Genomic DNA, 124,803 nt, shown 5'->3' with positions numbered 1-124,803 from the left:
GATGCAATGTTAAAAATGACTGGAATTAAGTTAGATTTAATAACTGATATTGATATGTATCTTTTTATTGAAAAGGGACTGAGAGGAGGAATAAGTTATATTTCAAACAGATACAGTAAAGCAAACAATAAATATATGAAAGATTATGATCCTAAACTTGACAGCAAATACATTATGTACCTCGATGCCAATAACCTTTACGGTTGGGCTATGTGTCAACCTTTACCCTCTGGAAACTTTAAATTTATATCTGAAAAAACAATTCAAGAAATTAATTGCAAAAGGTAAAACTAACTTTATAGTTGAATGTGATCTTGAATATCCAAAAGAATTACATAAAACCCACAACGATTATCCTTTAGCTCCTGAAAAAATTAAAATACCAGACAAATGGCTTTCCAATTATAGTAAAATATTAAAACAAAATTTGAAATAGGAAAAAGTAATGTAAAAAATTAATTCTAACTTTAATGAAAAAACAAAATTATGTAGTTCATTATAAAAATCTTGAACTATATACACAATTAGGGTTAAAGTAACAAAAATACACAAATATGAACTTTGACTAAAGTCCTTGGTTAAAAAAGTATAGTGATTTTAATACTCAAAAAAGATCTAAAGCAAAAAATTCATTTGAAAAAGACTTTTTTAAGTTAATGAACAATTCTGTATTCGGTAAGACGATGGAGAATTTACGCAAGAGGGTTAATATTAAATTAACTCATGATGAAAACATTTTATTAAAATATATAGCCAAACCTTCGTTTGTTAGTTCAACGATGTTTAACAAGAATTTGTTTGGAATTCATAGAATAAAAGAAAGTTTGTTATTAAACAAACCTTGTTATGTTGGAATGTGCATTTTAGATTTATCAAAATATTAAATGTATGATTTTCATTATAATTACATTAAGGAAAAGTACGAGGGTAATTGTAAATTACTATTCACTGACACTGATTCATTATGTTATGAAATAAAAACCAAAGATGCATATGAGGATTTTTATAAGGACAAAGATTTATTTGATAATAGTGATTACGATAGTAATTCAAAATTTTATTTCGACAACAATAAAAAAGTAATTGGAAAATTTAAAGATGAAGCTGCCGGCATTCCCATTGTTGAATTTGTTGGATTAAGAAGTAAAATGTATTCATATTTATTAGAAAACGAAATTAATATTAAAAAATGTAAAGGAATTAAAAAACTTGTTGTTAAGAAAACAATAGTTCATAAAAATTACAAAGATACTTTGTTTAATTCAACCCAAACTAATCACACCTTTAAAGTTATTCGTTCTGATAAGCATAATCTTTCCAGTTATGTTATAAATAAAAATCTTTATCATGTTATGATGATAAAAGATATATTCTTGATAATGGTATTGATACATTAGCTTATTCTTAAATTAACTCTTAAATTATAGAACCATAAATTGTTAACTGAATATTTTAACGTTTAAAGAATTAATATAAATAACATCATTTATTTTAAATTTATTAGCATAATTAACAGAAATAGATTCATTTTTTCTGTTATTTTTTACACCGTAACTTCGAAGAATTACATTTTCTTTATTTTTTTAGTTGTAATTTAGCTTCTCCTTTATCTAATTTAATTGCATCAACAAGAATAATTAAGATACAATTAAAATTAATTCTTACATTATTACCATTTTGAACTAAACCAGGACTAGCATTTACAGTTTTCCATTGAAATAATCCACTATCGGTATCTTGGGTATAACATGTTAAAAACAATGGCGGTTTTCTTATTAATTGTCTTTCTATTTTATTTACTTTTTCATTTATATTATTTAATATTCCCATTATATTAATTATTCCAGTTAAATAAAAACACAGTTTTAATAAGTTTTAATTAAAACCCGGAAGAAAAATTTACATGTCCTTATTGGTTAAAATAATTTATAATAGTTTGTTCATTTTGTTTTACATTATTAATTTTTAGTATTTTATACAATAAATCATAAATGTTTATACCATCTTGTAACATTTTTATGAAAAATAAAAAATAATAACCACAGAGTGTACTTGTTTTGTCTTGATATTGTATGTTGTTATACTTGACCCCAGGTATATAATTAATTACTTCCTTTGGTGGAGGAAGTCCAAATGGATCGAAGTACAAAGTATTCAAGTAACAAACCAAATGTGTTCCAGGTCCAGCAAAGTCGTCCAAATTTATAATTCCACACTCGTCCTTTACTTTTGATTTTAATAAATTTAATAAATTATTTCTACTAAATACACCCCTAAAGTTTTTAATTTTTAATTGTTTTACCCATTGTTCAATTTCAAAGTTAGAAATTGGTTTGTTTATAAATTTTATTTTTTTTTTACTATAGGAATTCGTCTGTAAGGTCTTTTCTGAGAATCAATCTGTATACCCCGACCATGTCCCTTACCACTTAACAAAGATGTAATCAAAGGTATCCCTAGACTAGCAGCCAACATACCTAAAAAGCCGCCATTTTGTTTTTGTTTTTGTGTTAATTTAATCACTCCAGATCCTACTAGTTGCTTTCTTTGATTAGGTGTAAGATATGGTGATATCATATTTCTCTTATCATTAGCTACTGAAATCATACCATTCCCAAGTAACTTACTAACACCAGTACTGGCCAGCCCAGAGAGGGCCCCGATGCCTAGAGGGGCTAATATTTTTGGAGCTATTTTTGCTGCCATTGGAAGAATTGTTTTTCCTAACAAACCAGCCAAAGCTCCTAAAAATCCACCATTTTGACCTTGACTGGACATTTGTTTTTTTGAAATTTTAATTTCTAATCCCTTCTTATTTGCAACAGCTTTTTTAATTTGATTAATTTGTGTTTTTGTTAATAATAAAGGGAAGTTTCCATGTAATTGTTCATGTTTTAATCTAAAAGTATGTGGAATTTTATTATTATAAGCTTGTGCTAAATTTTTCTTTTGTCCATCTGTTAGGTTAACTTTATATTCAATATAATTTGATGTCATTATATATAATTTATATTTATTTTATTTAAACAGTAACAAGTTCATTTCCAATAGTATTTATTTCAACTGTTTCCTCATATAATACAATTGCGTAAATACGATATCTTGCAGCGGGAAGTGTATTTAACTTAATTGTTAATGTAATCTGCTTAGGGTCATCTGTAGTTACTTCCTTTTTATATTCCAAGTTAAAATTAACAAATCCAAATAAACTATTAAAGTTTGATCTATTTAAAAGACTTCCAGTAGTCTTATTATTTTGTTTATAATAATAGTTAATTACATCATCATATATTCTTGATATACTTGCGTATTCTGTTTCTGGATAAAAAACACCATTAACAACTTCAAGACGACAAGAGCTCAAAGTACAAGTACTATCAGCTGCTGCATCAACTTAAAATGTATCTAATAAATGTGGATTCTGTATTTGTGCATTACTTTTATCAGGTCGTTGTAAATAAACAAATACATGTTGTGGTTTTGTTACACCAGCCGTTATTCTAAAAGTTGTATTAATCTGTTGTGTATCAGTTGATTGCATCATCATTTCCCGAAGGTATGACCATCTTGCTTTTGTAAATCTATCAGCAATTAGATTAAGTCCAAATTCATTGAAAATTAAACGTGGAACCCATAGAATTAATTTTGTTACAATTACTCTACCTGGGTCTCCGCCAGCTCTAAAAATTAATTCATCATCATCTGTCAGCTGCAGTGTTATTTGAATTTGACTTGGAGGTAAAATATTAGTTTCTAAACCCTGAAAAAATGAATAATTATTTAATGGAATCTTAGCATTTACCTCATTACCATCTTCGATTAATACCTTTCTATTAGCAAACCCCGAATTATATCCAGCTTGACCATTCCTGCTCTCAGCAACACCAGTAGTATCTAAATAGATAAATTCATTTGTTTCAGTTGTTCTTACATAATCTTCAGACAATTCAACCAAACTCTTTACATTTACTACTTTATATAAATTATTACAATCATAAACAATTTTTCCATTTTGTTTAACCACTAACTGATCAATTAATGAAGCTGCATTATTAATCAAAGCAATTTGATCTCCATCAGCATAATTATTACCGTTAGCAAGCTTATTTACTTTAAAACTTACTTCAAAATAAGCATTAAACCAATCAAAATATGAGCTTCTATCATTAATTGTAAAATTTTTTCTTGCTTAACATTATTTCCCAAGACAGATATTAAAGCTGTATCTAATTGAATAGGAGTTAATTCATATCTTTCACAATTTTGTTTTGTTCTAAACATGTATATATTATATATTATATTATTTTCTATTAAAGTTAAAACTTTAGTTTTTATAAATTAATCTGTTAATACGTTTACGTGTCCCAGATCCTGACAATATTCTATTTATTCTCATAATTATGAATATCCTCCTCTTTATCATTATTATTTTTATTATTTTTACTGTTATTCTTTTCTTGTAATTCCTTGGCAATTAAATTACCAACTGCCGGAGCAGGTTTCTTTTTAAATTTTTCAAAAATTTTATTTACAGCTAAATTTCCAACTTCTGTTCCAACCTTTTTTGTTCCACTTTCAAGTGCTGCTTTTCCTGCTGTTTCCAGAGCTTTTTTTCCAGCTGTGCTAATTGAAGATGCAAATCCGCTTGAAAACAATTTAGTTAAAGTGTCAAAGATACCTGTTCCGTGTATGATTTCTTTTCCTGTGTGAGCATCAACATAAATAAATATTCCTTTATTTTTGTCATAAACTTTTTTGTACATTATATAAAAGTAAAATTTAATTAATTTCTTTTAAAATTAGTGTTAAACTTGTTTCAACCTCATTAAAATTAATTATTCTACCAAATACATCTGAAATATATATTCTAATTGAATTTATAATATATTTATTAATTTCAGAATATCCAACTCTTTGTGGTTCTTTTGTAAATGGATAAGCTCTTGTTAAATCTGCAGTACTTAAAGCATAGATAATATCACTGAAATTACCATCAACAAGTGAATTATCAATAAGATCACAATGAATGTAAATTGTATCCACAGAGTTAGTTATATTTGGTGTTGTAGTTGCCCATTCAGTATTTCTCAATGCTTTTTTCTCAAATCCAAGCAATGTATGAAAATTTGACATTCTTAAATCCAACATGAAATTATCTTTAATTGAAATCAAAATCTTAAAACTAAACTTAAATCAAATTCCAAACTTATTGGAGCAATGTCTGATTTATCAAATTCATAATCATCATTACTTATTAATGTTTCCCTAATATAATTATTAATATCTGTGTAACTGTAAGAACCATTTGTAAATATGATATCTTTCCAATCCTTACCATTATTATAACGAATTCTTTTATTATCATATTCATCACTAATATTATGCCAAGAATAGGTCATAGTGTTAATACTATCCAAACCAACAACATAAGTTTTATTTTTATCTAAAATTAAAGAACGACTAAATCTGATTGTAAAATCACTCGGAGTATTTTTGTTATTATCTTTAACTGTTTCAGAACTTAATACTATTTTTTGTTCCATTTATATATAATTAAAAACTAAAGTTTTAAAACTTTAATTAAAATCTAAATTCAAGAAAAATAATTTTCATATAACATTTCATGTTCTTTTGGTAAGAGTGAATTCATTTTTAATAGTTCATCAATTATTCTAATACCTTCATTTTTTAGTTCTTCATTATTATTTCCAGCATTAATTGAACCACAAATTAACTCCAACTCATTAACCAATTCTTTTGGATTACATGGACAAACGTCATAACCTTGTCCTCTAATTACTTTTTTAAATTTCATAGATCTTTTATTGATAGGTAATCCTGACTTTTCTGTTAATTCTTTGAATATTTTTCTAGAATGAATTGAATGTTTTTTATTATTGTTATATCTTTTATTAATCAAATCAATCAAAATATTATCTACTTCAGTATTAATTACTTCTTTTCCAGTTCTTTGATCCTTAGCAACCAATTTGTTTTGTCCGTAAAGTTTATTTAAGTTAATAATTGAATTACCATATTGCCCATTTGGTGAAACTTTATATGGGTTATGATATCTTATTCCTTTTCCCATATATTTTCCAGATTTTAGAATATTTCTAATAGTTTCTCTATATTTTTTATAATTTTCCGACTTAGCTATAATTGCTTCCTTTTGCTTCAGATCGAGATTTGTGGGATTTTTCTTTCTAGTTATTGAACCAGAATCATTACCCATTTTTTTTATTTTCTTTGATACCTTTTCTATGATATTTTCTACTTCTTCCCTAGTCATTTTTTCATCAGGATTTTCAGATTCAGTGTGAAAAAAATCAAACACTTCTTGTGGCGTATAATATTGTTTTTATCTAAAAGATCTAAATCAATGTCTTTATTAAAATCAACTGTAAATTCTTTTGGTCTTGCTCCCAATTCTTCTGATTTTTCAGTTGTATCATCAGTTGTTTCAGTTATTCCCATCTTTTTTCTTCCATAATCTTCTAATCTCTTAAGTTCATCTAGAGGAACCCATCCAACAGGTTCATCTCCCCAATCTATCGATGAAGTCGATTTTAAAGCTTGTTCTTTTCTTATTTTATTTTCATAATCTGCCAATATTTTTTCAAGATTTTTAACACGTTCAGAGGAGTCCGGTAATGATGGTAGCGGTTCTTGGAATATCTGTGGTAAACCCTGATATGTTTGTATGTCTTTCATTCATCACCTAATAACGCTGATTGTTGTTTTATTCCAGGTAATGCTTTTAACTGACTTGATAATTGTTCTTTTTGACTTTCTATTCCTTCAGTAATTGGCTTATAAATTTCAGTGTACATATCCCGATTTGTAGCTTTTTTTATTTTTTCTCTCATTATTTCTTCTCTAAGAGCTCTCATCTTTTGCCCGACTAAGTTTTTTCTTATTCTTATTTCATTAAGTTTTGATTGCATTTATATAATAACGTAAGATAATGTAAAATAATGTAAAATAATGTAATATAATGTAAGATAATGTATTATTATATATAAATGGAAATTCCAAATTATGATACAAAAAGTGATAAATCTAATAACTTTAAAAAATTTAAGCAATATCCCTTTATGCCAGATTCATGTTTTAGAATGTTAATATGTGGATCTTCTGGATCTGGAAAAACAAATACATTAATGCATATACTTCGAAAACCTCTTATATATTATGATAAATTATACTTATATGCTAAAAACCTAGAACAATCTAAATATCAGGATTTAATTAAACTTTTAAATGGAATTGCAGAAAAAAAAAATAAATCCAAATGAAATACTTGAATATTCAGCTGATCCCAACCAAATTGAACCATGCAATAGCCTTGAATCAGAAAAACAAAAGTAGTAATATTTGATGATTTTGTATGTGAAGATAAAAAGGTTCAAAATGAAATAACAAAATACTTTATTCAAGGACGTCACAAAAACTGTTGTGTTATTTATTTAAGTCAGTCTTACTATAAAACACCAAAAGATATCCGAATTAACTGTTCACATTATATTTTATTTGAAAGTCCAGGTAAACGAGAAAATGATATGATTTGTAATGAACAAAATATTAACCCTAAATCTTTTGCTAATGCAACAAATCAAAAATATGATTTCTTATATATTGACAAACCAAGGAAGTTTTTTAGAAAAAACTTTACTGGTAATATATAATAATTATATAATGGGAGTTTTTAATAATATAGAACAAATAAGTGAACCTGGTAGTATAAGTAAAGTTAAATTTGATATTGATTTAAGTGATTATGCTACTAAAAAACAATTAAAAAAACTTAAAAAGGAAACGGAATCGTATCTTCTCAAAAATAAGGAACTTGATAACACAATGAACAGAGCATTAGATATGGGAGGTAATAACCTTATAAACCTAGGAGATCCAGATAAACCCAACGATGCAGTTTCAAGACGGTTTATGTTTAAAAAAGTTCAAAGTGTAATAGATGACTATAATCTTGAAGACATCAAATCTATAAAACAAACACTAGAAGCAGAAGTAAAGAATACTGAAGAATTAACAAGAGACTGAAAAAACAATTCATTATTAATAGTTGAATTACAAGATAAAATTGAAAAAGAAATGAAAGCTATGGTTGATTCTATTAAAGAACTTGAAGAGAAATCTGATTTGACAGACGAAAACATAAAAGAAGTATTTCGAGTTAATTTAAACATTTTATTCACTCAAATTCAAGAATTAAAAGATAGTATGATTAAACATGAAGAACTAAAAGACAAGATTATTGAGGCTGAGAAAAAGTTACAAAATATGTATCAGTTAGAAATCAAAACAGAAATAAATAAACTAAATACTGAAACTGAAAATAAGCATAAAGATTTATTAGAATTAATTTCAAATAAACTTGCAGAATATAAATCTGAACTGGAAAAGGCAGCTTCACAAAGAGGTGATGATCATGACACAGCATTAGATAACCTTAAAAAAGAGCTCAATTCTAAAACAGATGACTTTAAAAAACAAATTCGAGTTTGGATTAGTACTGTTGACAACCGTCATAATTTAAAGTATGCAGACTTAAGTAATATTACAAAAAAATTACAAGAAGATATTAATAAATTTAATGCTAAAGTTGAAAAACATAAAAATGAACTGGACTTTGTAGTTGAAAAATCAGTTAAACAAGGAGAATCAATCACTGCTTATGCTAAAGCAATTAACACAATTAATGATCAGCTAGAAAATTTTAAGAAACAACTTCGGAACTTGATTAGTACTGTTGACACACGCCACAATTTAAAGTACGCGGAATTAAGTACACTTACAGAAATGTTAGAAAAAGATATCGATGAATTTAATAATAAAGTTGAAAAAATAATAAATGATCTGAACTCTGTAGTTGAAATATCAACTAAACAAGGAGAATCAATTGCTGCTAATACTCAAGTAATTTCTACTAATACCCAAGAAATTACAAAAGTAAAAAATGCTTTTCTAAAACAAGAAACACGATTAGCTAGAACAAAGGGTGTTGTTGATAGTTTATCTGCTTTTGAAGATGCTACAACAAAACGACTTGATGATTTAGCTGAAATAATTCTTAAACTTAAAAAGAAAGATAAAAAAATAAAAGAAGAATTGGAAAAAGAAATAGAAAAAGTAAAACATGAAGTGTTTCTTTTTGAATACTTTAATAAAAGTTTTTATGATTACGTAAAAATGAAAAAGTATTTTGACCGTCAGGGTGCCTGGATAAATTCAACATATGAAAATCTGGCCGGTCTGGGCTATTTAAATATATTTGAATTAAAACCTGGAATTATTGTAGATTATAAAGAGTTTATACACATAAACCAACAATATAAAATAGCTGCACCAGATGTGCTTTTGAAGGGTGTGTTTATAGTCGAAAAACCTGGAATTTATATAATAGATATTAAGATTTTATTAACGGGTTCGAGCCCTATAGGTGAACCGTATAAACCGACTAAAAGCCCAATATCACATTTTATATTTAGGTGGCGGAATAATAGGTTGCGGAATGATGTTGATGATCTAATTTTTGGTATATTTGATAATGTAAATATAGCAGCTGAGGCAGCTGAGGACTATGACACTGATCAGTTAATATCTATGTATAAGAAAAAAATTAAAATTTATTTAACACAAGGGACAATGTTTGACATTCATCGTTATAACGATTCAACATCTACAGAAGTAACATTTACGCTTATGAAGGATAGTTACATAAGATTTTACATATCGGATGAACCTGTATCGGATGAAAATGAATCCATAAACAAACTCTTAAGTTAATCCCTAGTTTTTATTAATTACTGTGTTTTTATTTAACTGGAATAATTAATATAATTTGTACTTAAATCTTGTAATACTTGTTTAATAGTTATTAAAAAAATGCAAAAGCCGTGTTGTGTACATTTATTTTAACCGACGCCAGGTAGAATTTATTACGTGCACACCCGACGCCGGGGTGAACCATTAGTCTTTCCTAAGAGACCTCATCTGTAGGCTCACCATACAGCTGGTTTTTCCTTAATCATCAAACCTGCCCGGTTTTGCAGCCAGAATCACCTTCAGCCCCATTGTTCGTTGCCTCTCGAAACCTTCGAAACTAGAGACAAGAACGAAGTAAGGCAATTCAGTGCTATTACAACATTGACGGAAGAATTCTTTATGTGCACAACCAGTCAATGTCATAACAGCAGGCTGTAACCGTTAACAGACAAGGCGACCCAGTACACAAACCATACTGCAAGCTACCTTTAAACAGACAAGGAAACGTCAGATCGACTTCCGGAACTAAGCGTAACACAACTCGGCTCAATGATATAAAAGTTGAAACCGGTTTTATATAGTGTATATTCTTTATTATAATAGTGTTATTGTTTTGAAATTATCATAATTTTATTTTTCATGTGTTATAATTTATTCAATTACTTTTTGTTTTTAAATAATAACAACTCCTGAAGTAATTTTATTCTTCCAATATTAATTAAAATAATTTGTATGAATTTCAGTTATCAAAGGGAGATATTACTTGTTTTTTTAATTTCAATTATTAAAAAGGGGGATAGATTTGTAAATAACCTGACCTTGTTATATTTGTTATATTTAGCATTTGGTTTCCCGGTCTGTGTTATTTTTAGTTTGAAATTTTCTTGTTTCATGGATAATTATTAATGTATTTATTGGTATTGTGTACATTTTGTGTCATTTCTAATGTCTTTAACAGTTGTTTTATCTATGTAGAAGGATTACAAAACAAGGAAGTAAAAGAGTGATTTAAACAGAAAATAAATGTGGTCTAAATTCAACCACATTATATTTTACTTCCTGTATGTTATATTAGGCCAAACTTATTCTACATTTTGTCTCTCGGTGTAGTGTTTAAAGTTTTTAAGTGGAAACTATTTTTAAATAAAGACATATGTTTTCTTCATTTTAAATCATCTTTAGTTAAATCAGAGGTTTTTACTGGGTTTAAAACCTGTGGATTTTAAATTGTCCGGCATTAGTTGGTTCGGACCGAGGATTGAAGGTTAAATGGGGTTATACTGTTTCAAAAACATCATGTTTCTAACTACTATTGTCTACTTGCTAGGAAGTGTCATTTTATATTTTTTATAAAATCATACTTGTAATTCTGGATATTTGTCTGCAACATATTTGTTTATTTTTCTTTAGAAATAAAATCATATGAAACGAAAATGGCCTTGTATTATATGATAAGCCAGACTGAATGTGTCAAAAGTTAAAAATTTAAACATAACTCTAACATCGTAAGTTAAGAAACTTTTTAAATAAAAAATAAACTTCATTCTATTTTTAGAATTTCTTATGCCACCAGTAGTGTTTAAAGCAATTGTAAAGGCTATTTTTTAAAACGTTATATAATATTTGAAATTGAAAATAGATCTTTTAAATAATATCAGTCGTTAAATTTCACTATAAATTTAATATTTCCGTACATATCTAAAATTGTCGGTTCATGTTTAACTACCCATCTGCATCTATAGATTTGGATATTTTTTTCGAATTTTTTTCGAAGTCTTCCTTTGCGTTCAGTGTGAAATCAGACGTAATAGAATACCGAAACTAGTAAATACTGGTCAATGAAAAATACGGAAATGTTGATCTTGTTAGTTTTACCTCTTAAAACAGTTTGCACTGCACATGTATTTCGCGAAATTTCATGTTTTAGTATGTCTACATACAATCACTTAAAACGTAGAACCCTCGTGCGTGTATAAACACTGGAGAACGAATAACATACTCTTCGAAGTTCAAATCTATAAGGAGATACGTAACGCAAATAAGCAAACTGGAGTTTTCGCTTTTTCATTTGATTGTGTCTATTCATTAGAGGTATTGAAATGTGCAATCCCCACAACACCGTTAAGATCCGGTTTGAGCAGATTTCTATCATACAGTAACATTGAACTACCTCACTTTGCACCAAGGAAGAGCAATAATTACTCCAATGAATCAAAGTATAAGCAACTTTTTGCGGATACCAAACGGCACTTAGACTGCTTTTACTTGTTAATCAAATGTATTTGTATTTTTTCATTTTCATTTGGTTTAGTGTCTCGATCATATCTTCTGATAATAGTGCAGGACCCCAGGTGTCTCTCCAGGCATCATTTCATATCATATGAGGGAACCTGGGTAGAATTACTAACCTTCTGTAACCATGCTGGATGGCCTCCTCCTATTTAGGTTTATATCCCCAAACGAGGTTTCGAACCCACATCAGTGTGAAGCAGGTGATTTGAAGTCAGACTTTAACCGCTCAGCCATAGAGCTCCCTCCGCCCCCACCCCTCCGATTAAATCAATAAGAAAAACATTTGTTAGCATTTAGAACATTCAAGACTCTTTTTGATTATGTCTGTTCATTGGAGTTAATGAAATATGCAACACGCCTTTCTCCCGTAGCACCATATTAAGCGGAACTCAGTTATCCCATCTTCCTTTGCTTTTTTACAGATAATTACTTATTCAATGTCAAATGAACTGGTCCAGTCATGAAATATTGGGTATTTCCCTATCCCCTGTATCAGACTGGAACTAGTGTAGAATAAGCAAAGTTTTTGCACATTTAACGAATCGCTATAAGAATGAATAACAAGCTATGTTCATGTTCATCCGTGAGTTTCATGATAAAAAGTCCAAACTCCTTAAACTGTTTGATAATTGGCAAAATTTAATATAAGGACAGGAGAATTAATTGCAAGTTAATATGATGGATTCAGTTGATAAGTATTACCGATTATGTGATGCTAAATCTATAGGAATGCATTCGAGGAAAATAGTAGAAGACACGAGTTCACGGAAGGACGATAAATACTGTGTTCGAGGACACAAAGGATGACAAAACGCCGATTTATTGTGTCTTCTTTTTTTAGGGTGAAAACACCAAGGCAGAACAAGTAAAGGGCGATGACACGATATTTAATACTCGCAGACTCGACAGTTTGCCAGTATATCATTTATATCATTTTATGTATTTGCCCATAAAGCTTTACGATGGTAAAATTCAACAGCAACACGTGAATATTTATCTTTTATCAACGTTTCGACGATTACGCCTTTTTTTTTATCCCATAAAGGTTTGTTATTCTGGCATGAATGTTTAATGTCTCCGTCTCTCCGCCCTGAAACACGAAGACCAAACACATTAGCGGTTTTTCGTCATTTCGTGTTCTCGTGTCGTCGTATCGAAGACACGAAATGGCAGAAATCAGCCACAAAAGAAAGACAGTTTAACTAAAATTATTCACGTACATAAAATAAATACATTTATGTAAATTAGATTCTTAGAAGAAAATAAACAACTTTTTTTAAATCTAGTTCAAAAAACAGAATCTATAAAGTAAGGCGTAAAAAATGTTTTTTTTTCCAGTATGAATCCCGACCTACCCTAATTTTTTGGTCCGACACTTAATGTTTGTATGGCCTTTTTTCAACTCTTTAATAGAAAAGTTGCAAAACTGCATTTTTGTGCTTTAAACAGTGTCAGTAATGCTAGAAATCAAATCACTGATGCTCTAAATGCATAACCACCTTATTTGTATTCACATTTTTGACACAAAATAATTTCAAAAAAGCCTTACTTAATAGAAAATATCCAAGGGAAAAATCCGACCTACCTACCCTATTTTTTGAGCATGTTACCGGAAACAAAGATTTTTAAGGCCTTTAAGATTTACGTGATCTGATTTATCTGTTAAAAACGTATCACAACAGTCTTAAAAGTGTTATGTTACACTTCTGACTTGCATTTAAACGTATATTCAAACACGATATTGGAAATTAAATTAGTAAACCAGGTGATTTGAACAAAAGAAGTAAGTTATTTTGACACCGGAAGACCAATCATTTAACTTATGCTATTAAAATGACTAAGTTCAATATACTATGTCAAGGATAAAAATCATAATTTGCCAAATTAAGTCCAATGACACAGTATTTTGGATATGAAAAGGAGTAAAGAATGACTTGTACGGGATATTTGTTTTGGATAATAATACTGCTTTCTAGCAGAGGTAAATAAATAGAATTTACTTAGTTTTTAACAGATTTTAATACTTTAAAATGTGAGCGAGTTATCTTTATTTATTGAAAGGTTGAATTAAATCTGATAAGTGATTTATTTTCTTGACGAAAGCACTAAGTATAGCAAAGTTAATGTTCGCTTTCAAAGCCTATTGCAATTAGAGAAACTGTTTAAAGAAAACGTCATAAATACTGAATAAAGGCAAATAGAATTAGATTCGTTTTAGACAATTGGTTGAAATATATTATATTCTGGATAATTTGCATCTTTAAACAAACTCGCTCTCTCTCTCTCTCTCTCAAACACACACTCACCCACTCTTTGTGTGTGTGTGTGTGTGTGTGTGTGTGTGAGTGTGTGTGTGAGTGTGTCTCTCTTTCGCTCGCTCGCTCGCTCAATTGACACACAACCGTCGAATAACATGTTGTTTCCCGTAGAACTTTTCTTGTATTTACAGTTATATCTTGGTCGTAAACTAGTAAATATCTAACATGTATCAAGCGCTCAAAGAACAGAATTAGTCACATGAACCACATTTACAATGTAGGTATCTTTGTAACTAGAATAAGATATTAATTAAATACAATCCATTTTTCTTTCTCCAAACCACTGAAATTTTTATCTCACAAAGTCACTCACCTGGATGAGAACATTTAATAAATTATGTAACAAGATCTCTTGGAAGCATAGAACGCTACCGAGCTAAAAAATAGCAGACTCGGTTTGGCGGTGTTTGTTCAAAAAAGGTCATCGTGTGTTGGTGTATATCTCTCTTGACCACCCATAAAAATGAAACTTAAAACCATGGCAGCTTTATCTCAATTATTCGCCTTCTCGAATGCAAATTTTTAATTATTAATCTTAACTTCTCCAAACTAATTCTATGAGACTCTTAATCTTTAGGCTGCTAGTGGCAAGTGATTCTACCTTTGCGACCAGTGCAAACTAAGATCAGCATGGATGCTGGTCATGGTCTGCACTGTCCGCTATTCAGTTAGTAAATTTTCAGTAAACACCCCTTTGAATAATAAATGGTATTGTCCAAATTGAATGATGGACCAGTCCATTTTAGAAATTTAGCAGGGTAAAGGTTAAACCTTTTTTTCTTAACCCACCCACTAGGCCGAATTATCATAGATCTTCAAAACGTCGTATCATTATTTCAACAATAGTACCATTATTTCTCCAAACCACCTCCGTGAAAACGACCTTGCAGTATAATCATATTTAAGCCGCGCCATGAGAAAAGCAACATAGTGGGTTTGCGACCAGCATGGATCCAGACCAGCCTGCACAGTCTGGTCAGGATCCATGCTGTTCGCTTTTAAATCCTATTGCAATTAAAGAAAGCATTAGCGAACAGCATGATCCTGACCAGACTGGTCTGGATCCATGCTGGTCGCAAATCCACTATGTTGGTTTTCTCATGGCGCGGCTCATTTGTATTCTTCCAAAGGACCCACATGAATCAGACATTGATTTATGTATCCAAATCATTCATTGAAAGAAGATAAAAATTAAATAGCAAACCTAAGAATCGGTATTTGCCAATCTCATCCAAGGCTACTTCTGTAAACTCCTTTATCTCGAAGGAAACCAGGCGACTTTTTCGGACTGAAATAATAAAGTATTCATAAAGAGTCATACAGAGCTTTGTGTCACATCAATATGTGAAATAAAAGTAGATATCTGACACACAATTTGAAGATATGGAAGTTTTAAAGCAGTGGTGGATATTCAAATGTGTTTTTTGTACAGTTTGAATGATTTTATACCGTGACGTTAACAGAAAAGAATGAGCATTACTGTTTATCATTGTAAGTGATGTCAATACATTTTAGTATTGCCCGTAAGTATGTTTCTACCATTCAATAATAGTTCGTATATTTCTGTAAAATAATTTTTAGTGTCCGAACCTGGACGATCTAATAAGTTAATAAAAAATATTGAATATATCTATCCGAGCAGTGAGACAATAAGCAAACAAAACTCCAATAGTTATTTTACCACCCCAATAAGACGGACCGGAAAACAAAAACTGACATCCAGAAATAGTAATATAGGACAGGTAAATAGTCAATTTTATTTCTATATTTGAATAAATAAATCAATATATAATGAAAGAGAGAGAGAGAGAGAGAGAGAGAGAGAGGGGGGGGGGGAGAGAGAACGGAAAGAAAGAAAAACATAAATAAATAAATAAATAATAAATAAATAAAAGACCTACTTTCCCAAACAACATCCATCTCCTCTTCTCTGAAGAGCTCTTCGCCAGTCTGAGCTGTAAAATAAAAAATAACGCTATTTATTGTAACTATAACTTAATTGATATGTTATTACTAAATATCCGTTAAAATACATGAACCAGTCATTATATAAGAGGACATTTGTTTGTTTCAGTGTAAGATTGAAATATCTTTTAACAGTGAATATCAGATGCAATATTTCCACGAGTGAAAATGTAAGATATATGTATAGTGTTCATGAATAAAAGATATTTGGATCTTACATAAAAAAAATGAAATTTTCTTTATATTTTGTGTTTTGACTAAATTAACCTTTTTGTCCGTGAAAAATATATTTGAGATTTTATATATACATAATTATTTGACGGGCGTAACTAGTAATAAATAGGTTTTCAGAGAAAATTTATGGGGGTTTGATGGCTTCCTCCTTCGGAAAAAAATGAACTGCAGAATAGCTTTGGTGCCTTTTCACGTATATCTGGAGACATCGTCTCTCTCTCTCTCTTTTAAAAGAATATTTTTGCGACAATCATAGGCTGACCCAGGCTTAAAAGGCCCAAAAGGCAGCTGTGCCCTATATGTACCTGTATGGCTTATCTGACGTAAATTTAAGAAGAAATGTCTGGTATAAGTTTAAATATATTTTTCAAGAATAATTGCTTTTGTTTCTAGAATTATGTTTTACAAAAAAAACTCACCTTTGAAAATGTCTGCAAATTCTTGTTCTACGCTTTTGGCCTCCTCAATCGCACATTCAAAAAATTCTGTTTGAAATGAGAAAATAAATATTTGTTATTTTGTACTACAATGATGATAACTCTGCTAATGACGCAAGAATAATGATGTAATATAATACTTATATTTTCTGTAGATGCATTGCCATTTACAAATACATTTACATTGGTTATCTTGTCGTCGTCGACACGGCACCGGCGTAGTTACTTATTGACGTTATCTTTGTCATTATCACAAATACATCATTATCATCATCTTCTTCTTCTTCTTCTTCTTCATAAATACATCAACATCACCATCATAGATACATCATCATCTTCTTCTTTAATATCATCACCATCATCAATATTATTGATTATTATCAATATTATTATTATTATTGAATTATTGTTCTTATTACTTTATCATTATTATTATTTATTTATATTATTATTATTGTGCAACTTACCATCATTGTCTACAATATCCAGGCAGTCTACAGTAATTTCAAGTTCAGCATCACATCTTTTTTCTACAAAAGAAATAGTAACAAAGAAAATCAATATATTTTTTTAAACTTTGTGATTGTGATGAACAGACTAGTATGCGGTCGTATGGTTTTTATGGTTCTTAAAATTTCAATTTTAAAAATCATAAATGCAATTAGAAATTGCCATTATTAACGGAGAAGAACCTTATAGTTTACAATTTTCAGTTGAAAATTCAGTTTTTATACACATTTTTGATTAGGGTTTAAAGAACACATAACAGAGTTATAATCTTTTGCTTATAATCTGTTGCTTTCCAACAGTATTTCAGGTGAGTGATGGCGGCCAGTGGTAGGCAGTGTTCGTGGATACTGAACTAGTACTCGTATGTCCTCTGCAAGAAACTGACAACTCGATTTCAATTCTTGTGTACTCACATTAGGCGAGTCTTAATATAACATGAACCACTAATTGCTCAGTAAGACGTTCTTCCTATTCTTGTCAAGTTTCTTACATAAATAAGTGATGGCTGTGCACTTGCTGTAAAGTGTCTAACCTAAATCGGAGATGGTTGTGCAAGTTGGTGTCAACTATCTTTCTCATATGAATAAGAAATGACTGTGCAAGTTGCAATGTCAACTTTCTCACATAAATAATAGATGGCTGTGCACACTGCTGTCAACTTTCTAATAAACCAGAGATGACTGTGCAAGCTAATGTCAACTTTTTCAACATAGATAAAAGATGGCGGTGTATATTGCTGTCAATTTTCTAACATAAACCAGAGATGGCTGTGCAAGCTAATGTCAACTTTTTCACATAGATAAAAGATGGCGGTGTACATTGCTGTCAATTTTCTAACATAAACCAGAGATGGCTGTGCAAGTTAATGTCAATTTTATCACATAAATAACAGATAGATGCGCACATTGCTGTCAACGTTCTAACATAAATCAGAGATGATTGTGCAAATTTCTCATATAAACCAGATAACTTACAACTTGTTCACATAAATTCGAGAAGTTTCGGAAAGTGGCAATTTTACAACGAAGATCAGTGATGGAAGATGAATGACGTCCAAGTTTCAAACACTCTGTCTTATGTCTGATCGCCATAAAGAATATAAGTTTAGTTCGAGGATCGAACTCCCGAACTCTCGATGCATGTAACTAAGTGTGAGGACTAGTCAGGAAATAAAATTAAATATACATAATTACAGATGGAAAACACTCACCGCTATCATCTCCTTCTTCCCCACGTTTCAATGGTTGATTCTTTTCGATCTCTCCTAAAAGCAAAATAGGTAAGCCTATTTTAAACACCCGAATGATTGAAATTCTAAGCTACTTTCAGTCACCGATCAAATAACAAACAAGAAAATGTAAAGTCAACAAACAAACTAAATTTTTAAAAAAAAACTGCATATGTTCTGTAAATACAGACGGTAGGACCCTTTCAGCTTCAGCCAAATTGTTTCATTGACTTTGATCTTTGATTAAATATCTCTCTACGAACATTTTCCTACAACAGTTTTTCACAGAGAAATAAACATCTTTCTTCTACGACTGTCAGACATAATCTTCTAATTCACGCCATAAACCGTTTCACCGACTGACACACATGCCCAGTTTCAATCAAGAAATGGTTGAGACGAATGACAACAAAAGATTAGTGAAAGTAAAACACAATTTTACATAAAACGTGTACTTAAAACAACAGTTATCTAATCTTTAGAGTCAATGCTTATTTGTAATAGGTGGAATGCGAACAAGGTCCATCAGCTATATTAATCACTGTCAATATCTCATTCCTGATGGAATCCATCGCTACAAGATCAAGAGAAAAAAGTGGCCGGTCTGACCGCAAGGCACTTTGGTACAGTGACGCAGACTAGGATCGAACCTATCACCTCCCGCACTCGAAGCGATGGCGTTACCACCAGGCTTAGACCAAGATGATACTATTTAATACTTCCCCCTCCATGTATCAACAAAATGCTACGACGAGAGACCACCGCAAAGACTATAATTTAATTGAAAAGGCTCCGTTTGTGATACAATACACGACCGAAGATTATCGAAATAACACACAAGAATAAACGAAATATCACGGAAGCTCACGGAAATTTCCGATTGTTATTACAAGTCCACTACCTTAACTAAGAAATTGCATACTTACTGAGCAGGCTTTGAAGGGCACCTGTAAAGCAACTGAATATTTAGATATTAGTTTTACCGAATGATTTCATTAAGTTTTAATTGTTTGTAACAGTTCGAATAAGTGTATGCATTATTGCCCTTAATGTTGTATCTTGTCCGTGAAAATACACACTGTAAGCCTTATCAAATATCATAAAAATGAGTATACATGGTTGGATGATAGTCGGGAAAAAAAAAGCCCGGACACATTTTTTAAAATAAAGGCTAAATTTTTTAAAAAACCGTCAGATTTGACGTGAAAATAAAAATTGTTTACCTAGGAATGGGATGCCACATTGGATAAAATAAAAATATTATGTGAAATTACTTCATTTATGTATTCCTTAGATTCATTCGAATCTGTGGCATTATTAATTCGTTTATAGATATGAAATTCATTTTCAGATATCATGAATTGTTTTTGAAGTTCAAAAATTTTTCGCTGAATTGATTCTTTTTAAATTTCTTTTTGGATTTTCATTTAAAAAATTTTTAAAGGGCAATCAAAACCCTGATTACTTGCTATTTTAAAATTCAGGTTTTTTAATTTTTTTTATTTTTAAATTTTCCAATTACTAGTAATGTTTCCTTTTTAAATTCTGGGTTTTTTATAATAAAAATATTTTTGGTTTTTATATATAAAAAAAGGGAATATTTCTGAATATTTTTAAAAATAGATTTTATTCATTAAATATTTTTTAAACCCCCCTAAATTCCCTTTTTAAGTTAGTATTTTGGAATCTGTCTCCAAATTTAGGGTTTTTCCCCCCAAATTCAAATTTTGGGCATCTTTATTCTGTGAGCTTTTAAATATTGTTTTTTCGAATTATATGAGCCGCCCCAAAGGAAAAAACCAACATAGTGGTTTTGGGACCGCATGGATCCGGGACCACCTTGCAAATCCCCACAGTCTGGTCAGGACCCTTTGCTGTTCACTAACAGTTTCTTAATTGCAATAGGTTTTAAAAAGCGCCCGCATAGATCCTGACAGGGACAGGCGGATGCGCAGGCTAAATCTGGACCCATGCTGGTCGCAAAGCAACTTGTTTTTTTTCTCATGGCGCGGCCCCAAATTAGGTCTATAAAACCCAAAAAAAAAATCGTCCGGACCAATAATCCCAAAATCCCCCACTTACTATAAAGTACGCCCTTTCCCATCGGCGATTTGGCTAGTTTTCTGCCCGGGACCTGATCTGAGGGGCTGATTTTCTTGAAGTTAAAGGGGGACTGCCCTTGAAGCCCCCCGGGAAAACACAATTATGAGAAATTTTTTATTTTGCTGTGATATACTTGCACAGAGGCATTTTTTTTAAATTTCCCAAAGTATTGGGGACAGTGGGCTATTTTTTTGGACTTATATATAAAAAGTTTAAAAATAGTGCTTCACTTTTTTGTTGTTTTTGGGATCAAAACGAAAATGAATACACATCATACTAACTAAACTACGAACATACAATAACATTTTTTGTTATTGTATGTATATAACTTATATTTATATTTAAGGAGTTTTTAAAAAAACGGGCATGTCCTTTTTACGACTTTATATGGGGCCCCCGCATGGGGGAAAACCCCAAATGTGCATTTGGGGAAAGCATGGGACCCGGGCCCCCAAACCCCCCCCCCCCTCCCCCGTTTTTCCCCCCCCCCCCCCCCCCCCCCCCCCCCGCGCAGCTGGTTATGACCCAATGCCTTCGAAAACGGTTTCTGAAATTGCAATAGGCTTTGAAAAGCAACACCCGGACCCTGCCAAGACCTTTGCTGTTCGCAAACACACTATGTTGGTTTTCTCATGGTGGGGGCTAAATTTTAGGATTTTAATCCCCTTTTCGTTCGGGGGATTTTCCCGGCCTGGGCCCAACGTGGAGTTTGCCCAAGTGTCTGGGGGGCCGGGGAAAACCCAAAAAAAAGCCAAGGGAAATCATTGCGGGTTTCACAGTATTTTTTAAAGGACCCTTTTTTTATTAGATTTATACTTTTGCTAATGTTTTTTCCCAAAAATTTTGGTACAGATTTAAAGAAAAAAAAACCTTTAAAAAAGTGACTTGCCGGGGGACTGTTTGACACAGGGGAAAAATCGATACGCCATATTTGGCCCAAAAAACCAGAAAGTAGTCCCTTGAATTTTTTCCGTTCATTGGAAAAAAAGATAAAGGGAAAACCTTCATATTTGCCCAAAGCGACTGTTTTTTTAAAAGGGACGCTGTATCCGGATGGAATGTGAAAACAAAGTTCGTTAGAGGGAAAACTTTCACAAAAATGGGACCGACCAGGGACGTATTTTAGTCATATGAGGGACGTTGCAAAATACTAAGAAATAGCGGGTTTTTTAAATTTTGTACATTACGGGCCCCTTCCCCGGACGATCAGCTGTAATGAAAAAAAAAAATAATTGATATCCCTTTTTAAAACTGAATAAATTCATTGGAAAGTTATTTTTTCCTTTTTTTTTCTTTTCACAACAATTAGGGTTTAAATTTTTGAAAAAAGTCAAAAAAGAACACAAGAAAAAGGGGCCAAAAAGGGGGAAAATAAAAGGCCCTGTGCTGTACCCTGTATTTTGAGCTTTAAAGGTGCTACCTCTGTCCCGCGGACACTATTGATAATGCTAAAAGTGTTTATTTTAAGGGGTTTTTTTTGCTCGGTAGAGGTTTATTGTTTTCTGATTTTTTTTAAAAGGGGAAACCCCCCAAATATCGGAAAGATGTAGGGGTTTTTGGGGACGCCCTTAAGATAGGGTTTTTTTTTTTAAATTTAAATTTTATTACTAATAAAGGATTATAAAGGTTTCCACCCAGAACCCGAGTTTAAAAATAAACAAACACTTTGATTTCTAAAAATTAAATAATATTGTCTCTTTTTAACATGACACCCCATATAGATTGAATTATAACGTAAATGGCAAAATAAACTACCAAGTACAAAGGTGGCTTCTGTATTAATTAAAAGAAAATAGTTTTCGAAAGACTTTCATATTTAAATTTTTTGAAAATTCTTGAAAAAAACATTACAGTTTAAAAGTTTTTTTAAATCAAATTTTTTGGTAAAAGCCCCAAATGTATTATCGAAAAAAACCGCGGGAAAAATAAAAAAACAACAATATATGAAAGGGAGTTTAAATTTTAAAAGCGTTCTTCTGACTAAATGTATATAAAATTTTTAATATTCCCAAGTTTTTAAACATTTTCGAAAGAAAAAAATTATATTGGGTTTTTTAATGAAAATCCTGTCAAAAAAAAAAAATAAAATATTGAAAATTGACATCAAAAACAAAAATGAAAAACCTGGCTTCGGGGAAAAATATTAGTTAGTTACCTTTTAATCATATAGCAAAAAATGTCTTTGGGAAAACCAAAACAAAAATTTTCCTTGCGACAGCAATATTTTAAAATTTAAATTTTAAAGGGCCGCTTTAGAGGGACAAAAATGTATCCACACACCGCCAAAAAAATAGGGAAAACCCACCAAAAAATTTAAAACGTTTTTTATATTTTTTTTACTTCAGCTTAGTTCAAAAAACCCATGGAATAAGGGATGGGACAAGAGGGATTTTTCTATTTAAACCCCCCTGCACACCTTCTATTTGATAAGCCCTTTTGTCAAAATTAATGGTTTGGGAAAAGTAAAAACCTAAAGGGAAATTCCCAAAAAACTATCAGAAAAAAAGATGAAAAACAGGGCCCCGCTTTTTTAAGCGTCTGTTGTGAAAAAAAAAGTGGAAATCAGTTTTTGATACATGCGTACTGGTATATTTTAAAATATCATTAGTACTTCCCCTAACAATGATGGGGTAATTTGAGTGACCGTCTGGAGCTAAGACATTCAGATGCATTTTTATTTTTATTTGCAGGTGTAGTATCTGTTTGTACAAACACACCAACGACTATATATTGATATTGGGGCCGCACATGAAAAAACCCAAAACATAGGGGGGTTTCAAACCAGATGGATCCAGACCACCCTGCGCCCCCGGGCGAAAGTCTGGTCAGGACCATGCTGTTCGCAAAACGTTTCTTCTTTTCCCAAGGTTTTTAAAAAGGAAAACAGCAGGGGATCCTGACCAGACGGCGCGGATGCGCAGGCTGGTCTGGATCCATGCTGGTCGCAAACCCACTATGTTGGTTTTCTCATGGCACGGCTCATATTTTATATATGGATAAGAAAGGATTTGAACAACAATACCGACAACAGAAGCTAAATCAGTGTGTATTATTAGGATATTTTTAACAAACAGATGAAATACCGTATGTAAAAGAATGTTGTGCCCTTTTCAAAATTTAAAAAACCTGTTGTACATTAACTTTCTCGTCTGTACCCTCCATAGAAAAGCATTAAACCTATTTGGAGTTTAAAAGCGTTTGTATACCCAAAAAAATAAAACAGTAAAAAAGCCCACCAAAGGGCGGCTAAAAAATTACTTAACTGACATTTTTCCCTTATTCGGGAAATCAAATTTTAAAAGAAAAATTAAAATACAAATTCCCAGCTGAGAGGGGAAAAATGGATAGAAAAAAAAAATTTCCCAATACAAAAGCTTTACTGCACCAGTTACAATTAAACCGGCGTAGATACAAAAACACTAAGACTTCTAAAATAAATCGGGCCCCCGTGCGGTTTTTAAAGGAAACAGACCCCCAGTTTTTGGTTTAAAAATAATTTTTCTTTCAATTTTCAAATTTAGTCATATTATAAACATTAAAATATGATTTTTTCTTTTTAAACTTTTTAAAAAAATTGCCAAAATTAAGAAAAAAGATGACCGCGTGGGAAAAATCAAAAACCGGGACCGCCCGGAAATAAAGAAGTTTTTGGGTTTGCCCGTAAATTTACCCCCTTGGGTTTTTAATGTTAATGGGGGTTTTTAAAATTATACATATTATTATTTTCCCTATTTTAAATTCTTTCTAAAATTTGGCTTGTATTTCACTAAAAAATTTATGAAAAAGGCCCCAAAAAACCCCCTTTTTTAAATTATGATAACTTTTAAAGAAAAATCTTTTTTTAAACAAAAAAACAAAAAAAAAAGGTAAAGGTATATAAAAAAAGGGGGTATTAAACGTAGTTCTTAGTTTGGGATTTTGTTTGGCTCTCGTGGTTTTTGGGCAAGGCCCGGATCACACCCGGGCGCTTTTTGAGACCCGATCGGGCCCAAAAAGGGCCAATACGGGCATCCCAGATCGAGCTTTGTTATAAAAACCCTTTTTTTAAAAAAAAATTATTTTATTATCTTTAATCGAGGCAATTTGACTCGAGAAAAAGTGTTAAAAAACGCTTTTCGATTTTCATCGTAAAAATTTGAAAAAACGATTAATTCTCATGTGTTTCCGAAAAACATTTTGGGTCTGTAGTAATTAAGTTTCAAAAGTATTTTAAGAAATACAGCATTTAATTTCCAAAATATCAAAAAAATTTAAAAATTTTTTTTGGGTTTTTTGGACCCCAGTGCTTTTAAAAACAAGAAACATATATTTATCTGGTTATTTGATCACCTTTTACTTTAGAGAAAACAAGGAAAAAAAAAAAACCCAAAAAAACAAAATAAAAAAAAATTACCCTATGTATTTAAAATACCCAAACGGAATGATCTTTCCCAAAATAAAATATATTAATTAAAATTTTTTGGGTTTAAAAATAGTCCCTTGGTGCTTTTATTAGATATGATGTCGGTCGGTTAACATCGTAATAATAAAAACGTTCAAGGCATTATTTTCCGTCACCTTTGTTAGAAATTGTGTAAAATAGATCTATTAACGAAAATAGAAGACAAGAAATGTTTTGTAGGGGGAAAAAAAAACACAAAAAAAGTTTTAAATTTAAATTATAAAAGAGAGGGATTTTGAGTGGGGAAAAACCAATATGCTATTTATATTCTTTTTTCCCCACTTTTAGCGACTGACAAAACATAAAAACCCAATTAAAACTTTTTTTTTCTACTTGATAGCAAAAATGCAACGGATATTTCTTAAAGTTCTCTAATATATACTAGTAAACAATATGTTTAATCGTTTTAATTTTATTTATTTTTAATGTGTCCTTTTTCAACTAATATTTAAAATAGTAAAAATAAAAAAAAATATAAATTTAAAAAAATTTTTTAAAAATCAAAAGACATAGACTTGCATTATTCAAAATTAAAAAATTTTTTTAAACCCTTAAAAATTTTATAAGGTGTTGCTGGGGCCCAGGGCAACAAGCCAAGAAGTCCCAAGGGCCCCCAAAACGCGCATTTTGTCCCCCGGGTTTGCTGTTCGGTAAAAGGAATATATCGGGATAAGTTTTAAAGGGGTTTATATTATGGTGCAAAGATCAATTTCTATGACGTTAGGGGGGAAAACTTTGTTTAGCATTTGACGTTAGACCCGTCCCCACACTTTAAAAGATCCGAAAGAAAAAAACACAAGGGACTACAATGAAAAAAGGGATTCAAGCCCAGACAAATTCACGAATATAAAGAAATGCGAAAGAAAAAGGTTTGTGTGCATAAACAATAGTGTGTGTTAGGTTAAGAATAGAATTCACTTGATAAACGTGTAAGTAGGTATAATATGATATTGTACTGCTAGTAAAATGTCTTTTTTCATTTACCGGTTTGATTTTTTTAAAACACCCCTTTCTTCACAGTCAAGTTTTATTAAAACCCGAACAATAAATTTGAAAAGGGAAAATTTTGCCCTTTTTAAAGGTAATATAATATGATTAGTATATAAATGAAAAAAGTGCCCAGTACATTTTTAAAAAAAGGGAAAAGCAGGACTAAGATGGTGAAATTAAAAAATTTTAAAATTTTTCCCAAATTTTCGTCATTACTGTCGTGCTTTCCTTTTTTTTATTGAAAAATTTCGTTTCTAAATTTTAAGTTTAAAATTTTGGGTTGGGTTAATTAAAAATTCTCAACCTTATTTAACGCGATTTAGTTGCTTCGGGAAATTTTTTTAAGCCGGGGCCCTTAGAAGTACTAACTAACTATGACCCTTTTTTAAGGTGAATGATTTGTTTTTTAAAAATTTCTTACGAAAAACCCAAAAAGGGCCACTGAAAAAAAACATTTTTTCAAAAGGAGTGAAGCCACGAGACCCCCCTGTAACCGATGGCCAAAAACCCAAAAAATTTCCCGGGACTTTGAAAAATTTAGTATTTTTAAGACATGGGAATTTTTTAAAGTTATTTAGTGGGTCACTGGAAACCCCCAAAAGGGGGGCTACCCCCCAGTGGACTGTTGTTGGCTTAGTTGAATGACAGAAACAAGTACAGAAGACGCGGAAATTTTCAAAAAATTATTGGTTTTTTTGGTTTGTTTCAGGTGTTGAGCAAATAAAACACGGGGCTCACGTCCAAAAGTGAGCATTTTTGTTTTTTGGGGGGGGGAACTCCAAATTCATAACTCCTGGTTTTGTTTTTTGGATAAAAAACGGGTTTCCTCGAAAAGCCCTAAATTTTTTCGTATCATATCTACAAAATTTTTAAACAAAACTTGTTTTTATTGAATTACAATTTTCCCCGGTAAACAAAATAACTTAACCCGTAATGTGAAATATCTTTTTCTTTTTATTTTTTTATAGGTATGTCTTAAAGTGAACTTGGTTCTGTCAGCCCGTGTAAATGTTGGGGTTACGTTTTTTTTTTTCTTTGATAAAAAGGGGGGGGGAAAAAATCGACTGGGGGGCCAAATTTTCCCCACTTTAACCAAAAACCAAAGTAAATGTGTTTTTTTTACATGAGAACAATTAATTTTCAAAGTTTCAATTTTGGGATGTTTTATTTTTTTCCCCAAAAAGTGGCCGATAACACATTATGCCCCAAAAGTTTTATAAAAGGGAAGTTTTTAAAATTAATATACGTTTTATTAAGTTTAAAAAGATATCGAAAAATTGGGAATTTGGGTGTTTTAATGGGGAATTTAAAAAATAAATGATTTTTCTTTCTTCAATACTTTTTCCATTATCGAAATGTAAATTTACCCTACATTATTTAAAAATAAATCAATATTAGATGTTTTTAAAAAAAAAAAAAAAATTTAATCTTTTTTGTATAAAATTAAAAGGTTTAATAAAACCGATTTATGAATACATGAAATAAGTTTAAAATCGGTTTGTTTTTTTTAAAGACTTAAAGGGCCAGTTTGGGGGCCGAAAAAATAACAGTAAGACCTACAACAAACTGATACGTTACACAAAGTGTTATTATACTTTTTCGTGTGTTACTGCTGTCGCTTATTTCCCCATCCTTTATCGTGCGAGAAAAATATACAGCTAGTCCCCTCAAATGATACCCTGTTCACAAACCATGATCAAAATATTTAAATATTTCATGTTATTACATTATTTAAGTTAATCGTATTTTATTGGTATTTTTTCATTTTCCTGGTATTAAAAACTTTCCCAAAAAAAAACCAATTTATATAGAAAGGGAAAAAGAACAGAAAAGGGGTTTGGGACTTAGTTTTCCAAATTAAAAACGTCCCCCCCACTTGTCATTTTTAAAATCGTTGACGGAATTTATCTTAAAGTGAAAGGACAGAAAAAAAGAAAACAAAAATTTTTAAAAAAATGTTTAAAGGTAATAGATGAAAAGGAAAAAAAAAATATGTGCTGCTCTGTTCCAAGACCGACCTCAACCACTCGGCCTCAAATGCGTTTTCTCTTTAAAAGGAGGACTTTACAAGGAAAAAAATAAAATTTAAATAAATTACGTTATTTTAAAATCGACCGTATTCTTTATTATTTGTATGTTTTTTTCTTCTTTAAAATAGGGGTTTGATTTTCTGGTCGTTCAGTTAGCTACCCCAAAAGGAATTTTTTCCCAAAACCAAAAGGGGGATGGAAGGTGTGAGGGGTTATGAAACAGTAAAGCCTTTTTTTCTGAATCTGTTGCATCTGAAAGAAGTGCTCGGTTCTTTTTTTCCCTTTGCCCCCCTTTGTCATTTGGGAAATTTCTTTTAAAATTAAAATTAAAATTATAACATTAAAAGGGGGAAAATTTATTAAACTTTGCCCCGCGCGAGTTTCGACTTTTGCAAACTTTGCTAAATGAAAACCCCAAATATTCCCTGTGTGAGAAAAAAAAGTACTGCTAAGAATTTGAAACAGCCGGGGGTGGGGTTTAAAAAGGGTTAGGGGGTTTTTTTTTTCTAACAAAAGGGAGCGGAGTTTCCCGAGGAAATTATCTTTGAATATTAGTTTGATAGTTAAAGCTGGGGGATCAAATTTTTATATTCCATTTAAAAAAGGGTGTGGTTTTTCCGCTTTTTTAAAATTTTCCCTACATTGTGGTGTCTTTTGTGGTTTTACGGGTTTAAGGTTTTTTTCAAAGATTCACTGTGGGTCTCAGGGAATTGTGATTCCTAAAAGTATGAGTAACCCCCACGCTTTTGTATTATGGAATGGTTTAAATAACGGGGGGTTTATTACAAAAGCAAAAAAAGGCAATATTTTATTAGTTTTTTTAACTTTCCCCAGTCAATATGGTTGTAGAAAATGTGCCAAATTCGGAGAGCTTTTTTTAATTTTGCATAAAAAATTTTTTTTAAAAGGGAAAGCGATGAAAAAAAAAAAAAAAACGGAAAAAAGTTTTGGGTTTTAAAGAAAACCACGTGGCGGGGTTTCCCTTTCGGGAATAAAGGGATCGAGAGGGGAAAAAAATTTTAAGTCTTTGAATTTGTTTCCAACGATGTAAAATAAATTGTATTAACTAAAGTCACCATAAAGTGGTGTATGTTCGATGAATCACCTTTTTTCTTGTTTTTTTATTAGCGTCCCTTCCCCGAAATTTTTCGGGAACTTGGGCCCAAAATTGGGTCTCCCAAAACCCCTTTCTTTTCCCGATAAATTTTGCGTAATAGGGCACCCCCCCCCCCCCAAAAAAAATTTTCAAAATTTAAACCCCTAAAACTTGTGACTAAAAATAAATGGAATGTGTATGAATCTGCATACTTTTCCATAATTGTCTATGTTTAAAACCCCCAAAACCCCCCGTGTTCACTCGGGAAATTTTTGGGTTTTTGGGGGACATTAAAAGAGGCCAAATTGGCCGGTCGCTCCCCGAAAGAGGCCCTTTTGATCTTTGACCTTGGTTCTGCCCAAACCCTTAGGGAATATCCTTTTAAAAAAGTACAAAAAAAATAAAAAGTTTTTTTAAAAAGTTTTTTTTTTAATATAGCTGGGGTTGGCCAAAAAAATTAATTACTCCCGATCCTGCCCGAAAGATAGGAAATTATTCCGCCCCGTTATAGTGGTCTTTTTTGGGTTTTTAAAGGGCCAAATGACCGTGTAAAAAGGGTATTTTTTAAAAACATCAGGTACTTTTTTCATTAAATTTTGAAGTCAATTTAGCCAAAAGCCCATTGTCTTCCCCAGGTTTTTTACAATCAAATTATTCCCAGTTTTTTCCCCAAAGGGCCCAAAAAGTTTACATTTTTTTTTTGTCGCCCGTAAATTTAACATTTTAAATTTTCTTTTTTATGCCCCTTTTGGGGCCAAAGGGTTGAAACATATTTTTGGGGGACATTTTATTGAACAATAAGTACCCCATATGTTTAAACAGGATTAGGGGTTTTATTTATAGATTCCCCTATGGGAAATACCCGCCCCCTCAGTTTTAAAAAGGGAAAGCCCTTATTACAGGTAAAACTTTTGAGATTTTGTTTTTGACATTTAAAGGGCGTTTTTGGGAATTAAATCTTTTTCCCGGACCTTTCCCAGGGGTTTTTAAAACTTCAGGGAAGGTTCATAAATAAAGTTACATCCCCCCCGCCCCCCCAAAATCCTTTTTTATTTACTAATCAAGGGAAAAACTCTGCTCTTTTAAAGTAAAACGCCCTTTAAACCCGCCTCCCCCCTTTGTGTGAAAAAAAGCCATCGGGCCTAATTAAAAAAAAAAAGGTATGTGGGTTTGTGTTCCCTAGTTTTAATATTTTTTTTTTAATATAAATTTCTTTTCATTTCGGACGCACGGGAGGGAAACCATGGACGAACTGCCTGGCGGCTCAAAAAAAAATGTCCCTCCCCCTTTTTGGCGGGAATTTTTTATTTTCCCTTAAATTTACATAAAATTGTAATAGAGTTTTTTTTTGGAAAAGCCCCATGTCTCCAAACGCCTAATCATCTGGGTTTTGGCATTTCTTCTCCATTATCTATTTGAGCCCCCAATGCACAATGCCCAAATCACGGGGCATCGAAATTTCGAAAATTCAAGGGCCTTTAAATTTGAAGTACTTTAGCCAGTTTGGTTTGTTACCGAACTTCGCCCAAAGACCTATTGGGCAAACCTTTTTTTTTCTTCAAATTTGGTGAAAATCAGATGAGAAGTGTTCGCTTAGAGTGCGGAAAAAATTTGCGAAAAGGGCAGACAGACCCACCCACCCATGCCGCACAAAACCCAAAAGTAATTTTAACTTTTCCCAACAAACCCCGTGGTGTGGGAGACATAATTTAAAAATACATGCTGGGGGAAAAATTCATCCCTCCCCAAAATCTCGTCTTCATTTAAATTTTTTTGGGGTAAAAAAAAATGCAAAGAAAAAAAAAACACACTTTCCTTTTTATCAATTTTTTTATACATTTCCAAAACTTATGAGGGAAAAAGGGAAAAAACTTACAATTAAAAGCATTTCATTGGGAATAAAAAGCCAAAAAAAACTGTTTAAAAAAATAGTACAATTAAATTTTCCAAATATATTACTAAAACATCTTTTTTTCTTTCAAAACACACAATAACTCTGTAAATGATCTGATATTTTATAGTGCACCAACACAGAACTGGTTATAATGTGCAAAACAGAACTTAGATTTTGGTTTCATATCTCATTTACATCGAAATAAAAATATGAGATATGGAACCAAAATTTTACTTGCTGGAATTTCCCCGAGGGTAAAGGCCCAAAAACCCTAAGTTCATTAATCACCCCTTACATTTATTTCAAGGGTTTTGATGAACCCCCGCCCAAATTTTATAAGAACTTGGGCCATCTTTCGTTTTGGGGGAGTACCCTTAACTGTTTTAAAAGGGGGGGTTACCAAAAAGATACTGGGCTGAAAAAAGCGAACAGTGCAGATCTTTACCAAAACTGACGGATGTGCAGGGTTTTAAAAGGGGATCATGATCTTTCAATGGTTACAAAAGGTTGAATCAATTTGTGGCCAGCATGCTAATGGTTAAGGAAAAGAGGGGTTTTAGTTCTCTTTTTCACAAGTTGTCCCAAAAAACCCAAAAAAGGGTTTGGGGCTGTTTCAGATGAAAATTTTTTAATAATTTTAAAAAAAGCCCAAGATATATTCAAGTGTTTCGGGGAAAAATTAAAATTCTGAAAATTTAAAAGAACAAGGGCGTTTAAAATTTTAAAAACTGTATCTTATAAGTAGTTAACCTATCTCTTCAGATTTTAAAATTGATGACCCTTTTTTTCCCTTTTATACTCTATGTAACTGATGCAAATCAAAATTTAACTAAATTTAAGGGTTTTTTGATTGGGTTTTTAAAAATTAAAGGGACTCTACCAAATTTTCATTTCCAGTTGAGAAACCAAAAACCCTCAGATTACAAATTTTAATAAAGTGCTTTTACAATCTACAGCAGCAAAAAAAACAAGGTTTAAGGTATTTATAATTTACTTTTCAGCTTTAACGTTTGGCCCTGAAAAAATTTAAAGATTATATTTCGCATGGGTTTGGGCTCGCCTGGATATTGTAGTCTCGCCTGTAGTTGTTTTTTCTTTAAAATGATTTATGAAATTTTTCCCCCCTTTTTTTCTAAATGAACAAAAATATCCGGGTTTTTAGTTTTTGACCAATTTAGATTTTATTCTCAAAACCAACCCTTTAAATTGTTTACATAAAAAAAAAGTGTTTAAATTAGTACCTCTATTTTCTGTTTCTAGGAAAAACCCGTTTAAAAATGGCTTAAAACCCTTTTTGAAGAATTTGGGGGAATTTTAAAAAAAAAAGCTACTTCAGCCCCAGCCCGGAAATTTAAAAAACCCCTGGACTTTAAATTTATATGTCCAAGTTGCAAAAGAGTTTTTTCAAGAAGAGACAACCTGGACGGATATGAAAAAGCATTGTGATGAAAAATTTTCATCAAATGGGCCGGTGTCTAAAAGTTTTTACACGTAGGGGGCTTTAGAAGATCATTTCCAACGGGCACCACGACCCCGAAAAGGGGGGACAGAAAACCCAAAATCGAAAGCAAAACGAGGGGAAAGATGGGCCTATCAAAAAATTAAAAAAGGGTGCAGGGCCCCCCAAACAGTTTTATATCTGGGCGAAAATTAAAAGTCAGTGGTCGGGAAATTCAAGACAACAGCTTTTTTCTACAAGATCTGTTTTAAAACATTGAAGTAACTGAAAATATTTTCTTCAAATTTACGAAGAATGTTTTCCCCTATATTTCAAAATTTTAAAGGATGAGCAAAATCTGGGAAAATTTTGGGGGTGACAGTTCAAAATCCCACTTTGGGTTACCCCTTCCCTCATTCCTTTCATAAAAATTTCCTGAATTAACTGCTGACAGGTTTTTGGCGAAATTGAGCGGGTGCTTCCCAAACGAAGAAGATTTTGCCAGGTTCGGCTTGATGTTAGAATCCCACATGCTGCATTTCCCCAAAGGGGGGAAATAGAAAGAGATGGAAATTTGTTTTTCCCCGGTTTAAAAATTTTTTCGGATTTAAAAATGCATACTTGTGTTCAAAAACGGGGCCCAATTTTTTGTTGCGCTGAAGATTATTACCGCAAAAGGGAAGGGGAAAAATGGCCATGAAAAAAAGGATCAGTTACGCAAGGTGGAGAACAAAGTCGACTGGCTGAAAAAAAATTTTTAAGGGGAAGGGGGTGTTCCCCCAAAACAATGTGGAATCCAAGAGATAAAAGTATTTCAATCGTTGATGACAAAAGGGACCCCCCCATATGTGGTATCCAAAGAAAATTTTTAATGCGGGTTTCTTCCCAAAAGGGCCCGAGGCAGAAAAAAAAATATACTTGTTTATCAGGTTCCTTTATTATGATGGGGATCATTTGTTGGCCCGGGGTTCGTATCCCGGAACTCTATTTTTACCCCCGTGTGACCCCCCCCGGTTATGATCACCCCAAAAAAGATATAAATGCAACTCTGTTTTTTGCGTGCCGCAAAGTACCGACAAATGGAAGATAACTGGATAGAATGCGAAAAAAATGTCGCCGCTTTTTTTCGTGGTCGGAGTGCTATGATCTCCCAAAAAAATTACAGGAAAAAAAATTTTTCGTGTTCTGCCCAAACTATTTGTTTTTAAACCCAAATGGAAAGACTGTTCCCCCCGAAAAGGGAAAAAAGTAATTTTTGGGACCCAAATCTATTGTATATGTGCCCAAAAGGGTTCTTCCCGGGGAAAAACATGATCCCCGGAAACCCCAGGCTTTAGGAAGAACCAATTTTCCATTGAAGAAGGTTAATCCGGGACAATTTCAAAAACCCTTTTTTTCTTTGACTTTTAATGTACACAAGACGATTTGTAGAAAGTGACCTGAAGTATGTCCTGGGGTTTTTGGGGAAAAAGTCAAAAATTTTTTTAAAGCCTGGGGCTGTGGTTATATGAACACAAACCAAAACTTTGTGTAGTTCAGGGAATAAGTACACTTTGTACGGACAAAGAATTTAATTGTGGAAATTTCGGTCAAAGGGAGTAATCTTTGGTTGGTGACAACCCCCTTGAACGATTTTGTCATTTGGGTTTTTTTCAAAGAGGAATTCCCAAATCTACTGTATTTTTGCCAACCCCCCCCCCCCCCCCCCCCCTTTTAAGGGCCCCATTTTTTATCCCCTACTTCAGTATTTATTGCAAAAGCAATGTCCAAAAAAATGTTCCCAATGGGGCAAAAATCCCTGTGCCTTTCGGTACCCAGTTGCAAAAATCAAAAAAGATTGACTCCTTTAAACTTTTTCCCCCTGGCCCCTTTTAAAATTTCCAAAAATGTTTTGGGTTTGATGAACTGAAGAAAGGGGTACTTTCCTCATTTATTCAACAAGAAAGAAAACCAGCGGGGTTTTTCTCGCGGTCTACCGCCTTTCCCTTCTATAAACCAGAAAGGAATGAAACCCGGGCCACAGGGAAAAAGTTCTTGGGAAAAGGGATCAGGACATAAAAATGACCCATTTGATTCCAAAAACAGCTAATTTTGGTATTTAAATCCGGGCCTGAATCTTGAGACGATGTTTTTGAGATTTTCCCTGAAGGGTTTATGGATACCATGAATTGCCCTTTGAAAAAAGTGTATACAATGGCATCCGCTTGTAAACCCGGTGTTTTGAACCCCAAATTTTTTGAAACTGAAAAAAATTTGGGCTTATCCCCCGTCAAGGGGATAATTTTGAACAAAAACTGTCTATGTAAAGCTTTACAGTGGGTGAAAATTTTATATTTTCACATTGAAAGGGTATAAAAAATTTAAAAAATGCTCGAAATGGCGGAGAAAAGGTATGGGGCCATACGGGGGATGGGTTACTATGAATCCAAAAATGCGGGAAAAAAAATTTTATTAGAATTTCATGGGATTTTTTGGGATGGAAACCCCCCCTAAATATTTTGAGGTCAAAAAGTCAATCCAGTTAAAACCCCCTTTAAATGGGGGGAGTTTTCATGATAAAACTATAGAAAAAAACAAAAATATCCCTTTGGGAAGGTGGCTATACCACATTTGCATTTGGGAATCAGGGAATTTTATAAAAAAGATTTCAATTTTAGGGAACCCTGGGGGGTCATTTTTTGAAGTCTTTACATCATTTCTCCGTTGGGAACCCCGTGCTGCTTTTTTGGGGTCGAACAGAAGCAAATTTCAATTTTACAAGAAATTCCCAGACGAAAAAAATAGATTACTACGACGTAACTTCTCTTACCCCTGGGTTAAAAAAGACCGGGAAAACCCCTAGGTCCCCCCCCAAAAAATTTCACAGAAAACTTCAAAAAGTTGGGGCAAAAAATGAGGGGCAATTAAGTGAAAGTTCTACCTCCAAAAGGAATTTTCCTCCGGTTTTTTCCTTTTAAATGCAATGGGGAAAAATTTTGATTCCTCTTTTCAGGGGGTGTTTCAGAGACAAAGGAACAAACCCCCTTTTAGTTTATAATGACACAGAAAAATTCTTTATTTGGGACTTGGGTGGAAAGATGAGGTTCCAAAAAACTATACAAAAAAGGGTATCAAATTTGTAAAAGTTATGAATTTGGGGGTTTTGGGCAAAAGTATCAAGTTGATCCCAACCACAAGACGGGTGGCATAATTTTCCCAAACGTAAACACTTTCCTTTTTAAAAAAAAGCAGGAAAGCTTAAAAACCGGGGGGGGCCAAAGTGGGTCAGACAGAACAACAGAAAAGAAAATAATAAAAGGTATTATCAGAAAAGGGCATTCTTCTTGACTATGAAAAAAATAAGAAAAAAACCCGGTTTAAGGGCATTAGCCAAAAAATTTATGTTGAAATTTCCCTTTTGGGGGAAAAATTTTGGGCAAAAGGGGGAAAAAAATGATCAGGTTGATTGATTTGGGAAGGGCCCTTTGTTTATTTGCAAATTTCCCTTGACCGGGTGAAGAAGTGGGCCAAGTATTAAATTTTGTTTTGAGAATTTTTTTGAAATGCGTTGGAAATACAAAAGGGGATTTTGTGGATAAACCCAAAAAACCCCCCAAAAAGGTTTTTTTGCTGCATACCGATGCACAGGCCGGCTTAAAATATTTTGTATCGGAAACACTTGGACCAAGAGCGCTTTACGCTGGCACAGGGCTCAGTGATTTTCTCAACAAAACAGGGGAAACCCAAAAACCCCCGAAAATAAAAGGGTTTTTTGGGGGCCTCATGATGAGGTTTCCCGGAAATTGAATTTAAAGGGGCGGTTTTTAACTGGTGGTCCGAAAACTATGGGTTTGTGTTACAAAAAAATGATAGGGACGGTTTTTGTAAACCCCTTGTAAAATATGGGGGGCATATCCTGAGCTGTAAAAAAAAATGTTAAAAAGTCAATTTTGATTGTGAGGACGATCGTTAAATAAAAAGGGAGGATGCTGTCCCCTTTGTTGAAAAGCCACAAAAAAGGGTGGGACCGAAACCCGTTCAAAATCATCACAATAAGTGAACGGAAGGGGCTATAAATGGGGTTTGGGCAAAAGGGTGATTTTGGGGGGGAAATTTTGTTTCCTATCCGTACGGATATTAGTCCAGTTTGTATTTTGGGAAAAAACCCGAGAAAAATTAAATTTAGTTTAATACACTCAACATGTATATTCAAAATTTGTTGTAATTTTGTATTTTATTGAATGTGGAAAAAGGGGTGGGACTGTTTAAAAAAATACTATAAAAATTTTGTTTAAAAAAGAATGGGTTTTTGTATTTGAATTTGCTCCCCCCTGGGTTTAAAACCCGTTTACATGGGATTTTTTATAAATCCTATTTGTTGTTAAAATTTTGTAGTAAAATAGTACAAAATTTAAAATAAGCAAAGATGTTCTGTCTTTTATGGGTTTTTTTTAAAAAACCCCCTATCTATATAACTCAAAATTTAGCCTTTCAAAAGCAGGTTTTAAACATGGCCCCAAATAGTTGTACATGTCCCTAAACAGGTCCTTCCCCCGTTGGAAAAGTGTCGGGCTGTTAATAAGTCCCGTTTAATGGGGCTATGAGGCCCCAAATTATACTGTCTACATATAAATTTAAAAAATGATGGTTGTTCGTTCCCCTAGAAACGATTCTGAAAATTCCCTCCCAACCCCCATTTCATTTATTTATTTTTTTTTATAGAAAGGGAAAAAAAGGGCCCTCAAATTGGTCTGAAATGATGATGAGGTTAACTATCTTATATTTTGTTGTTAAAAAGAAGAGTTGACTCAATCATGTCTAACTAATCATTTAAAGGCTTTGCTACAATTAATGTCTTTGTCGGAAAATTTCAATTTTGTTTTCAAGTTTCAAGTTTTGTTCTCAGTTTGTATACACATAATTTTGACAGTCTAAAAAGTTGGATGTATACATTACAATAATAATTATTCTGAATTTCGACACTACAATTTTATAACATTCTGCTTGCTAAATGCTCATCATAATTATAACTGAAGGATCACTGCTATGTGTATCTATGATGTAAACATAACAATTTAGAAAATAATGTGAAACAACTTTTATAAAGGGGAAAAACAAAAACTGTTACCCTAAAACCCTTGTCTTTTAAGTACTGTTCTGGGTTAAACACAATAAACTTTTTAAATATTATTTACAGACGCAAAAAAAGAAACCCTTTCCATTGCATTAAAAAGCCGTCTGTTTATATTTATGGGAAAAACATAAATTAAAGGGTTAAAAGTAATTTTTAAATCAAAATAAAATGACCACATCCAAAAAAATGTAAAATGGATAAATTTTTTTATGTTTGCATTTAAAAAAAAGAGGCAACGAAGGGGGCCCGTAACGCTCACCTGACCTTTTGACCTAAAGATCAAAAAGATTTTTAAAATTTTTCCCCCCCGTTTTTTTAATATTGTTTTAAATGTGGTCTTAAAATGTTAACTTGGGTTTTTCCCTTTTATTGGCCAGTGACCTAGTTTTTTACCCCCCCCATGACCCGATTAGAATCTGACCCAAAAAATCCTCAAGTTTTAATTTTTGCATAAGTTTCAAGAAAATTAGTCTTAAATGTGTTAACCCAAACTTTTCCTTTGATTTGACCCAGTGACCTGTTTTTGATCCCATGACCCAGGGTCTACACTTGACCCATTTTTCATCAAGATCAACATTCTGACCAAGTTTCATTTAAGTTTTGTTTAAAATGTGGGCCTTTTTTTAAAAGTGTTAAAAAAGCTTTTCCCTTTTATCTGACCCCCGTGGGCCCAATATCGAACTCATCCAAAATTTTATTTTAAAGGGGAACATTCTGGGCTAAGTTTCAATTTTTTAAAAAAATTAGGGCCCAAAATGTGACCCCTTAAAAGGGGTTTAAAAAGCTTTTCCTTTAATTTGGCCCGGGACTAGTTTTTAACCCAGAATTTACCCCAAAATTTGATCTTGTCCAAGATTTTTTTGGAGTTAAAAATTTTTGAAACCAAGTTTCATTTAAAATTGGGTCAAATTGGTTCTAGTTTAACAAGCTTTTCCCTTTGGGGTTTCCCGGGGACCCAGTTTTTGACCCCAGTTTACCTAGTATTTGAACTCATCCAAAATTTTTTTGAGAATAACATTTGACCAAGTTTCCTTTAGTTTTGGGCCCAAAAAATGACCTCCAGAGTGTTAACTTTTTTTTTCCTTTTTTTTGACCTGGTGACCTAGTTTTTGACCCCAAAATATAATTGAAAATTTGTTCCAAGATTTTATTAAGGGTAAAATTCTTAAGGGGAAAAATTTTTTTAAAATTCGGCCCAAAAATTTTGGGCCTCTAGAGTGTTAAAAAAGTCAAAAATTTTTGACGACGACCCACGGCGGACCAAAAGGACGACAAAGGAACAGGCGATCCAAAAACTTTACCTTTTAGACTTTGTGCTCAGGTGAGCTAAAAACTTTCACATTTTCCCCTTATATGAATTCAAAAATAAAAACACTGTCAATTTTTTAAAGTGTTTAAAAAAAAACCCGGCGGATTGGGGATTTTATACTAATATATACTCCTTTTTTGGGGAGGCAACTTAAAACTTAAGAAAAAAAAAACAGCTGTTTATGGGTCTTTTTTTGCGTAAAAAAATTAAGGGGAAATTTCATATTTTGGCTAAATGTTTTAAAAAAACATAGGGTTTTCAATACTGTTCATAGCAAAAAACAAAATATAAAAACAAAGCAATAAAATATCCAAAAACATATGTCTCATCCTTTTTCGAACCAGTAAAGAGAAAACATTAACAGTTTTCCTAAAATTGGACAAACGTAATCTTGTTCCAATTGTATTTTTGCCTCCAACTGAGAGGTAAAAAAATTCAAATAATTAAATTCACCTTTTCAGACAAAATAATATAAATATATTTAAACTGGAATGTGTTCTTGCGTAATATTAAAAAGGTTGGTAATTCGTTATTTAATAATACATTTTGTATTATTCTATTTTATCATATAGTATATTTTGACAGCTATGGAAAGTTAGAGAGTGAAAGCAACAATGATGGCGCCGGCTCGCTCTAGCCTTTCTGAGCCACTTGTAGTTAACAACAACATGTTAACCCTTACCTTCAAGCAGTAAGTACATATTTATTTAATTAATTATTTCCTTTAATGATTATTCTGTTCAAATAATCTAGAATTCAATTAATAAAATAACAGAGATTAAAGTTAGAGAATTATGTCAGAGAATTATGAAGAAAGACTTTGATGTTTATATATTATTGTAGCATATAATTATTAAATAGTAGTTATTATAGACAGTTGTTGTTGTTGCTGCTGATATTTAGAAGGGTGAACCAAGCATTTTCAAGGACAGAGTTTGATATGAGTTTCTCTACATGGATATACATGCTCCGAAAACATATGTGTAAATATCATCCAAACATTGAACACGAGTAGTGTAAGCGCAGTTAACATACAAATTCGAATTGTTCATGTAATATCGGAACAAAAAATAAACGAAGGAGTGTGGACTACAGGGAAATCAAAAAAAAATCAGGACCCTGTTACACCACAACTCCAAGGATATTATAAAATCAAGGACAGAGTTTGATACGAGTTTCTCTACATGGATATATATGCTCCGAAAATATATGTGTAAATACCATCCCAACATTGAACACGAGTAGTGTAGGCGCAGTTAACATACAAATTCGAATTGTTCATGTAATATCGGAACAAAAAATAAACGAAGGAGTGTGGACTACAGGGAAATTAAAAAAAATCAGGACCCTGTTACACCACAACTCCAAGGATATTATAAAATCAAGGACAGAGTTTGATACGAGTTTCTCTACATGGATATATATGCTCCGAAAATATATGTGTAAATATCATCCCAACATTGAACTTAGAGTTGTGCAAGCACAGTTTACAACAAAATTTGTATTGTTCAAAACCTAATCCTGTTGTAAGTTCACGAACAAATAATTTTCAATTTGTTTGGGTTATCTAGGTTTCACTTATACACTTACGCATTAAATTGTGAACATGGCAGATTTAAATGTAGAAAAATCCATTTCAACACCAGCAATCCTTACATAGATATGTTTATGAACTGAGTGCTGGACATTATTTAGTAGATTTAGGATATGCTTTATGCAGTTTTCTGGAAGCGGAGGAGTGTGGACTACAAGGACATTACATATCAAGGATGGAGTTTGATATGAGTCTCTCTACATGGATATATATGCTCCGAAAATATATGTGTAAATATCATCCCGAAATTGAACTTAAAGTGGTGTAAGCACAGTTTACAACCAAATTTGTATTGTTCTGATGTAATATTGGAACAAAAAAATCAGCGAAAAGAGTGTGGATTACAAGACTGTTAATAATTCCACATAGTTCGTGAATTTGAGTGTCCGTCATGATTTAGTAGATCAAGGATTATGCTTTATGCGATTTTCTGAAAACGAAGGAATGTGGACTACAAGGACATGACAAAAGCAAGGACAGAGTTTGATATGAGTTCTCTACATGGATATATATGCTCCGAAAATATATGTGTAAATATCATCCCAACTAGTGTGCTGTAAGCATATTTTGCAACCAAATTCGTATTGTTCATATATCAGAACACAAACTAAGCCTGTTGTAGGTTCGCAAACAAATTATTTTAAATTTGTTTGAGTTTTAATAGATTATGTTTCATTCACATATGAACAGTGTAATTGTAATTGTTTATTAATAATTTATGTAATTTATGTAATTAATACAACTTAATTTTAATTTTCATTTAGTTTAACTTTGACAGATGTTTATAAGTTTCAGTAACTCTACAGATATTCAACAGACGGTGGACCAGTGTCTTGGAGAAAATGCTGTGGATATGGAAGTTCTTTTCCATACATGAATATACTATTTTCAATAATTAAAATATAAAAAATGAAGTATTGATATGAAATGAAATATATGACACTAGGTGCAAAGACTGAAAATAACTACAATTTTCTTATCATTTCAATGAAAATAGTAGTGTATAAAATAAGGCTTTTGAAACAATCTGACCCCACCTGACCCCTTGACCTCTTCTAAAAAATCCAAAGCCAACCAATTCAAATTTAACAAGAGCACCGCCTTGCGGGTGCTGACGCTCATCTGATTTTTTTTGTGTAATAGAAATATTGTCCTACCCATGATTTTCTAAGTCCAAAAAGGGCCATCATTCTTGCAAAAAGCAGGATAGAGTTATGTTTCTTGATGTACAGGGTCAACTGATGATGGTGAAAAACTGCTGCAAGTTTTAAAGCAATAGCTTTGATAGTTTATGAGAAAAGTTGACTTAAACATAATACTCAACCAAGAAAATGATTTTTTAAGTCCAAAAGGGGCAATAATTATTGCAAAAAGCAGGATGGAGTTATGTTGCTTGCTGTACAGGGTCAGCTCATGATGGTGAACAAGTGTTGCAAGTTTCAAAGCAATAGCTTTGATAGTTTAAGAGAAAAAGTTGACCTAAACATAAAACTTAACCAAGAAATCTGATATTTTCTAAGTCCAAAAGGGGCCATAAATCTTGCAAAAAGCAGGACGGAGTTATGTTTCTTACTGTACAGGGTCAACTTATGATGGTGAACAAGAATTGCAAGTTTCAAAGCAATAGCTTTGATAGTTTAGGATAAAAGCTGACCTAAACATAAAACTTAACCAAGAAAACTGATTTTCTAAGTCCAAAAGGGGCAATAAATCTTGCAAAAAGCAAGATGGAATTATGTTTCTTGATGTACAGGGTCTGCTTATGATGGTGAACAAGTATTCCAAGTTTCAAAGCAATAGCTTTGATAGTTTAGGAGAAAAGTTGACTTAAACATAAAACTTAACCAAGAAATCTGATATTTTCTAAGTACAAAAGGGGCCATAAATCTTGCAAAAAGCAAAATGGAGTTATGTTTCTTGCTATACAGGGTCAGCTTATGATGGTGAACAAGTATTCCAAGTTTCAAAGCAATAGCTTTGATAGTTTAGGAGAAAAGCTGACCTAAACATAAAACTTAACCAGGCAACGCCGACGCCGACGCCGACGCCGACAACCGCTCAAGTGATGACAATAACTCATCATTTTTTTTCAAAAAATCAGATGAGCTAAAAACTCCAAAACCAATAAGTCTTAAAATACTAACTCAATGTATTTGTACCCTGAAAATCTTTAAAGCAATTTTTAAGAGAAACTGAGTTTCTATCTTTAATGAACGTAAGGTTGAAGGGTCAATCTGATCTTATTTAACCTGTAACCTTTGATCAGCCCACATAATTAAAAAAACCACGAGTTTAAATCTATTTAAAACACTAAGAAACAATTTTCAATAGTAGTGTCCTTAAAACACAACGCATTAGATTTATACCATAGCAAATATCAGTCTGGTTGCCATGGCGACAGACTAAGAGAGAGTTGCGCAGCACCAATTATCCAATCAGCTTCAACAAGGAGATCGATTTTGTCTAGGCATAACACGCAAGGAATTTTAACAATTGGCAGTCATTTTATCAGACGGATTAATAACGTTTACACAAATAAACAAACAGCTTTATACTTATAAATAATTACAAAGGAATAAAGGAATTTAAACACATAAAATGTAAGTTATATTTTATTACCTTTTAAAAGATTATGCCACTCGAGAACACCCGAAAGCGGAAGCGATGAATCATTTACACTAACCAGCTTTCATAACAGATATATTCAATAATAGAACAGTAAAAGGATAATTTAAACAACTAAGATGTAAGTTATCTTTTTAGCAAGTCTTAGAACAATATTTGTGTATTTAATTATTTACCCACTGCTTGAATATTTCTTATTTATACCAGAAGTGGGTCAAGGAGGCCTATGCCCCCACCCAAAAACATCTGGTCTGGGTTTGTATATGTTGTGGAATATGTAATGAGTTTTTTTGTTTTCATTTTAGGGATAAAGATACAACAACGGAATTGCTGGGAGATATGGCACGGATAACATCCCATTTAAGAGATAAATACAGCCAAGACGAAATATGCGCAAAATGGATTGAACTGTTCGACACAAAATATTACTTCAAACTGGCAGACGCCATAAAACCAACCGCCCAACGACCTCCACACAATTTGAAAGAAGACTTGAAAGACGAATTGGTAAAATCGTTTGGACAGGGTGAAAGTGTACAGAGTTTTAATGTGGATACTTCAAATCCAGAAAACGTTACAAATGGTTTCGGGAATTATTAATACTTTCTGTCCATTCATTCTTACAAATCTGTTTTACAAGATCAGATGCATTCTCCAGGCATGGGCCTGCCTGACAAGATGTCAGGTGACTTCGAAAGTGCCACATCATTGCATACTCCCTCTCCTGGAAGACGACCTTAGGGGACACTTTGCTGAGGCTTATACATATCACACCAGGAGGATGTTAGCCGACGACCTTCCAAAACATTTTCTAATGGTTAGGATTAATTGTGAGGTCATTCAGCAGGCAATGAGGGGCGCATTCACGTTCTCAGCTGCAAGGACGTATCATTTATCAAAATGCCAGCCTCACTTGAAAACATGCAGATTGTTGAAGAGAAGCTGAAGGAAATACACCGTCTTGAGACAAGATGTCTACAAATCTATGCCGACGTTAATGCACAGGTAGAGACAGAAATACAGAGATTCCATCACAGAACAGAGAACACTACGTCAATGATAAATACTTCACTGCAGTACAGAGAAAATACAGAAATACACATATATTTATCATTTAGCAAAATGTCAGTCTCACTCGAAAACATGCAGATTGTTGATGAGAAGCTGAAGAAAATACACCGTCTTGAGACAAGATGTCTACAAATCTATACTGAAGTTAATGCTCAGGTAGAGACAGAAATACAGAGATTCCATCACAGAACAGAGAACACTACGTCTAATACTTCACGGTAGTACAGAAATACACATATCTTTATCATTTATCAAAATGTCAGTCTCATTCAAAAACATGCAGGTTGTTGAAGAGAAGCTAAAGAAAATACACCGTCTTGAGACAAGATGTCTACAAATCTATACTGAAGTTAATGCTCAGGTAGAGACAGAAATACAGAGATTCCATCACAGAACAGAGAACACTACGTCTAATACTTCACGGTAGTACAGAAATACACATATCTTCATCATTTATCAAAATGTCAGTCTCATTCAAAAACATGCAGGTTATTGAAGAGAAGCTAAAGGAAATACACAACCTTGAGACAAGATGTCTACAAATCTATACTGAAGTTAATGCTCCGGTAGAGACAGAAATACAGGGAATCCACCGGAGAACAGATGGAACTTCTTCAATGGTAATACTACATGGGCGTACAGTAAATGTACAGAAAGGGGCAGACAAGGAAGAAGACATCTCCAACAAATAAGATTGCAACCGTACTATGGTATTGTAATTCCATTGGAGCAAGTTACAGCAGCAACAGCAATACAACAAAAAAAGTGTAGCAACCTCCAAGGAAAGACCTGCAAGGAGATATGTGCAACCTGATGCCATATCATAGAGACCAATGACATTACCCGTGGACACACAACAAGCAGATACAACCATCAACTTAGTCTATTGCTGTTTTCCTTAAAACAAAAAAGAAAAAACAACAAAAGAAAACAACAAAAAGGAGGGTCATAATGACCCTGGATCGCTCACCCGAGTTATATGAGCCACATGTTTCAAATGGCAAACTGATGCTAAAATATTAAGGAGGTAGATCAGTACGTCACAGTCATGGTAACTGAAAGTCAGTTTTAAGATCGGTGTGCAAAACTGAACATGTCATCCGAATTTCAAGGCTGTTCTGATCTTAAAAAAAAACACAAGAAAGTAGGTCAGTAGGTTAATGCCACAGTCAAGTGATCTCTAATCGCTTGGGGTTCTCAGGGAATTATAATTAAACAGTCTAGGAAATATGATCCATAATTAAGTGAACCCCAGGACGGGGCCTCTTTTCATCCTAGGGACATAATTTGAAAAAACTGGTAAGAGAGTCACCGGGCAATGCTACATACCAAATATCAAAGGCCTAGGCCTTAAACTTCAGACAAGAAGATCTTTATTATTTTCCTATATCAGTCTATGTTAAACTTGGTACCCCTAGCGCAAGGCCTCTTTTCACCCTAGGGACATAGGGACATAATTTGAACAAATTTGGTAGAGAAACACTAGAAAAAGCAACATACTTAATACCAAAAGCCTAGGCCTTGCATTTTCAGGCAAGACGTTTTTTTTCCTATATAAGTCTATGTAAAACTTGAGACCTCCCGTGCTGGGCCCCCAGGGGCATAATTTGAACAATTTTGGTAGAGGACCACAAGGCTATGCTACATACAAAATATCAAAGGCCTAGGTCTTGTGGTTTTGAACAAGAAGGTTTTTTTACTATATAAGTCTATGTAAAATTTGTGACCCCAGGGGCGAGGCCTCTTTTCACCCCTGGGGCACAATTTGAACAATCTTGACAGAGGACCGTAAGATGATGTCACATGCCAAATATCACGGCTCTACGTCTTGCAGTTTTGGACAAGAAGATTTTTGAAGTTTTTCCTTTTGGTTGCCATGGCAACCAGAGTTATGCATGAAATTAAATCTTTGAACAATTTTGAAAGGGGACCACCCAAGGATCATTCCTGTGAAGTGTAGTGTAATTCTGCCCAGTGGTTTTCAAGAAGAAGATTTTTTTTAAAAATGTTGACGGACGGACGACACACGATGGACGACGGACATTGAGCGGTCAAAAAAGCTCACCATGAGCCATTGGCTCAGGTGAGCTAAAAAGGTCATTTTCAGAAACACCAAATATCTTAGAAAGAAGAATCTCTCAGTATTGTCAAACAAATATACATATATAAGACAGATTATCAAAAGTATTTTATTTGACTAATACCGGGTATATATAACATACTATTCTTCCAAAGGTCCGTATTTTTTCATGTCAAAAAACAGGTTATATGGATGTGTTATCCAACAAAAAATATGACCATACTGTTATAACATCCTATACAACATGAATGTCCGCACCTGGGTGCAGCTCTAAAATTTGTATGTATTATATAATATCACAATTAGTCAATATCAGCTTTAACCAAGGGAACATCTTCATAGCAGGGTAATATTACTTCTGTTACATCAACATTCATATTTGTTAAATTATGTGTACCTCAAAGCAGAACAGCTTAATCAACTACTAACTTTGACTAATCAGTTTTCCTATTTTATAGGAATTTCTACACTACTTCTAACAAGAGTGGCAGACCGTCACAAAAAACGCCCATCACTGAACTTGGCCTAATTAATAAATATTAGTAATTCAAGGGCCATACTCCAAGGGTGTCTGGGGCGAAACTGGCTGAGATATTATGCCCACAAACATTGTCAGCAAGTCTGGTGAAGATCGGGTGAAAACTGTTCAACTTAAGACAGCGGACAAGACTAAATTAGCAGATTTCAAATAAATGAAGGGCCATAATCCAAGAGTGCCTGGGGCGATTTTGCTGGTTATCAAACTTGGCCGAGATATTATGCCTACAAACATTGTCATCAAGTTTGGAGACGATAGGATGAAAACTGTTCGACTTAGAGAGCGGACATGCTTTTGGACGCCGACTGCCAGCCCACCATGGGTCATGACATAATACGTCCCGCTCTTTCAGAGACGGGCATATAAAAATGGACTAAAATAACTACTGAAAATTTATGGGGAGGTCCCCATTATCCCCCATTTCTACTACTTATATATGAATTTTAGTACCGGACATTATTTAGCAGATTTAGGATCGTGCTTTATGCGGTTTTCTTGAAGCGAATGAGTGTGGACAGTAGTAGCCAATGATTGCTTGTGGAGGTGGTTTCAGTTATCGTATAATGACTAAGAATTCATTATACTTAATAAACAAGTAAAATTTGAATAAAACTAGAATGTGTCTGTAGGACACAGGGTGTGCCCCCCACTGGTACATTTGTCACAAATAAGGGGCAATAATTCAAATGTTTGCAGTCTTAATGGGGTAAAGCCTCAACAAACATTTTATGAAAAGGATTCATTATTATCGGCCATATACTTTTCGAGCTATGAACATCACAAACAAAAAATCCACTATTTTGTCTAATTCAAGGGCAATAACTCTGTAATAAGCACTAAGATTCTCAAGAAGAATGTCAAATGTGCAAGGTCACATCATGATAAAGACTCAAGCAAGGTTTCATGAATTTACATCAAATACATTTTGAGCTAGGCACATACTTAGGTGAAAATGTGCATTTTTTTACTATTTCAGGGGCCATAACTTTAAAAATAGATGGTGGAACCAGCCAAAAAAACAGAGGTGTGCAAGTTTATATCATGATAAAGACTTGTGCAAGTTTTCAACAATTTATATATCATAAATTTTGAGCTAGGTGCGTCACAATGTGAAAATGTGCATTTTTGAATATTTCAGGGGCCGTAACTCTGAAAATAGGGGGCAGACCCAAATGAAAAATAGGTGGTGTGCAAGTTCATATCATGATTAAGACTCATGCAAGGTTTCATGAATCTATATCAAATACTTTTTGAGCTAGGGGTGTCAATAGGTGAAAATGTGCATTTTTGACTATTTCAGGGGCCATAACTCTGATTATAGGGGGCGGAGTCAGACGAAAAATAGGAAGTGCACCAGTTCATAGCATGATTAATACACATGCAAAGTTTCATGAATCTATATCAAATACTTTTTGAGCTAGGCGCGTCACAAGGTGAAAAATTCAAAATGTGCATTTTTGACTATTTCAGGGGCCATAACTCTAAAAAAAAAAGGGGGGGGGGGCATAGCCAGACGAAAACTAGGAGGTACGCAAGTTCATATCTTGATATGACTCATGGAAGGTTTCATCAATTTATATGAAATACTTTTTGAGCTAGGCGCGTCACAAGGTGAAAATGTGCATTTTTGACTATTTCATGGGCCATAACTCTGAAAATAGGGGGCGGACCCAAATGAAAAATAGTAGGTGCGCAAGTTCATATCATGATTAATACACATGCAAGGTTTCATGAATCTAAATCAAATACTTCTTGAGCTAGGCGTGTCACAAGATGAAAATGTGCATTTTTGACTATTTCAGGGGCCATAACTCTGAAAATAGGGGGCGGACCCAAATGAAAAATAGGAGGTGCCCAAGTTCATATCATGATTAATACACATGCAAGGTTTCATGAATCTATATCAAATAGCTTTTGAGCTAGGCGCGTCACGAACTTCGGACGGACGCACGCACGGACAAGACCAAATCTATATGCCCCCACCACTCATGGAGGGCACAAGAATGTAATTCAAAAGTTAATTAGAATCTAGGATCAATGTAAAATGATGACTTCAGGTAAATATAATGTTTTGTAGGAAATATGTTTGATTAAAAAGAAAATACATAGAAATTTATATATATATATTAGCAAATATATGATGTTCAACTGCTTAATCTGAGTTATACTATAATCTCTGAGACATTATTTGAAAAACAAGAAGTAGCAATGCGAGATTACCTCTGTACATTCCCAACAAATCATTTAAGACTTTTGAAACAAAAAAACACATTGTACTGAAGAAAATCTATGGAAAATATGTGATGTAGATGAGGAGTAGTGAATAACAGACATATACAATAGGGCAAGATCATATTTTGTACAAATATGATCATATTAATATATTCTCCAGGGAAAACACATGAACTGGTAATTTTGATATTTAAACTTGATAATGATGCGTGTTTTACAGAAGTTGTTTTATCTTTAAACAATATCATATGAAATGAGATGGTAATTATGATAAAACAGTTGGTTGTATTTGCGGATTTACTATCATTTTTACATCATTAACTTTTGTTTGAATTTTACCGTTAACTTATAGTTCAAAGGTGAACAAAAAAAAGATCTTATCATAAAATAAGATACAATCCTAGCAATATTAGTAACAACAGATCACAATATTGTGGTTATCTAAAAACTGAGCAAATTGAAAGTTATTTACTGAACACTTCAGTTCACATACTTCTATTCTTAAGATCTTACTTCCCTGGTTCAACCTGGTATAAAATTGTACAAAGAATTGTAAGAAAAAAAGATCCAAATTTTTTCTTGTTGTAATTTATAGAAATGGCAACCAACTTTAGTCTGAATATCGGTGAAGATATCTCACTTACACTAATAGAAGAACAACTACTAGGATGCAAAATAATATATATTGAAAGGCAAAAGGTAACTAAGAAACAGAAAATTGGAATTGATTTACAGACAGCTCAAACCATGATGGACCTTAGTGGAGAGGTTAATGAAATAGTGAACAAGTTAGTTTCAGTTTTCATAAACGAGCTGTCCTTCAATTTTTATATAGTTTCATAAATTTTATTGTTGTATAACTCATGTAAATTTGTTTATGTAATGAAAGAAAAGAAAAATAATATCTTAATTAACTAAAATAAGAATATTCTAATTAAGTTTGATTAATAATAAAGATTTAATATTGATGATGATGAGACAAATATCACTATCATTATTTTCATTTTTTTAGATTTGGGGATGGAAGTGTAAGTTTTATCCGATCATATGTAGTCAACAAAGATGTTCATATGAAAATAAGCACATGCGGGTCTTCGATCAACATAGATATTAGAAGATACAGTCTGATCAATGGAAACCTTGTTCCGATGAAAGTCGGGGTTTCAGAGCCAGGAGTGTACTATCAGGACTACATCAACGGACTCCTGGAAATGATTCAGGTAATGTTATTGAAACTTTCTATGAAGAAAAATGTTTATAACCTGAAACATGTAATTGAACTGAATGATGTTATGATTTTAGTTTAACAAACATGTATAATAGGGGAAGATCATATTTTGTACAAAATTGATCATTTGATATTCAACTTGATAAGACTTACTATAGATGTAAAAGCGAGTTTATATATCCCTCAGGGAAAATAAGTTTTGCAGACGTACATATGAGTGTTATCTGATTTCATCCAACACATAACTCCCTAATGGGGCCTCACAGAGAGATGACGCAGCCAGCAGCAGGAACTCATCAGAACGAGGCTTCAGCTAGGGCCTATCAGTCGTATAGAAAAATTTTGAACAAAAATTGTGTTAATTTAAATTTCATTGGAATCACAACATTCAAAATCGGACAGGAATATATATATTTATTTTTTGGATATCCACGGACACTTAAGGTAAGACTATTTTTCCGATTTTCACAGGATTTATGCATTTGCATCGTCTTGCAAATTATTATTCTTGTTTGGTTTCGTCATGAAGTTCCTCTCGAATTGCAAAATACTGCGACATCATGCTATCATTGTTGCAGTAGATCGGCGAGCTATCTCGCGCAGTTATGGATCAAATTGCTATCAATTAAAGTAGAATTATCAACCTTATTGGAGCATTTGCTATCAAATGTTCGTTGCCAAACTGTCGAGCCACGTGACCGAGCATCAAGTCTGCTTCGATGTTCCGGGACGGAATTTGGCCGTTACGTAATGAGACTAATCGAGGTCAAGGCAGCATAAGAAACTTTCTGTAATTATAAAATAATACAGTTAACGGTTTGGCAACGTTTCGCGGAGATTTGCCATCAAACTCCGGAGACAGTTTCCACGATAAATCTAAAAATAGATTTTCGTGTGGAAAGGGAAATTATTGTACCGATGGCCGAATCATGACGCTACCGTCGTCGGCTCAAAAACGTATGAGAAAATTTATTTATTTGCTTTTAAGACGTACGATTGTTTGAGATGATCTTATTGAGAAAGTTGGTAAACACGTGGATATTAATTTTCAGACGTCACGTGATGGAGTTGGCCGATGGCCAGGGCGGAGGCGAGAGTTCCAGTGCGCATGCGCCTAATAAAGTGGACAAAGTTGTTGAGGCCCTCGAAAGGCAATTAAGTACTTTTTCGCAAGCCAGTAGCAGCATAAAAACGTTGGCGGAGGCCGTAGCAGGCATACGTAAGGATGTAGATAGCCTGAAAAGAAAAATGAGGAAGAAAACGATGACGAACCGGCCACAAAACGGGGAAAATCTTCCGGCAATAAATCGGCCGTGAAAAAGACGAAATCTACCGGTGACGAATCGGCCGCAAAAGGGGCGAAATCTACCGGAAATGAATCGGCCGCGGTTGGCGAATCGGCCGCAAAAGGGACTAAATCTACTAGAAATGAATCGGCGGCGGTTGAGAAAAAATCTACAGGAGATGAATCGACATCGAAACAATCAAAATCTACCGCCGATGTTCATTTAATTTCGGCGTCTGGCGAGTCTGCCGACGACGATGAGACCGATACGGACGATGAGTTGCAGAAATTTATGGCCGACTCGGGAGCACCTGGCACTTCAGATATGTTAGTCGAACTTGCCGAATTTTTTAAGGAACAAGAACAGACCGGGACGCCGTAGGGGAGCACATAGCTTCAATAACAAACAAAGCTTTACGGGGACTCAAAGACAAACGGGATGAGGAGAAACTCCAACAACTGAAAGAAAAATACAAACGCCCTAGAAATGTGGACAATCTACAGGTGCCTAAAATCAACGAAGTTTTCTGGCGTGATTTGGATAGAGATAGCAGAATAAAGGACTTTACACTCCAACAGTCTCTGTCAAATTATGCCTTGGCTTTGGTTCCCGTCATGAAGGCACTTGAGATTCTAAAATCAGATAGAAATGCTGCTGCAACTGAATGCATCATGGACGCTTTCAAAATTCTCTGTTTAAATGTTAAAATTACAAATGCTACCAGAGCAGACAGGGTAAGACAGGAGGTACTCCCCAAATACAGGGCAGCATGTGACAATGCCCCATCTGCAACACTTCTCTTCGGAGACGACGTGTCGGACATCATCAAAAAACTTGAAGGACCAAAGACTCAAACCAGCACTTCACGCCAAAAGCCTTTTTTATTCCGAAAGGGGAGCAGGCCCTACCAACATCAGCGCCAATCAACACATCGTTTTGTCAATCAGAAACCTGCTCCCCCTCATCTTCAACGACAACAACATCAACATCAACAGAGGAGGAAGAAGATGCAAGGGCAAGCCAAAAGACGTCCATACCAACACACGAGGATGTGATTACAGTAGGTACCTTCGGGTTCAAATTAATTAATACACCGGAAAACTTTGTGGCTGGAAAAACAGAACTTTACAAAGCAAATTGGCATAGGCTGACACGCGATAACTGGATTTTACAAACAATTAAAGGCTATAATGTAGAACTAGACAGTGAGCCTAGACAGAGACACATTCCAAGACCACTGATTTTCTCATTCGAAGAGCAGCAAAAAATTAACACAGAACTGGAACGATTTATTATCTGCATACTGTTGAATGGTATAACACAGTATGTTACTTATTTCAACCAGAGTATGTAGAAAATATAAACAATCTATTAATAAACGGAATTTAAGACAACCTAGCATAAGTCAAGTTCAGAACCATAATTTTAATCAGAAATTTAATTAGTAAATTAATCAACTGATTAAAATGGATTTATATTGTTTAAATTGTGAAAATAGTTTTAACACACCAGAGGAGTATAATATACACGAATGTACAACAAATACAACTTCGTAAGTATTATTTTCGTTCTACTTATTGAAATAATAAGAGATATATGAAGTTAATAATAAATGTTTTATATTTAATCAATTAAACTATGACAAAAAAAAAAATTGTGTTCAATTTTGGAATATTTGAGCATTGTTGTATTTCTTTCAGATGTTGTTGTATTTCTTTCAGATGTTGTTTTTCATAAATTTCTGTGAAGATTTACCATGAATTTTGAAACGAGATCTATCCTAATATTATATTCTATTTTCAGGCAAGCAAAAAATCAGGCGTCTGAAAATGAATGTGTAAAATGTAAGAAGTCGTTTTACTCTAAATATACGAGAACCAGGCGAGGACTGGCTGTGATGAATGCTGGGGGACAGATGACAAGTGTTCCCACAACTTTAGGGCCACCGACGTCATTCAACGTTTTGACAGTGTGTACACAGCCGTGGTAAAAACTCTGGCCGACGACCAGCTAGCCAGTCACCTTTTCATTAAGAAGGCAGAGCGTCGAGTACTGGACCTCTCCAGAACCAGACACCAGTACATATGCCAACATTGCATACGTACTGAATTGAATGACTCAACACTTCAATCTACAATGGAGGACTGTGCAAATTATGAAGCGGTGTTTTGGGCAGTTCTTCAAAAGGTTCAGAAGCCGGCGACGTCCCACCTTTTGCCAATCTGGCCATACCAGCTACCGTGTGGAGAGATGCCTGCAGCCAATCTCAATGATGATGACTGATGTGTCGTTCCATAGTATATTATATATATTTTATTATATTATTCAATTATTCAATGTAAAACTTATTTAGAAAAAAATACGGAATTTTAATAATCGCACATAATCGCATTTTAATTGTGTTTCTGCTATCTATGTTATTCTTAAAAAAAAAAGAAAAGTAAATACATAATAAGTAATGATTTTATTTAAATAAGTAATGATTTTATTTAATTATTGTTCTATATCTATCCTTAAAAAAAAAGTAGATAATTAAACACTTATATCACTATGTTTACCAATTTCATGTTTTACAATTTTTTCCTCACAGAAATACTGTCGCAGTCAAGATCAAACTTTTACCTACACTTAATTTTACAACAATTTTTCTAGTAACTTTGATCCAAATAGTTCTTAAAGATTTTCCGCTAAGAATGTAAATACATTAAGCTTACTTGTTGTTATTCTTCCATAGTCATGTTATCGAATGATGTTTAATCAAAACTTGATGTTTATTTATTGTAACATTTAGCGGAAATTATCAGTCTTAATTAACAAATTCAGAGGGTAAAATTTATATTCTCCTTATGTCATTTCCTACTTATTGTCAGTTTATCCTTTCAGATTGCGGAAATTCCCATAAATTATATTTTAATTACCGTTCTTGAAACCATTACTTATCATGATGATTAAACCATTGTTCTTATTCTTTCTATTTCAGTCACACTCTTGAAGGCAAAACCCCTCTGGGCAAGGGAGGAAAAACGGACTTTTAAAATTATGGAATTTATTGTGAAATTGTGTTCGCTAGTAATGCAGTGTTTTATATTAAGATTTAGAGTAATTAAATGGGGCTTTGACTTCATAACGCAAGAAAACAATCTAGGACTGAAACAACAAGAGCTGTCCATAAGACAGCCAAGCTCGACTATTCGAAATATTGTCCTAGAAGCAGGAAAATATTACCAAAAAAAGTTAAATATCAAAAGAGTTTTAAGTTCAAAAGGGGGCATAATTTGACCAAAATGCATATCAGTTATGGGACTTGCTGCTATCAACTAGTTTTATAAACCCGAAGGCACATGTGAAGTTTCAATTCAATATCTGCATTAGTTTTGGAGATAGAAACTCGCATGTAAAACTTTAACCAGAATTTTCAAAGTCCAAAAGGGGGCATAATTTGCCCAAAATACATGCCAGAGTTATGGGACTTGACCCAGTGAGGTTGGTAATTGATCTAGAAAAAGAAAAAATAAGTTTCAAATCTTTATGCCTTTTAGTAATTGCCGTATGTACTTGCACGCAAAACTTTAACCAGGATTTTCTAAGTCCAAAAAGGGGAATAATTTGCTCAAAATACATGTAAGAGTTATGGGACTTGATCCAGTGAGGATAGTAATTGATCTAGAAAATGAAAAAATAAGTTTCAAATCTATATGCCTTTTAGTAATAGCTGTATGTACTTGCACGCAAAACTTTAACCAGAATTTGCTAAGTCCAAAAGGGGGCATAATTTGGCCAAAATGAAGGTCAGAGTTATGGGACTTGCTGCTATCAACTAGTTTTATAACCCGGAAGACACATGTGAAGTTTCAAATCAATATCTGCATTAGTTTTGGAGATAATAACTTGCATGTAAAACTTTAACCAAAATTTTCTAAGTCTAAAAGGGGGCATAATTTGCTCAAAATACATGTCAGAGTTATGGGACTTGACCCAGTGAGGTTGGTAGTTGATCTAGAAAAAGAAAAAATAAGTTTCAAATCTGTATGCCTTTAGAAATAGCTGTATGTACTTGCACGCAAAACGTTAACCAGAATTTTCTAAGTCCAAAAGGGGGCATAATTTGGCCAAAATGAAGGTCAGAGTTATGGGACTTGCTGCTATCAACTAGTTTTATAACCCCGAAGACACATGTGAAGTTTCAAATCAATATCTGCATTAGTTTTGGAGATAATAACTTGCATGTAAACATTAACCAACATTTTCTAAGTCTAAAAGGGGGCATAATTTGCTCAAAATACATGTCAGAGTTATAGGACTTGACCCAGTGAGGTTGGTGATTGATCTAGAAAAAGAAAAAATAAGTTTCAAATCTATATGCCTTTTAGAAATAGCTGTATGTACTTGCACGCAAAACTTTAACCAGAATTTTCTAAGTCCAAAAGGGGGCATAATTTGGCCAAAATGAAGGTCAGAGTTATGGGACTTGCTGCTATCAACTAGTTTTATAACCCCGAAGACACATGTGAAGTTTCAAATCAATATCTGCATTAGTTTTGGAGATAATAACTTGCATGTAAACATTAACCAACATTTTCTAAGTCTAAAAGGGGGCATAATTTGCTCAAAATACATGTCAGAGTTATAGGACTTGACCCAGTGAGGTTGGTGATTGATCTAGAAAAAGAAAAAATAAGTTTCAAATCTATATGCCTTTTAGAAATAGCTGTATGTACTTGCACGCAAAACTTTAACCAGAATTTTCTAAGTCCAAAAGGGGGCATAATTTGGCCAAAATGAAGGTCAGAGTTATGGGACTTGCTGCTATCAACTAGTTTTATAACCCCGAAGACACATGTGAAGTTTCAAATCAATATCTGCATTTGTTTTGGAGATAGTAACTTGCATGTAAAACTTTAACCAAAATTTTCTAAGTCCAAAAGGGGGCATAATTTGCTCAAAATACATGTCAGTTATGGGACTTGACCCAGAGAGGTTGGTAATTGACCTAGGAAAAGAAAAAATAAGTTTCAAAGCTATATGCCTTTAATTGATGGCTGTATGTATTTGCATGCAAAAACTTAACCAAGGTGTGATGCAGACGCTGACGCCGACACCAGGGTGAGTAGAATAGCTAGACTATTCTTCGAATAGTCAAGCTAAAAATGAAAACAAATTGATTATTCTAGGACTGAAAAATATCTGTGAAATCGTGAAAATTGTGAAAATTAAATCTACGTATACCATGTGATTTCCTATTCGTTGATTATGTATATTATGTCATGTGTTGAAACTATATATTCTTCATTTTGTATTCTGTTGTATTCTATTCTTCTTAAAGTCATTAATCTTCAGAAGTGCGGCTAAAAACATTTAAAATAAAATTTACATATTAATTATAAAAATCAGCCGGTTTTATGCATTGCCTTATGTTAAATTGTTAATTGCCTCATATGAATTTTTGTTTTTATTTTTTTATTTTCTTATAGATAATTAAAAAGAAAACTCACAAGGAAGAGGCGAGTGTCGTATAATGATTTTAAGAATTCATTATACTTATTAGATAAGCAATATTCCTCTTGTTTTTCGGTCAGTTATAAGTCACACACAAAGAATTTCGGAATGCTACTTAAAACTAGAAAATGCTTTTGTAAAAAAGCGCATGTCTCCCCCAATGCAAAGTCCTATAGGCAAGAAGTTAATAGGGGTCAGGAGCGAAAGTCAAAGAGACACTGATGGTTGGCTGCAATAGGGATCATCTACTTGGGATGTCCAGTCATCCCGCTAAATTTCAACACTCTTGGCCTAGTGGTTCTCAAGTCACTGTTCAGGCTCCTGTGACCTTGACCTTTGGTCAAGTGACCTCAAAATAAGTAGGGGTCATCTACTCTGCATGTCCAATCATCCTATTATGTTTCAACATTGTAGGTCAAGTGGTTCTCAAGTTATTTCCAAAAAATGATTTTACATGAACAGGCCACTGTGACCTTGACCTTTAATAGACTGACCCCAAAATCAATAGGGGTCATCTACTCTGCATGTTCAATCATCCTATGAAGTTTCAACATTCTGGGTCAAGTGGTTCTCAAGTTATTGATCGGAACTGGTTATCAATGTTCAGGCCGCTGTGACCTTGACCTTTAACGGAGTGACCCCAAAAACAATAGGGGTCATTTACTCTGCATGAACAATCATCCTATGAAGTTTCAACATTCTGGGTCAAGAGGTTCTCAAGTTATTGATTGGAAATGTTTTTCGATGTTCAGGCCCCTGTGGCCTTGACCTTTAACAGAGTCATCCTAAAATCGTTAGGGGTCATCTACTCTTCATGACCAATCTTCCTATGAAGTTTCATCATTCTGGGTCAAGTGGTGCTCAAGTTACTGACCGGAAGGGTTTTCAATGTTCAGGCCCCTGTGACCTTGACCTTTCACAGAGTGACCCCAAAATTGTTAGGGGTCATCTACTCTGCATGAGCAATCATCCTATTAAGTTTCAACATTCTGGGTCAAGTGGTTCTCAAGTTACTGACCGGAAATGGTTTTCAATGTTCAGGCCCCTGTGACCTTGACCTTTAATGGAGTGACCCCAAAATCGATAGGGGTCATCTACTTTGCATGTACAATCATCCTATGAAGTTTCAACACTCTGGGTCAAGTGGTTCTCTAGTTATTGATCGGAAATGGTTTTCAATATTCAGGCCCCTGTGACCTTGACCTTTGACGGAGTGACCCCAAAATCAATAGGGGTCATCTACTCTTCATGACCAATCATCCTATGAAGTTTCAACATTCTGGGTCAAGTGGTTCTCTAGTTATTGATCGGAAATGGTTTTCAATGTTCAGGCCCCTGTGACCTTGACCTTTGACGGAGTGACCCCAAAAACAATAGGGGTCGTCTACTACAGCAGCCCTACAACCCTATGAAGTTTGAAGGTTCTAGGTCAAATGGTTCTCCAGTTATTGCTCGGAAATGAAGTGTGACGTACGGACGGACGGACGGAAGGACGGACGAACGGACGGACGGACAGACAGACGGACGGACGGACAGGGCAAAAACAATATGTCTCCTGGGGGAGACATAATAACTTCAGCGTTTGTTCATATCTGGAAAAATGACAGGTTAAGATATCTCGCCCAGGTTAATTACCCTCTGGCCACGTTATTGGCTGCGTCGTGATTGTTGTTTTGTTTCTAACTAATTGCTTTGACAGATGACTAAATGAAATAATGACATGTTTTTATTATTATGGTCAAAATGCATGCCCTTTTTGAGAAAAACAATTTAGTCATTCCTATGAAGTTTTCCTTAAACACCGCTAATTTCTAGGTAGAACTTCAGTATCAAACTGGCTCGTCCGAATGTTAGTTACGTATGCTGATACTCCATAGGATTTAAGTTAGTTTGGAGCGGAGGCAATTAATGATGAATTATTATTGTTAAAGTTAGACATTAATGAAATAATAGAGATTATGTTAGAGAATTATGAAGAAAGACATTGATGTATATATTAACTCAGAATTTAGTACAATATTAAACAGTAGTTATTATAGTGAACAGTGTTGTTGTTGTTGTTGTTGTAGTTAGAAAAGTGAACTTTAGACCCTGTTACACCACACTGTTTGGTTCAATGTTGTAAGGGGAATTTTACTGAAAAAACAACAAATTTTTAATTTTAGAATGGAAGTTTAAACTTTATCTTCTGTATATTGCTAGTATAAATTTATAAACATCAAGTACATGGAGAATAATTATGTGTTCGGAAATTGTAACAAGTTAAACAGGCCTGAATAGTTATTAAAATGATATTGCAACAGAAATAATTTCAAGCTTTTTATTTCTTTAACACATAGAAATTTTTATTCAATATACAATTACAAAGATATATTACAAGTTGATAATCAATGCGAAGTAAAATACAAGCAGCAGCATTTTTAGTTAACAGATGTATTAGAGATGACAAACATAACCTATATGCTTTATACCATGCCTTAAGTGTGCCAAATACCATGCCTAAATTATGTTAAAATGCACAGAATGCATGGATCAGTCAGAATTTATTCCCGGGGGAGCATGCCCCAGTACCCACCTAGAAGTGCCCTCCTCAGTACCAGCACCCAGCCCTTTTTGAATCCTAGCTGGCCGGCACTGTATGAAATACAGACTTTCATGGTAAACAAAAAATAACTGTAGGTGACGATAAATATGATATAAAGAGAAATTATATAATTTGATAACATCAGAACTCAATTAACTTCATAGGGGTATCATAGGGGATAACATCTCATGGATACTATATAAGCTTGAATTACTTGACATTTCAGTGATTGCTGATATATCAAAGAAGGGAGATGAATAAAAACTCACAAAATAGGAATGTCACTAATTGTTGCACAGAAAATTGTAAATCTCAGTGGAGAGATAATTGAGATTATAAGGAGGTAAGTCAAACAAGTGAATGAAGTATTTGCCATGCAATACAAAGTCCCCTACTGGAAGGCACCTAATTTTCTCTACTGCAGTATAACATAATGAACTGATATCTGTCAATGATGTATAAACAATATTGTACTATATATACAATATGTTATAACAAAACACTTGGATTAAAATTTATATATATAAAAACCTACAGTTGTATTCATATTGAATTTTTTTGGCTGATTATAAAAATGTTATCATGTAAGTTATTTATAGTAACAACAAAGGGAAATTAATCTTTAAAAAAAAAAAAAATCTATATAATATAAGTCCACAAGAAACTCTATACCAGGTAGAGATAGGTCAAAATACACCTAAAAATTGGATGTAACATGCATGCTGTACCACAGAAAAGTGGTCTCGATTTTTCTCTACCGCCATTAATAAAAAGGTTACAATAAAATCTATTTATAGTAACAACAAAGGGACGTAATTCTAAAAACAAGGGTGCCTCATGGTCGTGAACATTTGGTCCAAGTTACATCAAAATCCCTCCATGCATGAAGAAGAAATGTTCCGTACAAAGTCATTCTTGAATTTGACCTTTGACCTCTAAATATGACCTTGACCTTAGACCTAGGGACCTGGTTCTTGCGCATGACATGTTGTCTCATCCAGGGGAATATTTGTGCCAACTGATATCTAAATCCTGCTTTGCATGACAAAGTTATAGACCGGACAGCAAAAAAATCCTCTTGACCTTTGATCTCAAAGTGTGACCTTGACATTTAGACATTTAAGCTAGGGTATTGGGTGTTGCGCATGACACGTCGTCTCATCATAGGAAACATTTATGCCAAGTAATATTGTAATCCCTTGATGGATGACAGAGTTCTGGATCGGACAGGGAAAAAACCTTATTGACCTTTGACCTCCAATTGTGACCTTGACCTTTGAGCTAAGGGTCTGGGCTTTGCGCATGACATGTTGTCTCATCATGGGGAACATTTGTGCCAAGTAATATTAAAATCCCTTCACGGATGGCAGAGTTATGGACGGGACAGGAAAAAAACTCTGTTGACCTTTGACCCCCAATTGTGACCTTGACCTTTGAGCTAGGGGTCTGGGATTTGCGCATGACACGTCATCTCGTCATGGGGAACACTTATGCTAAGTGATATTAAAATTCCTTAATGAATGTCAGAGTTATGGACCTGACACGAAACAGACCCTGTTCATGCTATGTTAACATTTGACTGCTAAGTGTGACCTTGACCTTTGAGCTAGGGGTCTGAAAGTTGTGCAAGACACATCGTCTTATTATGAGGTACATTTGTGCCAAGTAATATTAAAATCCCTTCATAGATGGGAAAGTTATGGACCGGACAGGAAAAAAGCCTTGTTGACCTTTGACCTCCAATTGTGACCTTGACCTTTAAGTTAGGGGTCCAGGTTTTGCGCATGACATGTCGTCTCCTCATGGGGAACATTTGTGCCAAGTAATATTAAAATCTCTTCATGGATGGGAGAGTTATGGACCGGACAGGAAAAAAGCCCTGTTGACCTTTGACCTCCAATTGTGACCTTGACCTTTGAGCTAGGGGTCCGGGTTTTGCGCATGACACCTCATCTCATCATGGGGAACATTTGTGCCAAGTAATACTAAAATCCCTTCAAGGATGGGAGAGTTGTGGACCGGACAGGAAAAAAGCCCTGTTGACCTTTGACCTCCAATTGTGACCTTGACCTTTGAGCTAGGGGTCAGGGTTTTGTGCATGACACGTCGTCTCATCATGGGAACATTTGTGCCAAGTAATATTAAAATCCCTTCATGGATGGCAGAGTTATGGACCGGACACGAAATTGCGGACGGACGGACAAACGGACAGACGGACGGACGGACGGACAGACGGAATGACGGAAAAGTGCATTCCTATAGTCCCCGAAACTGGTTTTCAACCAGTAGGGGACTAATAATTTAAATTAATACTCCTCTTTAGAGAATGTTTAAGATGGTATTCTGATAACTTATAAAATTCAATTATCAGTCTAGAATCATACTTCTCCTTTCTTCATAGTCATCAAAGTCTTCATCACCATTATCATCAAAGATCTTTTTTTACAACTGATGTTCTATGAATTCTAGATACGGAGATGGAGTTATAAGTTTTTCAAAGATGTATACAATTCATAAAAATACTCTCCTCAAAGCGAGTACGTGTGGAGCGAAGGTTTGATATTAAGAAGTATTGTCAAATTGGGGATAATCGAATACCATTACGAGTTGGCGTGACTATAGCAGGGTCAAGCCTTGCTTCAGTAGTAAAGGCAATGGCCGAAATCTTTGAGGTTTGTTATTAAAAAAAGTATTTACTTCAAAGATATGTAATTCATAGTGTAATATTCTCAATTGATGTCATCCATAAAGATATTTAAACAAGAGGGCCATGAAGGCCCTGTATCGCTCACCTGACCTATTGGCCTAAAGATCATCAGATTTACATTCTGACCAAATTAGAGAATCTGAGACACTCTAAACTAACTGATGAATCGATTTTCCCCACTTGGATTGTAGTAGTTATAGCTGTTGGTTGCTCAATTACTCTAGGATTTGGGATTATTATTTATTGTAAATGTAAATTACGAAATTCTAAATGTAAATGTATGAAATTCTAAGCACCGATCTGCCATAAAGTCATGAAATTAAGGTACAGAAGTTATTTGCTATAAATTTGTACCTGGGAACGACAGTGTAGCATTATGGGGTTTTCTTGAGTATATAAAAGTTTTAAGGAGTTTTAGATTTCATTTATATTCGGGATTTTGATATTATTGAAATACTTTTAAAATATTTTAATTTGAAATTCTCTTATTAATTTAAGTATGTTAAATGTTTAAAGTTTTCTCTAAAAGTTTAATACGTCTGTCAATTATGTCAATATATTATATGCCACAGGATCATATCATATTTATTATTCAATATATTTACGGAAAGAAACAAATATACCCAGACTTAACTCAGAAATGCACGAGGAAATAAAGTTGTATTGCACAAGCATGTCTAGTATCTCTCCTGCATATAAGCGTATGTTTTGAGATGTAAAAGGAGATAGAGTCGGGAGAGATAGCTAGATAGGCTGAAGTTACTTATAGTCACACTGTCAGTTAGTTAAATGTATGGTTAAAAATAATATATATGTTGAACTGTATACTTCATGAAATAAATTGATATTGAAACTTTAAACCTATATTTGTGTTACTCTACAATTCTGTTTTGGCGCCGTTGACCAGGATTCGAACCTTGGAGATTGCTCGGCCACATCGACGAAGAAACACCACTATACGGCACAACGAAGAAAGAATACTTGACATATCAAGCTCGGAATAATATTCTCCAGATAGTTAATAAAATCGACAAACGTGGATTGCTGAATCTAAGTGATCGTCCTCTGGAAACCTTACAACGGCGGCATGTCATAGACTATTTTAGTAAAGCACTACAACAGTCCCTAGAGGCGCTGAAGGAGGATCTTACAGCAACCCTGTTTTTGGACAGGGCCACGAAAGCATGTATAACAAGAGATCACAGAGTGATCTTGGCGCCCACCAATGTGCCATTTTTGAGTGTTCCAAATTTCAAGACTTACTGACTAGCTCCAGGTCAAATTTCATTTCCGTTCATTTCACTGTTCATGTGGTCCAAATTCGAAAGCTGTAGCTTGAGAAATGTGAAAGTAGGTCACTAGATCAATCTTAAGGTCAAAGTTTGTTTCGGTACACAAAACTATGCAAGTGGTCCAAATTTGAAGGCTGTAGCTTGAGAAATGTGTAAGTAGGTCACTAGGTCAAAATCAAGGGTCAAATTTCACTTCAAAACACAAATCTATGCATGTGGTCCAAATCTCAAGCCTGTACCTTCAAAAATGTGAAAGTAGGTCACTAGGTCAATGTAAAGGTCAAAGTTTGTTTCGGTACATAAAACCATGCATGTGGTCCAAATTTGAAGACTGTAGCTTGAGAAATGAGAAAGTAGGTCACTGGGTCAAAATCAAGGTCAAATTTCATTTCGGAACACAACATTTGCATGTGGTCCAAATTTGAAGACTGTACATTCAAAAATGTGAAAGTAGGTCACTAGGTCAAAATCAATGTCAAGTTTCATTTTGAAACACGGAACTATGCATATGGTCCAAATTTGATACCTGTACCTTCAAAAATGTGAAAATAAGTCACTAGGTCAAAATCAAGGTCAAAGTTTTTTCAAGTGCACTAAACTATGCATGTGGTCCAAATTTGAAGGCTGTAGCTACAGAAATGTGAAAGTAGGTCACTAGGTCAAAATCAAGGTCAACTCATGTCAAGGTTCATCTTGCCACTCAAAAATATACATGTGGTCCAAATTTGAATGTTGTAGTTACTGACAAGAAGATTTTAAAAGCTTTTCCCTATATAAGTCAATATGAACCATGTGACCCCTGTGGCAGGGCCATATTTGACCCTAGGGGGATAATTTGAACAAACTTGGTAGATAACCACTAGATGATGCTACATTACAAGTATCAAAGCCCTAGGCTTTGTGGTTTGGACAAGAAGATTTTCAAAGTTTTTCCCTATATAAGTCTATGTAAACCATATGACCCCCAGGGTGGAGCCATATTTGACCCTAGGGGTATAATTTGAACAATCTTAGTTGAAGACCACTAGATGATGTCACATACAAAATATCAAAGCCCTAGGCACTGTGGTTTTGGACAAGAGGTTTTTCAAAGTTTTTCCCTATATGTAAGTCTATATAAACCATGTGACCCCCAGGGCGGGGCCATGTTTGACCCCAGAGAAATAATTTGAATCATCTTGGTAGAGGACCACTAGATAATGCTTCATACCAAATATCAAAGCCCTAGGCTCTGTGGTTTTGGACAAGAAGGTTTTCAAAGTTTTTCCCAATATAAATCTATGTAAATTATAGAAATAAACAAAGGGCCATAACTCACTCATAAATTGTTGAACCAGTCTGATTTTCAGGGGGACACAACTAGGGTACCAATACATCATTCTGACAAAGTTTGGTCAAAATCCCCCCATTAGTTTCTGAGGAGATGCGATAACGAGAAATTGTTAACGGACGGACGGACGGACGGACGGACGGAATGACGGACGGACGGACCACGGACGCAGAGTGATTTTAATAGCCCACCATCTGATGATGGTGGGCTAAAAATGGCGGTTCTACAGCAACAGTGTTACTTGGCGGCGGACCTCCACTCAGTCATGGCCCTGGAAAGGCTATGGCCGTTGTCCTCAGAAGTAGTCGTCCTGGAATCGATCTTCGACGCACTGTATACAGACACAACGACCAGTGACCTGAAGACGATGGCCAACGAGGAGCGTGGGGACCCCAGCCTCTGGGATTGGACTACCAACTTCCCGGATGCCTGCCGCCAGGAGGAATACTGGGACTGAAAGTCAGGTTGTTTTGTTTCAATTCCATATTATTATTTTGAAAAAAAAATAAAAAAAATTGCTCATTTTGTTTTATTCTGCAAATGTTATAAGTCAATTGGCTATAAATCTAATCAATAACATCTGGATTTTTTTATTAATTTGTTTATTATTCTTACGAAAAAAAACAAAACGGTTTCATATCATTATCCATTTATATTTATGTTAAGTCTAAATATTCTGTATATTTGCTTACAGCAAGACGTATTTTAAAGGAAAAATACCATGCTGTCTAATATGAAACAGTAATTGTTTTTATAATCAAAATATTTTAGGTATACAGTGCATTATATCTGATCATTACGATCTGAAATCAATTTTTTTGCATTATTGTACAAATATCGTGTATGATAATTTAAGATCTGGATTTTTTTTATTATTATTATCTAGTCGCTTAGATCTAGAAATTTTGTTGTTTACATTCAAATGTTACTGCATAAATATGTCAAAAATCTCAGATTGTTTTCAAATCTAGATTATTATTTCTTTGTTTCAAAAAGTACTCTGATTACTGGTTCTGATTTCCTTAAATCCGGAAAATGCTTAAAACAAAAAAAAACAAACAAAAAAACCCAAAAAAAACAAAAAAAGAAAGGCAATTTATATATAAAAAATAATTACTATTTATAAAAGTTTCCTTCTAACATTTTGTTTATCAATTAATTCAATTTATATATCAAAGTTTCCTTCTAACATTCTGTTTATATAACCATACTCATGTTGTTTTTATGTTAATAGCGCAAGGCTGTCAAAAGTACCGTTCTGCATTGAGCCGTCCTACAGAGGCATACATATATTTATAGGAAAAATGACAAAAGCTAGGACAGAGTTTGATATGAATTCTCTACATGGAAATATATGCTCCGAAAATATATGTGTAAATATCATCATCATTGCTAGTTAAGCTATTATGCCGTTTCTGTAATTCAGTAAATCTTCACTAGACAATGTAATACGTAATTGTATATATAGTGATTTAGTACCATACAACCTTCTCCGTTTAAATGTTTTGTATATCAATGTATTATTTGTCTCGCCATTATATTGATTGTAATCCTCATGGGCCTTTTGGCCTAATGGAATATTTGAAATAAACTTATCAAACTTATCATCCCAACTTTCAACTAGAGTGGTGTAAGCATAGTTTACAACTAAATTCGTACTGTTCATGTAATATTAGAACACAAGCTAAGCCTGTTGTAGGTTCGCAAACAAATTATTTCAAATTTGTTTGGGTTTTAATAGATTATGTTTCATTCACATATGAATAGTGTAATTATAATTTTTTATTAATAATTTATGTAATTTATGTAATTAATACAACTTAATAGTAATTATCATTTAGTTTAACTTAGATTTTTTTTTAAATCTATGATAGATGTTTATAAGTTTCAGTAACTCTACAGATATTCAACAGACGGTAAACCAGAGTCTTGGAAAAAATGCTGTGGATATGGAAGTTCTTTTCCATACATGAATATACCATTTTCAATAATTAAATTATAAAAAAGAAGTACTGATATGAAATGAAATATATGACACTAGGTGCAAAGATTGAAAACTACAATTTTCTTATCATTTCTGTTCAATGAAAATCAGTACATTAACTGCAACAACAGGAGAAGAGGTTCATTTATTGCTGACATTGGGATTTGCGAGGTAACATTTTCAAATAATTAAATTCATGTTACGTTACAAATGGTTTTTGGCATTATTAATACTTTCTGTCCATTCATTCTTACAAATCTGTTTTACCAGATCAGATGCATTCTCCAGGCATGGGCCTGCCAGGCAAGATGTCAGGTGACTTTGAAAGTGCCACATCATTGCATACTCCCTCTCCTGGAAGACGACCTTAAAGTACACTTTGCTAATACATATCACACCAGGAGGATGTTAGCCTACGACCTTCCAAAACATTTTCAAATGATTAGGATTAATTGTGAGGTCATTCAGCAGGCAATGAGGGGCGCATTCATGTTCTCAGCTGCAAGGATGTATCATTTATCAAAATGTCAGCCTCACTCGAAAACATGCTGTTTGTTGAAGAGAAGCTGAAAGAAATACACCGTCTTGAGACAAGATGTCTGCAAATCTATACTGACGTTAATGCACAGGTAGAGACAGAAATACAGAGATTCTATCACAGAACAGAGAACACTACGTCAATGATAAATACTTCATGGCAGTACAGAGAAAATACAGAAATACACATATCTTTATCATTTAGCAAAATGTCAGTCTCACTCGAAAACATGCAGATTGTTGAAGAGAAGCTGAAGGAAATACACAATCTTGAGACAAGAAGTCTACAAATCTATACTGAAGTTTAATGTTCAGGTAGAGACAGAAATACAGAGATTCCATCACAGAACAGAATGGAACTGCTTCAATGATAAATACTACATGGGCGTACAGAGAATGTACAGAAAGGGGCAGGCAAAGAAGGAGACATCTCCAACAAATAAGACTGCAACCGTACTATGGTACTGTAATTCCACTGGAGCAAGTAACAGCAGCAACAGAAAGTCAACAAAAAATTACAGCAACCTCTAATTAAAGACCTGCATGGAGGTATGTGCAACCTGAAGCCATATAGAAGAACCAATGACATTACCCGTGGACACACAACAAGCAGATACCACCACCAACTTAGTCTATTGCTGTTTTTCTTTAATCAAAAAGAAAAACCAACAAATCAAAGTAAATCATGGAATGTATGAGGAAATTCTCCACTGCTAGGATTTTCATTTCATTCACAATGGAGTACCTGGTGTGCAAAGTATGGCATTTGGTTCGGGACCAGGCGAGGGCTCGTTGCGCGAATGCTGGGGAACCGACGACCAGTGTGCTCACAACTTTAGGGCCACCGATGTCATCCAGCAGTTTGACAGTGCCTACACGACCGTTGTAAAGACTCTAGCTGAAGACCAACTAGCCAGGCATCTCTTCATTAAACAAGAGATCACCGAGTGATCTTGGCACCCACCAATGTGCCATTTTTGAGTGTTCCAAATTTCAAGACTTATTGACTAGCTCAAGGTCAAATTTCATTTCCATACACAAAACTATGCAAGTGCATCAAGTTTGAAGGCTGTAGTTTGAGAAATTAGAAAGTAGGTCACTATTGTGTGTGTGTGTGTGTGTTCGGGTTTAACGTCTTTTTCAACAATTTTTCAGTCATATAAACGATGGTGTCTACTTGTAGCAGTGAGCACAATGCCCAACTTTATAGGTCACTAGGTCAATCTTAAGGTCAAAGTTTATTTCAGCACACAAAACTATGCAAGCGGTCCAAATTTGAAGGCTGTAGCTTGAGAAATGTGAAAAGAAGGTCACTAGGTCAAAATCAAGGTCAAATTACACTTCAAAACACAAATCTATGCATGTGGTCCAAAGTTAAAGCCTGTACCTTCAAAAATGTGAAAGTAGGTCACTAGGTAAATGTCAAGGTCAAAGTTTGTTTGGGTACACAATCCTATGCATGTGGTCTAAATCTGAAGCCTGTAGCTACAGAAATGTGAAAGTAGGTCACTAGGGCAATCTTAAGGTCAAAGTTCATTTTGGTACACAAAACTATGCAAGTGGTCCAAATTTGAAGGCTGTAGCTCGAGAAATGTGGAAGTAGGTCACTAGGTCAAAATGAAGGTCAAATTTTATTTCGGAACACAGAACTATGCATGTGGTCCAAATTTGAAGCCTGTACCTTCAAAAATGCAAAAGTAGGTCACTAGGTCAATGTAAAGGTCAAAGTTTGTTTTCGGTACACAAAACTATGCATGTGGTCCAAATTTGAAGGCTGTAGCTTGAGAAATGTGAAAGTAGGTCATTAGGTCAAAATCAAGGTCAAATTTCATTTGGGAACACCTAACTATGCATGAGGTCCAAATTTGAAGCCTGTACCTTCAAAAATGTGAAAGTAGGTCACTATGTCAATGTCCATGTCAAAGTTTTTTTCAGTGCACAAAACTATGCATGTGGTCCAAATTTGAAGGCTGTAGCTACAGAAATTTGAAAGTAGGTCACTAGGTCAAAATCAAGATCAACTCATGTCAAGGTTCATCTTGCCACTCAAAACCATACATGTGGTCTAAATTTGAATGTTGTAGGTTATTGACAAGAAGATTTTAAAAGCTTTTAGAAGTAGGATAGGGGCATGTACAACTGAACAAGAGCTGTCTCCATAGGATGACACATGCCCCCGACGGCACTTTAAATGAATAGTTATGGCCGATGTTAGAGTTTAGGACCTTTGACCTACGGAGCTGGGTCTTGCGCGCGACACGTCGTCTTACTGTGTCACACATTCATGCATAGTTATTTTAAAATCCATGCATGAATGACAAAGATATGGACCAGACACGCCCATCAATGCACTATCATGAAAAATTACCTTTAACGTCTAAGTGTGACCTTGACCTTTGAGCTATGGACCTGGGTCTTGCGCGCGACACGTCGTCTTACTGTGGTACACATTCATGCCAAGTTATTTGAAAATCCATCCATCGAAGACAAAGATGTGGACCGGACACGCCCATCAATGCACTATCCTTTAATGTCTAAGTGTGACCTTGATCTTTGAGCTACGGACCTGGGTCTTGCGCATGACACGTCGTCTTACTGTGGTACACATTCATGCCAAGTTATTTGAAAATCCATCCATCGATGACAAAGATATGGACCGGACACGCCCATCAATGCACTATCCTTTAATGTCTAAGTGTGACCTTGACCTTTGAGCTACGGACCTGGGTCTTGCGCGCGACACGTCGTCTTACTGTGGTACACATTCATGCCAAGTTATTTGAAAATCCATCCATCGATGACAAAGATATGGACCGGACACGAAAATTGCGGACAGACTGACAGACCGACAGACTGACAGACGGACAGACGGTTCAAAAACTATATGCCTCCCTTCGGGGGCATAAAAATAGGATAATTAAAACAATCAAAGAGGTAATTATAAGATTTATAATACGATGATAATGTTATCTTTATATGTGATTAAAAGTATGTATGTAATTATATTGTATGATTAAATATATAATGCGATCAGTTTGTATAAATTAATAGTAAGAAGAAAGAAAAGAATTAAAATGATTTTTATAATTTTCAGAACTCGATTTGAGATGACTTCTCCTGATAGTCTTTTTTCATCAAGTCTGAGAATATTAAAAAAGGAATTAATCAAACGTGAAGAAATAAGTGACACACTTGTACGTGATCGATTGTCTCGTGTACCGACTCCTGTTTTAGAAGTTATATATAACGAATTGAGTTTTTCTTCGGACGATGATAATTTATTTGAAATAGGAGCCATACGAATAGTAATATTCGAATTATTGAAACAAAGAGTTTTTGAGAAACGAGGTAGGTGTAGTTCAATCGATCGATATATGAGCAGACTTATAAACCATTGTGGGTATATGATTCCGAGGAAATTGATGATCTGTTTAACCATCTGTCTGTCGATGATATATGACGAATAAGAGCATATTTTCAAGGATCTGTCTGGTTCGATGTTTTACGAAACGTTTTATTTAAGAAATATTAAATAACTTTTTGCAGTATGGTAGAAGAAATTATTTATGAAACTGAAATAGAGGACGTCAAAATAGTGTTGAAGAGGGATGCTCTGTTGGAGACTGATATCGTAATCATTACAAGGGAAAGACCGGTTAAAAGGCATAGAATTGGAATAAACTATCGACAGTACAGAAGCTGCTCAATTTGAGCGATCATATCAACGAAATAGTGACAAGGTAGGGATGTATTACTTTTTATGATAATAGTTATAATAATTACTGATTTATTGATTAAACCTATATAGTTTTATTGATCAAAGCTATGATTTCAAACTTTAAACTACATGTAGATTAAAAGAAATATAAAGATTATTTAAGTGACTGCAAGATATATAATATCTGGAATGAAAAGTAATATGATCTGACGATTGCGTTTTTAGGTACGGTGATGGAAGCGTTAGCCTGATGAAACACTTCAATGTTGAAGCTGACATTATTGTCAAGTTACAAACATGCGGGAATTCCATCCAGATCGACATTCAAAGATATTGCAAAATAGAAAGAGTTCCTTTGAGAGTTGGAGTTACAATTCCTGTAAATACATTTCTTCGAGTCGTTGAAGTATTTAAAGAGTTAATGGAGGTAATTGTTTCTTGAACATCGTATAAATCAATTCCAAATTGTTTGGAAAATGTAATCAGATGTTGGAGATGTATAGAGTAATTAATTTCAAAACTTTACAAAATATTGTTGCATAAGGTGATACGGTTAAATTGTTTGTCGCAATATTGTCTGATTGTCTTGTTTCAAGAAAGAAATTTAATGTAGAACTTAAACAATTATTTTTCTTTTTTTCAGGAAGCTCAGTCGAACTAATCCGGGTAGACAGGACATACAATTTAAACATACGCACAGAGATACTTTAACATTTGAACAGACTTTAAAGGATCAGTCTTGATAGCTATAATGAACTTAACTTTTTTCGGTTACAAGAATTTGGTATATGTTTACGAGCGCGGATGAAGACTTAATACTAGTTTATAAGTAATTTGAAATAAAAAATGTAGATTTGTTATAGTTTCTATAGTCCTACAGTTATGCAAATCATATTCTTCTTGAGTGTTGAAGTTACATGTGCAGTTTAAACAATAAGTTTTCATTTTCAATACACTATTTATTACTTTCTCATAAACTTAATACCCATCAGATCTGAAGCAGAATAACTACCAAGTTATCGTTTCTCACTTAACAATCGAAAAATCTATACCTATTCATCACCCTAGTAAGCGGTAAATTCCATTCTTCTTAAAGGTCATAGTTATACATTCCTTTCACAGTAGGTTTCTACCTGATCACATTTCTTAAAAAGTATGATCATTTTTCAATTGTACATGCGCCTATCCTACTACTGCTTTTCCCTATATAAGTCTATATGAACCATATGACCCCCAGGGCGGGGCCATATTTGACCCTAGGAGGATAATTTGAACAAACTTGGTAGAGAACCACTAGATGATGCTACATTACAAATGCCAAAGCCCTAGGCTTTGTGGTTTGGACAAGAAGATTTTCAAAGTTTTTCCCTATATAAGCTATGTAAACCATGTGACCCCCGTAGCGGGGCCATATTAGACCCCAGGGAAATAATTTGAATCATCTTGGTAGAAGACCACTAGATGATGCTTCATACCAAATATCAAAGCCCTAGACTCTGTGGTTTGGGACAAGAAGATTTTCAAAGTTTTTCCCTATATAAATCTATGTAAATTATAGAAATAAACAAAGGGCCATAACTCACTTAAAAATTGTTGAACCAGTCTGATTTTCAGGGGGACATAACTAGGGTACCAATACATTATTCTGAAAAAGTTTGCTCAAAATCCCCCTTGTAGTTTCTGAGGAGATGCGATAATGAGAAATTGTTAACAGACGGAAGGACGACGGACCATGGACGCAGAGTGATTTGAATAGCCCACCATCTCATGATGGTGGGCTAAAAAAGGCTAAGCGTCGAGTCCTGGACCTTACCAGAAGCAGACACCAGTACATATGCACACATTGCAATTAAATGACACCATACTACAGGCCATGATGGAGGACTGCGCTAATTATGAAGCGGTATTTCGGGCGAGGGAGGAAAATATGTGCAACTAGCTCTAAAATGTGCAACTAGCGTGGACTTTTAAAATAGTGAAAATTATTGTGAAAATTGTGTTCGCTAGTAATGCAGTGTTTATCTAAAGGTTTAGGGTAATTAATTGGTGTTTTGACTTCAAAACGCAAGAAAACAATCTAGGGCTGAATCAAAAATGAAAACAAATTGATTATTCTAGGTGTTATACCTAGGTTTATAATTTTCTATTTTGATATTTCTTTCAGAGATTTAAGATAAAAAGCTGTACATTTCATAAATTATAAGTCAGACAAGATTTGACAATCTTCAGGAGCTTAAGGCTTGTTGAACTTGTACACATTCTACGTATCCTTAAGTGATCAGGAAATTAGGTAATGTGTCTGCCGTGTTTTCGGGTATAATGCTTTATAAACTCAGTTTACTCTGTGAACAAGAGAGCCGCCCAGGTGGTGACGGGCTAAGGGACTTGTTCCCTATCTCATGAGCTGAAACTTAATAAGCTTTGTTAAGAGCTAGGCTAGAGTACATTTATAATTAAGAACTTAGGTTTATAGAGTTGTTAACAGAACTGTTTTAAAAGTCTCACTGAACTTTCATTATATCTGTGAAATTCGTCTGAACGTTTGTAACTAACTGTGCATTGCTTGTCGTAGTAAAATTATTAGATGTGTGTCCATAGGACACAGGTGCCCCCTCCTTCCACTGTAACATATTTTTATGACTCAGGTTAAATAATTTTTAAGATGTCTGCAACACAAACTTAAGAACCTTATGTGTATTTTTCACTTAGTTAGCCCTAACTAGCTGCGCAAAACCCCAAAGAGAACACTTCACAGGCTATAAAACAATCCTATAACGCTTTATGATTCTAGGTCAAGTACATTAATTTTAACATACATGTTTCACAAACTTCTTTTTTGAGTAAGTCTGGACAAGAAGTATGGTCTTGTGTAATGAAAAAAACTTAAAAAACAAAATAAGTCAGGGGTCATAACTCCTACAATACTGAGTGAATCCGGACGCGAAACGCACAACTGCACATGCTGACCAACATTCCTGTAAACTTTGGTGACTCTACTACGCACGACACCATTAAAATGTCCAATTTTTTACTAAGTCAGAGGCCATAACTCCTACAAGGCTGAATAAATCTGGATGCAAAACCCCAGGTGCACAGCTACACATGCTGACCAACATTCCTGTAAAGTTTTGTGACTTTAGGTCAAATACTTTTGGAGCTAGGCACGACACAACACTAAAATGACCAATTTTTACAAAGTCAGGGTCATAACTCCTACATGACTGAATGAATCTGGACGCGAATCCCCAGACGCACAACTACACATGCTGACCAACATTCCTGTAAAGTTTTGTGACTCTAGGTCAAATACTTTTGGAGCTAGACGTGACAACATTTTCGGAAGGACGGACGGACAAGAGCAAATCTATACGCCCCCACCACTCATGGGGGGGGGGGGGGGGGGGGGGGGGGGGCACTAAAATGTTGGAACTGTCTTAATGTGTTGTGTTTCAAGACAAGCTTCAGGTACAACGTGCTATGTTACAAGCGCATTTTTGGTGTTGCTTCCTTGTGGATTACTTACTTTTCCACACGAAAGAGTATATAATGGTGAACTGTTGCACTTGTATTAGACCTAAATGCACCTGTATTAAACGATCACGAAGAAGTCTCTTGCTGTGGAACTTTGGAAAGGCGTTCCACGTCGCTACTAGGCGCCTTAACGAAAACCTGGTAACGGCCCTATTCTTACAGAGGGCACAAAAGTCTTTCATCCAGGAGTACAGGCATTGAGGTTTCGACATTCATTGATGTCCCTGGCACGCCTCAGAAGACTGACGGGGGAAATCGTCACCCTGGAGGCTGTCTTCAACGCCCTGTACGACGTCTCGGTGCCAGCATTACCAGTCACAAGGGAGGAACGACAAGATCCAAGCTTTTGGGACTGGTCAGACGGATTTTCGGACGCCTGCCACGAAGAAGACACGTGGGCTTGAATGTCAGGTTTTCTTGTAATTATTGATACTTATAAATAGTTTTCAACATGATTCAAGTATATTTTTTTTTTTGTTTTTCAGTGGGTTTATTATATTTAAATTCTAGTTATAAAAACAGGTTTTCGGGACATAAAATAATTTAATTTCTTTCAATATTCTCAAGTAGAATTATTAAGTTAAAATTCTTAAATAGGACCGAGTGTACTTGTCAAACATGTCATTGAATCAAATGCCACAGGGTCTAATCTGTTTATTATTCGATTTATTTACGGAAAGAGACTTAACATATACTAGACTACCTCGGAAGTTTACGAGGTATTAAGGTAATATTGCACAGGCCTGTCTAGCATTTCTCCTCTTTATAAACGTATATATTGAGATTAAAATCAGTTAGAGTTAGGTTAGGGACGGAGAAATAGCTAGATATAGGCTAAGGTTATCTCATAATAAAAGTACTCTGTCAGTTGTATACATGGTTAAATTGATGTTACAATGAACTTTTGATCACCTATGAAAATAAATTGATATTGAAACTTTAAAGAATTGTTGTTGCGTTACACTACAATTCTGTTTTGGCGCCGTTGACCACGATCCGAACCTTGGAGACTGCCCGGCCACATAAAACAAGTGGCTAATAAGGAATATGAAAAGCAGGATTCTTTCGTAGAACCTGTTGCAGAATTTGCAGAACTAGATATGAAACTTGAGCAAGATAAAGACCCAGCAATTGTGCAGATTAAGATGCAACTTAAGCATGGTGATCAAAAGAAGTCCGAATGCAAAAAGTTTTTAGAAGTTGGTCAAGTATTGTACTACATTTCAAATCCAGATGAAAAGCCCTTGTTAAGACTCTATATTCCAAGTCATTTAAAAGCATTAGTCATAAATGAGTATCATAAGATTCACATCCGGGAACTCAGAGAATGTTTGCAACTATCAAAACAAAGTATTTTTGGTCAAACATGTTTAAAGATCTATACGCCTATGTGTAAAACTGAAGATCACTATATAATAGCCAAGAAAATTTATACTCGTCCCTTTCAATCCAACTAATTGCAATTTCCGCAAATTCAGTGGTTCTCCAACCAATATATTCAGAATGTTGCAAAAATCAGCCATTTTTAAATTCTTTGTGAATTTCGTTTTGGAGTATCTAACTTACCACACAGGAAATAACCTGACCTGGCTATCTGACACGTGTAAAAGCCAGAATTGCAACTACAAAATAAACAGAGGACATATACTAAACAAGAGCTGTCACAGGAGACAGCGCACTCGACTATTTCGATGCTGGATAGTGAAATTGGGCACATCTGTGGAAACTAGAGCTGTCACTGGAGTGTTAAATGACTCTAATTGCGGATGAAGATATTGCACAATAGCCTGAGTCTATGTCAAAAATATCAACTTAAAGTAATAAGAGAGGTAAAGATAAAATGTATCAAAACACTATATAAGTATATCCTAAGCAAAAAGGGGCATAATTCATTAAATATTGGTGCCAGAGTTATGCAGCTTGTGTCATATAGTGTGGGTGATGATGTTGAACAACTATTTTAAGTTTGAAACAAATCCATTAAGTAATAACAGAGACAGAGTGAAAGTGCATCAAAACTTTAACTTAAAATTCTAAGTAAAAAGGGGGAATAATTAATGAAAAAATGGTGCCAGAGTTATGCACCTTGTGTCATATGATGTGGGTGATGATGTTGAACAACTTTTTTAAGTCTGAATCAAATCCATTCAGTAATAAGAGAGACAGAGTGAAAGTGCATCAAAACTTTAACCTAAAATTCTAAGTAAAAAGGGGAAATAATTCATGAAAAATGGCGCCAGAGTTATGCACCTTGTGTCATATGATGTGGGTGATGATGTTGAACAACTATTTTAAGTTTGAATCAAATCCATTAGGTAATAACAGAGATAGAGTGAAAGTGCCTCAAAACTTTAACCTGAAAATCTAAGTGAAAAGGGGGGATAATTCATGAAATATTGGTGCCAGAGTTATGGCCCTTATGTCAGATGATGTGGATGATGATGAGGAATAAGTATTTCAAGTCTGAATCAAATCCATCAAGTAATTACAGAGGTAAGTTGAAAAAAGAGAAAGTGCACCAAAACTTTAACGAAGGTTGGGACGCGGAAAGACGCCGACGTGGACTCCGACGCCGGGGCGAGTAGGATAGCTCTCCTTATACTTCGTATAGTCAAGCTTAAAACTTTGAGACTGCATACAGTGCCTCAAAGAAAGCCCTTTGTGAGAACGTAGTGGCGACACTGTTTCTACAACGCGCTCAAAGGAGTTTCATTCAAAACTATATCACTGACCAGACCTTCTTGGCCGAAGATTTACATTCGGTGATGTCGCCACAGCGCCTGAGAAGCCTGACGACAGAGAGCATAGTGAGGGAATCGGTGTTCCACACACTCTACCAAGCCTCCCGACCAGCTCTGCCAGTAACAGACGAGGAACGCCATGACCCAAGCCTGTGGGACTGGACGAACGGCTTCCCGGATGCATGTCGCCAAGAAGAGGACTGGGCTTAAAATGTCAGAGTTTTTTTTGTGGTTACTTGTAAATATTGTTAAACATTTAAGAACACTTGAAAGATTTATGAATTTGGTAGTCATTTTTTTATATATTTTTTTCTCAAATATATTAAGTGCATTCATTCATCCTTAATGCTGATCGAAAGATCTGGAGTTTTCACATTTTAATGATTTTATCTTATCGCAATTTCTGATATTTAATATTTTTACTTTTACGTCTGATCGTCTAAGATCTGGAATTTTAAATTGTTACTGTTAAACTTTATCTGATCCATAAAGATCTGGAATTTTTACTTATTCAACTAAAAAAAGAACAAACAAAAAAATATAATATATAAGATATACGCGCCAAAAACAACGTTAAGCCAGTTTTGCGCCATTTCACATGTGCAGACCACAACGTTAGTGATATTAACGTCACGTTAATACAAACAACAACGAGAGACACTAACATTCGCCTACGTACAGAAGAAGTATGGATATCAAAATTGAAGACGAAAACCCCTATTGGACTCAATATCATCCAGTAGATTCGGAAATAGAATTCATAGCAAGACTAGCTACTGCCGAGGAACTTCAAGCATTATCAAATAATGCAGAACGCAAAAAAACAAACAAGAGGGTTGGAAAACGTTTCAACCAACTATGCGACATCTGTGGAAATCAGTTCACAACTTCCTCGAGCTTATAAAGACATAAGAAGAAACACGAGGCCACAACAATAAAATTTCAATGCTCATGGTGCAATAAAACCTTCGCAAATAAACAATCTCTAAAACGACATGCCACCAGGACCTACCACTACCAGGAAGAATACAACACCATCATAACTGAACAAACTACAGGTAACAATACCAAAACAAGCCATTCTTTAATGTGGAATATGAACATAACACCAAAATTCAGAACAGTACCAGGTATCAAGAATTGGATTTCTAAACCTAGGATAAAGAACACTACCAGGAAAACACCAAAATCTAAACACTCACTCAATATCAATGAATGTTTATTTACCATCCCAGATCCGATTTCACCACCATCTACACCGACCGGGAACGTTCCAAGCGACACAACCATTTGCCAAGATGAATATGAACTATTCAATGAATATAACGAACTTGCAATCAGTATTGGAAGAGTTTATGGAACTTTTGACTGTAATAATGTTTGTAATTGTAATAAGTCCAAATTTGGCAGCTTGCCAGACTTTCAGTTATAAATAGTAACATTTAGGCTATAAATAGTAACAAACGTCACAAACTGACACAGCATTTTATGTACTTTAGTCAATAATTTTCTAATGTATTTTATCCTGATGAAGGTCTTAGTAGACTGAAACCGGTCGATCAAGTAATAAATAGTATATCAACCACCCCGGTGTTCTACCTTTGTTCTCCCTTTCCTTGCTTTTGTATTTGTTTTAAAAAAATATAATAATAAAAAAAATAGAGAAATTAAAGGCAAAAATGTTACATAAATGTTACATTTATTTTACAAAAATAGCATTTATTTTACATAAATAGGTCGCAGTCTTATTATATTTAATTTCTGGTTTTGGTTTCAGATTTACATGTTGCCTTTACTTTCCTTAAGTATAAGATTTATCTTTAAATTTCTCATGTTTTACGTAAATCTTTAGCTATTCATGTATTTTATAATGTATTTCATTATTCCTGAAACAAGGCACTGAGGCACTTTAAAGAATGGAATGACATTCTGCTTTGAGCGAATGCAATAAGTTAAAAATAATGTTTTTTTTTTTATATTCTTGTTTTTGTAATAATCATAGTATTCGTGTTATTATATAAATACAAAACATAGGAACACTCTGCTTTGAGCAGGTGTATTTAAGTTCTGCATTAGGTTTTCATTATACAACTTGCATCGGCATTTTAAGTGTAAAATAAACATTATAGGAATCAAAATTTCGAAAACTATTATCATTGCATTAAATAGACATAAACTTGTTTTGCTTGTATTATAATATTCGTTCTCCTTTCAGATTTACAACTAATCAATCACTCAGTGCGATGGCATCCATGACCAACGGAAGGTGCACGGAAACACATTCATATTCGCAAATAAAATTGTGTATTCTTAATATGTGACACTTTTAAACAATACAGTGACTGGAATCATATCAAACTATTACTTAAGAAAGTGCTAAATTTATGTATATTTAATGTACTAACGTTTTATGTGTTTTCCTATGTATATTCTATTGTGTATTTTTCACTTAGTTAGCCCTAACTAGCTGCGTAAAACCCCAAAGAGAACACTTCACAGGCTATAAACAATCCTATAATGCTTTATGATTCTAGGTCAAGTACATTTTAACATACATGTTTCACAAACTTCTTTTTTTGAGTAAGTCTGGACAAGAAGTATGGCCTTGTGTAATGAAAAAAACTTAAAAAACAAAATAAGTCAGGGGTCATAACTCCTACAATACTGAATGAATCAGGACGCAAAACCCCAGGTGCACAACTGCACATGCTGACCAACATTCCTGTAAACTTTGGTGACTCTAGGTTGAATACTTTCAGAGCTATGCACGACACAACACTAAAATGTCCAAATTTTTACTAAGTCAGAGGCCATAACTCCTACATGACTGAATAAATCTGGATGCGAAACCCCAGGTGCACAGCTATACATGCTGACCAACATTCCTGTAAAGTTTTGTGACTTTAGGTCAAATACTTTTGGAGCTAGGCGCGACACAACACTAAAATGACCAACTTTTACAAAGTCAGGGGCCATAACTCCTACAATACTGAATGAATCTGGTCGCGAAACCCCAGGTGCACAACTACACATGCTGACCAACATTCCTGTAAACTTTAGTGACTCTAGGTTGAATACTTTCGGAGCTACGCGCGACACAACACTAAAATGACCAATTTTTACAAAGTCAGGGGCCATAACGCCTACATGACTGAATGAATCCTGACCAACATTCCTGTAAAGTTTTGTGACTTTAGGTCAAATACTTTTGGAGCTAGGCGCGACACAACACTAAAATGACCAACTTTTACAAAGTCAGGGGCCATAACTCCTACAATACTGAATGAATCTGGACGCGAAACCCCAGGTGCACAACTACACATGCTGACCAACATTCCTGTAAACTTTGGTGACTCTAGGTCAAATACTTTTGGAGCTAGACGCGACACAACATTTTCGGAAGGACGGACGGACAAGAGCAAATCTATACGCCCCCACCACTCATGGGGGGGGTGGGTTACAAAAATGTTGGAACTGTCTTAATGTGTTGTGTTTCAAGACAAGCTTCAGGTACAACGTGCTATGTTACAAGCGCATTTTTGGTGTCGCTTCCTTGTGGATGACTTACTTTTCCACACGAAAGAGTATATAATGGTGAACAGGTGCCTTAACGAAAACCTGATAACGGCCTTATTCTTACAGAGGGCGCAAAAGTCTTTCATCCAGGAGTACAGGCATTGAGGTTTCGACATTCACTGATGTCCCTGGCACGCCTCAGAAGACTGATGGGAAATCGTCACCTTGGAGGCTGTCTTCGATGCCCTGTACGACGTCTTGGTGCCAGCATTACCAGTCAAAAGGGAGGAACGACAAGATCCAAGCTTTTGGGACTGGTCAGACGGATTTTCGGACGCCTGCTGCGAAGAAGACACGTGGGCTTGAATGTCAGGTTTTCTTGTAATTATTGATACTTATAAATAGTTTTCAACATGATTCAAGTACATTTTTTTTTTTTTTCTGTGGGTTTATTAGATTTAATTTCTAGTTATAAAAACAGGTTTTCGGGACATAAAATAATTTAATTTCTTTCAATATTCTCAAGTAGAATTATTAAGTTAAAATTCTTAAAAAGGACAGAGTGTACTTGTCAAACATGTCATTGAATCAAATGCCACAGGGTCTAATCTGTTCAATTTATTTATTATCATTATTATTTGATTTATTTATGGAAAGAGACTAAACATATACTAGACTACCTCGGAAGTTTACGAGATATTAAGGTAATATTGCCCCTGCAGAAAGCCAAGGGCTCTTTTGAAAAGTCAAAAACAATAACACACCACTTAATACACATTAGTTGTACTGTTAGGTGCTGCTTTACATAATATACAAGAGTACTGCTATGCAGAATATACGCACAAGGTATAACCTTTGACCCTTAGGTGTGACCGAAGTTTTATATCAGAGGATAGGAGTAAAATTTAAAGCATGCCAAATAAAAGCAAGAGCACCACAATGCAGAGCAATATACACATGAAACAATGTCTGAAGACCTTTGACCTCTAAATGTGTCCTTAATTTTGAAGAGAGCCATCTGAAATATGCGCTCTGCATGTCGCCTCAAAGTGGTGAACATTCGTGTAAGTTTCTTGAAAATCCTTCAAGGGGTTCAAGAATTATAGAGCGGACACGAAATTGCTAATGGATAGAAAGACAGACACCATGGTATAATATAATTAATTTTGTCCCTTCAGGCGTATTACTTGTAAACAACCATACTTATCATTTTTTTGTTGTTATCAGGGGAAGTAAATCACCCGTAACTTCTTCATTTGAATTATGAAAGTTACTTCCCTTGCCTCAGTCATAATTTATACTAACGAAAGTAGAGTATTCTGTTTGTCAGATTCTCCTTTTTTCTTTTGATTGGTAACCTCACTCTGCAATATATCTACAGTATTGCAGATAATGTAGTCATATTTGGAAATTTAAGTGTATATAGTTTGAGAGGATGGTGCTAATCAGTTTATGCCTGATCTGATCAGGGGTAATAACTGATATTTTACATCCATTTTTTAAGCTGTGCATTTTTGTGCCAGTTTTGCTAATCACTTTTTATGTAAATTTCTTATGGAGTTTTTAGGCTTGCTCGGGTTAGATAGTTAAGTCAGGATTAGCACCATCAGGTCAAGTTTTTAAACTTAATTACTAGAGCAATTGTATTTCATAGTTTTACTAATTATGTGAATATTGATAGTCTCTTATAATTCTGCTGAAGAATGGTCTTGCAAATTTTTCATAGTGTATAAACTATGTTTGTTTTTTTTAATGACTGTATAATGTATGCAAGAATGAGACTTTAATAAAGAATATATATATATCATCTGAACACTAGCCAAAACATATATATTATGAAACCACGAAAGACTGAATCCTTGAAAATTCAAGAAAAGTACACACTTTAAGTTTGTGACTTCCACTTTAAAAATTTATAGAAGTGAGACATTTTGATGAGACATATGTTTTTAAGGTATTGACATCTACACAAGACATAAAACCATGTATGAAAAACTGCTTTAAAAATTGTGTAGTTCACAGAGACTTTTCCATTCATACTGCAGTATGCACACCTCTGACAAGGCAACATTCATGCAAATTAAACAATCTTTATCAATTCTAATTCTATCAGCTTTTTAACCTTAAGCCTGCTAAATTTCTAAAATGGATTGGTCCATCATTCAAACTGGGCTGTACCACAGGGGTGTTCCCTGAAAATATACTGACTGAATAATGACCAGTGCAGACCATGATGTTCAGGCTGATCTTGGGTCTGCATTGGTTGCAAAGGCTGAATCACTGGTTGCAGGCTTAGAGTAAAAATGCTGTATTAAGGCCATTATATATCAGTTGCTTGCTTATCACCTAAATTTTAAAGGATTTGAAACAGGATGCAGATACAAATATTATCTGAAAAACTCTTAAAACATTTTTTTTTTACAAAATAAAAAGGGTCAAAGTAGCAGACAAATCAATAATTAGAAATGATAATCAAGCAATTAATTTATCATGGCATTATTTTCAAGTACATTTTTTCTAAATTTTGAAAAAATCTATTTCAATCTGAATGTGTTCACCATTAAAGGTAAAATACAGAGTCTAATTACATTTTAAATAACAAATATTTCTCATTTTAAGAGACATGCCATTTAGAATCTGAAACAACTGGCATAAAACCACATTAAAATGCAAGTTGTTTTCCTTGCACTCTTAATCTATACTATAAAATTATATATAGAGGATCTATATTTACAGTAACACATCTATACAATAACTTATAATTTGTGACCTGCACAAGACCTTATTCTATCCTACATACCACAGCCTCTTCGTCAATACAGATTCCTGCATCTTATCACACTTCTATTGATATCCTTCCATCCTTGAATGGATTCTTACAAAGTTCCTGTCTCTCAGGTACCATGTCATATTGTGTGCCATATTTCATTACTTTCCTCTTGGTTTCAATGTCACCTTACCTATCATATTTCATTATTTCCTTTTTCTTAAGTATCAGTGTCACATTATGCACCATATTTTATCTCTGTTTCACAGCACAGCTTGTCCTAGACACACAAAATATAAATTCAGTTTCTGTTTTATCCTTTCCTTTGAATTATAAAACGCATTTCTTTACCATCACTTTGCAATCAAATTCCTATCATGGTATATTCTTCCTGAGTTTTAGCTGGTACAATGTTTTGCATAATTCTAATCATCTGATGAAAGTTTAGCAGTAAGTGTCCACAGTCTGAATAATATAAAGAGAAAACATTTTTCTCTTCAAAATGTGATGAAGTTTTAAACATTTCTGTTAAACAAATACAAAATGTCCACTAAACAGCCAAATTTGACACATGAACACAGTTTTACACCTTTTTAAGGTGATTATCATACAGATTTCATTATCTGCAATAAATTAAAGTTAAATTCACAACTATGTATCAAGATAGTTCAAATCCTGTATTAGAATGTATGGCATATTTTAGTTTCTCCCGTAATGTTGCCTTTTTCTGGTAATTTGGAAGTTTGAGCAAATTAAAACATGTGGATGAAGTTGGGAGACGTCCTACTGGGTCCCGCTTTTTGATGTTGAAAAATCCCTTCAGAACGCTGCCGACTGTGTCTCCAGTATCCTGAAAGAAAGAAAACACTAATTACTGTTAATGGCAATAATAGTTAATACCTATTTTCTACAGTGTTGTAAAATCTGGTATTTTCAGGAACTTTCAAAGCTTTTTATATTTTCAAAAAAGGTTAATGTAGAATACTTGCAAAATACTGCCAACTTCAGATGTATAAAAAAACTTCTATGAAATCATTAATATTTTAGGGTGCCTAATTTTCATGGATTTTTATAGTTAAGTGAATCCATGATATTAAATCTTAGCTAACGTATGAAATTCCTTTTTATTTTACCTTAGCAATTTAAAAACAAATTTTAGCCCCACAAACAAAATACATGTACAATTCAGAGAAACCATAAATTTATGCTAACGAAAGGGATAAAATTTACATATTTTAACAAATCAGATTCCTTTTTATGATACAGATCTATCTCATGTTTTTATCTTAGTAAATTAAAAATAAATTCAGCCCAGCCCAACAAACAAATTTCAATTTAGACAAACCATGAAATTTTATGCAAAGAAAATGATAAAACTGATTCTAACAATAAGTTACTTTTTGTGAATATAGTCTCTTCATGTTTATAGTTTCATGAATTTAAAATGTCCAAGATTCTGGAGTTAGCATCTCAGTGGTGTAATTTGTTTGTCCTCCGTATGCAGAGTTTTGTTTTATTTATTTAACACACAAGTCCCCTTTGTAGGGTTTACTAAGCTTTTATATGCTATTAAATATTCCAAAAATAATGTTGCACAAAGTTAATATTACATTAAAAAAAAATTACCTTTTAAATTATAAGCACGAAAGTATATCACAAAGAGTCCTTTAACTTTTCACAAAGTATATGTAGTTTACAAGACACAAAGTATATCTGTGATGTTTAATTAAGGTCCATCTGCACTTTCAGACACAATGAAGCCTATGATGCCCCATGGAGTATGGATGTTCTATTATTGTCAAAAAACAGTTTTATATACCTTGCTGGTATATGACACCTTAAGCAAATCTATTGATGTCTCTGATATAACAAAGGATGTGTCACTTTTGTAAAATATCAGACAATAAATCTGATAACAAGGTATAAAACCCATGAAGACTTTGGTGCTGAAATTAACACTCCAAGCACTCCAAAAGATAACCTAACAATTTAGATCATCATATAAATATTTTTGACAGCTTTTAAGTGACTTGACAAAGGTGTTCAGTAGGTGACAACAGAAATATACCTTAAGCTTTCTTGATAAATGGTTAAAATTCAAGATTTGCACAGATTTTATGATTTAAAGGAAATGAGAAATCAAAATTACAACTTACTTCAAAGACTAAAATAATATTAAGATAACAAAATTAAAATTCAGAAGTCCATCACAATTTAAGTGACTTTTTGGCAGTATTCAAGTAAAAATATTTAGCAGACACATTTTTTAATTCATTATAACTTGACAAAGAGGTTACACAACTACAACCAATACAGTGTATGAACTACTTGGATATTCTGAAATAATGAATAATGAATTCTGACTTCATTATTACTTGGCTATCTGAAGCATAGATCTATCTAATGTGTAAGTCAACAAGGAAAGAATTAATGAAAATAAGAAGCACTGCCAATATTTATATCATTTGAGCCACACCATGAGAAAACCAACATTGTACATTTGGATCCATACAGTTCGCTAACAGTATCCCCAATTGCAATAGGCTTTGAGAGCCAACAGCATGAATCCTGACCAGACACTGCGCGGATGCACAGGCTGGGTCCATGCTGGTCACAAATGCACTTTGTTTTCTCATGACCCGGCTCATACCCATTTTCCTATTACACTTCTGCTATTTCAAATTGTATAGACAATTACTGCCAGCTTTAAAATGTTGATTTAGAGGCATAATCCTTGACTAATAAAAAGATAGTTTTGGTTTAATCAAAAGATAAATGTCTGGAGATGCTTAAAAGATATTTATTTAAAGCTATAAACAAAATATTTAGTATAATCTAATAGAATCATTCTTTAATCCAAAATACCCACCCCCAACAATATCCCCCTATCAAATTTTCCCCTTATATTCAAGTTTTCACTTCAATCTATTTCGATTTGACAATTATCATCTTAAAAATGTTATGTTTTCCATTTCTTTACATATTTGTTTAATTTCAAAGTTTTTATCTGACAAAATCAAGGGCAAGATTTTGAAAAGGATTAAGGGGGATTTCATCTAGACTAGCTCCTAGACTATGACATTGTTTTTTATTTCAATTTTTGGTGGCTGCTGCCACCAATGTCAAAAAGAATACTCCGTTTGAGAAATCTTGTCAGTTCTTAAGACCATCCTAACAACACAACCAAAATTAGTTTCAAGCTTTCCAGGTAAACAATTATCTACACAACGTGCAGAATATGCAAAGCTACAATATATGCCTTAATACCATTTTTAATGTAAATTCGGCGACTAAAATCAATACAAACTGAAGTCAACGTTTTAATTAAAACAACCACGTGTATGAATACAAATAACACTCCTTCAAATAATAAATGATACTGTCCAACTGAATGATGAACAAGTCCATTTTAGAAATTTAGCAGGCTAAAGGTTAACAGATAACTAGAGCTGTTTTTGAGAAAAGCGCATGTCTCCCACGACTGCCTAATCATTTAAATAATAAGTCAGTCTTTATATACTGTTTACTCACTACAAATAAACCTCTGAAGAGCAAAAAGGCCGATTTTGATTAATTAAAGGGCCATAATTCTGAAGTGTCTAGAGTGATTTGGCTAGTTAATAAACTTGGCCAAGGAGTTATGGTCAAAAACATCCGGTTCAAGTTTGGTAAATATCAGATGAGAACTGTTCGACTTAGAGTGTGGACAAGACTAAAAAGGCCAATTTTCTGTAATTCAAGGGCCATAATTCTGAAGTGCCTGGGCCAATTTGGCTAGTTATCAAACCTGGCGGAGGACTAGTGGTCAAACACATTTTGTTAAAGTTTGGTGAAGATCGGATGAGAAATGTTGAACTTGGAGCACAGACAAGATTTGTGACAGACACACAGACAGGAGAAAATCAATATGTCTCCCACACCAATGTGTGGAGGGAGGCATAATTATAACTGCATGCACCTAAGCCTGTGGGGGAAAAAAATCACATGTTGATAAGTATGATTTATAAAGATAATGATTGTAGATTGTTCTTGATAAAGCAAGAAAAGTTCTCGCATTTGATTTTGCCATACATAATATTCTTTGTTTTATATACATATGCAAAAGAATTACATGCATTTTTTTTTTCAAATTAATTTTAGATATTTGCCTTTTTTCAAATACAATAACATTTTGTTACAATGGGTATATAACTGAAAAAAATGTCAAAATAAACTTTTTTTATGTGTGTGTAAATGTTTAACATCATTCCATCTTTTAAGGCAGTCCAGAGATTTGCAACTATTTCCTAGTTTTAAGTTTGTAATGTGTGTTGAATTTTTACTGATTTTGCACTGTAAATTGTCTTGTGTAATTCTTTTAGAGGGGCTATGTACTTTTTATAATGGTGTTTTATGCTTGTACTGTAATATGATGGACATAAATGAGACAGAAATAAGGATATAATATATATATACTGTTCCCATACCAATATATTGTACCTTGTAATTTTGTCTGTAAACAGTTACTCAAGAGAGCTTTTCATTTCCCAAGACTCCATTACAGAAACAAATACTAAAAATTGCAAGTGTTCCTTACTCATTCCTCCACATTTTGTTTGCAAGTAAGAATTTAACATATGTACAGGGAGAATTTTATTTTCCTAGACTCTGTTACTGAAACTATTACAGAGAAAACATGTCGTAGACAGGTGAGTTGCATTTCTCCCCAAGGACAGCTACATTTAAAGCACACTCTCAGAAAATGATTTTGTTATGGACATTTAGTAAGTATGTGGATAAGTTTGATTTTGAAATCAACTGATGAATCTTTAATCGAGTAATATGCATATCACCAATTCTACTGTGTTGTCACTGTGTAATGACAATCATTTCTCAAAACTTCTTTTCATTAATTCCTTTTGTAACCTTGTGTTACAAATGTTATCTACAGCTCTACTATCTTCTAGGTATTGGCATTAGCATTTAACTTGAGAGATGTAGGTCAGTACAGAATTCATATCACTCAGATGTAGGCACTAGTCTTATACTAACACAACATTTTGCTTTACAAGTAAATAGATCTTAAACTAACACAGTATTTCTGCTGTAAAATAAATACTGTGAAATCATTAATATTAGTGGGGGACTAATTTTCGTGGATTTCGTGGTTGAGTCAATCCACAAAATTTAATCCCAACGAAGAAGTAAAATTCCCATTCATTTTATGTTCAACAGTTGAAATCTACGAATTCATATCCCCATGAAATTGCCGTTTTGACCAAAACCATGAAATTAAATGATTTTACAGTAGGTCTTATAACAACAAAATATGCTGCAGCACGAAACATACAGATCTCCCAAAAACCCTATCGGGACTACTTCTGCAAAATTTTAATGAGCTATCAATGAAATTGAAAGACAATTTAACTGGCTAGTCAATCATGCTTTGTCAGTAGATGGCATAGCCATATCAGCAGGGCAGTCACACTAAATTTGTCTTGTAACTGCACAGTTCAATGAAATAAGTTCAGGTTAAAGTTATTTCTTATCCACCAAAAAAATCTTTGTTTAGGACAAAGAGTTACAGTAACTATGAAAAAATTTTAATTAAATGGGTACTTTTTTTTCAAGAGGTTATAAATTAGAAAATTTGAAGTTTTGAAGTTAAAATGAATATAATATTATCCCTTTATTGGAACTTAATATTTCAGGTAAGAGGTCAAACTAACTCAAACATTTTAGCCACTTTCAGCACACGCATAACAAGAGCTGTCGGATGACAGCGCGCTCGACTATTCGAAGAGTTGATTGAAGAATGGGGTCAAAATATTTCTACAGATATTCAGACAAAAGAAAAAAATACATTAGACAAACAATGTTCCCATATTTGTGGATTTTGATAAGTCTTGCACTAAATGGCAATGTGTGAACCAATTTCAAAGTCCAAAAAGGGCCATTATTCAGCCAAAATAGTTGTCAGAGTTATGTACACTTCCCTACAGATGGAAATCATGATGATAAACAAGTGTTCAAAGTTTAAAAGCCATATGTCAAAAAGTTTTGACAAAACGTGGACTTGTATGAAATCAGAACCAATTTCCAAGTCCAAAAAGGGCAATAATTAAGCCAAAATATATGACAGAGTTATGTACTCTTTCCTACAGATAGAGACTATTATACTGAATAAGTGATAAAAGTTTCAAAGCCATATGTCAAACACTTTACACAAAATATAAACTGGTACGAAAAACTTAATCAAGATTTCTAAGTCAAAAAGGGCCATAATTCAGCCAAAATCCTTGATGAAGTTATGTACTCTTGCCTATAACTGGACATGGTGATGGTAAACAGGTGTTGAAAGTTTCAAAGCTTTATCTTCAAAGACTTTGTCAAAATATGAACTGGTACGAAAAACTTTACCATGATTTCTAAGTCAAAAAGGGCCATAATTCAGCCAAAATCCTTGATGGAGTAATGTGCTCTTGCCTATAACTGGACATGGCTATGGTAAACAAGTGTTGAAAGTTTCAAAGCTTTATCTCAAAAGACTTTGTCAAAATATGAACTGGTACGAAAATTTCTAAGTCGAAAGGGGCCATAATTCAGCCAAAATCCTTGACGGAGTTATGTACTCTTGCCTATAACTGGACATGGTGATGATAAACAAGTGTTGAAAGTTTCAAAGCTTTATCTCAAAAGACTTTGTCAAAATATGAACTGGTACGAAAAACTTAACCATGATTTCTAAGTCAAAAGGGGCCATAATTCAGCCAAAATCCCTGATGGAGTTATGTACTCTTGCCTATAACTGGCCATGGTGATGGTAAACAAGTGTTGAAAGTTTCAAAGCTTTATCTCAAAAGACTTTGTCAAAATGTGGACTGGTACGAAAAACTTAACCAAGGTGTGACGCCGACGCCAACGCCGACACCGACGCCGACGCCGACGCCGTGGTGAGTAGGATAGCTCTACTTATTCTTCGAATAGTCGAGCTAAAAATATTAAAATTTTAATCAAGAAAACAGACAGAAAACTGAGCCACTCCCATGAAATATGAGCAAATAGCTTGAGGACTAATACATCAAAGAAATCAATGAAAATAAGTCCCCCCAGCCACCCCCCCGAGATATTTATGATTTTTCAGTATGTCTTCTCACTTGAAGAGTAAATGACAGAAATATCAAAAATCTTTCCTTTTTTGGGGAGTTTAATGTCACATCAACACAATTATACACCATAAGACCACTTTCAAGATTTTCATGGTGGAGGAATACCCCAGGTGCCTGTCTATTATTTTGTCATGAGCGAGAGCCCGAGTAGAACCACCAACCTACTGTAAGGAAGCTGGATGGCCTCCTCACATGAAGAATTATACACCGAACAATATGATTGAGGGGAAAGTGATTTTAAGTCAGCGACCTCAACCACTCTGCCATTGAGGCCCCTATCAAAATCTAAAAACACCATAAAAGTGTTTGGATTATGAAACCAAACAAATAAATGATAGTATACCTTGATATAGGTGAGGTTCTTAGCTAGATCAGGATCCAAGGATGGCAGTTCATCAAGAGAACTATATGTGGAGCTGAAACTGTGACCAAGGATCTGGGTCAGGAAGAATGGAGCAAAAGGGACCTCTACAATAATACCCTGAAATATACAATAGCAATTATTAACTTCATATAAGTAAGGCTTGTTGCAAGAGTTTTAAGACTGTCTGTACCAAATTTTAATACTTTCTCTTGTTTCTGTGTCTTTTTGATTTCCTTAGATTTCCTATCTGTCTACATATTCTTAGACTAATTACCATTGAAAAATGTCTGCCCAACATGTCATTAGTTTTATACATTGTTTTGAGCTTAACATCAATCACTGTGCAGTATTGGTTTCAGTCAAATGCTGTTTCTGGAGTTTATACATGTAAGAAATGCTAGTCCAAGATATTTTTTTAGTTGTTTACTGTCATTTCAACACAAACTATAGGTCACATGGCAACTCTCCAGCTTTTGATGGTGGAAGAAGACCCTATGTGACCTTTTGGTCATTATTTAATCATGGGGGTTACCTGGGTAGAAGCAACAACCATCCATAAGCCAGCTGGATAACCTAACTTACATAAAAGAATTCTACACCTAAGTGAGTTTTTGTACCCACACCTTGACCATGGAGGTCTTTCCAATCATTGTACAATATATTCATATCAATAAAACTAGTCCTCAAAGTATTTTTTGATGTAAGTGTCTTTAAAGCGAACTACATGTAAATGCTTATCTAAGCGTAAATTCAGACAGAATGTCATTCCTCTTCTTACCATGGGGAACATTCAACCATGAATCATTTTCATGGCACTACCACTGCTACTCTGAAGCTATTTTTACAATCTGTCAGAATGATGAAAATTTTGTACCTCATAAACAGCTTTGGCCAGCATTTTCCCAACAAACTCGAACAAGAAGAGATGGTTTTCCTGGATGTATGAGGTAGATGACGGGTACAGCTTCTGTTCACTGGTCACCTGAAATATTACAATACATTTACAGTAAACAAACATTCCCTGACATGACTACAGTCAAGGCTATTTTTGACATGTGGAAACACAGAAATATATATTTTAGAGCCACACTGGCATATATAGGTAATAACTTGGTGATTTTTTTAGGTTTTAATTGTTAAGACCCCAAGTGCCCCCTGGGTATTGTTTCAGACATGGGCAGGCACCTGGGTAGAACCACTACAGCTGTAAGGCCTCTTCACATTAATGAAATCTACACCCCAAGAAAAGTTTTAAAACCACATTGGTGAGAGGCCAGTGATTCAAAGTCAGTGACCTTATCCACTCAGCGGCAGTGGCTCCATAATATAAACATAACAATGGACTGTAAATTGTACTGACAAAAGCTGATGGTGCAACTAAAAACATTAAGTTTCTTTGGTGCTTAATGCAATATTTTAACATCCTTGCTGATTTACCATAACCAATTCTCCAAAAGTGACAGACAACTTCCATAAATTAAGAGGTGAAGAACAATCAACTTCAAGCAAAATGTTTTAAAGAGCTCTGCAGATGGCTGCAAATCCAATTTTCTAAAAGGCAAACCATAATCTATCTTGGCTTGAGATACATGTACATCAGGCTACAAGTTTTAATAAAAAGTCACTTCCAGAATCAAAGTGTACTATGGATTATACTCACCTTAAACAGATTCAGGGACGGATCAAACACTTTGGTAATTGTTTCTTCCAGGAACTCTTTAAACACTCCATCCTGGTCAATGCCTGCCTCGTCCAGTCCTTGTTCATTGATAAATCTCACTCTAATCACACCTTTAATAGCACGTGGAGGAAGCTGTGCAAGCTGTCTGTAACCATCCTACAATTAGGAAGCAATAAGTTAAAGGGAGGTAATTGATTTGATTAAAAGGAAAGCAAACAGTGTTTACAGGGGCAGTAAACAGCAGATGTTGATAAGATGCAGAAATTTATTTGATTAATTTATTGTGTATTTGGACATACTTTTCCTTTGTAAACTAAGAATCAAGAATGACTTTGGACAAAATATTTCAGAAAAATCTTTAGAATTTTATAGGTGTTACCCTTTAAAGCATACATTTGTTATACAGTTAACCCGCTATTAGGCAGTCAACCAATAGAGTGATACAATCTGGCTGCTAAATGCAGGTGACTTCTGAAGAGAAGCTGACATCAGAATAAAACATCCAAAGGAAAGTTAGCCAACTGACTTCCTTATACAAGTGGCAACTAAATTTAGCTCAACTGTACTGCCTTACAATAATAAATAAATCACAACGAAATAAAAATACAGAGTTCTTTGCTTCTTTTCTTTGAACAGTGTGGCATTCATTAAACACAGATTTATCTTTGTATTGTACCTCTGTATAATACTTAACTTACCTCCACTATCCTGCTTCTGTGTACTGTGATGAGAGTTGACTGTGGTGTAGCACTGATAGACTCACACAGACCCAACACTTCTCTCTCCTTCTGTACACTCTTTCTGAATATCTTCACCCTCTGAAATATGTAAATACAAGTTCAATTCAAGATCACTCTTTCTGCACAAAACGTTTTGCCTCTGCTCATCAACTGTTAAGTGAAAGGTGATAAAATAAGCTTCACCACAGTTTTTGTAATGCATGTAAGTTATGACTAACATAATTATTTTTACTAAGAACACCTTCATTTCATATTTTTAATTTCATTTTTTCTGTCAGTTTTAAGACGTATTTGCAAAATTTAGGTAATATGGCAAGTCTCCACCTAAAATGGTGGAAGAAGAACCAAGGTCTATGCAATGGTTGGCACCTTGATGGCACCACTGACCTTCAGCAAGACTTCTCTTGTGTGACTTAAACTGGGCTCAAACCTATACAGCTAAACAGTTGTCTTACTAAACTCAGTTTATTCCTGCAAGATTTGAAAATCAAATACAGTGAAAATTACTAACCCCACCTTTAGGTGGGTAGAACAAATGACCTAGGCTGGAAAAATGGCAGCATAAATAAGATGTAATTTGCAGAAAAACATCACCTCTACAAAATGGAAATCTTTCTTGAAACTGGACATGAGAATAAACGTTTGCCACTTACCTCTGAAAATGGAATGATGTGTGGAATTTTCTGCAGGATAAACTGGGCAGGTTTTCTCCCTTTATCTAACTCACTGAGGAAACTGCTAGGTTTTACATCTCTGAAAATATTATTTAGCAGTGTTTACGCTGCAAAATCACAAATCTTTTGCTTTTCCAGGACATGAAGTTGCAAACTCATGATGTCAATGAACAATTTTGATGTGATTATATATTCAGCATATTACTCTGGCAATCGTCGGCCTTAAATGTAGCTCTTTTGACTTTCTGTGCCAGAAAGGGAACACCATATTCACCTTATAAAACTTAAAACTAAGCATTTTGCAAATTTCAAAGAATGGAACAAATCATCAGACAGACATGTCATTACAGCAGTATATAATTGCAATGACTTCCCTACATTATGTCTGTGAATGGATGCTACATTTGTCAGCCAATCCATTCAAAGTCCTTAAGAAAAAAACAAACACCTAATACTGTGTTAAAAACTCTAAATGACATTTTTAGACTTTAATCAACTGTAAAACATTGTCAATGAAAAATCAAATATTTCAAAATAGTTTTAAAAAACTTACTAAGCACTAATTTAAAATATGACAAAACTACCATAAATTACCAGACTCTTATACAAAACTATTCACAACATTGTAGTATTACATACTTGATAAGCCAGTGATCTCTGGGAGCATAGTTTCTACGACTGTCACTCTCATACAAGATCATTAACAACCCTCGAGCTGACGTAAACACTTCACTGTTACTGGCTGTGTTGATGGCTGTAATAAAACGGTCAGTTTCCAAAACATTTTTTTTTTTACTTTAAAACAACAAATGTTTCAATGGTTAGTACAAAATTTAAGGGATTAACCTTCAAATTCTCTTTCCAACTTAAAAGGAAGTCATAGAATTAAAATCATTTATACGTCATAAAGTAATGAGTTAATGAAAAACATTACATTGTCTTCTAAAATTTTTAAAAGCAATTTATAAAATTACCCTTTTTCCACAATTTTGTAACTTCCCACATTTTCTCCTTTATAGTATTCTGCAGCTATTAATAATTATACTGAACAGCAAAAGAAACTATCCAGTTTTATATTTATATGTATTTTTATTAAAAACTTTAAATTATAAATAATTTGTGTTTTTCATATCACATTACACTTGAAGAACTTCCAGGATAAAATTTTTCAAAAATCAATTAACCATGAAGTCAGTAATCCCACATTAGCCGTTTTGCACGAAACTCATGTATCCCTATAATTAACAATTTTCTTTGTGAAATTTTATTTTCATTGGAAATATCGATAATTGACTTACTCAAAAAACAGCATAAAGTTTTAAAAATATTGTTTGTTGCACCGCACGACTGAATCAAATTGAGCGCGAGCGCCCAATTGGGATATTACAATGCAACTGACGTGCAGAAGATATAGCCTTTCAAATGGCTATTGTTGGACAACTGACTTCACGGTTGATCGATTTTTAAAAATTTATTACGTGAAGATCTTCAAGTGTAATTTTGATATGAAGAAACAATTCAAATTTGGAAAATTAATTTTTTATTTCAAAATATACCAGTTATACATCTGGATAGTTTCTTTTGCTGTTCAGTATAGGTTTGTTGTCTTTAAGGTAGTTCTGCATATTTGGATCAAATTTTTTTCTACAATGCAGAATTTGATTAAACTCTTGATTTTTCAAAACTTCAGAATATACCTAGAACATTCAGCAAATTAAAATGATAGGGTCGTGTGCCTGATTTTTTGCTAGAATGGTTTGAAAAATTTGGACCTCACACAATTTTTCATAATGGGAGTCTAGAAAATTTTCCACAATGTAGATTTTAATGAAAATTCTCACAGTAGTTAATAAACATATGGCCTATAATAAAGTGAATCAAAATCTGTCCGTAAGACAGCGCGCTCGACTTTTCTCAGTGCTTGACTCTGAATTAGAGCTTTGCCAGTAAAAAAAAATCCAAGTTAAAAAGGGACATAAATCTGTTAAAATTCAAACCAGAATTATGGGAATTGTGTCTCCTGGTGTAGACTTTGATAGTAAATAACTATTTTGACTTTCAAGTCAAAACCTTTAATAGTAACAGAGATATCTGACTTTATCAAAAATTTTAACAAAAAATTCTAAGTTAATAAGGGGCATAAATCTGTCAAAATTCAATACAGAGTTATGGGGATTGTTTTCCTGGTGTAGACTTTGATGGTAAATAAGTATTTTAAGTTTCAAATCAAAAGCTTTGATAGTAACAGAGAAATTTGACTTTATCAAAAATTTTAACAAAAAATTCTAAGTTAAAAAGGGGCATAATTCTGTCAAAATTCAAATCAGAGTTATGGGGATTGTTTTCCTGGTGTAGACTTTGATAGTAAATAACTATTTTAAGTTTCAAGTCAATAGCTTTAATAGTAACAGAGATATTTGACTTTATCAAAAATTTTAACCAACGGCAATGCCAACGCCGGGGCGATTACAATTGCTCTACTTTTTCTTCGAAAAGTCAAACTAACAAAATGTATATGTACGTGTGCTTATTTCTGAGATATTTGGCCGTGATTAAAGTGAACCGCCTATTAGCTAATTTTAAGACATTATTTTGAATTATTTAACCTGTCAGATGTTTTAATATCACGTTTTAACTTTAGAAAGATAGAGACTGTTACAATTTGATAAATTTATTCACAGGTTGCCTTTATTTCATAAACTGATTTTCATTTCCGTACGCCTAGTCAAGGGTTTATTCTACGTTTTCGGGATAAATGACGTTACGTCATCACTTCCGGTTTATCAAACGTGCAGAACTACCTTAAATTCTAAAAATTTTCAATGCTATTCATTAAATTACCCCTTTCTCCCATTCAATTTCTTCTCATATTTTCCCCAAAGTTTCATGCACCTATTAATAATTAGGTGTGACAAACATCTGATAAAGAGAACTTACACATAAGGCCACCCCAGATAACTCGAAACACAAACAGGTTGAGGAATTCACTCATCTTTATATAATCTTCAACTTTAAATAACTTCTGGTGTTCAAACATCTCTATGTGATCCAAGGTGCTGAAAAACATCACAATCAGTTCTGATATGAAGATGTAGTTTAAAATTTTGACACTGCACAATGAAAGTGTAATAGTTTTCTTATAAAGAGAGCAGATATTAATCATTTGAGGGAGTCTGTGGTGCAGTGGTTAGCAGGTTGTTCTGCAATGCCAGCGGTCCGGGTTCGATTCCCGGTCGCGGTTGATATCCCGACTAGTGTTCAGGGCTGGGTGATATGCTTAAATTGGTACAATTTCCAGCAGTATCGACCTAGACTGGATGCTGGGGAGGTAAATATGACACCAGCTGTGGGCTCGGCTGGAAATAAGTTGTTCCATCCATTCCAGGTGGGGACTTTCGTCGACTACCCATGTTAAACAAGAAACTTTACCTTTTACCTTCCAGGCATCGTTTCAGACATGGACTAAGTAAAACCACTTAATATTCTGCAAGGCTGCAGGATACTTTCCTCACATGAAAGAAGTTTATATTCCAAGTGGAGCTTCAAATTGTCAAACTTCAAATTGTCAAAGAGGAACTAGTAACCTGATGTCAACTACCTAAAGTTTCCCAAATCCACAAACTTTAAAATTACTGAAGCACACATTACAAATAAAACCTGTAATAAATGCTTGATGTTTAAGATATTGTCACTGAAATTATAAGTGTGAGCTTCTAACTTCAGTATTTTGTGACACAATGCAGGTTATATGGTGATTTTGCAGCTTTCTTATGGTAGAGGAAGACCCCAGGTGCCCCTTTGGCAATTATGTCCGGAAAACTAAGAACCAGTGATCTTCCACAAACCTGCTGGATGAATTCTTCAAAGTCATGTTGACTCAGGTAGGAGTCAAACAAACAGACTTTAGAAGTGATTTAAAGTCACTGACTTCAACTTCATAGCCACAGGGACTACATACAAAACCTTTATTTAACTTACCATATATAGTTGGATGCAGCTTCAGAGAACAGAGTTAGAAGACTAAACACTGGATGAATGGTACTCTCTGGTGTCTGTTGTAACAGATCCAGGAACACCTTGAGCCCACAGTTGGGTCCCATATCACAAAGGAATCTCCACAGAATTGGAAGTAAAATCTCATTGTAACTTAAACCTGAAATGAAACAGACTTTGTTAACTGTTGACTTAGAGAATCATTTTTCATTACTTACAACAAAATGAAGAATTGGTTGCATTAAGATAATCAAATCTACATATTGTAAAATCATCTAATTTCCTAGGCATAAAATTTTGTGGTTTTGACAACATCTATTTTGCAGAAGCATCAATTCTCTGATATAAATTTTTTTAAATAAACAGATTAAAAAATTTCTAACTTTTCTGAGTCTATCTTCACATACAGACAATACCATAAAATCCATATAAATTAATCCACCAAAAGTATTAAATCAAATTATTTTGCAGTACAGTTATAATATTTAGTTCTATTCTACGTAGGGTATAGCACTGATCACACAAGGTCAGAAAGAGATTAACAAAAAGCTATCAAAAGTTTTGAGCAATCTAAACACAGAAAATGTAAAGTAAACTGCCCTGGACCACATGACTGCCCTAGTCAGTCTATGGTTTCAAGACACTGTAGCTTCAGCCAGTGGAGTTTCACTTTAGTAATTATGCTATCATATACTGTACTCTTTTATATTTGTGGGTGACAAAATTTTCATGGCTTTCATGGTAGCATCAGTCAAAGAAATTAACTTTAAATAAACAAGAAAAATTAACATAATTATATTCTATCTTCAAAAGTTGATATCTATGAATTCAAATTTTCCAAAAATAGCTATTTTGGACAAAAACACGAAATTCCATGCCCACTAAATAAAGTGATTTTATAGTAATCTATATATTTAATATTTACATACCAAGTAGCTTTATGTAAGGAGTTTGATAAGTCTAAATAAATATTTCTTATAAACCAGTCAAATTGCTTTATATGTGTAACTTGGTACATCAATTTTCTGAAAATATTTTTGCAGCCATAACTGAATAATGCTTTCCAGATATCCCTGTTCATTTCATCTCACATGGGTTAAGCAGGCATACTGCTTGAATTTTCTACAGTGTAGCCAACCATCTTTCCTAAATGTGTTAAATCTGCCAACAATGAAAGTTTTCTTAGCCTAACTACGTTGCACTTATAAATTCAAGCAAAAAGTGCAAGAAAATCATTGATCCACTCACCACTGACTATATCGAGTCTGAGTTGTGACAGAGTATTCATCGCACACTGGTACAAGGCACAAGGCAGGCAAGTTGACTGGGCAATAGTGCTCCCTAGTTTAATCTTTGATACAGTATTCTTAGAGGATGCCTTATCTAAAGCCTTCTTTAAAATACCTGCAATAAAAGTTGTTCCATTATGTTGAAAGTTCAGCTAAATATCGAAACATCACATTTAACACTACAGATAAGAACATCCAAAATCAATTGTCGAAATCATTATCTCTATACAACTGTGTGTCAAAAGTGGACATCTCCTCACAGTTCATGACGGACTGGAAAATCCTACAACAAATGGTTTGCATGGCCTCATATTTGGCTTGTCTCTACAGAAGACCTGTAGTAACAGTTACACTCACATTGCAACATACCAATGCCGAACTCGGAAACAAAGATAGAAGACATCTCAACCACAGCCAAACTTGTGCCAAAGACCATGTCTGAGCAAAGATGGTCTGTAACTCACTTCTAATTTTGATATTTGTTGTGAAGGTGAACCTGTCTTCTCTAAATACTAGTAATGGCAACTTTTTTAATTACCCAAAGCATGGTCTTTCTATACAGGTTTCACTGTATTTGGTAATTTTATCTCTATCCAGAAATGTGGTTACCATAATAATAACTTTAAGAAGCAATAGTACTATCTACTTTGATATGAATTTTCACATTATATATTAAGTCAAATGTTACCTCTATCTTTAGAGGCAGCTTTTTGTGAGTCTATTTCCTTAGCATAGTCCACGTAGTCTATGAGTTCTAAGAACAACAAGCGAACCATCTTACTACACCAGAGTATCTGTAACTGCTTCACAACAAACGGCATTGCCTCATGTAAACTGAAAATATACAACAATAATGGTCATTTGACAAGGAAAAGCTTACTTTTACATGTATGTACTTTGATAGTAAAAGGCTGTATGATCATAATAATGCATTAATATAGTTTCATGTAGTTTGAAAGTATATATGAGCATAGTGTTTTCAGATTGGACAGTTTTCCACAAACTGAAAATTCAAAGTAGTATGATGGATGATATGCCTGTTAAGAACTTACTACGTTTTAAATACTTTTATGCTGATTATAATTCAACTAGTCTAGCCATACAATCAGCTTTCAGATATTTTCAAAATTTTAACTCATTTTTATCGGTACCAGGTCACACAATACCTGGTTTAATTTATTAAGCAGATCATTTAGCTATTTGCTTATGGTTACCTACAGTTTAACTTGTTAAACTCTATAGCTCATTTCTTTATCCTCTACTGAATTATGTTTGGTCGGCCCTGGCCAATAATTGGCTGTAGCCAAATAAAAAAAAAGCTCTTAAAATTATACAAAATATGTATAAAATTGCAAAATGAATCATCAACTTTGAAGCCAAATTGAAAAATTTGTAGCCAAAGTGGCATTCTATTAGCCACTGGCTACAGTGGCTAATGGCAAAGCAGGCCCTGGATCCCCTTCCTCTATAAACCCCTTTCCCATAGAAGGTCAATTAAAGATCTATAACCTTAAAGAAAACATGCTTTGTATCTTTCTAAAAATTGTTGTTTTTTTTTATTTAGCTTTCAATCTGCAGACAGTAGAACTGAGCATCATGTACCCTACCTTAATTTTCTCTCTCTATTCAGTCAATTATTTAGTCAGTATTCCAGTATCTGGATATTATTTGGATATTATTTGCATGTTTGAAATGGCAGTCTTAACATATAAATGATATATACAAACCCTTGATCTGTCTGCTGTGAGAACCATCCCAGTACAGGATGCCAGTGTGTCAGATTGGACCTCTTGTTCTGTACATAATGCTTACACTTGTCTAGTAAACGTATAGTTACAGTCTGAAAATAAATATACACAGACTTGTTTCACAGTCTGGAAATATATAAACAAAGACATTTACAATATTCCTTTCAATGTTCTTTCTTTCAGCATTTTTTATCATCTGCCCTTATGTATTTTTACATATTCACAATATGTAGTTTTATAGTTATGGCCTGTTTACTATTCATGTGGAGTACAATTTACGATAATAAACAGTAACTTATCTTATCTATTACCCAGTGTATAGGATACTTACAATACACTTCCTTTCTTTTTAGCCTTTATAATTTTATGAAGAAATTATGTAAAGCTATAATGATCAAGACTTACCATAAAGCTGTTTGTATTTTCAACCAAACCTTCTAACTCTGAGTAACCCAGCTGTATCAAGTTTGCTGAAATACATATTTAAATAAAAATTTGTAAAGATACTTGACCCTCGATGATAATCATATTTCCTTGTAATAAATATGTATCCTTCTATACTTAAGATTTAAAAAAAAAGTCAGCAAACACTAAGCTCATAGGAGTATATGGATTTTGCACTACCAGAAAAAAACAAGAGCTGTCAGAGGACAGCAATGCTTGACTATTCAACAGCCTTGTCAATTGAATTAATACAAAAGTCGAAAAAGGGGCATAATTTTGTAAAAATGGGAAAAAGGGTTATGGAACCTTCACAGTGCTTATCAGCTCATAAAGTGAACAAGTGCGTGAAGTTTCAATCCTTTCCCATAAGTGGATACTGAAATACCAGCTTACATACAAAAACTTAACCAAAAACTGCTAAGTCGAAAAAGGGGCATAATTTTGAAAAAATGCAAAGTAGAGTTATGGGACCTACACAGTGCATGTCAGATCATGACTGTGAACAAGTGTGTGAAGTTTCAATCCATTTTCATTAGTGGTTACTGAGATACCAGCTTACATACAAAACCTTAACCAACAATTTCGAAGTCGAAAAGGGGGCCATAATTTTGTAAACAAGAGCTGTTGGAGGACAGCAACGCTCGACTATTTAACAGCCTTGTCGCTTGAATGAATAAGAAAGTCGAAAAAGGGGCATAATTTAGTAAAAAAGTAAAATAGGGTTATGGAACCTGCAAAGTGCTTATCAGCTCATCACAGTGGACAAGTGTATGAAGTTTCAATTCATTCCCATTAGTGGGTACTGAGATACCAGCTTACATATAAGAATTTAACCCAAAAACTCCTAAGTTGAAAAAGGGGCATAATTTTGTAAAATGCAAAGTTGAGTTATTGATCCTTTGCACTGCATGTCATATCATGACAGTGAACTAGTGTGTGAAGTTTCAATCCATTCCCATTAGTGGATACTGAGAAACCAGCTTACATACAAAAACTTAACCAAAAATTTCTATGTTGAAAAAGGGGCATAATTTTGTAAAAAAGCAAAACAAAGTTATGGGACCTGCTTTGTTCATGTCAGATCATGACAGTGAACAAGTGTGTGAAGTTTCAATCCATTCCCATTAGTGAGTACTGAGATACCAGCTTACATACAAAACCTTAACCAAAAAATTCTAAGTCGAAAAAGGGGCATAATTTTGTAAAAAAGCAAAACAGAGTTATGGAACCTGTGCAATGTAAGTCAGTTTATCACAGTAAATAAGTGTGTGAAGTTTCAATCCATTCCCACAAGTGGTTACTGAGATACCAGCTTACATACAAAACCTTAACCAAAAATTTCTAAGTCAAAAAAGGGGCATAATTTTGTAAAAAAGCAAAACAGAGTTATGGAACCTGTGCAATGTAAGTCAGTTTATCACAGTGAATAAGTGTGTGAAGTTTCAATCCATTCCCACAAGTGGTTGCTGAGATACCAGCTTACATACAAAAACTTAACCAAATCGGGACGCGGACGCAGATGCCGACGCATGGGCGAGTCCAATAGCTCTACTATTCTATGAATAGTCGAGCTAAAAAGCAAAATAGAGTTATGGAACCTGTGCAGTGTAGGTCAGTTTATCACAGTGAATAAGTGTGTGAAGTTTCAATCCATTCCCACAAGCAAAGTAAAAAAAGCAAAATAGAGTTATGGAACCTGTGCAGTGTAGGTCAGTTTATCACAGTGAATAAGTGTGTGAAGTTTCAATCCATTCCCACAAGCGGTTACTGAGATACCAGCTTACATACAAAACCTTAACCAACAATTTCTAAGTCGAAAAAGGGGCATAATTTTGTAAAAAAGCAAAATAGAGTTATGGAACCTGTGCAGTGTAGGTCAGTTTATCACAGTGAATAAGTGTGTGAAGTTTCAATCTATTCCCAAAAGTGGTTACTGAGATACCAGCTTACATACAAAACCATAACCAAGAATTTCTAAGTCGAAAAAGGGGCATAATTTTGTAAAAAAGCAAAATAGAGTTATGAAACCTGTGCAATGTAGGTCAGTTTATCACAGTGAATAAGAGTGTGAAGTTTCAATCCATTCCCACAAGTAGTTACTGAGATTCCAGCTTACATACAAAACCTTAACCAAATCGGGACGCGGACGCCGACGTACGGGTGAGTCCAATAGCTCTACTATTCTTTGAATAGTCGAGCGAATGATTAAAAAATTACAATCTACAGTAAACTGATTCAGAATTTATTTATACTTGTCCGTAATGTATTAAGTAATTATTTATATAGTGTACACTATAATCTTACATTAGCTACGTATATGAAAAGGTCTTTGTAAAATCTTTTAATAACATACCCAGCAAACATAGAGCATAGTTTCCCTCAAGTGAGTTGAAGATTATCCGAGTACTTTGTTCATTTGTCAGTAGATCTAATGACCTCTTAAACACTCTGTTGGTGATCAGGAGGGTCAGGCACTGAAACAGTTACAGAATAGACAAATACTCCTAAGATAACACTGCTTTTCTCAAGATGCTTAAATATGGCTCTACTGAAATCCTTTTAGAGTAACTATATCCTACTCATTTTTAATTTTCTTGTATACAGACGAAACAAATCAGACTTGTTTCATTGATCACACTCTTTTCTTTAGAATATCATTTTGTTAAGAAAACTAGAGCTGCTTTTGAGAAAAGCGCATGTCTCCGACAACTGCCTAATCATCTAGATTGGCATTTCTTCTCCATTATCTATCTGAGTCAACCATGCACCAAGACCTGCATCACTGGCAGCAGTATTTTGAGTTATTCAAGGACCATACTTTCGAAGTGCCTGGGCCGATTTATCCAACTTGGCCAAGGACTTATTCGCAAACACATTTTGTTGAAGTTTGGTGAAGATCAGATGAGACCTGTTCGACCTAGAGCATGGACAAGATTTGTGACAGACACACAGACAGGGGTAAATCAATATGTCTCACACCACACTGGTATGGGAGACATAACTAGTTTTGGATTTGAGGTTAAAAAATTAGGCTTTTAGACCAGTCTAAGATCTCCTGAATCTGACTGGTTGTCTCTGAGCACAGTTTTAAACTGACTGGTCCCTTCATTCAGTTATATAAACTTGATTCTTGAAGCCTGGTTTTGAACTGTATAGACATTTTTTTCATAACGAATTTGCTGTTTTAAATATAGTGCATGGTGCTTTTAATCATATCATGACAAAGTTTACCACATACATCAGGTGCTGTTGTAGACAGGTGGTGTACTAAAGCTGGTACTGATAGAATATTTAATACAAACAGTGTCAACAGATTGTCCGAGAAGTTTGCAGCTAACAATGGCCTGAAATGAAAGATGAAACGCTTTATGAACTAAGAGATGAAATAATCTATGTTTGAGACTGATAGTTTTTCATTTATACAACAATGTTGCCTACTTGTGGCAGCGAGCACAATGCAAGATTTTATGTAAAATCAAACTGTAGACACTCCATCAAGTCAAATTATAAAGGCCTCTATGGCTGAGTGGTTAAGGTTGCTGACTTTGAATTACTTGCCCCTCACCGCTGTGGATTTGAGCCTCATTAGGGGCGTTGAATTCTTCACATTAGGATATCATCCAGCTGACTTATGGAAGGTCGGCTGTTCTACCCTGGTGCCTGCTTGTGATGAAATAATGCACTGAGGGACACCTGGGGTCTTCCTCCACCATCAATTAAAGTTGGAAAGTCACCATATTACGTATCACTGTGCCGGTGCGAAATTAAACCCAACAAAAACTGTAACAGTCACATTATACTGACAATAGGACCAGTTCTAGATGTAGAAAGCTACTTACACCATTATTTCATAAAGTTTCAGTATACCCTAACCTCCCACATTAAAGTCATATCCCCTACTACTGAGTATATGCTGATAAATAAGTTACAAATAACTATTTAAGAATCTATTTGGCAAACACTGATCAACACTGATCACCTCAAGTACCAAGAAAACAACATAATAAATAACTATAACAAAAGTCATATTTTCTTAGAAAAATTGTGAAGATAGTCTACCTGAGAGATATAGTGAGTACAGCTGATAGTGAAGTTTTAGTGAAGGCAGGTTTACTTCTAGCCAGGCCTCTTACTAGCAGGATCTGGAAAAAACAAGAGCACCGCCTTGCGGGTGCTGACGCTCATCTGATTTTTTTTGTATAATAGAAATATTGTCCTACCCATGATTTTCTAAGTCTAAAAAGGGCCATCACTCTTGCAAAAAGCAGAATAGAGTTATGTTTCTTGATGTACAGTGTCCACTTATGATGGTGAAAAACTGTTGCAAGTTTTAAAGCAATAGCTTTGATAGTTTATGAGAAAAGTTGACTTAACATAATATTCAACCAAGAAAATGATTTTTCTAAGTCCAAAAGGGGCAATAATTATTGCAAAAAGCAGGATGGAGTTATGTTGCTTGCTGTACAAGGTCAGCTTATGATGGTGAACAAGAGTTGCAAGTTTTAAAGCAATAGCTTTGATAGTTTAAGAGAAAAAGTTGACCTAAACATAAAACTTAACCAAGAAATCTGATATTTTCTAAGTCCAAAAGGGGCCATAAATCTTGCAAAAAGCAGGATGGAGTTATGTTTCTTGCTGTACAGGGTCAGCTTATGATGGTGAACAAGTTTGCAAGTTTTAAAGGAATCAGCTTGATATTTTAGGATAAAAGCTAAACCTAACATAAAACTTAACCAAGAAAATGATTTCTAAGTCCAAAAGGGGCAATAATTCTTTGCAAAAAGCAAATGAGTTATGTTTTCCTGATGTACAGGTCAGCTTATGAGGGTGAACAATATTCCAAGTTTCAAAGCAAAAGCTTTGATATTTAGAGAAAAGTTGAACATAAACATAAAATAACAAGAAATCTGATATTTTCTAAGTACAAAGGGGCCATAAATCGTGCAAAATGCAAGATGGAGTTATGTTTCTTGCTATACAGGTCAGCTATTATGGTGAACAAGTATTCAAGTTTCAAAGCAATAGCTTGATTAGTTAGGAGAAAACTGACCATAAACATAAACTTAACCAGGCAACGCCGACGCCGACGCCGACAACCGCTCAAGTGATGACAATAACTCATTATTTTTTTTCAAAAAATCAGATGAGCAAAAAAGACCCAAAAAAACTGAAATTGTGATTTTTTTTAAGTTAGGTTACTTCTAACTTTAAAGCATTATTAACTCATTTTTGAAACTAAAGCTGCTTCTGAGAAAAGCGCATGTCTCCCACAACTGCCTAATCATCTAGACTGGCATTACTTCTCCATTATGTATCTGAGTCAACCATGCACCAAGACCTGCATCACTGACATCAGTATTTTCAGTAATTCAAGGGCCATAATTCCGAAGTGCCTGGGCCGATTTGGCTAGTTATCAAGCTTGGCCGAGGACTTACTGACAAACACATTTTGATCAAGAAGATCGGATGAGAACTATTCGACTTAGAGTATGGACAAGATTTGTGACAGACAGACTGACTGATGGACACACGCACACAGAGGAGTAAATCAATATGTCTCTCACCACAGTGGTGTGGAAGACATAATTAAGTTTTACAAACTTACAGAATGGAACTTTTAATAATTGATTTTGCACCCCAACCCCTCACCCTATGCCAATTCCTTAAAAATAATTACTGTTGAATATTGTAACTATTCAACTTTCACATCTCACAGTCCTTTTCTTTTCTTCTCAATCTATGTATTCGGACACCATTTAAGACTAATTTTAGTTGAATAGTGGTTATTCCACAGTAAAAGCATTGTCCCTTGGAATTCAAGATAGAAGAGTTTCCATTGTATACACATGTGTAAATAATGTTGCCAATATATTGAACTTCGAATAAATTATAACAAATATATATTTTACTCTCAAACATGCAGTGGCAGAACCTTAACCCATAACATTACCATAGATCACTGTTACCTGTAATGCTGGGTAAAGACCTTTGTTGTTTAAGTGACCCATGATGTTGTTACACAGTTGATTCATACCAGCTGTCAGGCCTTCACCTGTAGAACAATAGGTCATGTTACTTTTATAGGTCAAATTTTAAAATTTTAAAACACTAAGAAGTATTTTTGGTTCTCCAAAACAGTCCTTTGAATTTTTTCAATAATATACAACACATTACATTTAGAAATAGTACTGTACATTTTATGCTAATAAACTGAATAGCTTTTCACTGATTTTTGTTCAAGTTTCCAAGCAGGTGTGTGTTATCTAGATTTCAAGACACATGAAAAAAATGGAGTGGTAAACAAACTATGGATACAATAAAAGTAAAGAAAATATCAAATCTAAGCATTCATCACAAAGGTTACTAAATGCCACTTCTGCATTACTGAAACAAAAATGTAATACTTTACCTTTTCCTTTAATGATTTTCCATGTAGCTGTATGGGTGAAGGTTATCAACATTCTTAGATACACCATCATCATCTTCACATCCACATGATTCTCCGGCTGAAATATTTATACTCTTACATTTATTTACTGAATCTTTCCATAGTATTTCAGAAAGAATTAACATAATATGGTCATAACACAATTGTAATAAGGTCCCCTCCCAAATTAAAAGGAAAGGCAATGTTGTTCTAATGTTAATTTAGCATGATAAGTCTTCTTACTTCATTTAAGGGAGTGAAAGAATTTTCAAGAGATGAGCCGTGCCATGAGAAAACCAACATAGTGGGTTTGCGACCAGCATGGATCCAGACCAGCCTGCGCATCCGCGCAGTCTGGTCAGGCTCCTTGCTGTTCGCTTTTAAAGCCTATTGGAATTGGAGAAACTGTTAGCGAACAGCATGGATCCTGACCAGACTGCGCGGATGCGCAGGCTGGTCTGGATCCATGCTGGTCGCACACCCACTATGTTGGTTTTCCCATGGCACGGCTCAGATGATTTCAGGCTTGCTAGAACCACTGACCATTTGTAAGACAGCTGACAGGCTTCCTCACATGAAGAATCCTACATCCCTTATGTGGTCTTGAACTAGCAGGCGTGAATTGCAAGTGATTCAAAGTTAGCAATATTTACCACTTTTCCATGAAGGCCCCCTAAAACAATTTAAAATTATTTTACATTACCTTAGATTGTTTTAAGCGTATGACACACTTCCAGAGTATGTCCTTAACCTGCTGTATCCATGGTAACACAAACTGCTTTAACAAGGCCACTGACACATATGATACCTGAAAGGTCAATGTATCATTTCTCAAAAGAATATCCTTAAAATAGCGGTATTTCTGTTTTCTATTTGATCTTATCCTGCAATAAATGAATTCATTCTCCATCAAATCTAAAACATCATTTTGCTGTTTGAGTAAAAAATTATCACACTGAATAATTATGTCCTTGACAAAGTTTTGACCTATTCAGTCAGGCACTGACAGTATATCTGATGAGAGAAGCAGCTCAAGACACAAAAGCATATGATTTTATCTATATGAAACTTCATGCTCAGCAAACATCAAAATAACTCATTTAATATTTGCAAAAATGTTAGTCTACCAAACCTTGAGGTTATCTGAATCCATGGTGGCCAACAAGTATCTGCATAGCAACTCCAGATGCTGAAACATACAAAAACTCATAAATAATGGGTATCAAGTCCAACCTTTGTCTATTACAGTGAATATCCTATAAAAACAAATGAACTGTACTTCATATTCTGTTGATTCTGCAAAGCATCTTGACACCAGGTTGTTACTAAGAGTAATAAGGCTAGTAACTCTTTTGAAAACCTAATGCAAAATATATGATTTTCACCTTTTATTTTAAAATATACATTTATGCTTGCCAATTGTAGATTCTAAACATTGATGACTATTTGGCTAGCCGACGTCATGTCCATATAGTTAAGAAATATACCGAAGAAGCTTATGAATGTAAATCATGTTTTGGCAAGACTGTGCTGGTTTTTGAATTTCAAATGTCAAAAATTAAAATTTTAATACCGGTAATTACAATATAAATCCATTGAATTAAACATCAGTAACTGACAGCTATCTAAATCTATTTATTTAGACTGGATCCAAGGATATCAAACTGAGACTGAAAACCAGTCTCGGAATACAACCTTTCCATTGGTCTATTACAAGTGTTCAGAAACAACAAATTAGATGTTGGTTATTTGAATCTTGTCTCCAAACAGACTTGTTACATACCTGATTATCCTCGCCATCAGAGTAAGTGAACAGGAATCCCCTGATCAGCTTGTAGACTTCAAGTGCTGAAATAAATAACAACAACAATAAGACTATTGCCCAGCAATATAAGTCCCATACCTGAAGAGGCAATTGTCAATTGCTGACACAGGAACCACATTTTTTGTACTGAATTAGTTGAAGAATTTGCATATTCTACAAATAAGCTACCATCTGTAAATCAAGTTTCATGAAAATATTTCTTTTACTTTTTAAGTTATGACAGAATGTATTTTTTTTCTCCCATTTAAGGATTATTTGTTGTCATAGCAACCACCTTTGCTTCCTAAGCTACCATATGCCAAGCAACAAAATAAAAGAATATGCATGATGTAAGTTGTGACAAAATCCATCATTTGTGACTGACACAGGAAGATAAGCACATGAACAAACACAGAAAATATAATGTTGTGGATGTTCTCCACATAGTCTTCTATCTATTTACCAAATTTTAAGTATTAAAGGTTATTGCAGAATACACACTTTTGGTTATGTTTCGATTATTTGTTGCCTTCTGGTCATTATGTAGTTTTAATATGTCTATATCCAAAAATGGGGCATAACTCAAAAAATAATAATCATATGTGAAAGTCCCAAAAATGAATGTGCTCACGTCCACTTCATATTTATGATATACAACAAGTTTTATTTGAACTGGATGAGAAGTGTTAAAGGACTTGACTACACAAGGAAGTGTGGCGGACAGACAGTTCAAACATTTTGTGCTTTCCACATCTTCAATACCAGAAGCATAAAAAAGCAACATTCCTATATTTTAGACCTTAAAGGAAATGTACAACTGAATACAATCTAAACAATCACCTCCTACCTCATTGCAGAAAGGAAAGTTACCTGGTTTGAAATTTGGAGTGTATTCACCATCTTCTGCCTCAGGCTTGTTTAACAAACTCTCTATATCTCTCCTGTAATCAAATGTAATAATTAGTTACTGATTGTATATTGGGTCATACCTCTATCAGAAAGGGTCTGTGACTGAGTGGTTAAAATTGCTGACTTTTCACATGCTCCTCATGTCTGTGGGTTTGAGCACAAATTCAGAACATTATGGCTTCAATGGAGTGACTGTATATGGCTTCAATGGAGTGACTGTATATGACTTCAATGAAGTGACTGTAAATGGCTTCAATGAAGTGACTGTATATGACTTCAATGGTGTGACTGTAAATGGCTTCAATAATGTGACTGTATATGGCTTCAATGAAATGACTGTAAATGGCTTTAATAAAGTGACTATAAATGGCTTCAATGATGTGACTGTATATGGCTTCAATGAAGTGACTGTAAATGGCTTCAATGAAGTGACTGTAAATGGCTTCAATGATGTGACTGTTTATGGTTTCAATGAACTGACTGTAAATGACTTCAATGAAGTAACTGTATATGGCTTCAATTATGTGACTGTATATGACTTCAATGAAGTGACTGTAAATGGCTTCAATGAAGTGATTGTAAATGACTTCAATGATGTGACTGTATATGGCTTCAGTTATGTGACTGTAAATGGCTTCAATGAAGTGACTTTATATGGCTTCAATGAAGTGACTGTAAAAGGCTTCAATGATGTGACTGTATATGGCTTCAGTGAAGTGACTGTATATAGCTTCAATGATGTGACTGTATATGGCTTCAATAAAGTGACTGTATATGGCTTCAATGAAGTGACCGTATATGACTTCTATGATGTGACTGTAAATGGCTTCAATGAAGTGACTGTATATGGATTCAATGAAGTGACTGTATATGGCTTCAATGAAGTGACTGTATATGACTTCAATGGTGTGACTGTAAATGGCTTAATGATGTGACTGTATATGGCTTCAGTGAAGTGTCTGTTTATGGCTTTAAATGAAATGACTGTATATGGAATCAATGATGTGACTGTATATGGCTTCAATGATGTGAATGTATATGGCTTCAAAAAAGTGACTGTGTATGGCTTCAATAATGTGACTGTAAATAGGCTTCAATGATGTGACTGTATATGGCTTCAATGATATGAATGTATATGGCTTCAGTTATGTGACTGTAAATGGCTTCAATGAAGTGACTGTGTATGGCTTCAATGAAGTGACTGTGTATGGCTTCAATGAAGTGACTGTTTATGGCTGCAATGAAGTGACTAAATGGCATCAATGATGTGCCAGTAAATGGCTTTAATGATGTGACTGTAAATGGCTTCAATGATGTGATTGTTAATGGCTTCAATGATGTACTCTTGCCTAAAACTGAACATGGTGTTAGTACACAAGTGTTGAAAGTTTCAAAGCCAAAAAGGTTTAGTCAGAATATGGACTGGTCCGAAAAACTTAACCAAGGTGTGAAGCGGACGCTGACACAGACACCACGGTGAGTAGGATATCTCTACTTATTCTTCGAATAGTCGAGTTAAAAAGACAAACATTGATGCTTGCCATTAAGTTCAATTACTATAATATCAAATACTTTATAGTGATGTTTATGAACATTTGAAATTTTACCTTATCAGTAGTTTCAAGTCATGCCTGGACTTGTACCCTCTATATACACTCTGTAACAGAAAATTGGGATACTCTGATAGATTATTTACTATGTAAAATTGTAATAAATACTTGTCACTTCAAAAACACAAGCGGGCCATTATGACTCTAGACCGCTGTACCTGAGTAAACAATTTTGGTAGAATGTCAAACATGAAAAATATAAGTGAAATTACTTTTAAATTGGGCCAGTGTTTTCTGACAAGAAGGTTTTTAAGTGTCCATTATATGCATACAGGAAATACCATATACATATATAAACAAGAGCTGCGCCAAGCGGGGCAATATACGCCCGAAGGGTTACATCAGAGGATGGGAGCAAAATTCAAAGAACTTGACTGTTGAAGCCAAAAGGACAGGAACAGCAAAGGGAAGAAATTCCAAGAAAAATTCTAAGTCCACAAAATTCCTTACCAGGTACAGGTAGCGTGGGCTGAGCGCGAAACTATTGTAACTGTATATAAATAAAGAACAAGATACAATAGTTTCGCACTTAGCCCTCGGTATGTCAAAATACACCTAAAAATTGGAGGTACAATCCATGTTGTACCACAGAAAAGTGGTCTCAGTTTTTCCCTATGGCCAATAATAAAAACGTTTCCAAATAAGCTATTTATAGTAACATAATAGGGAAGTAATTAAAACAAGTGCTGTCACTAATGGTGACAAATGCCCCCCGCAGCGCCTTGACCTTTGACCTGGTGACCTTGACCTTTGACCTGGTGACCCCAAAGTCAATAGGGGTCGTGTACTCAATATGTACTATCAGCATGTGAAGTTTGAAGGTCCTGGTCGCAGTGGTTCGCGCGTAAAGTGCCTTCACGCAAAAAGTTAACATTGGTCCCTGTGACCTTGACCTTTGACCTGGTGACCCCAAAGTCAGTAGGGGTCGTGTACTCAATAAGTACTATCAGCATGTGAAGTTTGAAGGTCCTGGGTGCAGTGGTTCGCGAGTTAAGTGCCTTCATGCAAAAAGTTAACATTGGCCCCTGTGACCTTGACCTTTGACTGGTGACCCCAAGTCAGTAGGGGTCGTGTACTCAATAAGTACTATCAGCATGTGAAGTTTGAAGGTCCTGGGTGCAGTGGTTTGCGAGTTAAGTGCCTTCATGCAAAAAGTTAACACTGGCCCCTGTGACCTTGACCTTTGACTGGTGACCCAAAGTCAGTAGGGGTCGTGTACTCAATAAGTACTATCAGCATGTGAAGTTTGAAGGTCCTGGGTGCAGTGGTTTGCGAGTTAAGTGCCTTCATGCAAAAAGTTAACGTTGTGACGAACGAACTATCAAACGAGTTAACATTGGCCCCTGTGACCTTGACCTTTGACCTGGTGACCTCAAAGTCAGTACGGGTCATGTACTCAATAAGTACTATCAGCATGTGAAGTCTTAAGGTCCTGGGTGCAGTGGTTCGCGAGTAAAGTGCCTTCATGCAAAAAGTTAACGTTGTGACGAACAAACGGATGGGCAGTTGAAAACTAATATGCCTCCCTTCGGGGGCATAAAAAACTTATTGTAAGTGAACAAAAAGGGATCTGCCAAATAAAAACAAGAGTACTGCAATACAGAGCAATATACACAGAGCAAAGTCATATATGATATTTGACCCCTAAATGTGACCTTGACCTTGAAGTGAGTCAACCAAAACATGTGCTCTGCATGTCGTCTCGGTGTGGTGAACATTTGTGCCAAGTTTCTTTGAAATCCTTCAAGCAGTTCAAAAGTTACAGAGCAGACATGAAACAAACTCACCAAGTGTGACCTTGACCTTGAAGCCAGACATCCAAAACATGTGCTCTGCACGTCGTCTCGGTGTGGTGAACATTTGTGTCAAGTTTCTTTGAAATCCTTCACGGGGTTCAAGAGTTACAGAGCGGACACAAAATTGCTAACGGATGGACAGACAGACGGACACTTGGGGCGTAACATAATACGTCCCTTTGGGCATATAAAAAGTGACTATCACCTCAAGTGGCCTTGTTTTCAACAAACTGAAATAATCTGAATAAACCTGGTACAGGATCACCAAAGAAAAATTGCGGCGATATTATATAAAGCACAAAAATGTATATTTCATGGCCACAAACATTATGAATATTATGTTTTATGTAAATCAGGCAGATCATTAACCAAGTTTTTTGTTCAATGATTTGACCTAGTGACCTAGTTTTTCACCAAAGTAAACAAAATTTTAAACAAGCAATTATTCTGACCAAGTATCATGAAGATCAATAAGAACATGTGACCTCTATAGTGTTTCAAGGTTTTCCTGTGATTTAACAATACTTTCATAGGGACGTACATGTAGTTTTTGACATCAGGTACTCACTTTTCAACTTGACACAGAGACAAATATCTTGATAAAGATTTATGATGATCAATAAGAAAATGTGGCCTCTAGAGTTTAAACAAGCGAATCCTATAATTTGACCAAGTGACCCAATCTATGACCTCAGATAACTGAACTCCAATTTGAACTTGACCTAAATTTCACAGAGACAAACATTCTGGCAAAGTTTTGTGAAGACTGATCATAAAATTTGCCTATGGTGTTTTAAGATTTACCACAGAGTGCTAGTTTTTGACCTCGGGTAAATCAGTTAGCTTTCATAAAAACAAACATTCTGACAAAAGTTTTATGGAGATCCAACAGAAAATGTGGCCTCTAGAGCGATAAAAATATTTCTAACAATATGACCCAGTGACTAATTTTAGACCTCATTAATCAAATTTTGAACCTGTCCTATATTCTAACAAAATTTATGACGGCCAAGTTGAAAATGTAGCATACAGAGTGATAACAAGGTTTTTCTATGATATGACCTTGTTTAAGACCTCGGGTAACCAAGGTTCAAACTTGACCTAAATGTCATAGGGAAATACATTCTGACAGAGTTTTATAAAGATTAGGTAGAAAATATGGTCTTTAGACGTGTTAAAAAGTTTTTTCTTTTAACTGACCTAGTGACAAAGTTACTGATCCCAGATGACACTGCATCTCAGATTATCACATTCCACATATATACAAAGTTTAAATTCTTTCCCACAAGTGGTTACTGAGATATCAGCAATGAAAACATTGCCAGTTAAGGCATCCAAGCCACCAATAGGCTAAGTAGTAAGTACAATAGCTCCATCTATTCTTCAAATAGTCAAGCTTAAAATCAACAAGCATAGCAGTCGGCACATGTACTTTATGTTTGAAAACATATTTTGTATTTGCCTATAAATTAAAGGGGCATATTTACCTGAATTTTAATTGCAGATTTTTCTCGCAGTTTCTCTAATGCTCTCTCTTCCCTCTGTGCCTTAGTTTGCTCAAGGAAACTATTTTTCTGATGAGCGTCAACCTTGCTAAACATGGCTGTCAACCTTAAAAACAATAAATTTAATATTAATTATCTAACAAATAGTCTGAAATGATAAACCTACTACTAGTCTGAAATATGAAATCTGTCTGGAATCATTTTTCTTGAGTTGCTGTTGTTCATCAGGGGTCTCGCAAGGTCCAATTTTTTGGAAGAAGTCACTTCTTCTAAGTCCTTCAAGCTGATTTAGGGAGAAGTGGGGAGACTGCCGATATTGTAAATTTTACCTGCCGATTTCTGTTGCTATATCTTGTATGAATGCAGGATGAAAGGGTTTATTACCAACACCAAGTCACCATTTTGATGAACAGTATCTCACTCGAATAAAACTTAAAGTAAACTGTGAAAACTAACAAGAGGGCCATGATGGCCCTATATCGCTCACCTGTTATCACTGCACTTGAGGACAAGAAGGCCCTCAGAAAAAATATCTAAGTCCAAAGGACAGAAACAACAAAGGGAAGAAATTTAAACAAAAAGAAAAAAAAATTCCTACAAGGTATCGATATGTCAAATTTTTAAAAACACCTAAAAACTGGAGGTACCATCCATGTTGTACCACAGAAAAGTAGTCTCGGCTTTTCCCTACAGCCAATAATAAAAAAGTTACTAAAATTAAGCTATTTATAGTAACGTAAAAGGGAAGTAATCAAAAAAAAAAATTGTAAGTGAACAAAAGAAGGATCTGCCAAATAAATCTGTTGACATAAATGAAATTTCAGATTAGTATCTTCATAAGATACGGAGATATACCCATTAAAATTTGAAATAAAGGGAGGTAATTTGACATAAAATCAGTCCATAGTTATCTACCCTGATTGTCTCAATAATGAAATTTCAAATAAGTCCTATAAGTACTTACTGATATAAATCCATTTTGATTATAATCAGGGGAGGTAATCAGATATAAAATAACTCTGGAACCTACGATTAGATCTGATTTGTCATGGAATCCAAGATTTATTGTTGTTGAAGATATTTTGGAAGTTTGTATCAAACAAGAGCTCGTCAAACACGAAATGCCCCCCTTGATGCATTTAGTAATTGCACAAGGAACAGAAATTATATGCTCACTGTAAACAAAAGTACTACCATTCTGGCTTAATCTGACCTTGACCTTTAACCTATTAACCTAACAAGAGATTACAGATTAATCTTGGCGCCAGCCACTGAGCCATTTTTGAATGTTCCAAATTTCAAGACTAGCTCAAGGTCAAAATCAAGGTCAAATTTCATTTATGTACAAAACAATGTGTATGTGGTCCAAATATGAAAGCGGTGGCTTGAGAAATGTGAAAGCAGGTCACTAGATCAATTTCAAGGTAAAGTTCATTTCGGTAAACAGAACTATGCATATGCTTCAAATTTGGAGGCTGTAGCTTGAGAAATGTGAAAGTAGGTAATAGATAAAAATCAATGTAAAATTTCAATTCAGAACACAAAACTATGCATGCAGTCCAAATTTGAAGCCTGTACCTTCAAAAATGTGAAAGTAGGTCACTAGGTCAATCTTAAGATCAAAGTTCATTTCGGTACACAAAACTATGCATGTGGTTCAAATTTGAAGGCTGTAGCTTGAGAAATGTGAAAGTAGGTCACTAGGTCAAAATCAAGGTCAAATTTTATTTCGGAACACAAAACTATGCAAGTGGTCCAAATTTGAAGCCTGTACCTTCAGAAATGTGAAAGTAGGTCACTAGGTCAATCTCAAGATCAAAGTTCATTTCAGTACACAAAAGTACGCTTGTGGTTCAAATTTGAAGGCTGTAGCTTGAGAAATGTGAAACTAGGTCACTAGGTCAAAATCAAGGTCAAATTTTATTTTGGAACAAAAAACTATGCATGTGGTCCAAATCTGAAACCTGTACCTTCAAAAATGTGAAAGTAGGTCACTAGGTCAATATCAAGGTCAACTCATGTGAAAATTCATCTTGCCACTCAAAACTATACATGTGGTCCATGTGGTCCAAATTTGAATGATGTAAGTTATGGACATGAAGATTCTAAGTTTTAACCTATATAAGTCTATATGAACCATTTGACCTCTGAGACAGGGCCATATTTGACCTAAGAGGGATAACTTGAACAAACTTGGTAGAGAACCACTAAATGATGCTACATTACAAAATACCAAAGCCACAGACTTTGCGGTTTGGACAAGAAGATTTTCAAAGTTTTTCCCTATATAAGTATATGTAAACCATGTGACCGCCAGGGCGGAGCCATATTTGACCCTAGGGGAATAATTTGAATAATCTTAGTAGAGGATCACTAGATGATGTCTTATACAAAATATCAAAGCCCTAGGCCATGTGGATTTGGACAAGAGGTTTTTCAAAGTTTTTTCCTATATAAGTCTATATAAACCATGTGACCCTAGGGGTGGGGCCATATTTGACCCCAGGGAAATAATCTGAACAATCTTGGTAGAGGACCACTAGATTTTGCTACATACCAAATATCAAAGCCCTAGGCCCTATGGTTTTGGACAAGAAGATCAGAAACCATTTAACTGTTCCTGGCCAATGTGACCTTGACCTTTGACCTAATGACCTCAAAATCAATAAGGGTCATCTGCTGGTCATGGCCAACCTAACTATCAATTTTCCTGATATTAGGCCCAAGCGTTCTTGAGTTATTGCCTGGAAACCATTTTACTGTTCCTGGTCACTGTGACCTTGACCTTTGACATACTGACCTCAAAATCAATAGGGGTCACCTGCTGGTCATGACCAACCTCCCTATCAACTTTTATGATCCTATGCCCAAGTGTACTTGAGTTATCATCCAGAAACCGTTTTACTGTTCAGGGTCACTGTGACCTTGACCTTTAACATACTGACCTCAAAATCAATAGGGGTCATCTGCTGGTCATTACCAACCTCCCTATCAACTTTCATGATCCTAGGCCCAAGTGTTCTTGAGTTATCATCCGGAAACCGTTTTACTGTTCAGGGTCACTGTGACCTTGACCTTTAACATACTGACCTCAAAATCAATAGGGGTCATCTGCTGGTCATTACCAACCTCCCTATCAACTTTCATGATCCTAGGCCCAAGTGTTCTTGAGTTAACATCTGGAAACCGTTTTACTATTCAGGGTCACTGTGACCTTCACCTTTAACATACTGACCTCAAAATCAATAAAGGTCATCTGCTGGTCATTACCAACCTCCCTATCAACTTTCATGATCCTAGGCCCAAGTGTTCTTGAGTTATCATCCAGAAACCGTTTTACTATTCAGGGTCACTGTGACCTTGACCTTTGACATACAGACCTCAAAATCAATAGGGGTCATCTACTGGTGATGACCAACCTCCCTATCAACTTTCATGATCCTAGGCCCAAGTGTTCTTGAGTTATCATCCGGAAACGGATAGGTCTACATTTCGACCGACCGACCGACAGACTGACCGACCGACCTACCGACCGACATCTGCAAAACAATATACCCCTCCTTTTTCAAAGGGGGGCATAATAAAACCATAAATGAAGTCTCTATATGGCTGCAAAAGCCAAAATAACTAATTTTGGACCTTTAAGGGGCCATAACTCTGGAATCCATGATGGAATCTGGCCAGTTCAACAAAGGAAGCAAGATCTTGTGGTGATACAAGTTGTGTGTAAGTTTGGTTAAAATCAAATCATAAATGAAGCTGCTATTGTGCAGACAAGGTCAAATAAGCTAATTTTGGACCTTTCAGGGGCCATAACTCTGGAACCCATTATGGGATCTGGCCGGTTCAAGAAAGGAACCAAGATCTTATGATGATACAAGTTGTGTGCAAGTTTGGTAAAATCAAATCATAAATAAAGCTGCTCTTGTGCAGACAAGGTCAGAATAAAAATACATATAGATTCAAATCAATTCATAGAATAAAGTCAATTTGACGTAGTGAATACTTTTTAATGCATATTTAATTTTGTAGCTTAGGGTGTGCATTGACTAATGCTGACCTGTATCTTTTTTAAAGATACTTCTTGTTTAAACTTCTAGGCCTGTAATAATTGTAGTGGTTGTTTCTATTAACTTTCACTCTAGTCATTTTTCAACTCACTCTTTTCACCTGTTCTCGTAGATTTTGTCATCTTCATTGCCAAGTCAGGCTCAATCTACTTCCGTTGGTTGAATGGCGTGAGTGCTACCTTGCCTTTTTTTTAAATATTATCTGCAAATTCTGGATATGTTAAAGAAGCATTTAAATCAAAAGCTGTGGTTTATTTGGTAACTATAAATGTAAAGAATTTCAAATATAAGAAATAATGGCAAAATCACGGCAGGCAGTCAACATGGCGGCTATATCATGTCCAGTCGTAGTTTCACTACAGAGCGGATTCAGGTTATTTTTAGGCTATTTCCACAGGAGTCTTGCAACAGATTATACTGTCTAACAATACAGAGCACCTGCACACACCTTAAGAAAATATTATCTATTCCATTTGAAAAACCTGTGGAATTTTTCATCCACCATTCAAAATGTACAGTTTTGATAAGCTGTTAAATGACCATCACCCCAGATATTTGCAGGAAGTAAAGGTAAAATATACCGGCCAAACTCCAACACAGTGTTACTTCCCCTTATCGGTACAGTAGACACTGCCACCACGTATAAATTGGGCTGAATTTCAACCGAGTTGTATTTTTCTTTATTTTAATTTTGTTGTACAAAGTTTTTATCTCAGTAGTTAAATATTAAACATTTTGTTTGTAAAACGAGCAAAAAAACTAAAAAATAATACAGTAATACTAAAATTACTTCTTTTTTCTGGTGTTGTGATGCGCACCTGCTAAAGTTGTAAACAATGAAATTACTTGACGGTATTTTGATTACAGTAAGAAAATTTGACGAGTGGCATACTACAAAATATAGATATATCAAATACTTTCATTATGTTCTTAAAGGTTGTGACACAAATCATGTCAATTTGACTGTAGATTAAGGCAAACATTTGATTTACCCGGTGCTGCCAAGCACACCGCCATTTTAGGATTACATGGTTGTACTATCATCATGTGATTTGCTTGAAGGCAGGGATGATTGTTTAAGAAATAATATATCTCATCCAGTGATTTGTCGTTGAATAAATCATTGTTTGGAGTTCAGATGCGAAGGAATTATATCACGAGGGGGCAGCCCGAGTGATATAATAATACGCATCTGAACTCCAAACAATGATTTATTCAAGAGCAAATCACTAAATGAGATATATTATTTCGATTCTAACACATTACCAAGGATTTTTAAGTACATCCTTGACGACATTCATTAAATATTTGCCGGTTTTCAATCGGTTTCTTTTCCAACACGCCGCTATGCCGTTTGACTCCATGACGTAATAATTGTGACGTCAGAACAGTGATTTGTTGTATAATAATTCAATGTTTTCTGTCTTCTTTGTTTAATAGGAAAATGAATCGGATCATGTTAGAATTGACAATATTCCTGCGCAGAGGTTGTATACTGGCCTGCAGCCAGAAAAAAAATGTCAAGTCATCAGGTATTTGATATGATCTATATTCCTTGTGTTGGCCTCATGTTTGCATAACTATACCTACTATTTCTTTAAAAAATGTATTTTTCTCATGTTTTTGTAATATGTATCAGGGGCGGAGAAATCTGATTTTTACTTGCTTGTCTGTTTTTGTGATTTCCTACTTTTTACTTGTCCGTATGATAGTTATATAGTAAATTCTGGTAAAATTTCATTTGTCCGTACAAGCTTTTGGACAACCTGGGCAATACATACAATTGAATTTGCCGCCCCGGTGTATATGTGCGAACTGAGAAAATGTTGTCAGATTAAATTTGAAACTTGGAAAACATCATCCGATGAACTTATAATACACAGCATGTCACTTTTACCAGACCATCTTGACATGCTAATAAATCAATTATTTTCTGTGTAATCTGGCAAAAACTTTGAATAAAAATGTATACCATAATGATAAGGACTGCATATAAAACCAACTAAATGACAGTGTTATGGTTGATGTTTTAATGGAAAAATCATCACAACCCACACCGCTAGTTAAATTGCTATGGGTCACTAGGTTCCACCTTCACCTCTGCTACTTGGTGCATTATCGGTTGGTACAGAAGTGACATCATTCTAGACAAGCTTACTGTCGCTGAGTGGCTGCTTTTTAATTTCTGACTTTTGCAGCCACCGCGTTACAGTTTGACCGTCACAATATAAAACAAACTGTATACGTCAGATTAGTTCGACTAACATCATGCTGACTTGATCAATAAAAATGTCATCCCGATAAGCCAAATGAGTAAGGCTAGGTAACAGAGTTGAACAGTCAGGGCTTTTTCTGGCCATTTTGGGAAAAAGGCCCCTGTGCTTTTTGGGAATTTTCGACTCGCGAATACTGTCATATTGGGAAATATATGTATCGGTTAAACATCCAAATTAGGAAAGTATTTCCATGAAAATCAGTCTTTTTTTTTTTTTCCTTACGTATATTTCTGTGATTTCTACTGCTAATATTCATAAAAGGAAACTGCTTTATATTCAAATTCAAGCTGAAAATTCAATAAAATCTACAATACAATGGTTGCACCACTATAATTTGCAACAAAATAGGTCTAAAAAAAAAAAATTTTTTTTTTTTTTTTTTTTTTTTTGCTTTGATTGGGAATTTTTGAACAGCTATTGGGAAAAAATATGCATATTTGCCATTGGGAATGGGGCCGAATTTCGGCCCCGTTGGACACGCTGAAAAGCCCTGACAGTACATTATTTTACTGCTTTGACAACTATTTGAATATTAATCTAGAACTTTTAGAACACTGTGCTTGGTAGCCAAAGGAATATGGGCTGAAATTATCTATCTCGGTCGAACAATTTTGGGTGCGAATCTAATGGTGTTAATTTTCTGAGCACACTGCTGAAATACATAGAAGCATTGGACAAGTTAAACTTAAAAATAAACACCACATTTATTCATACATACCGTATACCTAACACATTATATGCTAAACCATTTTGTGGCCAGTATAATCTAAATTTTGTGAATTTGCGAGTTTTCTTTTTTGCGATCAGGTATAATTTGCCCTATCATATTTGACTGGGATAAAATGACCGAGGAAGTAATAATAATGACACCAAAGTGTTATCCTATTATTACTACGGTGGCATAGAGAGGACATAGGAAATATTTTATTTATCAAGTGCGCACGTGTTAGCACCACGTGCGCACGTGTTAATTATCACGTGCACACGTGTTAATTATTACGTTCGCACGTGATAGCTAACACGTGCGCACGTGAGCTAACACGTGCGCACGTGATGCTAACACGTGCGCACGTGATAAATAAAATATTTCCTATGTCCCCCCATGCCACCGTAGTGACCACGACTTGCATTTTATTTGCCGTTTTCCTTCCTTTAAATTTCGTCATGATTTGAAATTCGCCAGACGTTTCCGACAGCCAGTTTTGCTAAGCATTTCTTATTTACTCTTCTATCTTTGAACTTACTTACTTCTAACTTTTCTACTTTTCAACCCACATCTTACTTTTCTGCCTAGTAACCACCCATCACATAATAGTCAAGAGTGACTGCGCTGATGTAACACGTAGATGTAGATGTAGACTCTATATCATATTTCTAGGCAGATTTTAAAAAAATAGTTATGTTTTTGACAATGTAATTCCAAATTTTTCAACATAAAACAAAGAGCTATAAAAATAAATCAAAGTAAACCAAAGAGCTATAACATTATTATTATTACTTCTTTGCATAAAAATAACTTTTTTCAGAACATACAATGATAAACACCACGTGAGTAGCAATGTGTAGCAACTTTAACGTCGGGACCATATTACCGCATCGCTCGTCTTTTAACATGTGCTTGTACCGCAGAAAAAAAAACAAAACATTTGCATGTACAGTCTTTTTCAAATTGCATTACTAATGAAATCGCATTTTGTGATTACCTCCCTTTCAACGAACTAGTTTTGAAAATTGCATAGTCTTTTAATAATTTCTTTTGTATATTTTATTTTAATGATGTATGTGCCTACAGGCGTCTATATCTATATAATGCTTCCAAAGTGGTTTTCATACTTCCTGGTATCGCTGTACATGTAACTAATATAGATTTCCATATCAAAGGGAGGGAATCAGCACTTTATAGTGTTCTGTTCAAACGTATTGCAACACAAGCCTGTGCACGGCAATGCAAACATACTTTTCTAGTTTCTGCCATCCGTTTGAGTGTAAATGGAACTGACTACTCAATGAATATAGTTCAATGTTATTGATTAGATATGGTATAAAGAATAACAAATATAAGGGTGTAACCATCCGATATATTGGGTTAGATTTATCAGTAAATGTTTTTAATAAATGATTTAATCACTTTCGTTGTCAATGTGAGACTAATAAGTTTACTGTTATTCAATGAGTTGCTTCTGTATTCAAATTTTATTCCGAAATACGATATACCACCTGGACACGCATCAGACAGCAATACAACATGATTGCGTTGAAAACAGTTAGAACTGTGATTATGATT

The 124,803-nt window shown here is 34.4% G+C and overlaps 3 protein-coding genes and 1 long non-coding RNA gene across 4 annotated transcripts; 2 read left to right on the top strand and 2 right to left on the bottom strand.

The window, feature by feature from the left end:
* Positions 1-15,546: 15,546 nt before the first annotated feature.
* On the bottom strand, positions 15,547-33,294 carry LOC123534972 (uncharacterized). Its single transcript, XM_053520620.1, has 7 exons — positions 33,168-33,294; positions 19,697-19,717; positions 18,753-18,806; positions 17,500-17,562; positions 17,015-17,080; positions 16,298-16,351; positions 15,547-15,684 (listed from the first exon to the last, which is right to left on the bottom strand). Exons 1-7 carry the CDS (start codon positions 33,292-33,294, stop codon positions 15,551-15,553), a joined length of 519 nt encoding a protein of 172 aa, XP_053376595.1. The 3' UTR covers positions 15,547-15,550.
* Positions 33,295-49,422: 16,128 nt separating this feature from the next.
* On the top strand, positions 49,423-53,776 carry LOC123534837 (uncharacterized). The gene is made up of 3 exons (XM_045317270.2): positions 49,423-50,112; positions 50,337-50,544; positions 53,642-53,776. The coding sequence occupies exons 1-3, from the start codon at positions 49,922-49,924 to the stop codon at positions 53,663-53,665; spliced, it is 423 nt and encodes a 140-aa protein (XP_045173205.2). The 5' UTR covers positions 49,423-49,921; the 3' UTR covers positions 53,666-53,776.
* A 17,552-nt stretch (positions 53,777-71,328) lies between these two features.
* On the top strand, positions 71,329-72,543 carry LOC123535120 (uncharacterized). The gene is made up of 3 exons (XR_006683148.2): positions 71,329-71,508; positions 71,712-71,913; positions 72,130-72,543. It is a non-coding gene; the product is annotated as an uncharacterized LOC123535120 (long non-coding RNA).
* An 8,822-nt stretch (positions 72,544-81,365) lies between these two features.
* On the bottom strand, positions 81,366-123,356 carry LOC123533428 (ubiquitin-protein ligase E3B-like). Its single transcript, XM_053520619.1, has 26 exons — positions 123,238-123,356; positions 116,156-116,279; positions 112,870-112,919; positions 111,224-111,294; positions 110,333-110,397; positions 109,682-109,738; positions 109,253-109,357; positions 108,532-108,628; positions 108,089-108,174; positions 106,182-106,264; positions 105,361-105,466; positions 104,476-104,596; positions 102,084-102,148; positions 101,658-101,770; positions 100,619-100,764; positions 99,890-100,045; positions 98,627-98,801; positions 97,586-97,704; positions 95,288-95,402; positions 94,628-94,727; positions 93,933-94,052; positions 93,214-93,390; positions 92,428-92,535; positions 91,533-91,670; positions 85,861-85,864; positions 81,366-84,908 (listed from the first exon to the last, which is right to left on the bottom strand). Exons 2-26 carry the CDS (start codon positions 116,267-116,269, stop codon positions 84,700-84,702), a joined length of 2,700 nt encoding a protein of 899 aa, XP_053376594.1. The 5' UTR covers positions 116,270-116,279; positions 123,238-123,356; the 3' UTR covers positions 81,366-84,699.
* Positions 123,357-124,803: the final 1,447 nt, after the last annotated feature.

This window comes from Mercenaria mercenaria, chromosome 12 (assembly GCF_021730395.1).
Source record: "Mercenaria mercenaria strain notata chromosome 12, MADL_Memer_1, whole genome shotgun sequence".
In the NCBI taxonomy this organism is placed as follows: Eukaryota; Metazoa; Mollusca; class Bivalvia; order Venerida; family Veneridae; genus Mercenaria; species Mercenaria mercenaria.
Note: the sequence above shows the minus strand (reverse complement) of the source record. Positions and strands in the feature narration are given on the sequence as shown.

Coding starts and splice junctions, on each gene's coding strand:
- LOC123533428 (XM_053520619.1), bottom strand. CDS start 116,269: ATGTTTAGCAAGGTTGACGCTCATCAGAAAAATAGTTTCCTTGAGCAA. Junction 98,802..99,889: donor CAGACTCGATATAGTCAGTG/GTGAGTGGATCA, acceptor GTTTCATTTCAG/GTTTAAGTTACAATGAGATT. Junction 95,403..97,585: donor TATCTGGGGTGGCCTTATGT/GTAAGTTCTCTT, acceptor GTTTTATTACAG/CCATCAACACAGCCAGTAAC.
- LOC123534837 (XM_045317270.2), top strand. CDS start 49,922: ATGGCAACCAACTTTAGTCTGAATATCGGTGAAGATATCTCACTTACA. Junction 50,113..50,336: donor GTTAATGAAATAGTGAACAA/GTTAGTTTCAGT, acceptor TCATTTTTTTAG/ATTTGGGGATGGAAGTGTAA. Junction 50,545..53,641: donor GACTCCTGGAAATGATTCAG/GTAATGTTATTG, acceptor TTCTATTTTCAG/GCAAGCAAAAAATCAGGCGT.
- LOC123534972 (XM_053520620.1), bottom strand. CDS start 33,294: ATGTGGGATTCTAACATCAAGCCGAACCTGGCAAAATCTTCTTCGTTT. Junction 19,718..33,167: donor TGAAAGGAATGAGGGAAGGG/GTAACCCAAAGT, acceptor GTTGCTTTACAG/GTGCCCTTCAAAGCCTGCTC. Junction 17,563..18,752: donor GGAAGAAGGAGATGATAGCG/GTGAGTGTTTTC, acceptor TTTCTTTTGTAG/AAAAAAGATGTGATGCTGAA.